The sequence below is a fragment of the Scardinius erythrophthalmus genome, assembly GCF_964197995.2.
Source record: "Scardinius erythrophthalmus genome assembly, chromosome: 5".
In the NCBI taxonomy this organism is placed as follows: domain Eukaryota; kingdom Metazoa; phylum Chordata; class Actinopteri; order Cypriniformes; family Leuciscidae; genus Scardinius; species Scardinius erythrophthalmus.
The window spans coordinates 8155565-8299743 of NC_138225.1; the positions used below are offsets into that span (position 1 = coordinate 8155565).

Consider the following 144179-nt stretch of genomic DNA (forward strand, 5'->3'; position numbering starts at 1 on the left):
GTCTTCAGTGTCACATGATCCTTCAGAAATCATTCTAATATGCTAATTTGCTGCTCAAGAAGAACGATAGAACAACAGACAGACAGAACAACAGAACAATGGATGGATAGAACAATATTGCAAACGATAGAATGACAGACAGACAAGGAGAATTTTTAATTTTCTTATCACATTATTATCTTATTATTATTGTGCTGCTAAACATTTTTTGTGGAAACTGGTTCATTTTTTAGGATTATTTGATTAATAGAAAGTTCAAAAGAACAGCATTTATTAGAAACAGATTTTATTGGTAACAATGTTAATGTCTTTAAGGTGATAATTGATAATATATTTAATTAATCCTTGCTGAATAGAAGTATTAATTTCATTCCAAAAAATAAATGTCACTGATCCAAACTGTATGTGTGTCTATAAAATACATAATCTATCATAGTCCCACAAGCAGGAACTTTACAAAAGCCTGACAGACAGTTTCAGCATCTGAAAATGTTTTTAAATCAGCTCTGCATATATTAATAACTAGCTGACCTTTACAGTGATCCATGACTCTGTGCTTTCGTTAATGTTGTTTCTGTAAAATATATATATATATATATTAGATGGTTATGCGGATCTCAAACCAATTAAAAAAGGTGTTTCAGAGCACACAGTCTAACAGAGAGAATGGTTCACGGTTAAATTTAATAACTGAAACTCATGTTATAATGAGATCAGTGTAATAATGATGCAGACCTCTCGGTTCATTTAGTGGCAGCTAATGGCACAAAGGATAATACATTTATCTTAGACCCACACATGTAACTGAATGGAGAGTTTTTCAGTAATACACTAATCGACTGCAGAACAGGGACAGGGCAGTAAAAACAACAATAGAATTCCAAAAATGAAATGTTAGAGAACCTTTAGTTTCTCCTCAAATACTGTGCATATAAAAATAAAGCTATATGGTGAGTTGGTATTAGCCACCACTGTAATGAAAAAAGACATACATACACACACACACACACACACACGACTGGACAGAGACATGGATCAGATGGCTATATTGTATTACTTCCAGTCATTAGTCTTTAGCGTCCTTGTTAGCGTGCCCGCCTCCCATGCCAGAAACACCAGTTCGAATCCCGCTAAGAGCCTACAACAGGGTTCCTCAAACTCGGTCCTGGAGGGCCACTGTCCTGCACAGTTTTGCTCCAACCCTGATCAAACACACCTGAGCAAACTAATCAATGTCTTCAGGATCACTAGAAACTCACAGCTAGGTGTGTTTGATCAAGGTTGGAGCTAAACTGTGCAGGACAGTGGCCCTCCAGGACCGAGTTTGAGAAACCCTGGCCTACAACAACGGAGTGGTTCACACCACAGGGTCAGGGTTGTTTACGGTAACTTTATCCTCTAAAATATCGATCTAATATATCTTTTATCTAGAGCCAAGCGTGCCTTATTTCAAGCCCTTTCTGCTACGTGTGCGTTGCTTCTCTCTCCCGCTAAAGACGTAAAATAACGGGTCCCATTGACTACCATTTTTTTTCCTACTAGCCAATGGGGCCCGAGATCTGTTTGGTTACAAACAGTCTTCAAAATATCTTCTTTTGTGCTCAACAGAAGAAAGAAACTCTGGTTGTTTGGAACAACACGAGTAAATGATGACAGAATATTCATTTTTGGGTGGACTATCCCTTTAAGAGCTGCAGATGATGCGGTTCTTTTAAACCCAAAAATGAAAATTAACCCATGATTTACTCACCCTCAAGCCATCCTAGGTGTATATGACATTCTTCTATCAGACGAATACAATTTGAGTTATATAAAAAATGTCCTGGCTCTTCCAAGCTTTATAATGGCAGTGAATGGCCGTTTCTGTTTTGAAGTCCATAAAAGTGCATCTATCCATGATAAAAGTGCTTCACACGTTCCGAGGGATTAATAAAGGCCTTCTGAAGCGAAGCGGTGTGTTCATGTAGGAAACATATCCATATACTTGAACTTGACGCACAACGTACTGACGAACGCGGAAGCGCAAAGGATAGAACAAAACAAATTACCAGTCACGAATTAGAAGCCTAAAACGAGAATCTTTAAAGAGAAATGTGGGAGGAGCTTGAGTTTGTTGCCCAGCCCTGTTTGTTTGATCCGCGAGAGGCGTCAAAGCTTACACTACTCCTACATCCTCCGTCATACATCTTCAAGAGTTGCTCTTGTGGCCTAAGTCGACTCGTGTAGGCCGTCTGTCGGAAGCTAGTTATTTAAATATGGATATTTTTCTTACACGAATACATCACTTTGCTTCAGAAGGCCTTTATTAACCCCCCAGAGCTGTGTGGAACACTTTTATCATGGATGGATTTTGATGAACTTCCGAAAAAATATACCCATTCACTCCCATTATAAAGCTTGGAAGAGCCAGGACATTTTTTTATATAACTCAGATTGTATTCGTCTGAAAGAAGAATGTCATATACACCTAGGATGACTAGAGGGTGAGTAAATCATTGGCTAATTTTCATTTTTGGGTGAACTTACCCTTTAACAACAGTAACAGAAACACGGTGAGTAGAAAAATAGATACTTTTGCTAAAACACTGCAGAAAACGAGAGTGCAGCAAATACAATTATTTTTATCTGTCATACAGATGACTCTGAAAGTTTAACTAAACCAGGTTTGTAACAATTGAACGAGGTGTGCCTTGAGTAAATTTCGAAATGCGCGAATGGACATCGTGATAACTGAAAAGTAAAAAAAAATACAAATTAAAATTCAGAAAGACTTCTCTGCGTGTTGGGAGTTTATATAAATATTTTCAAAACTCTGAAGGAGTCTTACTGTGCTAAATATCGGGCTCGGGCTGCATATTAAATCTCATGAAAATCTCATGAATTAATTCTCCCTGCTGATAAACTGACAGATCAATAGAAGTTTCAGTTGATTTTACTGGGCTTTTCTGACATGCGACACTTCAGAGCTTATAGCAAAAGCGCCTGCGTGGACCATGTCAGAGTTTGATTGATGGTCTAGAATGCAAAAAGGTGGTCTAAAAATAGGCGGACTGGCCCCCCTGCTGTGATTGGACAGCCTAATGAGTGCAGAGTGATTGTGCTCAGGTAACACTTCCCCTGGTCCACCACCCATACACTAGACTGGAGAGACGTGAGGATGGGGGATAGAATCAAATATGATATGGGAACAAAGAGACCATTATAAAATGCTCTGCTTGAGTCACTGCATGAATGATTTGAGTCTGTCATTGTTTCAAGTACTCACTAATTCACTCTCATGCGCGTTTAAACGCACAGCAGTTCTGGCTTGGATCCAATCAGCCAACCATGAAATTAATAAGAGTTCATTTTTATCCTATAAGATTCGAATGAGTGCAGTTTTAACATCTGAACGATTTATTTATTTCTATTTTAACGAAGAATTTCCTAAATTCATTTCATTTTATAAAATTGCAATTCATCTTACATTCAAGCACAATAAGCACATCATATTAATCTACAGCACACCCACAAATATCCGTTCTCAAGTACAGCACTCATCATGTGTGTGCATATATATAAATAGCAATATTGTGAAATATTATTACAATTTAAAATAACTCTTTTCCAGTTTAATATGTTTTAAAATGTAATTTATTCCTGTGATGGTAAAGTTGAATTTTCAGCATCATTACTCCAGTCTTCAGTGTCACATGATCCTTCAGAAATCATTCTAAATATGCCGATTTGCTGCTCAAGAAACATTTCTTATGATTATCAATGTTGAAAACAGTTGTGCTGCTTAACTTTTTTTGTGGAAACAAAAAAGTGTTTTTGAGTGTTTTCCAGGATTCCATTCCATTTCTTTCTTTGATGAATAGAAAATGAAAAAGTTCAGCATTTATTTGATATAGAAACCCTATATTATAATTATAATTATTATATATCATTAACCCATAATATTATAAATGCCCTTGCTGTAAAAAAGTATTAATTTATTTCTTTTTTTAATCAGAGCATAGTTACAGTAAACCAAATACCTAATCAGTTGTTATTTCTTCCATTAATGATGTATTTAACATTAAAACCTAGCATTTCATGATTCTATTAAATTATTATATAATAAACTATGTGCCATAAATGTACTGCATAAACATAACAATGATGCAAGAAAGAAATCCGCTATAGAATCCTCTGCAAATAAATGTGAGTCTCACTCCCAAAACTTGCTGGAGTGTACAGTCATGATCAGAATTATTGGCACCCTTGGTAAATATGATCAAAGATGGCTGTGAAAATAAATTTGTATTGTTTACCCTTTTGATCTTTCATTATTTATTTATTTTGCAAAAAATCGAACCATTCATTGACATGGGTCTCTTTATGAAATAAATGTTTTTCTCCAATACATGTTGGCCACAAATATTGGCACTCCTAGAAATTGAGTAAAATATTTACGTTTAGATAGGTTTGGTGCAAACAGGGATAAAAAGTACCTCTTGCCAAAGGTTTATTATACTGCTGGATTGTGAGTCTCTTTTTCTGCCGGAGGTCCTGGACATCTTGTTCAGATACATAGTATCATGGATTAAGACCAGCAGATAAATCAAAACCTGACAGCCTCTGATAGAAATCTTATTATGGGCCGTGGTTGGATCTTCCATCAGGACAACGATCCAAAACAAACATCAAAATCAACACAAAAATGGGTCACTAAATTCAAAACGAAGCTTCTGCCATGACCGTCCCAGTCCCCTTACCTGAACCCTATAGAAGATACTGAATAGGCTGAACTGAAGAGAAGAAGCGCCAACATTGAGCAGGGAATCTGAAGGATCTGGAGAGATTCTGTATAGAGGAATGGTCTCTGATCTCCAAACTCATCCGGCATTCTAGGAGAAGACTCAGAGCTATTATCTTGGAAAAAGGAGGTTGCAAAAAGTATTGAATAAAAAGAAAAAACATTTGAAGAAAAACATTTATTTCATAAAGAGGTTTTCAGTCCATTTTCGATTCTTTTACTTCAACGCAAGGGTTAGATTTTTGTGATTCTTTTGGATAAAATAACAAAAGGCTTCTTTTTTCATATTTACCAAGGGTGCCAATAATTCTGACCACGTGACCAATGATCACAAGTTCCAGGTGAACAACAGGTCACCAGAATCACATACAGGTGTCTCATTTGTCTTATGACTTCACACCGCAAAAATAAGAGGACCTACAACATAAGAAAGAAAGAAACTGACGAATTGAAATATTAAAAATGAATGCACACCCCGAGGTGGTAATATGAACACTATGTTATGCAGTCACACCTCAAGAGTGCATTCATTTTCAATAATCCAGGTCTGGAATCAGTAATTCTGCTTATATATTACGGTTACCGCATACCATGGGTGCAATTGTTCATTTCAAATCATTTTTCATGTCCCTAAAATTACTTACACCGCAGACAAAATGTCTGCTTTGAAACAGCCCAAGTTGCTATTACTAGGTGGAAACGTAGCTTGGATTTTAAAGGCACAATATATAAGATGTGTAGATTTAAATATCCAAAATCCACTAGAACAATGTTATATAATTTGGACAAAAAAAGATTTTTTTTGTTCCACAGAAGAAATTAGAAGTTATAAATTATAGGAAGTCTTGTTATTTATATAAATGGCAACAATTTTGAAATAATTCAGCGATGTGATCTAGAACCATAATGTGGTCAACAAAGTTATAGCAGTGCCGTTACAGAACATTAATCAAGACTCTGAAACATCTGTCAGCCAATCAGAATCAAGCATTCAACCATAGTTGGTATAAATGGTACAATAAACAGGATGTGAGCGAGGACAAAAGAGCTAAACTGATTATACACCCCTTGACATTTCAACACATGCCACATTGAAACCTATTCTGTCACATGGATATGATTTGCATAAATTTATGAAGTGTGTGAGTGTATGCGCCCAGGCTTGGTGCTCCCCATTGATCATCTAAAAGGCTTGTAGTGATTTTTGCAGCCAGATAACAGTTATGTCCTACTGTTATATCCAATGACGCAAATACAAAACAAAGCAGGCGTTGCATGGACGTGAGGGCAAAGCATAATTACACACACACACACACACACGGCTTTCTTCCATCCTGTCAAGGGGTATTTGTAAGTCACCTAAAGCCTATTCAAGCAATTTAAGCAGAGAAATGAATCACTGAACTCAATGTCATTTATTAGTGTATCAGGTAACGTGGGGAACCAGATCCGTGAAAACAAGCACTGACATCCAATCAGCCTACAGTATCTCAACAATGAAGGGTGAAGTGTATTTTCTATAACGTTTTATGAAGATTAAAAGTGAAGTGTGTAATTTCTGCACCCCAAGCAGCACCAAAAAGAATTATTAGAAGTAAAGTTGGAGTGTTCCTGAAGTTTAAAAGTTTCAAGGTTATAAAAGCCTTGAGTTTATTAGTTTCAAGTTGTAATATATGCCTTTCTATATGCTGAGGTGCCGTAAGTTTACTAGGTGGTCACTAAAGCTCAAAGTGCAAGTTCAAGTTAAGCTCAATCAACGTACTGCATAATAGTAATTAGGAAAAAAAAGGTAATATACACTTGTCCTTTAAAAAAAGAAAGAAAGAAGGAAAGAAGAAAAGAAAAAAAGAAGCAAAAATCTTTTACAGTAAGACCCTTTGTAAACATTAAAAAAATACTCACTGTTTTAACAGTGTAACCACAAGACACGGAAAATGTGTGCTAACATGAGTTGATGAGAATGAGAAATACATTACAGCTCAAATAATACACAGTTTTGTAACAAAATTAATAAAAATGATTTTTATAACATAAGCAGTGTTGTTAAAAGAACACTCCACCATTTTTTGAAATAGGGCTTATTCACCTTCTTTCCTACATTTAGATAGGTGGGCAAATGCATTTTTGTCTCAGTGCATGCATTGTTTTAGTTTGACAGGGTCGGCGCTAGCTTAGCTTAGCTTAATGAATGGAATCCTTTGTTGCCAGCTAGCATATCCTGAGTAAAAGTGATGGAAAAAAAAAAAAAAACCCACCTAATTACGTCTTGTGGCCTGCGTATTCACAACAAGTACAAATAGCGATGCAGATTAACACTAGGCGATTTCCTATGCAGATATTGACTTGGGACTATATTAGGGGGAAGCACAGGCGAAGCACTGCTACTTGGGCGCAGAGATATCACACCCAAGTAGCAGTGCTTCGCCTGTGCTTCCCCCTAATATAGTCCTTAATATATAAGTCAATATCTGCCTAGGAAATCGCCTAGTGTTAATCTGCATTACTATTTGTGCTCGTTGTGAATACGCAGGCCACAAAAAGTAATTAGGTGGTTTTTTTTTTTTTTTTATATATATCACTTTTACTCAGGACATGCTAGCTGGCAACAAAGGATTCCATTCATTATGCTAAGCTAAGCTAGCGCCGACCCTGTCAAACTAAAACAATGCATGCACTGAGACAAAAATGCATTTGCCCACCTATCTAAATGTAGGAAAGAAGGTGAATAAGCCCTATTTAAAAAAAAACAGAGGAGTGTTCCTTTAAACTACAACTAAAAATCGTTAATTGAAATAAAGCTAAAATAATATTCATATTAGGTGGAACATTTTAACTTAAATTTAAATGAAAATTACTTTAAATGAAACTTAGTATGAAATGTTAAATATAAATTTTATTATATATAAAAAAAATGTATGACAAAAGCACAAAGTTACTAAAACTTAAATTAAGACTATAAATAAAAGCTATTTCAAATTATTAAATACAACAATAAGGTTAGGGTTACAACACTTTTTTGAAAGACAACGTGGTATGGGACCAATTTATTTTGTGCTAATCAACATTACACCATAGAAGCTGTCAATTTAGCTTGATTTTTATTATTTGTATGAAACCCACATTATTCCTTTAAGAACTAGTCAAAGAAGATAGAAAATGCCAATAAAACAAAAGAAGATAAAGGTGGAAACTATAATACCAGATGTGTGGAGGTCTGAAGATCCCGGCTACATCCGAAATCACATACTTCCCTACTATCTAGTAGGCGAAAAAACTGTACGAGACAATAGTAGTATGTCCGAATTCACAGTACTGATAAAAGAGTAGGCAAAAATTACCTACTACTTCCGGCAAGATTCAGAAGTGTGCATTCGATGGACACTTTACTATCCCATGAGGCCATAGGAGAATGTGAATGACAGTGAAGCGACGCAACAGTAAGTCACATGATATTGACAACAACATGACCGAATTACATTCATATTATACATACTGATATTATACAGAACATCATTTTTAGCAGTCGCAAAGTAATTACTGACTCAAAATAAGTACCTACTCAATAGAGTATGCGGGTTCAGACTGGGTTCTGTCCTCTGCAGGTCAGGTGCAGTGTTGTCAACCTACGACTGGCTTATTAATGTCTCTGCATGTAAAACTGCATTAGGAGAAAGCATTTTAATATAAAAGAGACACATTTCAGCTTTAAACCCAAGGTTTCCAGAGATCAGAAACAAAGCTTACCCTCAGAGAACAGCCTGGGCAATCAAATTGCATGCGAACTGTGTAATCCAAGTAAGCTGCAATCAAACTATAATAAATTCCCAAGGCAAAAAAATGTCATTGATTATTACTGCCTCTGATTTTCTCACCTTCAGTAAAGTAGCTTTTCTTCTCTTCACCTTGGTACCAGTAAACCAGTATTATCTCCATCTGCCACCCCAAGGACTGATGGGACGCATAGTGACATGGTCACCTCCTAAGGCACATCCCTCTCTTCATTATGACAGCCTGTCAATATGCCTGGAATCAGCCATCAATCAAAGCTGTCATCTGTCCAGACATGCAGACAATGTGTTGAGGAAGGGCATAAACTGATGAGTGGTGGTGGGTATTTGTTCTCAGGCTGTGATAATGATAACCAGGATTATGGAAAGTGTGAAACATGAAGCAAAAACTTAGACAACTGCCCAGCAAAATTGTGTTTACCATCTTGATTGGTAACAAATATTGTAAAGCCACTGGGGAAAAGTACAATAGCACAGTATATTTATTAAAGTGCTTTGAGTTTAATGAGCTATTAAAATAACCGTGATACTGAATTCTAATTCACAGTCTACCTTCATGCTATAATTGAGACAGTTGCAGTTTTCATGTAACATACAAATTGATAATTTTAGGCTGATTATATTGATTTACCTTGTGTAAGATTCTTCAGGAAGACGAAATCCCAACAGACTGCTGTTGCTGTTCTCAATACATCGCTGTCCTTTCAAACATTCACACAAAACATTCCAAAACACAATGGAGCTTAACAGTCGGGTTCTAAAAATCTCAGGCACGTTCTCCTTGGAGAAATTGATTTTTAATAATAACTTATAAACCCTTCAAGAATGACCTACCATGCACTCTGGAGTTGTTAAGTGATGATATATGCATCCGTTGAAGCCACTTCAGATCTCAATTTCATTTTTAAAACAACTGAAATTCTGAAGTCTACATATCCGTTTATATTATAATTCATAAGTTACTTTTAAACAAACCACTGTTTTTACTCAGTTAGATCATTCACAATACTTCATGGGCTGTGCCATTCATTTCATCAAGACAATAATATATATATTTTTTTTGCTTAATTTTTAAAAACAATAATATTTAATACTTTTGAACTCCCTATGAAGAATATGAATGGGGGAAATATTTAATAAAGTGATAAAGTGAGCAGTTGATGTATGCTCTATACTGAGCCATGCTTATGGACAAAATATAGGGTGTGTTTTTTTTTTTTTTTGCCCGGTTTTTTTGCCCGTTTTACTGCCCACCAGGTGAAAATTGTACATCTGATCACTGAAAAATAGGCACATGATTTCAATCATGCCTGTGGCACAATCGGTGTGGGTCAAGTTGCACACTAAAGGGTAAAACTCAGTGTTTGGGGGATGTGCAAAGCAAAGTGTTTCATCAACATTTTTTTAAAAGAACAGCCAAAGAATATTTAAGATAATTTCTATTCATTTATTTATCTGCACGAAAACATTTTCAAAAATATATTTTAACATTGTAAAACATTTCAGGCCAAGTAAACGGTTTTAAAAAAAATCCCAAATATTTCATATGTAAAAATAGTGTATCACTTGGTGTTCTCACGAATGCATTTTCTCCTCTTAAAATATCCTGTACTAACCTATCCTCTGAGAGAAAGTAAACTCTTCTAAACTGTAACACGATAAGGTTTAATTCAGCCTTTATGAATGACTAGATGGCTCCATAGTGGACCACAAATATATACACCTAACTTAATACGGCACAAGGGTGCAATACCACTGCTTTAGCCAATTATTCGGACACATATTGATTGAAAGAGATATCAGCTGTGCAATGGGAGAGATGAATTTAAGATGCACTGCAGAGATATATGTAGTCAGTGTGTGTACACTGCTATTCGTAGTGTCTTTACAATGGGTTTTGACCTCCTGCAGACAGAGGGATGTTGGGAAACGATGTGTAGTGTGACTCTGTATGTGAATGAGTTTATGTTAGTGTGTGTGTGTGTCCCTTTAAAAACATGTTCTCCCTCTGTAGTTCTGTTTACTTGAGGTCCTGGTCCTCTTAGAGTAATACATGTAAACTTTACCCCACATATACATTCTTCATCACCGGAATGTGCTAGGATCATATAGGAATGGGTCACACAGCCAGTCAGGAATGTGACAACGACACAACGAGACATTATTCAGACACTAGAGTCCAGTCCGTCTGGATGGCTATAGCTCCTGGAAGAAGGCCACTCTGGATTTGGTGCTCTGGAGAGTGAGCTGTGGAGACAGATTGAAGGACATTGAGAGACGTACAAAAATGTGCTAAGTTCCAAATTGATGCTCTTCATTTCTTATGAAGTGACAAGTAAGATAAAAAATAAATAAAAAGATAAATATATAAATAAAATACATGCATTACTTAAAAATTGGGGTAAATAAGCATTTTTATTACTACTTTTATTCTGCATTAAATTGCTCAAAGATATTTGCAATGTTACAACATTTTTCAATTTCTAATAAATGTTGCCTTTTTGAACAATCTATTCATCAAAGAACCCTCACAAGAAATGCATCAGTTTCCACAAAAATATTAAGCAGCACAACTGTTTTAAACATTAATAATAATAAAGGATAATAAGCAGCAGCACTAAATCAGCATATTAGAATATTTTCTTATGGATCTATATACATGAAATGTGTTTTAATTAGGGTTGCCAATATATTAAAATTAGCTTGATAAATCTCACAACTACTGCAGAAGATTAAATGTCCCATTTTTTATTTGCTAAAATTAATCAGTAACACTTTACAATAATAATAATAATGCTCAATATCCTCAGTTAATGCAACAGGCAGAGGAGCATGAAAAACAATGAACAATACTTTTACAGCATTGTTTAATGTTACAGTAATTTACATATACTAATATACATGTATGATGTATTATAATGTATTATGAACAAACTATGGAAGCTTATTTTCATTAAGGATAAAAAAAATAAAGGTACATTTTGAGTTGTGAGACATAAACTTGGAATTGCAAGAAAAAATGCTATTGTGAATTGTGAGATATAAACACGCAATTAAAAATGGTAATTGTGACTCACACACAATTTGGACTTTTTTCCTTGCAATTGCGAGTTAAAAAGTCCGAATTGTAAGATGTAAACTTGCAATTGTGGGCAAAAAGATAAAGTATTTTATGTGTTGGTGAAAACAAACTTCTGTAACAAACATGGATTAAAAACAACAACAGTATATTTATTAATACATTTATTATTAAATTTAAAACATTAACAAATAATAGTTAACTGCAGTTAACTGATAACTAATGTGTGTAATATAAGGTTTGTGCATTATACCAGGTTAAATTTAATGTGGTAAGTTCTATAAATTATTGTTTTAACTTTGGCAGGCGTAATTTTTAATTATTTATGCTCATGCCATGAGAAACATTAGACATGTATGACACGTTCAAGACACCTCAGAGTCATGCAGAATTCATAGCGAGAGAGAGTGAAAGAGAGAGAGAGAGCAGTGTGTGTGTCTCTGATCAGCTGTCACTAGTGTGTGTGAGCCCGCTGATGGTGATGTTTAAAGACACTTCAAGACAGAATCCCTCATGAAACACCGGCGTAAACAAACAAGAAGAGACGGAAGAGTGATACACAGATGGGAAAATGATGAAATTAATGCTATATAAAGATGGTACATTTCTGCTTCATTACTGAACTATTTGCAGGGATATAAGGCACAAGTACTTTCACCCTGAAATACCCCAATCTGTGGTTTCCACACATGCTCCAGACATCTTGAGATATAAATGTCACTAGAAATACACTAAAAATAAAGACAAAAGTCTGAGGTTACTCTGCTAGGACAACCGTGTGAACTTGAGGAGAACTGACTTCAAACATCCACTAAAGATCAACTTGAGACCAGATGGTTGGAAGTAATTGCAAAAATGCCTCAGAAAAGTGCAAAAATTCATGTTATCCGCCACTGACAACGCCCGGATACTACAGTAGATTAGGAACGTCTACCGGAAAGCGAAAGTACAGAACCTTTGCGGCCTCCAGCAGGTTAATTACTGTCAGTATGAACACTGTGATGACTTTGAGGAATTACATGTCTTTTTTGATATTTAGGAGAAACTATTTTTAGTGTCTTTTTTAGTTTTTCACTGTTAGAGAAACTGGCCAACTCTCCAATTCATAGAGTTTCTCTACCAAAGTTTAAATCTTAAAGTGATGATACACAGGGCAACTTTTTGAGCAATGTTGCTGGGCAATGTTGCCGTCAACAGGCAATCAGATGAGACACAGGGCCCACGAACGATCTAAATTATCCAGATCGAAATTTATTGCCCATTTTCAATGGGAAAGTGCCCAAGCAACAATCGCTCAGCAAGATTGCCCTGCAACATTGCTCAAAAAGTTGCCCTGTGTATCATCACCTTAAGACTTTAGGATTAACATATCAGCCCAGATCAGAAAAGTGAAGCTAGTTTTCTGAGAAAGTTCTAATAAAACTTTAGCAGATGCCATTTTGGTTTGACATTTTGTATATTTTAAGTAATTTCATTTATTTCTAATGGCAAAGCTGAATTTTCAGCATCATTACTCCAGTCTTCAGTGTCACATGATCCTTAAGAAATCCTTTAAACACGCTGATTTGATGCTCAAAAAACACTTTCTTCTTATTATCAATGTTGACAACAGTTGTGATGTTTAATATTTTTGTGGAAACTGATTTTTTTTTTAATTCCTTAAATAGAAAGTTTAAAAGAACAGCATTTCTTTGAAATAGAAATCTTTTGTAACATTATCAATGCATTTATCATCACGTTTGATCAATTTAATTCATCTTTGATAAATAAAAGTAATAATTTCTTGTTGTTGTTTTTTAAAGTACTGCCGCCAAACATTTGAATGGTGGTGTATGATCATGAAATTTTGTAACCTTCACACAAGTAAACATGTAAAAATGAATGGCATCCCAAAGAAAACATCAATGGAGGTTAATCAACATCACGTGCCAGATCAACATCAATGGAGGTTAATCGACTTTTAACATTTAACTTCATATATTTCACTACAATTAACAAAGGAATGCTTGGACACTTGCGTGCCACTGCTTCAATGGGGATTTTGATGGATTACCGCATCAGCACATTCAGAGAACAGGTGAGACTGTCAGTACATTAAGACACTCTCACTACATCTCTGTCCCTCAGGCTATAGCTAGCAGCAGGACACACCAGGCTATGGAGAAAGCACCGCCACGGCCATTAATCATTCCACAGCGTGACCTGGAAAGCCAGCGACCCTTGGTACTTGCTCCAAGGTCCAGTGCTCAAGCTACCTGAGCAACAGTGATTTACAATGAGTTGGACAGTGTCCCGATACAGGCTTCCAATGCGGGCTCAACATCGGCTAAGAAACCAACAGCTGTCAGAGTGTGTAAGACCGAGTTGGATTTTTTTTGCTGCTGTTAGCATGAGCGCTGTAAAGCTGTTCCCCCAAAGTGTCCGGCTTGATTTGCTCAAGCTCCGCTTCAATTAGACAATCACATCAATGCAGAATGACTGAACACACGGAGGGCAATCCATCCGTCCAAACAACCGGTCACAACACAGGAATCAATTAGCGTAGTGCAAACGAGACAATTTCACACACAGCAGGAAAGGATTCTATGGCTAAAATGGGGCTTTTAATCTACCGTTTCATAAGACTTGATGAAAACGTAGCTGAACCTTTCAGAAAGATGATGAATAAATTAATTTTGGATTATCGGTGCTCGTGGCATGACTAACAGTGTGATTAGGATCATATTTTATAGGAACTAGCCCTTCTGGGAAATGGTATTACAACACAGGCTTTTCAGAAGAGTTTAGTGAACCTGCACTTCCATTTTCAAAATTATTCCTCTCTCAAACACAAGTTGTAATAATTCTAACATTATAGATTTACTTGCTGCAACAAGCACTACTGTAGGTCGTAAAAAGTTAAAGTTGAAGTTATTTGAGTGTTGGACTACAATTTTTTTAAGAATTAAAATCTGAAGAAGGGGTAATACTTCAAAGTGTCTGTGCTGCTACATGATTTTAAGAAATTATATTTCATTTTTAAGTGCCATCTTTTTCTCCAAATCAACTGACAAACTCTTTTAACTCTCCAGTTCAGTTTCTCTTCCAGAATTTGAAATTAATACATTTCAGTTACCAGTTACCAAATTTATGAAACATTCTGTATTAACTGGAAATTTCATCTCATTTTCCAACTTAAGAATAAAGCTAAGAGTATTTTATATTCCCAAAAACATTTAAAAATGTAGTTTTTTTTTTTTACTTAAATTTTCTATAAATTGAATTCCTGATAAGAATGTTCTTAAAATCATCGTAACTAACCTCTTAAAATAAATGTTTACCTTTTATTTCGTAGGTAAAAAAGTTATCCAACTTATCTTAAATCCCCCAAAGGAAAGATCTTTAATAAATGTATTGGGTTGTTTCAAATACAAAGCATTACAACAAAAATAATCAGTTGCGACAAAAATGGTGTGCGCTCCTAGTATTATTATTATGGTAATCTGAACTGCACTTTAGAATAACTTCTTAGAAATTATCTTTAGAAATTTCTTAACTTCTGACCACAGATGTATAACCACTAATCTACCATACATGCAGATAACATATGAAAGAATATGGAGTCTTAATACAGCTCAGGGACTTTGGACCCAGCAGCTGTTGTTCTCAAGTGGGCGAAGAAGGTTCGAATTCAGCTTGCAACAATTCTCTAAACTATTCCCCACTACTTTCCTGTCATCTCTCAACTATTATTGTCAACTATTATATTAGATCTACTATTTATTTACATGTATTTGTCTCAAACAGGGGTGTCCACACCTGCTCCTGGAGGGCCACTGTCCTGCAGTTTAGCTCCAGCCCTCATTAAACACCTGAAACCAGCTAATCAAGGTCTTCAGACTCACTAGAAACTTCCAAGCAAGAGTGTTGGAGCTAAAATCTGCAAGAAATTAGCCCTCCAGGAGCAGGATTAGACACCCCTGGTCTCAAATCTTGTATCACACTACGTCTGGCTTTCTGAAGGATGCATTTAACCAACCTTTTTAAAGTTGCTCTGCTTGCTGGTGCCTTTCTCAGCATTCTCATTATGTAGGATGTCTAGAGGGGTTTCTCGGTCCTTTAGCTTTAATGACTCGATCTCGGTCTTCAGTTCATTCAGCTGCTCCTGAAGGTGTTTGCTCTTCTCCAAATATTCGACCCTGCCAAAGAGGACAGACATATAATGAAACAAAGCTGATCTCCTGGTTTTCATCTGTTTTGAGGCCTATTAACACCCAATTTTAAGCATAAAAAACTCCTCCACACAAGTGAAATATCGTACTGAGATGATGTGCATTTGGAGGCTATTTTGAGGAAACCGGATACGTTTTTCAAGATTCTTTGATGAATAGAAAGCTCAAAATAACAGCATTTATTTAGGTAGAAATCTATTGTAAAATTTTAAATGTCTTTATTGTGCATCCTTGCTGGATAAAAGTATTAATTTACTGCTCCCAAACTTTTGAATGGTAGTGTATTTCATCCACGGAGAACAGGCATAGATGTTTAAGAAGACGATCTTTCAGATCATGACAAATTGGACAATCAATATTTTTTTAAGAATAACAGCACCATACTCTCATGAATATTGACTCTTATTGACTGCCAACCTGAAAGTCATTGGTCATTCTAGTTGAATTGTCTAAACAAACAAGGGAGTAGGGAATTTTATCACATAAAAACAAATCCACTACTCAGTTGAGCATCAGCAGAGAGGACAAACTCTGGTACAGTTGATGTAACTGGTTCAAAAGATGTGGACAGATGTGACACCAGCAGAAAGACTGTGATCAGGATGGACTGCTGCCTGAAATGGGCTGCACTCACTTCTCCTTTTCGATCTCCATGGACAGACGTTTCATGTCAGTGTCTTTGAAGTCAAAACTCAGGTTCTCCATGCTGAAGTTGAAGTTAGTGCCATCAGGAGGAAGAGCATTGGCAGACAACGGCACAGGCTGAGCAGTGAACGAGAGAAAGAGGAAGAAAGAAAAACACATTCAAATGAGCTGAGTGACTATATAAAAGAACAAATGTACACATAATAATTAAGCAATATCACACAAGCAGGAGTGCTGTACCAAACATATCAGTATTAAAATACTAATGCTTCTTAACAGCTTTCCAAAAGCGGAACAGGACATTCAACACAGAAAAAAAATATTGTGTTATATATATATATATATATATATATATATATATATATATATATATATATATATATATATATATATATATATATATATATATATATATATATATATATATATATATATATATAGGCCCTGCAGCATATGAAAGACAGTAGTTTCATATTGAAATAAGGGTCAATGTTTTGACTGGTCAATTAAATGATCAGTGTGGCGACTAGGAAATCAAGCACCTACTGTAGTACGAGCTTCAAAAAACTGCCTTCATTTGCCTTAGGCAGGATGGCGTACCTAAGCAAAGTCAAGCTCAGGTTTGCCTAAGCTACCTATAAGTTGGATTTTGTCAAAAGACCAAAGGACGCTTCAGGGTAAAAGAAAAATACACTACAAAATTCTCAGTTAAGACATCAAGACCCAGAGATAGCAGCAATGCTCTACTGGATTTTTAAGTGGTCAAACAGATACAGCTAACATTAGCCACCCGTAGAAAGAGCTAATGTTTCAAATGATACGCTGACCTCCAGTCACCCCTTAACTCACTGTGCATTTAAAATGTGCGGAAATGAGCCGCCCGTGGGATTTTCAAGAGTATCCACAAAGCTTTGAAAGAGCAGAAGAGCTCAGTTCCCAAGTGCTTAGACCAATAATTAGGAAACTCATTGTAATAGCCCTGAAATGCAGTTTCCAGGTAGAAAAACGTCCTTTCTGGGAACATTTATGTAGAAAAAAAAACAACTAATTTTCTGACCTCAATTATATCCATTACTTACATTCAAGGCTTAGGATAATCCCTCATTTGTCCTGCATTTGAATCAGATATGAAGTGCACTCAGTCATCATGTGTATTTGAACCAGGTGGATATTCACAATGCATTTAATGGAGCTATTCAAGTTAACTGCAGTCTCTCGCTTTTTCGTTTCCCTTAAAATAGCCAGACATTTAAACCCATTTGTAATCCAATTCTGAAAAGCATTACAACCGTGCCACACTATTCCCGGGACCCTATATGGCTACCTAACCATTTTTTAAGTTGGACAGCTTAATATGAATATAAATAATCCTTCTTGATTGCATTAGGGTGGTTATTGCGAGGCTAAAAGACTCTCGAATGTTTCCCTGGATGAGAAGGGAAAGTTTTCCTGCAGGTAATGGAATGGCTGTCTGGTGAAACTTTTATTTAAACAAATTATCCTGACATTGACAAATGGCCAAGAGGCTAAATCAGACTTGCGTAAAAACTGTGCAGAGTTTAAACCCTTTTTCTCTTAGAGATAAAATGGAACTGGCTTCGGACACCAGGCTGATTAAGAATGACAAGCGCTGATGTAACATCATCGGTGGAGATGTTGGAGAACGCAGTGGGGGAGTGTTTTGGTAAGGAATGGGTGATTACCAAGTACGGCGATTTGCTGGTGATCTCCAGTAGTTTGTTTTTTGCTTTGCGCTCCGATTCTCTAGCCTCCTGCAGGTCCTGTTTCAGCTGGTCGGCCTCCTTCGCCCTGCGGAGAATAAATACATTGGGTTAGTCACTCAAGGTTTGAACCCTTTGAAGTGGACACAGTACTGGGATCTCCAAAGCACAAATTCAGCTGGAAATTGAAAAATGGATGCTCAGATCAGCAGTAAATTGACACTTTCACAGGCACAGAATAAAACCGCTATCAAAACATGCACACCAACAGAGTGCCACATACTGAGTAAAGACCCAGTAGATGGCTTTGAGATGGGCCATCAGCATAGATCCAGCTGTGAGAGGAAGATCTGGGTGGTCTATAATAGTGCATGCTCGCATACTGAGTTCTGAGTGACTATATAACAGCAGATGATAGATTATATTATATATATATAGATATAGATTATATATATAGATATAGATTATATATATTATATATATATATAAATAATATGTGTGTGTAACTTGCTTCTATTTTTAATATACTAGTGTAATAAACAGACTATAGGCAAAATAAATAAAATAATAATATTAATATTTATATTATATATGCTCTTTCTGTGCAATATTTTTAAAGTAATATCTATATCTGTCTGCTTTTTATTTTTCAGTTGCCAGCCAACACCACCATTTTTGATCATATTCACAAAACTTTCATGTTTTGCCCCAACAATATTTTGTTTAATGAATGTGTAAACAGTCAATATATATAATAAAATAAAAAATAATATATATATATATATATATATATATATATATATATATATATATATATATATATATATATATATTATTTATATATATATATATATATATATATATATATATATATATATATAGCGCCTTTCCTCAGTGTTTTGTGCTTTTGTTATTTTTAATACTTTGTTTAATTTTTCATTTATTTCAGTTTAGTCATTTTTGTACTTTCACTCAACATTTATCATTTTAGTCTAAGTTTTTCCATCTAATATTAATGTTATTTATTTCAGCTTTATTTCAATTAACTAAAACAATTTTCAATAGTTAACAATTTTATATTTTCAGAAAAGAATAAGAAAAATGGTACTCGGCTATTCAAAAGAGTTTAAAAAACATGACATTTTAAAAATAATTGCTTTTAAAACCCAATTAAAAGCTCTAATCGTTTAACCATTGGTATACCACTAAATATGTGTTAAAATAACACCATGAAAAGCAGTCATCTGATGAAAGAATATCCAAATATTTATGCTGAACATGCGTGTGTGATACTACCTCCTTTCAGACTCTTCTGCCATCTTGAGTGCAAGCATTTCAGCTTCTAGCATCTTCTGTTCCATGAGTCTCTTCTCCTCCTCAGAGCGAATAGCTGTCACCTTTATAGAGAATAATTCAGAGCATGATCAGTCATCAATGGTCCAAAAGGATCTTCTATGTGCAGCTGATGTGTTGATGTACATGCTCACTAGCCTTAATCCGCTGCATCTCCTGTTCAGCCTCAGCAGCTTTCTGAGCCAACAGCTTGGCCTCCTCCTCAGCGATTTGTGCCTTCTCCGCCAACAGATCTGCTGTCTCCTCCGAACATAACTGAAAACAGAGAGACCGCACACATTGCACAGATGCACATAGGTAATTTTGCTTCATTTGATTCCCTTGTTGATAAACTGCATTAGACGGTCAAGTTCAGCATTTTACTCCAATGCAGCATTATTATTAAAAAAGCAATCTGAATTATTCTATATAAATTTAACTTTAGCTGTTTTACACAATTCCACACAATTTATGTAAAAAAACTGTTACATAAAGCTCAGTCTAACACATTTACGTCATTTGCTTCACAGAAATCATGTCACTAGGTTAGTCTTTTCTTCCCTAAATATATCTCTCAAAACAGATCTACTTTTGGCAAGGAAAGTGAAAAAAACTCATCAATATTTGAGAGAGCGAGAGAAAGAAAACTCAGGACTGGCAAGGATATGAAACTCTCTGATTAAAAATAAGACGACCTGTGCTATTCTGAGCTCTCTATAATTTGAATTAGCGTTATGCTGAGCATGGATAGTGAACTATTAAGAGAAATGCACATATCAGAGTTACTCACACTGATATCAGATTAAAAGCAACAAAGACAAAATACCCTGAGAGTGTGCACTGAACATTGAGTATTAAAATGCTATGTGAAAAGATAAAAGAAATATAGCCTTAGAAATATTATTATATGCAATAATAAATTAAATGTACAAATATTTAGGTCGGATGGGTCCCAAAAAACTAAAATGAATGCAAACTGAAAATTGGGCTTAGACTTTAAAGTGGCCAAAAAAAGGTAAACATCTGTAAATGTTCAGACTTCTGTTTAGATTATAACTGATTGTTATGAATTTTGATATACATTTTATAATAATCATAATTATTATTAAAATAATAAAAATATTTTTTTTTTTATTATTTAATAATAACAACTATCATTATTGTTGTTGTAGTACTGGTACTTAGTGTACAAAGTGTACTTAGGATAATTATAATTAGTTGATCATTGATAATCAAATATGTCACTACTAAGACAGAAAAAACACCTGCAACAGAATTTTGGGAAAAGTAAAGAAATGCATTACATCACTATTAAAAACATCACTATTAAGAAAAAAAAAAAACAGTATGAGGCTCACACACATGGGTTGAGTACAAGTATAGATACTGAAGTGCTCTAGCAAGCACTGAAATGATTAGGGAAAGTATATTTAGTGTGGGTGATGTTTTAGTTTCTCACCAGTGCTTCATTGGCCATGTGAGCTTCGTCCTGTAACTGAATCAGTCTCCTCTCCAGTTCGTCACGAGCTCTTTCTGCCTCCTCACGCAATTGTTTCTCTCTCTCCAGCCTCTGCCGTTCCATCTACAGAGAGGTGCAAAAAGCTCATCCATATTTCACCAGGATTGCAGCGTTGCTAAATGGGTCTAGTGGATCGCAAATCCAGCACCTGGTTAAAGGTGCCTGAAGGTGCAATGCACATGGGGACCATGAAGTCTTAAGATTAACTAGCGAGGGAGGGAGGGAGGGATTTGGCTGACACTTGCCAAGCTCTCTAAAGCAAGATGACTGTTTTCCAAAATTGTAATAACTTATAGGAATATTTATCCTCATACATTGCCGTTCAAAATTTTGGGATCAGTAACACCGTGCCCTAATCAGAAGATACGATAAGATTCTGGCGACAACCGATTTGTCTGTCCACACCCAATGACATATGACGCAACAAAATCCATCATAAATCACAGCCAATCAGAAGAGCATGTGGGTGGGCTCTCTCTGCAAGTTCATAAATGTTAATTATCCATTGTTGCTTTCAGTATGGATATAAAGAGCACAAAATATTCACACTTACATTAGACGCTTTTAACATTAAAATAAAGCAAGCAAGCATGCAACTTTATTTATATAGCACATTTTCTTTATTTATATAGCACCCCCAAAGTGCAACGTCTGAGATTATCATTGTCATATTTTCTACTGTATGTTGTTGTTCCAGCCATGATTTTGCAGAAATAGAGACCGTTTCTAAAATAGAATAACCATCGCGGCTGGTTAAGACACTATATAAGAGGTTAAGACACTATGGTTAAGACACTTTTTATAATAAATTACTTTTATTCAGCAAGTATGAAACAAATTGATCAAAAGTGACAGAATAGACCTTTACACCTCAGTTTAAATCAACTGCAACTGTGACTATTCTATTTTATAAGTGGTTTCTATTTCTGTGACATCAGACTGGAACAACAGCATACAACATATGCCCATGATAATCTCAGGTACTGTTTATGTGCCTTATTTAATCTTAAAAGCATCTAATGTGAGTTTGACTATAATTTTGTGGGACCTTCATTGCCATACCGAAAGAAAATGCATCAGTTTCCTCAACAATATTAGACAACTGTTTTCAAAATTGATAATACGAAATCAGCATATTAGAATGATTTCTGAAGGATCCTGTGACACTGAAGACTGGAGTAATGATGCTGAAAATTCAGCTTTGCATCACAGGAATAAATTACATTTTAAAATATATTCAAATAGAAAAGAGTCATTTTAAATTGTAATAATATTTCACAATATTACTTGTTTTACTGTACTTTTGATCAACTAAATGCAGCCTTGTTGAGCAAAAGAGACTGTACAAAAACAATCTAAATTCTTTCCAACCCCAAATTTTTAAATAAGAAAAGGCCGTCAAGGCTATGAAAAATGTACATGTATGCTGGTTTCTCTAATATACTGAAATTCTTTTTCATTTGCAACAAGCTACATTGCTGGAGAGAGAAATATTTAATCAGTGTACACATTAACTTTTTGTTCTCTCTTATCTTTATTACTCTTTTATACTTTATATATTTTTTATATATTCTATATTCCTTTCAACTTTCTTATTTTGCTTTTCTCTTTATATCCTTTAAGACTCGAACTCATTAAAAATCAGAGCCCAGAAAACAGCTTGCTTTCATTTATTTATTTAGCATAAAAACAAACAATATTCTCTACGTGTTGCATGAAATCATTAACTTTCCCCCGACCTGTTTGCGGGCTTTCTCTTCTCTAGCCTGCATCTTCATCTGCTGGACTTCCAACGAATCAACTCTGCGTCTCCTTATGAAGAGATCATGATTTCCGATGCACAGCTGAAGAATCTTTAAACACATAAAAATTGCCTTATTAAAAGCTTAGTATGCCCTTTAAAAAAAAGTAAATTCTGTTATATTTTACCCTCATGTCATTCCAAACCTGTATTTCTTTAACAAATAAAATTTCAGTTCATGTCTCACAAATGCCATCACATATATTCCAAGTCTTCAACCCATATCAGTTATAAGTTGTAAAGACCATTTAATGATGTTTTTATGGTTTTATATGGTAATTGTCTTAACTAACATAGGATTAATGACATATACATTTATTAAACATTAAATCTGTTGCCTTCCAGCTGAGATCTTTAACCACCATGCCACACCACAGTGGATTTGTGTTGATCAAACAACTTATCTCTGCATTCACATCATGAAATACTCACCAGTTTATTGACTTTGAGTTTTGAGGAGTTGAATTTGAAGACATCTGCCCTCTTATCCAAGGGCTTAATGGCAAACTGAAGAGACAGTTACAGAAATGAGTGCACCAACAGCAATAAACGACACATAGACACATTAGCATAGAGCAGGTTGGATAAAGCATGAATTGTTCATAAAATAAGTACCTCTTTGTCGCTGTAAGAGATGTTTCTGATCTCATTCCAGGGAAAAGAAATTTTGGGCGTCAGTCTGTTATCCGGGTCATAAATGTGGAGGCCCAAAGCGTCAACACCCAGCAGTAAGCTAGTACCCTTTTTATTCTTAAAGAGAAGATATTAAAAAGACATTAAAAAGACATACATTTATTTTACCATCATGATCTCACCACCACAGCTTTACAGAGTAAAATGGATAGCCAAAGTAATATTTCAAACAAAAAGGCAGAAATAATTATTCTACTGTAAGTTTCAAGCAGGGTAGACACATAATGAAGTGGGAGATGATGCAAGTTAAAGGGGATAAGGTCAACAATAATAAAAGGTTTCTTTATAACAAACAATAATAAAGGTATAAAATAATAAAAGTGTTTGGCTGTAAAGGCTTCAGCCGTCGGAAATCAGCTCAGATTGTTGATGTTGTACAGAAGCGAAGGCATTTCTTACCCTAATGGAAAAGTAATTGACCCCATACATCTCCAGATCCTGAGCTATTTTTAAATACTCCATCTCGGCTTCATCTCTGCAGCACACAATAACATACAAAAACGTGGGAGGGAGAGAGAAAGAACAGGAGAAAGGGAGAGAGAATAAATTAGACACAAAATAAAATATTCCACCGCAGGGCTTTAATGAGACTCAACTAACTTGGAGTGCAGAAACTAGAGGTCACGCAGTACGTCTTACTTACAGTAACTGATAATGGCAATAAACACAAACACACACACACACACACACACACTCACCATAAACACACCAATTAAATTTTATACTAAATATCACTCTAAAAATCCTATTTTTTAGGACTAAAAATAACTAGATGTTTAGTACCACCTTCATGTTCTTGCGAGTCTGCAGGGAACATGCCTCATCAAACCACACTTACCGAGAGCAAGAAGCACAGAATGAGTGAGGAGCCGCTCACATAGAATGGGTTTGTGAACTCAGAACAGCCAGACGTAGTTTAACCGAAAGCAAGGGTCTCAAAATGATCTACTTTTAAACTTGTTTTTAAGATGGTCATCTTAAACGGTTAGTTCACCCAAAAATGTAAAAATTCTCATCAATAACTCACCCCTGATGTCGAACTTTGAAACAAAGATCTTTCTGATGAAATCTGAGAGCTTTCTGTCCCTCCATTGACAGCTACACAACTGACACCGACGCTTCAAGAAGTTCATAAAACTAATCCATATGAATTGTGCGGTTTAGTCCAACATTTCTGAAGAGACTCCATCGCTTTACATGATTGACAGATTGAATTTAGGTTTTTAAATCACATTTAAACATCGATCAGCGAACAAACAGAAGCTCATTGGTTCTTGCTGAAGCTGCGTAACATGAGAATGAACCTCATTGGCTCTCTCATTGGTTCTGTTTACTATAACTGATGTGTGAGTTGATGAATGTTTAAATGTGAATAAAAGCCTTAATTAAATTTGTTCATCATATAAAGTGTTCTAGTCTCTTCAGAAAATTTGGACTAAACCGCTCAATTCATTTGGATTAGTTTTATGATCTCTTTATGAACTTTTTGAAGCATCAAAGTGGTAGTTGCGTAGCTGTCAATGGAGGGACAGAAATCACACAGATTTCATTTGTGTTCTGAAGATGAACAGAAGTCTTATGGGTTTGGAACGACCATGTGCATGTGTACATAGACCAACAACAAAATAATTAAACAGAGTATTTTTTCAGTTGTTTATTTAATTTATTAAGTAAATAAATTAATTTTATTTAAACAATTAAAAAAAAAGAAAAGAAAAATGAACAGATGAAAATATGGCAATATATGTGAATGGCAATATAACCTTGAACAATAAAGAAATAAAGAAATAAAAAAATAAAAACAATTGAATAAGCTACAAAGTAAATATATATATATATATATATATATATATATATATATATATATATATATATATATATATATATATATATATATATATATATATATATATATATATATATATATATATATATTTTTTATTTTTTTTTTTTATAAAAAAATAAAATAAACTAATAAACGAATGCTAAATGATAAAATAAAGAAAATTCTCTGCCAAAATGCTAGGGTTTCTATAAGAGGTTGTCAGGGTGTTGCTAAGGTAGTTGCTAGGATAGTTCTGGGTTTTTGTGTACTCTTTTTACTCTTATCATGTGAAAAAGCTAGCCAATCATAAGGGAGATCATTTACATATTATTTACATATTTATATTATAATTTACAAGTCCTAATGATACAATAACAAAATGGCTCAGAGGCCTGAAAATGACACATGAAACTATAACAACTGTTTTACTACAAGAAACCCTGACTAACATTGGACATCAGGGGAAAAAAGTAATAAGCTATAAAAGTCAAATTAAGCTGGGTGTATGTGTGAATGAGAGAGATAAAACAAGAAGTGCAGAATGTGTATTTGTTGTGAGTGTGTCAAGAATACACTGGAGTGCTGTCACATGCAATGATAAGGTCTGGAATAAGAAAGTGCCCTACATGCATCTAAATGGGCTCTGAAGCAACACAGGAAGCCGGTTTCATCATTAAGTAGACCAATTAGGGCTTCATTTTTATTTATTTTTGCAGAGCAAGGCTATGCCCAGTTCTGCAAGAAGCAGGCCAGTTTTTCATCTTTTGAGAGTCTTGACTTCCCAAGGTGCACATCACACAGAGTTAAAGTCCCCGTGAACCGGAAGTTGCAAACGACTTTTCTCCAGTGTTGTGACGTATTTCCAAGTGAAAGGGAATATTGAACAGTTTTTCCTCCTCTCCATCTCTGCTCTGCTCAAACGGCAAGACTGAGAATATGGTGTACAATACCTGGTTCTGCCCCTGTGCTCAGCGTAGCAGACCGTGATTCTCTCCTCCCACATCTCTGCAGTCATCTGGTACAGATTAATAACCTGCACAAGAGAAAGACACACAAAGATCAGTCATCAACTTGAACAAAGACTTTAACTCTCTCATAATGGGATTTTCACAACAGAGCTCTTGGTGCACTCTGTTTGACATCAGTATTCATTTTGTTTGTTGGAATGAAAGCAGATTTCCACTTGAAAAGAGGGAAGTGAACAATTATTGAAGACATACACTGCCATTAAAAAGTTTGGGCATAGTAAGATTTTAGTTTTTTGGAAGAAAATTTATCTAAAGTGACAGTAAATGTTTATAATGTTACAAAAGATTTCTATTTCAATAAATGCTGTTCTTATGAATTTTCTATTCATCAAAGAAACTTGAAAACATGTATCACGGTTTCCACAGAAATATTAGGCTAAGCTGCTATTTTCAATATTGATAATAATAAGTTTGTTGAGCAGCAAATCAGCATATTAGAATGATTTCTGAAAGATCATGTGACACTGAAGACTGGAATAATGACGCTGAAAATACAGCTTTGCTTCACAGGAATTAATTACATTTTAAAATTGATTTAAATAGAAAATGTATTTTAAGTTGTAATAATATTTCACAATATTATGATCAAATAAATGCCGCCTTGGTGAGGAAAAAGAGACTTCTTTAAAAAACATTTTAAAAAAATCTTACCAACCCCAAGTTTTGAACAGCAGTGGCACATAATTATAATGTATTATGTAAATTACCAAAGTAAAATAGCTCACATTCTTTGCATCGTTTGCAATGTTTCTGGGGAAGATAGTATGTATGGTGTTACAGTAAGTTCTGGAATGGAGAGACTAAAACATGAGTCATTCTAGCTTCAGTGGTAAAAGGCTGCCATTAATATTTATGGTGGAAAACTTGTTGATATCACAAATATAGCATATTCTTGTGCTAAACAAACAACACAGTGTGGAAAATAATAGTGTAAAAAGAGTTAATAGAGCCAAACACAATGGCTAATAGAGCTGAAGGACACTTTCTAATTAAGTGTGACTATTTAAATCCTTCAGACGATTTTGAATGCCAGTGGAGTAAACAAACGCTCTTTCTCAGTTCTTACTGACATGTGAGCGGATGTTTCCAGCCGAGAGCTTTCACTACATCTAACGCCCTACGGGAAGCCCGCTGAAGCCTTACGGGCTTGTTACGAGCTCTGTGAACATAATCAGCGTAATTAGCATGGAGTGGCGCCCATCTCAACATCACACTCACTCTCTTTGGTAGCAGCTCCTCTTGGGACAGGAAGCCCGGCTTGTGGACATTAGGGTCGTAATCACCGTACTGCAGAAGCAAGATGACAAATCAAAATAAGCTCAATTATGAGGAAAAACATGAACTCATGCAGTCACAAAAACAGCCATTATATCCACCTGCTCTGCCTTAAAGTGAATTGAGTAATACGTAGTTGCCTAAAACATAAAAGCCCTTTCAAATCAAAATGAGATGAAATTCAGCTTTTTTATGAGGAATTATGGGTAAGATCAGTAGGGACACTGCTGAGAGGAAAAGAAAATTGCACAATCACATTTTACACAGATGTTACAACTGCATTGATTAGTGGACTTAAAGAGGCTACATGCGATTTTCTGAAATTTAAACTCGCGACTGACACCTGTGGGCAAAAAACGGAACTGCTCGCTCTCGTACGTGCACACTTCACAAGTCATCCGCTGCAAAGAAGTCAACATTATGTTTACAGAGGTAAGAACAGTCAAATACATATATTGTTTGAGAAACTAAGTTTGTTTGCTGACTAGCGGTGGTGGCAGAGTGATCTGAAACGTTTAAAGGGGGGGGTGAAATGCTATTTCATGCATACTGAGTTTTTTACACTGGTAAAGAGTTGGATTCCCATGCTAAACATGGACAAAGTTTCAAAAACTAAGTTGTACGTTTGAAGGAGTATTTTTGTTCCAAAAATACTCCTTCCGGTTTGTCAAAAGTTTCGGAAAGTTTTTTTCGAGTATGGCTCTGTCTTATGTAAGATAGAGCGGAATTTCCTTATATGGGTCCTAAGGGCACTTCTCCGGTAAGATCGCGGGCGCGCGCGCACTCGTAGACTAGAGCAAGAGAGTGAAAGCAGTACGCCATCAAAGCGCCCTGCCCGGCTTTTGGGAAGTCAATGTCACCAAAGAAGTGTGTTTTTGGTTGCCAGGGCAAGACAACCCTGCACAGATTCCCAAAGAACCCAGCGTTAAGTGGACCAGTGGATGGAGTTTGTTTTTTCAGAGCATCAACGGAGCTGTGTAAGACTGTTTGTTCCCTGCATTTCGACGATGATTGTTTTATAAACAAAGCCCAGATCGTCGGATTTGCAGATCGTCTAATGCTTAAGGATCGAGCAGTCGCAATGATAAAGGTTTGCGATCGTGCGTTGGAACGGTGAGTAAAACTGTTGAACAAATGTCTCTGTGTGTTGTTAGCTCGGCGCGTTAGCACAGCTTTAGCTTCGCCCACACGGCCCGCCCCCAGCCGCTCGTTTTTTTCCGGAAAGACTCGGTACAGCCTATCTTTCAATTAAAAATATAATAAAACAAAAGACTTTTTGGAGATATGAAGGATGCAATATTACTCTATAGGTACTCAAGATTAACAGGAGATTGAGTGAAAATGAGCATTTCACCCCCCCTTTAACATGAACGCGCTTGACGTCACATCCGCAGAAAATAGGAAAAATAGGATACAGGCTTATACCAGAGAATGTCTAATAGGAAGAGAATTGGCACTCTCTGCTTACTTCCGGGTTCTGGATTGGTTGCAGTAACACGTCTCTGTCCATGCGGGGGCGCTCGCGAGCGAGTGCAGAATGAATGGAGGTCTATGGCGAAATACCCCTCAAAACCCACTTTTCTCAGGATATAATTTTTTGTCTAGTAATTTGAATGTTGTATTCGAAAGGAGATGCAAAGAAATTACACATTGCTGGGTGTTCGATTTTTTTAGAGTCACTTATTTGGTTTAAAAAGTCTTTTAAAATGTCAATGACGTCAGAATGCTGACGTCATTAGCAGAATGCTAGCGTGTTATGGGCAACAACAACTCAACCTGTAAGAAATAGAAAAGAAATAAGTACTCGTTCATTCAACTTTCGACCTATAACCCATGTTGAACTTGCAAAACCTACAATAAAATCTGAGATTTCTCAACGGCATTTGGGTGAAAGAGACACATTTAGCCGTATAGCCCCATTGACTCCCATTCAGTCTGCACTCGCTCGCGATCACCCCCAGTGGAATTCTAATGGAACTGCAACCAAAATCAATACAATGGGGCTGAATAGGGAGTGCCAAGGCTCTCCGTAGACGGGCTCTGCTTATACGTGCACCCACTGTGAGCTGACAAGGTGTCAGTATGCTCATCAGGAGATGTTTGAGTCATAAATGGTCAAATAAAAAGGCTATTGTTACGTTTATTTTGGGGAAAAAGTTGCATGTAGCCTCTTTAAATGATGACAAATATTTTCAGGTTATAAAAAAAAAAAAAAAAAAAATCTTTATCACACTACCATTTAAAAGTTTGGGGTCAGAAGGTTTCTCTTATGCTCACCAAGGCTGAATTTATTTGATCAAAAATTAATTTTGTGAAATATTATTACAATTTAAACTAACATATTATATTGTATTCATATTTGTTTATTATGATCAATATTTTGTGGAAAGAATTTTTTTCAGGTTTCTTTGATGAACAGAAAGTTGAAAAGAACAGCATTTATTTGAAATAGAAATATTTTGTAACAATGTAAACATCTTTACTGTAACTTTCTCAATTTAATGTTCCCTTGCTTAATAAAAGTATTACTTTTTTTTTATTTTTTTATTTTATTAAAAAATAAAAATAAAAAACGTGTACATCCACATTCCTTTCTGTTACCCTCACAAACTTACCAAAAAAAAAAAAACAACAAACAAAAAACAAGTTTCATTCTTTCTTTCTTTTTTTTTCTTTTCTTTTTTTTTCCTGGTCCTGCAGTCTTATCCAAACACATTAACTGTTTCGGTTCTACTTTCGGTACCGTGTGAAAGTGTTAAGTGTATTTATTGTCTAAATCAGGGTTCCTCAAACTCGGTCCTGGAGGGCCGCAGTCCTGCTCAGTTTAGCTCCAACCCTAATAAAACACACCTGAGCAAGCTAATCAATGTCTTCAGGATCACTAGAAACTCACAGCTAGGTGTGTTTGATCAGGGTTGGAGCTAAACTGTGCAGGACAGTGGCCCTCCAGGACCGAGTTTGAGAAACCCTGGTCTATATGTTTGGTTTGTTTATAAACACTGAGGAAACTGTATGTGGTAATCAACACCATGGCACAGATGCAGAACATAAAACCATCTCAGAAAACTCATGTATGACAAGGCTTATGAAATCGACCAAAATAAACAGCGAAGACACAACATTACAGATTGTGGACTGCTGTGCAGAGACTGAGGAACAAGCAGATATGCAGAAACAGAAACAAAAAAATTCCTCAGTATCACGCTGGCTTCCCATTTTGCTCCGGACAGATTCATGCTGCTCAGCCACGATGAGACTGGCATGTGAAAGCATCCCCATTTGAAAGAGTCGGTGTAAATGGTTGCCGTCTAAGCTTCACTCCTGCATTAAGAACAAGCTTTCTCTGTAAGGGAGAAACAGCTGCCATCTCAGTCTCTCCCCTCTGTTCCACATTCTCTTCCACTTTTTTATTTCTTACTTGATTTTTCTGCCTATGCCTCTTTTTTGATTCTTACTCCCTTCACACCTCCTCTTTCTCTCTGCTCTTGCCTTCTTTAACTTCCAGTCTCTTTGAATAACTCCAAATCTGCACCTGATGGTTTAATACAGAAACAGAAATCTGTCACGCAGCTTCTCACATTTCTAAAACAGATAAATTTGACTGACTGAGCCACATTCAAAGCCAATTAGTGACTGCACATTCATTAAAATTATAATAATGCCACAAGTAGCAGATTACTAGCAGATGTAGAATTAAAAAATTCTAAAATTACAGTACAAGTAATTTTATGTACTGTACTAGTAACAGTACATTTTTGCATTATACAATGAAAAAAATTGTTAATAAAAATGGTAGTAACTTTTTTAGAGAATTCATTGATTTAAAATACATAAATCAGATAAATTGAATGCATTAATCAAATACATTAAACGGACTACCTTTTGAAATAATTATCATAATGTTCATCAAGGTTTGATAAAAAATTCAGTAAAACTAATATTGTGAAATATTATTCCAATTTTAAATATGTGTTTTCTATTATAATACATCTTAAAATGTAATTTATTCCTGTGACACAAAGCTAAAAATTTTCAGCATCATTTCTCCAGTCTTCAGTGCCACATGATAATTAGGAAATTATAATTATTATTATTATCAATTATTATTGTCAGCGTCAAAAACGGTTTTGCTGCTTAAATCTTTTTGGGAAAGTGTGATTAAATCCATCAAAGCATCCTTTTTGTAACATTATAAATGTCTTTACTGTCACTTTTGATCAATTTGATGCATCCTTGCTGAATAAAATTATTCATTTCTTAAAAAAAAAAATCCTAGTATGTATGTATGTGTGTATGTATATAAATAACTAAATAAATGTATATATATATTATGACTATTATATATACTTAGAATTAATAATAATTAATTACTGTCCCCAAACTTTTAAATGAATGTATACTAATTTACCATCTAATTTGATTATTATTTTCTTTTATTCAAAACTTGGACTCAAACCAATGCTTTTGGGAAACACGGCTTGTTTGATCTGGAATAAATGCTAAAACAGATTACGTAACAAAAGTTGAGTTAAAAACTCAATAGTAATAGTAGTAAATAGTAAAACTAATATAATAAAACAGATTAAATAACATTACATTGTTCTGTTTTTTGATGAATTATAATATCAAATAAAAATAAAAAAACTGATCAGTTGTCCACAAATCACAAACATGACAAAAAAAATTCCAAATAAAAACGGGCAAATTTCTGAGTTTGCAGCACTGTAAAATGCTTTGAAAAACCATCAAAATACGTAAGCACACCAGCACAAGGCTAAAAAAACCAGCTAAACCATTTGAAGCTTACAAACTGCTTTAACAAAGCAAACAAAAGCTTTAGTAGATTCCCGTCCAGTTTTTAGAGCCATCTAGCGTTCCTTCTGTGTCTAACATGAGTCAGAGAGAAAAAGAGTGTGCTTTCTAAATTGGAGGCTTTTGGATAAATCAAATGCTCTTGTTGCCCCTGAGCTGTCAATCAAACTGACACCTGCTTAATAAAATGCACTTCTTTCTGTGGGAAGTGTAATGGGTTAGATGCCGACCTTGAAGGGACGTCCACAGGAGGTTATGGTTAAGCTCTGACACCTTTCTGCGTGTCTATCAAAGAAAAAACGTTTTAAAAAAAAAGAAAAAGAAAAACACAAGTGTGTTAGAAAGAGCACTGACCTTAGCGTGGACGGCGTAAGAGGCTAACAGCACCGAAGCCTCGGGAGGACAGTAGATCTCCTCCTCTAAAATGTTCTTCTTTACCTGCAGGATTTCAGAACAGAGGAGAGTAAGATGAATAGAATTGCATTATTATTTATCTCTACACTTTTTGGGGAATTTGTTACCAAGCATTTCATGCAATGCCATCATGATAAATTACGGTGAAAAAAAATCACCCTAGAGCAACTTAACGTTAAGGATCTTGCTAAAGGGCACAACAGGGTTTTTTCAAGGATCATTCCTTTGCAGTGTTTGCCCAGACCTTTCACTGCTAATGCTACTGCTAGCACATATTATAGAACAACATTAGAGACAAAGTATGTTTTGCAAAAAAATGACCCATATTAAGTTATTCAACCTCCATTGCAAAATAAAATCTTTCAACTGTTTGCAATGAACAAATCAAACAACAGTAATTTAAATAGCTCACAACAAATGTTTCAACAGTTTTCCACAAATTCAACTGAAAATGCAACTTTTAATGACTTCCACAGTCTCAAAATTATTCAACCCCCTTGAATAGAATCCCTCTCAAAAGATCAACACATCTGCAAAAAAATGTGTTGTCTCAAGCACACCTGATGCAACTAATCAAGGGCTTCATTAGTTGCACCAGGTGTGCTTGAGCTAGAACACATGAAATATCTGAACTGGCTAGGTTTGTTGAGTGTCACGTCTGACTGCATGTTAGAAATATGACTAAATCAAAAGAAAGGTCCAAAAAGTTAAGAGAAGATATCATTGCTCTTCACAAACAAGGAACAGGATACAAAAAGATAGCGAAGGAACTAAATGTTCCTAGAGACACCGTTGGAAGCATACAGGTCGGTAAGTTTACAACTGTGCAGGTCAGTTAGTTGTTTTATGTTTTTAAAGTCTATGCTCTCCAACATTGCATTTATTTGATAAAAAAATACAGTAAACAACAGTAATATTGTTAAATATTGTGAAAATTGTGAAACTGTTTTCTGTTTTAATATATTTAAAATGTATTTCCTGTCTTCAGTGTCACATGATCCTTCAGAAATCATTCTAATATGCTGATTTAGTACTCAAACATTTCTAATATAAAATGCTGAAAACCTTGTGCTGCTTTATATTTTTGTGGAAATTGAGATGCACATTTTTAGGACTCTTTGATGAATGGAAAGTTCAAAAGAACAGCATTTATTTGAACATTATAACATTATAAATATCTTTACGGTCACTTTGAACAATTTAATGAATCCTTGCTGAATAAACGTATTCATTTTTAATTTAAAAACTAAAGACACAAAATAAACAGTTTGTAAGTAGCATGTTGAATACAGCAAAGTATGATGGTGGATTTTTAAAGGATGCATCCAAGTATAAAATTTCATTTAAATTTAAAATAATACTAAGCAACTTTTAAGGTAAATAATTTAGCTAGATGCTAACTATTACATGGAAACAGAAACATGAGACAAAGTGCTCTGCGTATACGTCTTTCTACGTAAAGTAACTACAAACTGTGACCAAACCCCAATGTCAGAAACAGATCCCCAAATAGTTAAACTTCCATAGTCAAAGTCTAGGGAACTTTAATGCCTTATAGAAAACTAGATATTTTGGCAGGTACTTTCTGAATTCACTGAAAAAACAACACTGTTTTTCAGCTATCCTCTCAACTATCCATTAGTAAGCCGGCAGAGGTTGTCTCCTTCAGGCTCTATGGACTGCAAAGCCCAGATGTCATTTAAGGCTGCAAATACAAAGCAAAAGCAGAATATTTCAGGGTCAGTTTTAAGAACTCTAGAAGCAGTAGATGCCTCACAGGTTACACATTCACTGCCGCAGGGCTGCTGAGTTGAATTCTAAGTGGGGTTGTAGGGAGAAAACTACTCTCCGCCTCAGACGTCATGTCCATGGACTGCTGGCTGATCGTCTGATTCACATGGCACACAAAATGGTAAACACTTCAGATGTTTTCAAGTCGTCGTCTGATTGGTTGAATTCTACAGGATTTCTGAGAGACGTTTATGCCGCGTTCCTTATCCGTCCGCCTGGAAACAAAGATGCCGTGACACCAAAACCCCTCATGGAAGAAGAAAGCCCTCGTGTATACAACAGTAAGCACTTATTAGGATCAACTAAATGCTGGAAGTATGTGAAGTTTGCGGCACCATTGTTGCAGTATACTTGCCAACGTTCTTGAATGGATAATTTATTAGATGCATGCCGTTGTGTTACCGGGATGGGCCACAGACTTTACATTTTTAATCCCCTAAACATGATGCAGAAAAAAACTGTGATCCTTGGATCAAGATCCTTGGCCAATGAAAGCTGCGATGGAGTGAGTCCAGACCTTCTGCCGTCGGTCTGAAGGTCTAGCTACGCGAGACTAGGAGAAAATATGCGACCTGGGATAGGACTGCTCAGAGTCCTAGTGCAGACTCCTAATCCTGGTCATAATTTGAGTATCGATCATTTAGACTGAATGAATAAATAGGATCTATCAGAGTTGAAATTAAAAAAAAAAAAAAAGTTCAAGATTTCAGTAATAGGTTTAGATTTTCTACATCCAAGCTGCTCTGAATGTGTAGATTTTTTTTAAAAGAAAATAAAAATACTGAAACATGAAAATAAATAAATTTGAAAAAATTTGATTTTGCTAACTAGAAACAAAAAAATACAATATATCAAATAAAATAAGTATTTAATAAGTACATGCTGAATTAATTCAAGAAACCTGTGGAAAAGAAAAAGAAAGTTTCAATGCAGTGCTGCCTTGAATGAATGACTACTGAATGAATCAAAGAATCAAATTAATTCCTGATTTCATGCTTCATCAAAAGAGAAAATTAATAAGGAATGGAGGAATAGACCCCTGACCTTTCAGAACAAAGGAAGTGGGTAACAGAACAAAAGGTTGTTTATGTACACAGTTTATAAATGCATAAATGTGTGTTCACACCAAAAGGTTAGTATTTCATTTTCAAAAATGAATCAGTGCCAAATTCCGAGTAAAATACTGCAGCCTTGCCAAATGGGAGACGGCTGATCACTGTGCCGACCATTAGTTGCTTGGCAAAATGAAAACGGATCTCATTTAATCATAACAAGAAAACAGATGCCAAAAAAACTAAGTTTAACAACAGGGCCACAATTAGCACAAGGTCAAACTCATTAAAAACCAACAATAAAACAACCAAATGCCTGTCTATAAATGAACAGTCTGCTCAAAAACAAAAACTGTCATTATTTACATGTTTTGAACCTGTATGACGATCATTACAAAAATATCCTGGTTGCTGTTTTGTGGCTGTAAAAGTGCCATAAAAGTATCATAACAGGGATCCGAACGACTCACACACTTTATTACGTCGTATGTTGAGTGAGGAACGTAAAATTTTTTATCTTTATTAGAAACACTTTAAAATAAGGTTTCATTAGTTAACAAGAACTAATAATGAACTGCACAGTCTGAACTTCTACAGCATTTATTAAATGTTAATTTCAACATTTACTAATACATTATTAACATCAAAAGATATATTTGTTAACATTAGTTAATGCACTGAAAACGAACAAACAACGAACAGATGGATTTTTATAATGTGAACAAAGATTAACAAATACAGTAACAAATGTATTGTTCATGGTTAGTTAATACATTAAAGTTAACAAATGAAATCTTATTGTAGAGTGTTACCATATTATTCACTACTTATTACTTGCAACCAAATAAAGATTTTTTTGAAAGAAATGTATACTCTATCAACTGAATGCATCCTTGCAGAATACGTGACGCCGGTTAATAATGTTACAAAAGGTTTCCAATTCAAATAAATGCTGTTCTATGCCTCAAAATCCTGAAATAAAATGTACCACGAATTCAACAAATCAAATATTAAGTAGGTTTCAAGATTTGTAATATTACAATGACAACATGATTACATGATACATTACATGATTACAATGACAAAGACTGGAGTAATAATGCAGAAATTGTATTTTAAAATATATTAAAACTATTTTTAACTGTAATAATATTTCACAATATAACTGTTTTTACAGTATTTTTGATCAAATAAATCCAGCCTTGGTGAACATAAGAGACTTCTTTCAAAAACATTAAAAAAATCTTCAATTAATAAGATTGTAGTAATATTCCATCATTCATAACATTCTATATGATATACTATTCTTGTCATTTTGTAGTTTGAAAGCCCCAATCCTCATTCACCTTTGTTGTATTGAAAAGAGTAGCAAGGATTTTCTTCAAAAATTCTTCTTTTGCGTTCCACAGAAGCAAGAAAGTAATATGGGTGTGGAACGACATGAGTAAATAACGACAGAATATTCGTTTCCAGGTAAACCATCCCTTTAAGACTTTAAAAATCACGCATGCTGTTTTATCCGTCCCCTGACTATCAGTCTGAAAACAGTCACAAAAGTAGCATGCAGCGTGTCAGTGACTGGTCAAAAAGGTTCTGGCTATTATGGTCGTCTTTTCAATCTGCTTTACAAATGTGACAGCACTAAAGAGCGCAGTCTGGGAAGGGTGGCCGTTCCTGATAAGAGCCCATCCAGGCGAGCGCTTTTAAACAGGATCTGCACAACCAAACATGCGGCTCAATCCCAGCCTACATATGAGCAGAGGCTAAAAGAGAACAGACTCACCGTTCTCCAATCTCTTCCCAGAATTCATTAGCATCTTTTGAGAATTCATTACATTGGTTTTCAGAGTGCACTGCCATCCTGAAGCGGTGCAGCTCAACCTCCCATTACATGTGAAGATCAGCTACTTAAGTTTTCTCAGAATGTTCATATCTTCTCCTTGTGCCCTTTGCTATGCATTAAATCCACTGGACTGATACAAGCACTGCAAATTGAAGGGCAAATTGCCACGACTTAACATTCGATCACAAGTCGCAATACTGTTGGTAAAAATGAACAGAGTTTTAATGCATGCAAAACAGGTGCTTATTTACCTCCCATGCTGAGCAACCAACCAGCTCAATAAAAATGATTGATAATGTGCTCATAATCAAAGAGTTATTGCTTAATGTTTTCTGATCGCCAAGAAGGAATCTTGGCAGGAAGCCGAATTACGGTGGGAGGTGTTCCCCTGGGCTTACAGAATCAGAGACAGGGGCCCTGATGTGGAGCACACCGATTCCACATGGCTGAACACAATCACACCAAACAATGAAAGAGCGCACTGAACCCGCAGACAGCAGCCCACAAGCCTCTCTCACGGAGAACTGCACGAGAAACCAAATACAGGAGCTCAATTCTGCTGCCAAGCCTATTGAAATGAAATGGCTGAGTGTGGGTTAATGACACATCAATACATGCTGTTGTGTACAAACAATACTTGCAGTCCAACTAGATTTAGACTTATGCACAAAACTATGCAGAAATCAAATCAATTTTCTGCTCTTGCGTTTGGAGCATGAAGGTTCCCGGGGGTTAGGAGTTATGGCCCGTTCACACCAAGAACGATAACTATAACGATAATGATAAAGATATAGTTATAAAAGAATAGCAGAGTCCACACCAAAAACTATAAAGATAAAAAACAATTGGGTTTTTTTTTACAATAAAAACATTGACAGCCAATCAGAATCCATCCTGCTCTAAAGAGCTTGATCAAAACTTCAGAACAATATTGTCCACTAATTTGAATGCTAATATAGTTATAGTCATCTTTATAGTTATAGATTTTGGCTATAAAGAAACTGCTCTGTTGTATGTAATTAAGAATGAATGTTAAAGGGATATTCCACCCAAATGAAAATTCTGTCATTAATTACTCTCCCTCATGTCATTCCGAAGACTTTCGTTCATCTTCGTAACACAAATGAAGATAATTTTTGATGAAATCTGAGAGATTTCTGTCCCTCCATTGACAGCTACACAAGTCCCACTTTGACGGTGAGTAATTAACGACAGAACTTTCATTTTTGAGTAAACTAACCCTTTAATTCAAGGAAATTTGCTGAAGCCATGACCTAGCAGTTAACACACATGCGAGTTGAGTCACCTCTTTTTCCATCATATCCTGTCCTCTCTCTATCCTCCTATCAATAAAAGTGGCAACATGCCCAAAAAAAAATCCAATTAATTTGATCTGTATTCCAGCTAAACCCATCTGAGCCAATGACTCACCTGCAGGAAAAAGAGATGTTGCGTCATATCTTGCAGCAGCTCTTCCTCAACGTTCTCTGGGTAAAACTTGGCCAGGAAATGAAACACTATTGGCTCCTCTTTGGGCATATCATGATCCAAAACCTATAACAAAGATAAGTCATGACCAATAGTCTGCTGTGCATTGCATACTTTATATACACTGCCAATAGTAACATGATACTACCATCAGTTTGGACATCATGATTTAAATGATAATGTCATGTGCCAAAGTAGTACTATAGTATTCTTTGAAGTACCTTGAAAAGACCATGGTACATGAATATGTCAAGCCTTTCTATCACATACCATCTAAAATCCTCACTGTGCCATTGTAATGCAATCATACTTGTTTTGTGTTGGTTTGGTTTTCATGAGAGTTTGTTTTAATGTAGACTACAGTTCAAAAGTTTGGGGTCAGCAACATTTTTTTATTATTATTATTTGTCTATTATGCTCACCAAGGCTGAATTTATTTGATCAAAAATACTGTAAAAATAAAATAAAAAATCATTAAAAAAATAATACTGTGAAACTCTATTACAATTTCAAATAACGGTTTCCTATTTTATATAATTTAATATGTCATTTATTCCTGTGATGGCAAAGCATCATTACTCCAGTCACATGATTCTTCAGAAATCATTCTGATAAGCTGATTTGCGGCTCAAGGAACATTTCTTATTATTATCAATTTTGAAAACAGTTGTACTGCTCAATATTTGTAAGAAGACTGTGATAAGTTTTTTTTTTTTTTCAAGTTTCTTTGATGAACAGAAAGTTGAAAAGAACAGCATTTATTTGAAATAGAAATGTTTGTAACAATGTCAAAGTCTTCATGATCTTACTTACCACAAACTTTTGAACGGTAGTGTATATCATTGCACAGTACAATTCAGAGCTGTCAAAAATACTTTTAAAAGCCTAATTGAAGTAAAGAGTGTTTTACCTTCTTGTCCATTTTCAGCCACGCCACAGTGTCTTTGACATCATACCGCAGACCAAAAAACCATGTCTCCCTGAGTCCCAGTGTCCGGCACACAAGTTCAAACAGATCCTTTCCTTTCCACTTCAGCTGCCCAAACAAGATTACAAAAAAGGGTCAGTAAGAAGTGCTTGTCAAACTACAGGGTGAATTTTTTTCAACTATTTTTAAGACGCATTTCGTCATAATTCTTGTTCTGTTGAAACAAGAGGTTGAGCTGGGACATATACATAGAACATAATTTAATCCCAAATGTTACATTTTAAAAAGCCTAACAGGAAACACTTTAACTCTCTCAAGGATTGCAACAGACTAATCGAATTCAGACTGACCACAAATCTGAACAGCTCCAGTATAATGAACAATGGCATTCCCTGAATAACCTCATTTCCACAAACCATGTGGACACAAGGCAGAGAAATGAGTCTGGGCATCATTACAAAGTCTCTGCTGTCAGCAAGCGCATTCACTCGTTTTCGGACATATCAGTTCATCTTTTATCAGGACTACTGTCAGGAGGCCAAAAAAAGAGAAAAAAACCTGCACAAGGCAGCTGCATGTTTGTCATTCATTTTATTGGTTAGATGGATTGGACAGAGAAAAGAAACTGACATTGGAAATAGCTGTCCATTTAATAACTTCGGATATCAGAATGCAATCTGCAGGAGCATATTAGCAGAATAACAATTCAAAAACTCATCTTGTGAGAATAATTCTCTTGTGTAAGCATCTGTGCTCGATTAGCCTTGTCATTAGTGGGATTCAGCATCATCTGGACGCAGCTGAGCTAGATGTTAGTGTCTTGAGAACAATACACTTGCCACTTTTGCCACCTTGAATGATTAGAGTTATGACAGAGGACAGAAACTTGCTGTTATAAGTACTGACAACCTCCACAGTCTTGCAAACATCATCAACGCTGCAAACTGCATTAGCATAACAGGGACAGGTGCTTTTCAAAGTGCGGTTTCATCTTGCCTAATGTTTATGTATGAGAACATATGACAATATGCTGCCATCCAGAGTCCAAGCAATTAAATATGCTGAGGCTTCTCCTCTAGGAAGCTGACGGGCTGCCTTCAAGGACGACCGTCAGCTGGTGCAAGCATTCACGGAGAACTGAGGGGGTTCACTCACGGCCCTAAATATTCAGCAGAGAAGTTATGTGGCTTTTTAGGGTGAAAAAAGTACTGAAAACTTGACAGAGTAACAGCACAAGAAAGAACAAAAGCAGAAACCTCAAAGTCAAATTCTGTCTTTATCTAATATTGAGCCCCACGCTATTACCCTCAAATCAGATTTCACTGACTGAACTACACCCAAGACTGTCTTTCTTGTTATACGGCACAAGATTAGATGACATCAGCACACGTAATACCAGTCCTGTATCACACAGAGATGGATTCAAATAAACATTGGCCTACAGCACAAATAAAAATGCAGATGAAGTGTTTTGAATTTCGAATAGAAAATATGTAGGCAGTCTGTACTTCTAATAAGTTGCATGACAATGCTTAAACTGAAACCCATGATGAAAATATTTGAAATGCCTTTCAGGTGACAATCTGTGTGGAATCTGACACTTCGTTTTCACTTTAAATAGCATGCTAAGAAAAGCTAAAAAATAAAATAAACCTGACTTTATGGTTTTTCCTCTAGTTTCAGGATTTCATTCCTAACTGTTTGGGGACCTTTTTCTGTCACTGTGAAATAATATCCATTACTATATACACAAAGGTTAAAAAAAAACATTTTGTGGTTTAGCAAAACCTGTAATTGACTTCAGTGCTGGGCTATTATCAGCTATGAATGATAAGCAATAAAATCTCAATGTCTGTGAGGAGAGAGAAAAAGCAAAAGACTATAAGAGAAATGGATTTTGTTTTCTAAATCCATGCTGCCACCAAGTGGTGTTGTTTATGAAATACAAAGATGCACCAAAATAGAATCTTAATCAGATTTTGACCTTTAAAATGAATATTCTGGGTTAAATAGTACTACTTAAGCTCTGAATTTGCTCTAAATGCTTATTATTACCACAGAAAATAATTTAAATTCACCCCTAAGTTTATAAAAATACATGTTCAGTATTGCACTTATAATGGAAGTATATTAAGCTGAATGTTTTAACAGTTTTTGAAAGTATAGCAAGGCTTAAACATTCTAAATTTTAAAGTTAAATCCAATATTCAACTTCATGATTTAGCAAAAGCGGTCACAAAACCACCAAACAATCCTATAAAATTGTTTACACGGAGCAAATTCCACTCACATGAATGACATCTGTAACAAATATGTGTTAATCTGCATGAAACAGTATTTCTACTGCTAAAAGCGTTAGACAATTTCACCCAAATACAATTTTTGTTCAAAATAATTAAGATAAAATACTATTACTGTTTGTGGTAATCGATAGTATGAGCTTGAACCTGTAATATTTATCTATCAATATGACAAAAAAAAAAAAAGTGTCTAATGAATACGTCAACAAGAACAGCTACATCTTGCTCACTTAATTCCAACCATACATTTAGTTTTGTGTCTAAAGCCACTTTATAGTACATATATGCCCCCTTATCGGTATACGACAACAGCAGCATGATCCCTCAGAACCTCACTGCCACCAAGGGAAATACTGTTAATGAGTGTGAAAGATCAAAAAAGAGTGAGAGACGGGCAAACACAGGCACAGGGCCTTGTAGAGTGGGACCATCGTGCCTCATGGGACATTAACTCGTGGTACCCGTCTGTCACGCTGTTCTCTTACCACCATCTGTTTTCCCTTAATTCAAAAACACTCTCTTGTGATGTTGTGTGTAAAAATAGGGCATCTTCCTGCAAGAAACTCAGTGGATGCTATGTGCAAATGAAGTGCAGCTCCACAGAGAAACCCTCTATATGCCTGCAGAACTCCCACCGGATTCACAGTTTGTAGAAAACACCTTTATATGTGGAAATGAGGATTACCGCGATACATGATGCTGCTTGCTTTGTAGATTTGTATGTTTGTTTAGTTTTAGTTTTTTCATTCAAGCTGTCATGAATGTTTTTTGAAAAGTTTTTGAGACTATTTTTAAAGAAATATTATTTTCACAAACACAAAAGGAGATGCTTGGCAGAATGTTCAAGCTTCTGTTTTAAACACAAGCAAAGTGAATGGTGTTTTATACAGCCAAGCTCCAAAAAGGACACTAAAAATGGTCTATATTACGTGTGCAACTTTGTGTGAAGAAAAACAAACAAATTTAAGTTGTTGTACATGGATAATCTTCACCTCAAAGTACTCATATCTCATTTACAGCTAAATTGTTCAAGTTTTGTCAAGAACTAATTGCGTTTCACGTCAATGATATAAAACCTGACTTGTACACTGTATTAAAGGTATGGATTTTATAGGTTTATGCTAGACCTGCACTTCACCTATGGAAGTTCACGAGTGTATGTTTAAAAGTGGAATTAAACGCAGCCTAGGATGAATCAGCCTTTTTTGAACGAATCTCTTGAATGAATGATTCAATTACTTGAAGCCTCAAGTTATTTTCAAAAGGTGATTTACTTTTATGGTGCTTTTTCAATAGCTTGGTGATATAAATCATCATCCCACGTTTGCTGTACGCAAGCTCTAGCTTGTACGTTCTCGTGTAGCCACAGAAAAAAAGAAATTAATACAGGATTGGAATGACATGAGGGGAGTAAATGACAGAATTTCCGTTTTGGGAAGAGCTATTAAGGCCACTGAACCGTTTCTCCATTCAAGCAAAAAGCAGACAGGAATGTCCTGATGCAGCTCCGCTGGATAAACAGGTCAGGTTGAGTGACTTGCTCAAGGGCACAACAGTGAGCCGGGACGTTAAAATGTCGACAGCCTGGTGTCTTCCCTAAACTATGCTTACATGCCCTCTGGTTGCTGATGAGAAGCATTGATCTCTGACAGCACAGGTTTGGTTGTAGGCTACAATAGATTTACAACCATAATATAGCATGAATGTGATATGCACTCCTACATAGACAGCTTAAACTTCATTCCGTCATAATTCAAGGTGCTTCACCACCACATAAAAACAATGCATTTATACAAACATCACATTCATGCAAAATGCTCCGAGCCACTTACCTCGCAGCTAAACACCAAGTCAGCATCCATTGTAACAATTGTGACGCTGAAGTTTTTGGCTTGTTTCCTCCAGATGGAATTGAGTCCCATTTTTGATTTAAGGACACTTGCCATAATAGCTGCTTAACTTTCCACCTCTTCAGAAACAACATAAACCTGTTGACTAACTATATCTGAAGCATAGCTTATGATGAAACACATTAAGGGTTGACCTCTTGATAAAAGCTTCAACCTAACATTACTGGCAAATGTAACAATAAATGTGATTAAAGTGCATGTCTAAAGGCAGGATGTTGACAAACCACCTGCATTAACTGTTTACTAGCAGCTGGGCACATACTATCCCTTTTACTTCCTCTAAAGCGCCATTAAACCTGCAAGAAGATAAAAGGAAAAGAGAATAGCATAAGTTTACTGATGAATAACTTATTCACTAGTAATATACTGCATGTGCGATAACAATAGACAAAATAAGCTAATTTAAAACTACTATAACAAGCGTGATATGATATGACAGATAACTGAGAACAAACATTAACCTATTATATAACACTTAACTATACATTCGTGTAGCAAAATACTAACTTTTACAATACTTCACAACATTTGACGTACTCATAAACGCTTGTTTATGCTAATCTACGGTTTCATGCCTCATTGTTTTGTTTTGTTATGAGTGTTTTAGACGGAATTGGACTGACAGCTCGTAAACCGATTGCTAACTCACCTGTCGAGCCGTAAACACAGCTGAATTCCTGCGGTGTGTGTGTGTGATTCACGCCCGTTTAAACACCTGACACACAAACACCGCTGCTGGTTTGACTCTTTCGGGCCAAAACTGCAGCTGAAACTTCGCGTGCGCGTGCACGAGGAGGAAGGACATGCGCAAAAGTGCGCTTCATTGAGCTAGTTAAAAGCCTTTTTTTTTCTTCTTTTTTGTCAGGATATAATACATTGCACAATACCCCAATTATTAAATAATTAAAGCACTTCCAGTCATTTATTTCCAAAAAGTAAAACTAAGATATTATTTGGACATGCTGTAAATGCTAAGAATATTGTATTGTACATTTAAAGTAAATTCGTAACACAAAACGATTATTAATCAATCACCTTCAGATTGTTTACTAATATATAAATGTATTACTTTTTAATTGTTATTTATAAATATGTCATTAGTATTAATTATTTAAATCAAATTATGAATGTAAATATAATATATGCTACTAAGTATCTAGATGCATGTTCAGTTTTTATTTTAAATGTTAAATTCAAATGAATGGAAAATAAATAAAATAAAATAAAAATAAAATAGATCGGTTAACTACTTTAAATCTGATGTCCTTTACTAATGTATGCCTGAATTGTATTTTTATTTACATACACTATATTAAATTATAAATTAATATTTATAGTAAATGTAAAATTTACGTGTTTCATTCAAATATAAATGGGTATATTCGGCTTTTTTCACGATATTCTCAAAGTTCAGCCCTTTGCACCAGAAAGGGGCGTGCTTTCGTTGACAACTGGGCGGGGCTTCGATGAGGTCATCGGAGTAAACAGAAAAGATGGCGACGCCATACACGGGAGCTCGAGTTTTAGGGACAAATACGGATATTTCAGAGAGTTTCGCTAAGCAGTTAACCGATTTACCAGCCGAATTATTAGAGCATATATTGTGCTTTCCCGTTCTAAACCATATCGACATTAGCAACGTTTCCTGCACGTGCAAGAGGCTGCATGACGTGTGCCATGGCAGAGGAAAGGTCTGGGCGCATCAGTACAAACTCAGGTGGCATAAATTAAACACATTTCTAAAGCTTTATCAACCTCGAGTTTTCAAACCATAAGAAATGTGTTTGATCCCTGATAGGTGGTTTAAGGTGTGCATTCAATGCGTGACTTGAGAGCTGTCAGGTCGTGTTCTCATTCTGCTGATGCACCAAATTCGGTCCTGTGTGCACATGCAGAGAGATGCATAACATGTAATATGTAACTATTACGGACTCACCTCCTATACGTTGAAATAACGAAATGCACGTATGATTGTTTACAACGTTTAGCGACATTAAACACATAAATGCATGACATTCTGCTAATAATAAATTAACATATAGGCCTACATGAAAAAAAAAAAACGTCTTGAAGTAGACCTATAGTTTTAAGTTTATTAAATTTATAGGTGTTATATAACAGTAACTAGTAACTAGTGTGTTTTAGTGTATACTATAGTTAATGTTTTGGCAGATACATGCAAATTACATTTAGCATGAAATTGAATTGCACCCTCTGCCACAATTAACAATAATTTCTTTGTAGTCTATGTGATATATAAGCGCACAAAAAATATGCTTTAGAATATGACACACAACATTATCCTAGCCACATTTAAGGAATAGGTTTAATATATTTGTAAAACCTTGCATTCTTTATATATATATATATATATATATATATATATATATATATATATATATATATATATATATTATGGGGTCAAACATTACAGATGTATCATTAATGTTTTAGGTGGCCCAGGCTGCAGAGATTTTATCGGCATAATGAGTCGTACGATTGGCTAAAGGAATTCAAGAGCCGTGACATGGTTGGTCAACAGATAAGAAGAACAGTAGAGTCTATTTCCAAGAGGTTCTTCACAGAAGTTGTAAGTGACTCTACAAGAGACTGACTTACAAAGCTGTCACAATGTGCCGAAAATATCATAATATTTATGGCATGACAATTACGCAATGCTTTGGACAGGTATATTTGTAAGGTAAGTTGGATTTAATCTATTATTTCTGTAACTCAGCCTTGCGTTGGTCAGGTTCTTGGAGACAGCTTTGCAGAAATCGAGTCTCTTGGTGCCCCAGAACACTTCTGTGAGGATGAGCTGCTTGGTATTTTGAACTCAGAGAAAAGGTTAGAGATGAGCTCACGCTTATGATATTTATATATTTTTTTCTAAACACTAAATGGTTTAACTGAATTTATGAATGTCCTCTTTTCCTATGATGCCTTCAGGAAAAGTTTGACACTTAAGTACTATGCAAAGAAAATCCTGTACTTCCTCCGGCAGCAGAACATTTTGAGGAATTTGAAGGTTTTCTTTGAGCGACTACCAGAACAGCAATCCGCCCTGGAAGGTAAGCTCACAAAAAGACTAACAGAAAGTAATGTTTTATTTCTTATTAATGGAAAATGAAGTGCCAAAGTGTCAAAAAATACTTTAATTTTCACATAATATACATTGCAACATCACCTCATTTCTCACAGTGTCTGTAATGATTCGGTTAAGGAATCAGTCTCTCTAAGCCCCTCCTTTCCGTAAGCTACTCTGCTCTGATTGGTCAGATGGCCTTGTCTGTTGTTATTGGTCTACTGTTTACAGTATGTGTCAGAAACAAAATGGCCATTAGCATATCTGAAGTTCCACTCCGGGAGCTTCGTCAGCACTTGATACACACACTGATACCAACAGTAACGATGGCGTCAGTTTTACTGTATCAATTCAAACCTCATACTCATATTAGTGTATTTGCTTTGGCAGCGCAGAAAACAACGTCTTCTCGACATGTTGACAACACAAACCAAACCCTTCCAGGCCTCAGCTACAACTTCAGTGTTTGAGGGCGAGTCAAAATGACGTTGTTCTTGAATAGCCAATGAAGAACATAGGCTGATATTATGCAAATTTGCTACAAACCTACACAGGTTTGTGCAGGAAGGAAGTAAAACTGGAATTGCTGACAACTCGTTTCAGGCAATTCAGAATCGGTTCTTTCTTTTGCGAGACAATAACTCCTTTTACTGTACACTTTGATCTATGAAACTTTGCAGACCTTTACATTCACAAAATGGTATATTACACACTGCATGAAAGGTAATATCTGAAAATGCTACTATGCTTTATAAGACCAGGGATGAGGCCACATAAAGGCCAGGTTAATCAAAAAATATCTGTCATACTATAATGGTTATCATAGATAATATTCATAGCTCAAATAAAATTAAATGTGCAGCCACATAGTAGGCTTTGTAAAATTATTGTTTCGTATACAGGCTTACCAAAGTCATACACAGCATAGTATTCACAATGTAATTTTGGATGACCCTATCTCACCAAAGTTTACTCACTTCATTATTATGGATGATTGAGGTTGAACATGGAATTATAGTTTAAATCAAAGATTTGTGTCAAAACAACACATGTCCGTTTGTTTAATTCCAGGTGCTGTTTTGGTCGACCAGTATTGCAACCCTCTGACTGATTTTACCCTTGAGAGCGTTTCTGCACAGATAGAAGAAATCACTGACAAGGTGAAGAAGCATCTGCGAGTAAAAAACGCCACACACCCAATTCTACGAGCCAGTCAAGGTCAGTCCGCAAAGAGAGATCCGGAAAATTCAATTTACTGTTCTCAGGAGGTCTATTAGTCAGACCTGTGTAGCCGGGCTTATGTTCTCCCTGTCGTCTGATAAAAGCTTTCGGCTCGATGTCGATGACATAAATGTCTTGTGTGTCTCTTAGCTTAATTTTCAACATTTTTTAATTTACTTTGGACTGCACTGGGAAACCACAATAGCATTGTTGATCTTAAAGCTGTAGCGTCCTATATCTGTCTTCAGGTGACTGCTTCGTTCTGGAAGACTTGGAGTGTCAAAGGCAAGTCATATGCGCTCTGAACGCTGTTCTATATGACCAGCTACAGTACAAGGGCAATGAGCGGGACTACTACAATCCGCTGAACTCATACATACATCAGGTACTGGAGTCACATGGATATCATACTCGTTTTCAAAATACTTTACAAGCATACACGTATGCACGTATACAATGTGCATTACATAAACAAATAACTTTGAATAACATGTAAATTTACGTAGTAATATCCTATATATATTTCTTTTTTAACATTAAATTTTTTAACATTTTGTAACATTACTTGACTATTTCATTCATAATTGTATATATGTACAGTGTGTGCAGAATTATTAGGCACGTTGATTTTCTGATCATATTTTATTTCCAGGAACATTTTGCCAATTCCAAACCATATTAAACTTAATAACTACTATTAATTTTCTATTTAATCATGTATAAGTGATATATAATTGTTCATGAAGGCTGGAAATGAAAAATGTCTTATTTTCAGGTGTGCAGAATTATTAGGCAAGTTTTCTATTATAGATAAAATAAGCCAAAAAAGAGATTTAACAAAGACTGAAAAGTCAAAAAATATTAAATCCCCATGAGAAGAATGCAATACTAATGCAATACTAGAGATTGCAGTTAAAGCATGACCATTGGACAGTGAAATGCTCATTGGGTCAGCAGGGTCAGACAAAAACAGGTGGAGAAGAAAAAACACATGTTAACTGCAAAAGAATGAAGAATTAAGGTGAAGAATTAAGTGTGAAACCATCGGGAACCCTTTAGTCTCCAGCACCACCGTTTTCCAGAACTGCAACCTACCTGGAGTCTCCAGAAGAGCAAAGTGTCAGGGTCTCAGAGACTTGGGTTAGGCAAAGAATCCTAAAAAATGACCCCCTCTTAATAAGAATCACAAGCTGAAGAGTAGTAAAATACATGAAGACTGTTTTTCTATAGGCTTTATAGACAGACAGATTGAGAGTGACTCTTGAAGGACCAGCACCACATCCTCTTCTACCACTGTTTGAAGAATTCATCTTCCAGAATACATTTTAATACGTTTTGTGAGTTTATTTTTAGTCCATCTCCTACCCTGAAGTCCGTTTTGCAGAGATGGACTAAAAATTAACTCCCAAAACGTATTAAAATGTATTCTGGAAGATGAATTCTTCAAACAGTGGTAGAAGAGGATGTGGTGCTGGTCCTTCAAGAGTCACTCTCAATCTGTCTGTCTATAAAGCCTATAGAAAAACAGTCTTCATGTATTTTACTACTCTTCAGCTTGTGATTCTTATTAAGAGGGGGTCATTTTTTAGGATTCTTTGCCTAACCCAAGTCTCTGAGACCCTGACACTTTGCTCTTCTGGAGACTCCAGGTAGGTTGCAGTTCTGGAAAATGGTGGTGCTGGAGACTAAAGGGTTCCCGATGGTTTCACACTTAATTCTTCACCTTAATTCTTCATTCTTTTGCAGTTAACATGTGTTTTTTCTTCTCCACCTGTTTTTGTCTGACCCTGCTGACCCAATGAGCATTTCACTGTCCAATGGTCATGCTTTAACTGCAATCTCTAGTATTGCATTAGTATTGCATTCTTCTCATGGGGATTTAATATTTTTTGACTTTTCAGTCTTTGTTAAATCTCTTTTTTGGCTTATTTTATCTATAATAGAAAACTTGCCTAATAATTCTGCACACCTGAAAATAAGACATTTTTCATTTCCAGCCTTCATGAACAATTATATATCACTTATACATGATTAAATAGAAAATTAATAGTAGTTATTAAGTTTAATATGGTTTGGAATTGGCAAAATGTTCCTGGAAATAAAATATGATCAGAAAATCAACGTGCCTAATAATTCTGCACACACTGTATATATATATATATATATATATATATATATATATATATATATATATATATATATATATACTAAATATATATACTAAATATATATATATATACACTATATACTATATATATATATATATATATATATATATATATACACTATATACTATATATATATATATATATATATATATATATATATATATATATATATACTGTGTGTATATATATATATATATATATATATAATGTAGTTATATAAATGATATAAACTTATAATTTATTCAAAGAATACAAAAGGCTGCAAGCATATTTTATGAGTTGTTATAGTATGTGTGAGTTCTAGGAGGTGTTTATGTTTATCAGCAAAAAATTTGTCCACTCTGAGGTTTATTCTGTAAAAATTATCATAATTCTGCTAGCAAATTAAAAAACCTGTACTTATTATCTCCAGACAATATAGCAGAACAGAATTTGAGTGATGCAACAGAGCAGGTACTGTTGCCAATTTATTATGTCATTATCCTGACAACATCTTTGTGCCGACATGTTATTGTATTTAAACTAAGAAACTGTTTAAAAGTTTGCAGTGGGTACGATTTTTTTATGTTCGTTTAAAAGAAGTCTCTTCTGCTCACCAACAGTACAGTAACAATACAGTATTATTACAATATATTTGAATATGTTATTTAATTTTACATTTATTTAAACTAATAAAAATATCTGGATTGTTTGATAAATATAAATATCAAAAGAACAGTGTTTATTTGAAATATTATTAAAACTACTTTATAAAAGTCTTAACTGTCACCTGTGATTAATCTAATGCAATCTTGCTAAATAAAAGTATTAATTTCTTTTTTTCTTTTTAAATCTACTGACCCCAAACTTTTGAAGAGTACAGTATGTTGGGGTGATAAACACTCATTCGCAGCAAAAAAACAAACAAAAAACACTTCCAAGGTAAAACAAATACCTGTAATCGACAAAACACTAAAGGAACATAATGTTACCTTCCATCTAATTGTGCTGAAAGTAAAAACATCATGTTTACATTAAAGCATTGTATTGTAAGTGTAAGTGTAGACAGAAATGTAGTTTATTTCTCACAGTGTTGGCCCCTTTGTGGTCAGGTGCTGGTCCGTCGTACAGGCATTCCCATCAGCCTCTCTGTGCTCTACATGACTCTGGCTAGGAAGTTAGGAGTTCCTCTGGAGCCTGTCAACTTCCCCAACCATTTCCTGCTCCGCTGGTGCCAAAATCAAAGCAGGTGGGTGTTTTCCACTTTCCACCTATTGCAATCTGTCAAAATGAAATCGCATAGCAAACACCATTCAGTTCATTGCTTAAATCCAGATATGCTTAAAAGTTAAACGACAACATAAGTTGACTAATGATGTGTTTTGCAGGAGTGGTGACATCTACGACTATGTATACATTGACGCGTTTGGAAATGGAAAGCAGCTGGCTGCTAAAGAGTGTGAGTATCTGATCCGACACCAGGTGACAGCAGATTACTACAGCGCTATAAGCACCAGCGAGCTGCTGCTGAGGATGGTGGGAAACCTGCTTAACATTGGCAAGAGAGGGTGAGACTCAGGGGCCGTTTTTACACCACACCGTTTTCAACTAAAAACGGAAACCTTTGCATGCGTTTTGGTTGGTCATTTAGCTGATAACATCGTTTTGGGGGCCTGAAGATGCAAACTTTTAAAAAAGATACTGTTATTTAGTGGTCGACCAATATTGTTTTTTTGATGGCCAATATCATATCTTAGAGAGCAGGGTGGCAGATGGCCAATATAAAGCTGATATTTTTATTTTTTTTTTAATAAATTTGCATTTGCTTAATGTTGATGGTAATTATTTTAGCCTTATTGTTTGCCTTTTCTGTAACAAATAATATAAAAGCAAACGCTTTACTTTTTCACATACCATTTACTTTCTTTGTTTACCAGTTCTGTCTAACAAAGTACTAGACTGACAGAGATCGTAAACTAATGAAGACGGAGAATGTGAGTGAACGCTGTGTGATCAGGCGCTGCCGTTCTCTTCTCAGGTGCTGGTGTTCTCAGCGCGACCCATCAAAATAAAAGTCCCGCTTCCAATATAAAAATAAAAAATCCAAAATAAAAGTCCCGATATTTTAAAAAGGGCAAATATCGGCTAAGGCCGATATATCGGTCGACCACTACTGTTATTGTCTCGGTGTAAACTACAAAAACGTGAATTTGTGCTAACGGTAATGTCATGCGCATGCGTATTAAGTGTTCAGTCTATAGGCACGTGGCGTTTCTTTACAAAATTATATTGCCAACTACTGGCCTGGCAGCAGAATACAGCGTTTTTAGTCGTTTTTTTCCAATTAGTGTAAATGGAGATTGTTTTGACAATGTTGTTGTCTGTGCACGAAAAACACGACAGAAAAAGTGTTTTTAGTACTTCGTTGTTGTGTAAACGTGCCCTCATGCTTTCATTACTGTACTTGTGCTTTTATGCGTCATGAACAGTTCTTTTATATTCTTATTGTCAGAAACTTATTTCATGCTGCATGTGTACTCATTAGTAAACCAGTCAGGGGATTCTGCAGTTTAGACTGTTTTATGTAAATGAAATTAGTTTTCTTGGCTGTCAGCTAAACTTGTGAATTAGTCAGACCCATGTTTGTTACAAAATGTGCTTGCTTTTGCTTTTCGTCTAGGGAAGGGAATGAGAAATCATATCAGCTCCTGCGGGACTCTCTGGATCTCTATCTCACTATTAACCCTGATAACGTGCAGTATCTTCTGCTGCAGGCCCGCCTCTACTTCCATCTGGGCATCTGGCCTGAGAAAGTGAGTTCAGTCTCACAGATGAGACTTGAATGTCAGTAACACTCCACAATTCACAGTAGAAAACCAATGCTTAAAGGGATGGTTCGGAGTAAAATCAACCCTAGGGTCCTTTGCACCATGACCTCGAGTCAAACACCCCCCCAGAAGCCTTTTTTCCCTTGGTCGAACATTATTAAAGTTCGAGCTTATTTAGAGATATCAGCCGAATGGCTTAGTGCAGGCGCTAATGGATCCTATGATGTATCTCTTAAATTACCCCACTAATAATGCCCGGAATGGTCCAAATGTCTACAGTAGTACAAATAGGTTCTGTACTCATAAAACGAGGCATTGGAAAGTTTGTAAGTACATCAGGAGTTTATTTAATTTAGTTAATTTTATTTAAATTTACGAGATACATCATATGATCCATTAGCGCCTCCACTAAGCCATTCGGCTGATATCTCTAAATAAGCTCTAACTTTAATAATGTTCGACCAAGGGAAAAAAGCTTCTGGGGGGTGTTTGGCTCGAGGTCATGGTGCAAAGGACCCTAGGTTGATTTTACTCCAAACCATCCCTTTAATATAGAATTGTAAAAGATAAAATCTCTCCGGCACATATGCATAAGGATACTGGTTTGAATTCTTCCTTCATCATTTTCTAATCCCATTCCTTCTTTCTGTTCCAATACTTTCCTATAACTCTCCATTGTTATTCCATGAAAAAGGCCTTTAAATATAAAGGTGGCGGCTCTTTACACTAAGTGATAAAGGGTTAGTTAACACAAAAATAAATCAATTACTCACCCTCATGTCATTCCAGACCCATAAGCCTTTCGTTCGTCTTCAGAACACAAATGAAGATATTGGTGCTCACAAAAATGTTTTTTTTTGTTTTTTGTTTTTTTTTACTTCATCGTAATGTTATGAAACTTAGTAAAGGTTTTAACACTTGCAATGTGAACACGCAAAAATTATTGCACATGATTTGAAAAGAGTAAATGGTGCAAACGGGGTAAACGCCGCTGGCAAAACCAGCAATCCAAGTTTGAGAGGTGGCGCCCCGACAAATCTCGCGAGAATCATGTCTTGCTTACGGCACGACGTCACATACATCAACAACATATGAAGCAGCCTCAATGTAAGACACTAGCACGCATTTCAGACGTGAATCATGGCAGAGTCAGAGACTGCTCTGCGTGAGTGGTATTTACGACAGTAACGTTAAATACAAGTACTCCACAGCGACTCTAGGGGTCGCTGTTTGAGAAAAAAACGAAACTGCATAGTGTGCCTTTAATTAGTGGGAACTTTTGGTATTGTGGCCAAACAAAATCTTGCCGAAAGCTAATTTTTTTGAGATATTAACCTCAAGTTTGGAACACAACTTGTCTAGATTTATGAAGTATCTTTGTGCATTTTTCATAACAATAAACGGAAAATCCTTTTATAACTTTTTTTAAGCTCACTTTTAAAAACTTTTTTTCACTTCAGCAATAATCTGCCAAATGTCATCTTTAAAAAGAGACCAAACTTAAATCTGTGCTCCAAAGCATTTAAGAAAGTTTAAGTTGGAAATGTTATTTTCAGGTCTATGCTTAATAAGTGAATAAATGGATTATAACTACTGTATAAATATAATATAGTACCATAAAATACCCTAAAAATACAAAATATTAAATAGAAAACAATTTAGAACTAAAATATAGTACATTCATGTTATTGAAATTAAACAAAATCTGTCATTTTTGACCGCCACCAGACGGTTTATGAAATCCGAGAGATTTCTGTCCCTCCATTGAAAGTGTATCCATCCAAAACTCTGACGGTTCAAAAGATTTATAAAGAGATTGTAAAATAAATCCATATGAATCCAGCAGTTTAATCCAAGTCTTTTTAAAAGACAATCACTTTACACCAATGAGCCAAAACATTATGATCTCCTGCCTAATAATATGCTGTTGGTCAAAACAGCGCCGACCCTCCGAGGTCTGGGCTCTACAAGACCCCTGAAGCTGTCCTGTGGTTTCTGGCACCAAAACGTTAGCAGCAGATCCTTCAAGTCCTGTAGGTTTCGAGGTGAAGTCACCGTGGATCGAACTTGTTGGTCCAGCACATTCCACAGATGCTCAATTGGATTGAGATCTGGGGAATCTGGGGAACATCTTGAACTCCTCATCATGTTCCTCAAACCATTCCTGATCACTTCCATCAGGGAACACCATTGTCATGAGGTGCACCTGGTCTGCAACAATGTTTAGGTCACTTCAGAAGACTTGGATTAAGCCCCTTGTTTCATATGATTTATTTAATGATCTCTTTATGAACAGAGTGAATAGACTTTCAATAGAGCGAACAAAATCTCTGAGATTTCATTAAAAATATCTTCATTTGTTTCAAAGATGAATGAAAGTATATGGTTTTGGAATTACATGAGGGTGAGTAATTGATGACAGAAGTTTCATGTTTGGGTGAACTAACCCTTTAAAGAGGGTAATTGCTGTTTTGAAGGTGGATACTGTTTGTACCAAGTATAAATAGCACTAATTAGCACCCCTGGTTACACTAAGTGCAAATAGTGACATGCTATTCTCAAAGTGTGTAAACAAAAGTAATATGCTATTTTACTAAGGGTATATTATCTGTGCAATCTGCCAAAAAGATTGCCTATTTGCACAAAAATAAAAAAGGACAGTGAATATTGAGCATGGGAATATTAAGCATCACTTTTACATTTCTAATAGATGTTTTTCACACGGTACCTAACACACAACTTAAAAGTGAATGTATATTTTGCACTTGCATTGGGAATTTGTGATGGTGAATATTGCGATTAAACCACAAAGTACTCATCATCAGGTTTGTTTGATGTGATTGTCTCTGTCTCAGGTGTTGGATATTCTGCAGCACATTCAGGCTCTGGACCCGTCCCAGCACGGAGCGGTCGGGTATCTGGTGCAGCACACGCTCGAGCACATCCAGCATAAGAGACATCCGGAAGAGCCGGAGGTGAAGAGACGCAGCGCGCCGGAGCACAGGGACGTACAGTACTCTGTAGGCCTCGTCATGAAACATAAGAGGTGGGTTCCTGTCTGTGTGAGCTGCACGCTTATGAACTACACGGAGCCTGAAACTCCATTTAATCTGAAATTTTAGAACAGCAACATTAACTTCTATCTTGAAAACTACAGTGTTCTCTTTTTAACTAACCAACATGGCTATACTATATAATACTGCAAAGTTTTATATTTTGCCTCTTTTTTTAGTTTCGGGTGAAATATTCCCTATGCACTACAAGTCAAAAGTTTGAAATAAGATTTTCTTTGAAAAAATGTTCTTATGTTCACTGATGCTGCATTTTATTTGATTTAAAATATACAGTAAAACCAGTAACATTGTGAAATATTAATAAAATTTAACTGTTTTCTATTTGAATATATTTTAAAATTTAATTTATTCCTGTGATGCAAAGCTGAATTACTCCAGTCTTCAGTTGTCACATGATCCTTCAGAAATCATTCTAATATGCTGATTTGCTGCTTGGTTATCATCAGTTGTTATTGGTACTCAATTATTAATAATGGTTTTTAATATTATCAATGTTGAAAACAGTTTTTGCTGCTTAATATTTTTGTGGAAACCATGATTAATTTTTTCATAGAAAGTTCATTGAACAGAATTTATTTCAAATATCAATAATTTGTTCCATTAATATCTATTTGTTACATCTAATATCTATTAATATCATAAATATCTTTACTGTCACTTTTGTGTAATGTGTCCTTTATGAATAAAAGTATTAATTTATTTTCTTTTTTTTAAATCTTACTTAACCCACACTTTTGGATGATAGTGTATCACGGTTTCCACAAAAATATTAAGGAGCAAAAAATGTTGTGTTTTCAACATTGATAATAAAAATAAATATTTCTTGCACACCAAATCAGCAAATTAGAATGATTTCTGAAGGATCATGTGACACTAAAAGCGTAAACAGTTCTTTTAATTTGCTATCATATTCCGCAATATTACTGTTTTAATGTATATTTGATCAAATAAATGCAGCCTTGGTGAGCAGAAGACTTAGAATTTTAATTATTTTTTATAATTATTTTATAATTTTTTTTTTTAATTTTACATTTATATTTTACATTCAAAAGCTTGGGGTCAGTAAAAAAAATATATAGCTTTTTTTGTATGAGAGAAGACATAATTTGTGGAAGTGATTGCTTCCACAAATAATTCGATTCTTTCAATATAAATGGAAAACTTACTTTTCCAGTGAAAAGTGAATCCCTTCCAATGCATCTGAAACAGAAACACACAAGTTTAGCTAGTAAAAACAAAGGACAGGAGTAAAAAGAGCAGCAAACAGTGTTCATTTGTAACGTGTTTCTTAGCTAGTGTGATAAGCAGCTGCCGTCAGTGCTCAAGGTGATACTTGTGTGTTTGTATGATGCCAAATAATACAATGTGAAAAGAGGCTAATTTATATTAGGAATATTTGGTTAAGAATGTTCTCAAACTGTCCAATGTCCTCACAGGTCAGGCTACAACTGCGTTATCTATGGATGGGACCCTAAATGCACCATGAGTCAGGAGTGGATTAACACCATGAGGGTCCATCAACTGTCTAAGGGGGCTGATCAGCCATTTTACAACGTCCTAGTGCAGGATGGGACCTGTAGATACGCTGCGCAAGGTGAGACTTTCCGTGAGTCAAGATCAGTGGGATCATTTTAGCAATGGAAATTATTTGATTCTTTATTTTTTTATAGGTTGTGCATATACTTTTGGAGACTGGTATCTGAAAACTGGGTCTTTATCCTAATTGCTCTCAATTTCATTAGCAGCAGTGAATCATTTCTTTGGGGGCAAATGGGTCAGGTTCCTTTTGGAGGAACTAATTTAGCTTCTACTTCAGAGTAGGGTCTAAACCAGCACTATAGGAACTACCAGTGACGTAAGTGTACACTGATTGGCCGAACGCACTCGAGAGACCAGCACCCGTCATTTTTAAAAAGCCGTGTACACACAGATTATAGCCTTTATGTTTACTCCAGTAACTAACTCTACAAACATGGAAAACAGTGATAGATGGACCTCTCAACCTTTACGCTAAGGAGAAAATCCAACGCAACTTCAAGTGGACCAAGAGAAACTTGATTATGTATTTCTGCTCAGCTAGCAACACTGGACATCAACCACATGGCATACGCTAATATTTTTTCATATACTGTCTACTTTCTTTGTGTAACAGTTCTATCTAATAACGTATTAGACTTGACTGTTAGACAAATCGTAAACTAATGAACATGGAGAATGTGTGCTCTGGCATACTCAGCGCCGTGAAAATAAAAGTCACAATGACTTGTGTCACTTCAGAGTTCCTTCTGGCGGTGCGAATGCAACCAGATGGCCTTAGGGGAACATTCAGTTCTCAGGGAACCACCCTGGTTGTTAGTTCCCGTAACGAAGTTCCAAGAACTACCCGGTACAAAAGATTTTGAATAATTCCCGCCCAAGGCAAATGCGAAAAAGGGGCCGACGCCTGGTTGAGTAGCGGTAGTAGTGTGTTGAAACCAAGCTGCACCCTTCCGGTCTCTCTCTCTTGAATCCAACACGGAAGTGATTTAAACTGTAATTCATCAACTGGCCACTAGAGACAGTGTCCAAAAGAGAGTCAACCCCATAGAGCCCCAATGTTAATATGCCCAACTTTACAGCAGAATTTTTTTTTTGCAACCTGGTATAAAAAGTAGTGTTGATCTATATAGCTAATTTTACCCAGTATAACCACTTTTTCTGTGATTTTTTTTTTTTTAAATTATAACTCATCCATTTAAATAATATTAAGCCTTAAAGTTCTGCATAATTAAGGGCGTGGCCACTTGAGTGACAGGTGGATTGATGCTGCTGTCACTACTAGCTGTTTGTCTGCTGTCTGTTAGCCGTCACGTCACCTCAGCTAATCCTGCCTCTTTGGCCATTTTGGGTTATCCGGGAGTGACGCGCTGCCAAGATGGCAACGGCCGGCCCCGCCCACTCTGGGCTTCAAAAATGCTCTTCAGAAACCTACGGGTGACGTCATCGGACAAGCGGTTGACCAATAACTACACACTGGTCCAGCCGGCCAATCAGAGCCCTTTTCAGAAGAAGGGGCTTTATAGAAACAGGAGCTAAACAGAGCGTTACTGACACACTTGGAAGAGAGGAGCTGCCATTGTCTTTGAACATTCAAGCATGAAAACCTATCCTGGTACAGCCCAAAAAACAAAATCAAATCTAAGAAACCCTCACTTTCTCTTTTCATTTGCAGAGAATCTGGAGCCTCACTCTGCCCCGCTGGAGATCGCACACCCCGAGGTCGGCCGCTACTTCTCTGAGTTTTCTGACACACACTACATCGCTAATGAAGAGCTCCAGGCGCGTTACCCAGAGGACATGTGCAAGACCCACAGGACTGTAGAGGAGCTTTACCACGGCCTCAACCCAAACTCAGGCCAACCATCCGAGCCAACCGCCAACTTCCAGGACCATGATTTATTAGATCCGTAGACCAGAATGCCACCTCTTTCCCTCCCTCCTCATTTTAAATGCGAAAATTCACTCAATTTGTCCTGTACTATTACAGGAAGTTGCTCAATACAACTGACAATGGATCGAATATGATGTTTGGAGTTCTTGTTAAGGCCAAAACCAGTAGTTTTTATTTCATTCATTTCCTTTGTACAACATCCTTGTCCTAGATCAGTTTTATGGGCAACTTTGACCCCAGAGCTGCAAATGTAGTCTGAAAGAAATAATTGTAGAATTTGAGTGGTTGAGTACAAATGATGTGGTTGAGTTACAGTATTTATGGAAACAAAACATACTCTGGATAATATATAGAGATTATATGAACCTACACTACAGGAGGGTCTGAACTTCTGTACAGTATATGTGTTGATGATCAGCATCAGGCCCGTCCATTATGTCGTTACTAATGCACTAATTTCATATATGTTAATATGTTAACAAACATGCACTTGACATGAAGTAAAATGTCTAACACTGTCACCTTGAACTATTTTGTAATGTTTACTTCAAAGTTATTTAAAAAAAAGACCTAGAGAACAAGGGCTTAAGGAATTCTTGGCTCATGGTTGTAAAGCATTGAGAATATAAGAATGAATCTCAATAAAAAAAAGAATCCCCATTTCTAGTGGTTCAGTTATTTATTTTTTTTTTTTTGTTTATTTTAGTTTTATGGCTTATCTATAGCTTTGTAAGTTTAGGGAGATTTTAAGATTCCCTTTCAATATTTTATAATTCAAATAATAAAATATTAATTTGGTATATTAAGAAAAAAATAAAAATGTAAAATATCTTTTTCAAGTTTCTCTCAAGCAAAGCATTTTGAGGTCACCGAACAAATGTATGCTCTTTAGAATATTCTTCAATGATTCTGGAGAACTTTTTTTTTTTTCGAGTTGAGATACAAATCAGTTATTTATTTATTTTTGTTTATTTTAGTTTTATGGCATATCTATAGCTTTGTAAGTTTAGGGAGATTCCCTTTCAATATTTTATTATTCAAATAATAAAATATTAATAAAATATAAAATAATAAAATTTGGTATATTAAGAAAAAAATAAAAATGTAAAATATCTTGGTAGATAATTGAATAAAATTCACGTGATCTCTTGTACATATGGTAAGATTTTCTAAAGATGCTCTTTAGAATATTCTTCAATGATTCTGGAGAACATGTTTTTTTTTCTAGTTAAGATACAAATCAAATATTAAAACATTCTGAAATTCATGTTAATTTGTCAATTCATATTTTTACTTAAATTGTTATAATTTTATATTTTCACTAGTAGTCTCAGTCTATTGTTTCCACTGTATTTGACAATTAATATATCGACAGCAATTCACTGTTTTATCAAGCGACAAACAAGTCAGGGCGATGTCCCCAGCTTGTATTCAAAGTGTGTTTGCATTAACTTTAATACTCATCCAAAGTCACACAACCTCAAATATTTATAATGCAAATATATAAGCATCTGCCACACCATACCTTTCTCCGGCTACAGAAGATTGATAGGGTAAATATCACAAACACATTATTTGCAGTGTTGTTTTAAAAACAATATCTTTTAGAAACTTTATTTTAATTATATAAGCTGAACTCAATTAATTTACTTGGATTCGTATTATTTAATAATTTATATATTCACTAAATCTTATTGACCTCGACCCCAAATATTGCTATGACAGAAACGCCAGGATGTCTTCTTTTATGTAGTTTGGAGATCAAATGTAAATGTCTGGGTCTCAAAATAATGTTCGGATCGCAAACCCAGTAAAAACCGGTCGAGCCATGTCTGTGTGTGTGTGTGTGTGTGTGTGTCATTGCTGCTTATTTGCATATTTCATGAGAGGGGCGGAGCTTTGCTGTCAAAGTGTGAGCGAACATTGCGAAAGTTGTGATTGTTTCTTCCGGACGTTAACATGGGTGCCTCTCAGTCAGGACGAGTTCCTGAGTTTCAAGATCTGAGTGATAAAACTGGCTGTGAGTATCTAACTTTCTAAATATATAGACGGCTATATTTTTCCAGGTGTGCTTAAACGATAGACCTAACGTTAGACACTTACAAAAAAAGTACTATGGTACAGTGATGGTACCTGAAGGTACTATGGCTAAGTTACACAATACTCCAATGTAGGCTAAGTTACTTCAAAGAATAGTACAATGCAAGGTTAAAAAACACACACACACACACACACACACACACACACACACACACACACACACACACACATGTAAATTCAAATGATCATTATTAGTGATATGTTTAGCATTATATTATGTTTGTTAATGACCCCCCAGATAGCAAGGTGACATTGATTAAATGTTGAAATTCCATCAGAATCATCATTTTGGTTGAGGTTGAAAATTCAATGCTAAATAATATTGGATCAATGTTGAAAAATCAATGCTAAAATAATATTGGAACAATGTTGAAAATTCAATGTTAAAATAATATTGAATCAATGTTGATAATTCAATGTTTTTCAGTGTTGAAAAGACAAACGTTGAATCAATGTTGATTTTTGGTCAGCTTAAATTTCTCCACTGGTTGCATAGAGACAATCCTAACATTGGTTGCCAACCAATCAGATCAAAGCGCTGCATAACGGTCAACAGATTTCAAGCGCGGCATAACGTTAATGGATTTCAAGCGCGAAATAGACAGACAGACGAAGCATTCGGGCAAATTATGGTTGAAATAATATTGATTTTATGACCATATTGATTGATTTTTCATAGTTGAAATAACATTATTTGAGGGTGCAAACCTGATGAAAAATCAATGTTAAATTTCAACATTGATTCAATGATCTTTTGGTTAATACATTAACATTGATTCAATGTAGATTCAATGTTGGTCTGCTATCTGGGCCTTGATCTTTCGATGACTGTATAACAAATATATGCATATTAACATGCTTACTGCATATAGCCTGTCTAAATTCTCTAACTGTGCGAATAGATCATTATTGAGGAAGGTGTTTTCACAACAGTTATTTGCTGTAATACTGTACGAATAGATTATAATCAACTCAATTGTGATAGAATAAATGTAGAATAGATATCGCTTCCTTTACACTATTCTTCTTAACATATGAGTTTTTCTGGTATTACTGGTTTTAGTTTCTTGTGAGTACGTATTTGTGAACTATAGCCTATAATTTACTTCTTTTTGTCATTTCCACCATTAAAGAGAAGTGTCTCAGTTAACAGCAGAAAAAAAATAGTCTACATCATGGTTTTGTAAAAGGAACTGCAGGGTGTTTGTAATAATCAATTCATTAAATCATAAAAATGTACAAATTAAATTTTACATTTTTTAAAAAATCTAAATAAAAACCTTACTAAAAAGATTCAATATTTTATTTTCTATGTCACTCTAAAATAATTTTCACACAGAAATTGCTAGTAAATTTCACAAAGAAATTACAAAGAAATGGTGAAATTATTTTCTTGTAAAACATACTCCAATAATCTTTGTTTTAGGTAACACTTTACAGTAAGTAAACATTAGTTAATGCATTAACATGAACTAACAATGAACAATCTATTTTTACAGCATTTATTAACCTTTGGTAATATTAGTTTATATATATATATATATATATATATATATATATAGTGTACAGTTAGCTCATACTAGACATCTCAAATGCATATTATATGAGTAATAATAGTGAGTGTTTTGATTTGGTGTCAGCTGTCATAAGATCAGGGATTGATTGCACATTCCATTTTGGTTGACTAAATATCTATAAATACAATTTGTACTGTGGCATGTTGACAGTGTTGTACACTGAGTCCATCACCTCCCTCCTGTTGTAATCTGAGAGTTTATTATGGTCACCTTATAAAACATGCATTGTTTAACAACTCAGTTTGATGATATGATTCATTATCAATTCATCTTGCACCCCACCCACACACACATATCGGCTGCATCCGAAATCGCATACTTCACTAGGAGAAAAACAGGACGTGACAAAAGAAGCATGTCCTTATTCAAAGTATCATAAAAGGCAAAAAGGTACCCAGATGACCGACTACTTCCGATGAGATTCTGAAGCGTGCGTACGATGGACACTTTACTATCCCATGAGGCCACAGGAGAGGATTTTTAAATGGAAGTGAAGCAACGCAACTGACGCTGGTAGGTCACATGACACTGACAACATGGGGTATTGTAGTACGTCTGGATTATATTCATACTACACACACTCATACTATATAGAACATACTATTTTAGTGATTCAAAATAAGCACCTACTCAAGAGAGTATGCGATTTCGGACGCAGCCTATTCTCTGTCTCCATCACTCCTTAACAACAGCTTTGACTGTCACTGCATTGACCTGCAAAGTTATTTGAAATCTTCCTAAATTGGCTGTCTTTTTTCTCACTTTAGTTTCCATAGAGCAGCTAAAAAACCTCCATAACAGATTTGTGTACCTGACTCAAGATGAAGACACTTTAAGGTACTGTACATATGATGCCACTCATTTAGTACTCATACTGTCATAACGGTCATCTATCACACACTTTATATTAATGCCTGTGTTAGGGCAGAGCCATTGGTCTGCAAATTATGGACGCAGATTTTTTGAGTTACAGTTTAACAATAAGCAAAATCTGTTGTTGCAATATGTTGTTTTTACCAGTTAGCTTTTCTAATTTTGATGCAAGTTCTGCTTTATATCATATGACACAGCGTGTATTATTGAAGTGTGTGTTTTGAAACACTCATTTTCATTTAGAATGAAATGTAGTGTAAAAAGATCCATTTCTTCTAAATTTCAGACGTGAACACCTTGAGAATATGAGCGATTTGGCCCTCAACCCAATCCGAAGACAGATCATTGACGCCTTCTTTGATACAAGGTGTGTACAGAAAAAGAAAGACTCTAACATATGGGTCCATATCAGAATTAGAATCAGTTAATAATCAATGCCTAATAGTTAGAGACTCAGATTGGTATCCCGAAGGTTGTGGGTTCGATTCTCAATACCGGCAGGAACTGACTGAGGTGCCCTTGAGCAATGCATCTAACCCCCAATCGCTCCCCAGGTGCCACAGTGAATGGCTGGCCACTGCTCCGGGTGTGTGTGTGTGTGTGTGTGTGTGTTTACTACTCACTGCTCTAAATGTGTGATCACTAACTTGGATGGGTTAAATGCAGAGGACAAATTTTGAGTATGGGTTGGGGTGTCACAATATATTGCAATACGAAAATGCAACAATAAGTATCGTGGATAGTGACTGACAATATGTACTGTGGATAGTTCACCCAAAATGAAAATTACTGTGTGAGAAAAAATTCAAGTTTACAGAGTTTTAGTGTCAGTACTACATTAAACTACTATATAATGTATAATCATGCAATGGGGGAATATTTGTGGGTCCTGATAATGCCAAATGTCTTATGTTACCAGTGGCCTACATTATTTTAAATATCTAGTCAGTGAAAGAGTGCAAGTATATTCGTCTAAAATAATTCTGTATTTTAAGCTTCAGAATCATTCTGGTGTCACCATTGTTGTCCTGTGCATTGGGTTACCAACACCAAGTCCGAGCCTATTCATTTCCACACCCAATGTAATAGAGACAGAGCGACATGCGTCATAATCTGAAAACCACGCCCTCCGGGGGCGGGAACAATCCAACCGTCTCCATTGACTTTGTATTGCCTGAAGCTGTCTCCTTGTCATTTTTGACTTTGAACAAAAAACTAAACAATGTCTAAAAGCTGCTATGTGACAAGGTGTACAGCAAACAAGCTAAAAAACCCAGAACTAAGTTTTTATAAGCTGTCGACCCCAAAAAACGAGCGTTTAAGAACACAAGAGTCCAAAATGGCCTAAATGTGCTCTGTCTCTATACAGAATTTTGCATTTTAATCAACAGTACATTTTTGTTAACCTTTTACCATATGTCTTGGAGTATCGCAATATCGTATCGAGATCGTTATCGACTGAGGGTATTGTTACACCCCTATGGGTTACCATACTTGGCCTTCGCATGTCACCTAAAATCTAAAAGTATAAAGACACAGTTAGGTTTAGTCATAATAAACATATTTACAGATAATGAAAAAATATAAACTGAATTTACAAAGTTATTGCCTGGATTGCTTACAGGCAAATGCTTAGGGAGGCATTCAACTCTTTAAGAGTGAAATGTCTTGTAGAAAAAAAGCTGTTCCTGTGCCTATATGTGCTAGTGCCCAGTGATCTGAGGCAACAGGGTGAGTGGAGTGTGATGATTTTACCTGCCCTTTTCCTCACTCTGGAGGAGTACAGGTCAGGGGAACACCAATAATCCTCTCAGCAGTCCGCACTGTCCGTTGTAACCTTCTGAACCAAACCAGACGGTTAAAGAAGCACATAGAGCAGACTCAGACGGTTTTGAGCGTGTTCAGCTCCTGGTTGTTATGACTGCACCAGGCAGCCAGTTGTATGACCTCTTGTCTGTATGCAGTGGTGACAGTGACAGTGGTGTCGTCTGCAAACTTGAGGAGCTTAACAGAGGTTTTTTTTAAAGTGTAGTCATTTGTGTACATTGAGAAGAGTTGTGGGGAGAGGACGTAACCCTGAGGAGCGCCAGTGCTGATGGTCTTGGATGCAAGTTTCCCCAGTCTCACTAGCTGCTGCCTATCTGTAAGAAAGCTGGTGATCCACTGACAGATTGGGGTGGGCATGGAGAGCTTGATCAGTTTGGCTGTGAGAGGATCAGGCATGATAGTATTGAAGGCCAGGTCTGTCGAGATGTTGCAGGATGTAATGCAGTCCCATGTTGACACACCTGTTCGCTCTGTATGCAAACTGAAGAGGATCCAGCAAGGGTCCAGAGATGTCCTTCAGGTAGGCCAACACCAGTCTCTCAAATGACTTCATGACCACAGATGTGAGAGCGACAGGTCTGTTGTCATTAAATCCAGTGATTTGGGGGGGGGGGGGGGGGGTTTGGGAATTGGAATGATAGTGGAGCGTTTGGGGCAGCAGGGAACTTCACACTCCTCCAGTGATCTGTTGAAGATCTGTGTGAAGATGGGGGCCAGTTGGCCAGCGCAGACTTTTAAACAGGCAGGTGAAACACCATCTGGGCCTGGTGGATGGCAGGAGGGGGAGTGCAGGTATCTCAGTTTTAAAAGGAAAGTCCACAGCTTTTTTCTAGATGTGGTTTGATGTTTTTCTATTTTTGCAGTTTCATGAATTGTTTAGCATTTTTCTTTTGCGTTTTTCGAGTAAAGTCGTGAACGTTGTCAAAATGATCCACGTTCACACGGATCCGTGAAAACAACTAAAAACGCCGCATTCCGCTGCCAGGCCAGTAGTTGGCGATGACACTTTGTAAAGAAACACTATACTTGCCTATAGACTGGACACTTAACGTGCATGCAACATGATGTCACTGTTTTCACAAATTTGCCTTTGTGTAGTTCACATGGAGACAATAACAGTATCGTTTTCAAAAACGTGCACTTTGAAACCGGTTTCAAAAGTTTGCGTTTTCAGGCCCCCAAAACGCTGTGTAATTAAACGGCCAAAACACATAAAACAATAGTTGAAAACAGTGTAGTGTGAACGGCACTTAAAAATGTGTACAGTCAATATATATACTGTATGTATACTGGTAAAGCTGGACATGTATATAGGCCTATATCCAACTTTATTTTTAAGAGTTTGGCTATAAAAGCTAAAATTTTGCAATGAAATAAAATGATTATACAGTAATACTTCTATATATACTCAGTGGATAATGTCTGTGTGTTGTCATCAAGGAACATGGGTCAAAAGGAGAAGGGCTGTTTGCAGGAGATCGGTTTTGAGGAATTCGTTACCGTCCTGGCCTTTTTCAAACCACCCAAACCACACATTGCTGAGGAGGAGAGAAAAACCATCAAGAAGGAGAAACTACGCTGTGAGAATAAATAAATAAAGACCGCATATAGATGTTCTTTCAATTGCAGTTTTGATCGAAACAAGCTGATATACAAGTTTTGCAGGTCTCACACTGCAATGTAACTTTAAAGGGATAGTTCACCCAAAAATGAAAATTCTGTTATCTTTTACTCACCCTTATGTTATTCCAAACCTGTATGAGTTTCTGTCTTCTGTTGAACACAAAAGAAGATATTTTGAAGAATGTTGGTAACCAGACAGTTGACGGAAGCCATTGACTCCCAATAAGAAAGAAACTCGTACAGGTTTGGAACAACATAAGGGTGAGTAAATGATTTTAATTTTTGGGTGAACTACCCCTTTAACATACTTTGACATGTTACATAGAATTATCCTGTGTGTGAAAACATCTAAACAACGGTTAAGCGTCACTATAAATGCCCCTTTTAACATCATTTGAGATGCTATTTAAATTTCTCTCAGTATTTATACATAATATTTTGCTGATTTACATTTTTATTTTATGCGCACCAACTACTTGGTAAAAGCATATTTCCTTCTCTGTAGTTCTGTTCAGCATGCACGACACTGACAATGATGGCGTCATCACTCTGGGTGAATATAGACTTGTAAGAATCATTTGACTTCTACTTTTATGGCTACAAACACAGTAGCACGATTTGATACTGATTGTAATTGTGATTGCAGGTGGTAGAGGAGCTGCTGTCTAGCACTGAAACCATAGGAGCAGAAACAGCCAAAGCCATTTCAGATGCTGCCATGCTGGAAGTCGCCAGTGAGACAGTGGGTCAGATGGTACGGTGACTTTCCACGATCAGTGTTGCCAACTATTTTCAATGGAGAGTAGCTAAATCCTGCTCAAAAATATGTCACTAGATGACGTAATGTTAGGACACTCTCCTAAGCCATGCACACATACTGTATTTTAATAACCAATATCTAATAAGCTGTTCTCATTTACATATTTTCTGCCAGACAACAGAAAGAGTATGTAAATTCATCTGATTTCCACTGCAATGTCAAATTCTGATGTGATTTTGTAACTGAAACCTTTTTGTTTTTAGGGTCCTAATGAATTTTATGAGGGAATCACCTTTGAACAGTTCATGCAGGTTTGCAGTCTATAACATTTTAAGGCCTGGATATACTTCATTTTCTGTGTTTTGCTCCATCTTTTAAAACCTTTTAAAGTATGGCCCTTTGGCCGTGAGGACGGAAAGCCGAAAATTGTCCTTTTTGATTTCATTGTGACTTTAAATACAATAATAAAATTACATGCATGCTATTCATACCTCAACTTTCAACGTCTCGCCAACAGATATTGAAAGACATCGAGATCGATACCAAGATGAGTGTTCACTTCTGGAACTTGGAAACCGTGCATTGTGGGAAGTGAGAGTAATTTCCGCTTCTGAACAGCACTTTTTCAGCACAGTCTTTATTTTAGATCGAAGCATCTAAAGTTTGTCCCACGGATTCAACCCTTAGTATTGAGTTTACTTGGGTTTCTTTCACTGAAATATCTCCAATGATGGAGATATGGTGGACGTGACCACAACATGCTCTGGGGGATACACTTCAGAGTCCAGACCTCTGAGGCAAAGCGAACATAACAGTGTGTTTATACATATTTGGAAGATATTTAACAACCCCTTGAGGCCCGGCTGTTTTTGTGGACTCTAGTCTGACATGCTCGCAAACATTTTGATTCATACATACTTTCAGATACACTATGTATACTGTATTTTTAACAGGGTTGTTGAGACTGCAAAACTAAACCTTGTGATTGCGAATTTCCCTTTTGAGCAAAATGCTCGTTTTGTAAAGGAGGAAGTCTTCCTTAACAAACAAGTGCTAAAACACTCCACACCCTAAAAGTTAATGAATCCACAAATCTTATCATTTTCCTCAAAAACATCCTCCTCCCTTCATCTGGCTTCCTTCCACCAAGGTTATGTAATATTAATAAATAATACAGGGTGTGTAAAGTTTTTACAGCAACGGCATTTACTGTAAGATATTACAGGGCAATATTTTTGTACATTATTGTCATTTGAAATCCTCACAACTGTCACTAAACCTTTTCTTTATATTGAAAAGAATAAAATAACCATTGTTTTAAAAGTTGCATTTATTCCTATTGTGCATTTTGTAGATGCATTCTGTCTGAAATCATTCATCTATGCAAGGTTTTAAAATGTATACTATAATACTATAAATGTATACTATATACTACTGTAATACTATATTTAGAGGTTGTGCGTTCAGTCAAACTCAGTGGTATTTTGGAGCAAATTCATCTTTTACTTGGTTGAAGCAATAGCCAAATTAGGCAAATGACATGACATGCTCGAAAACCAAAACTACAGTGAAATAAACCAGATTAAATATGGGTTCGTTTGCAATTGGTAAACATGGTTTGTTTGTCGACTATGTACTCTACTGTTCAAAAGTTTCGTTTTTTATTTTTTAAAGAATTTACTTTTATTCAACAAGGACACATTAAACTGATCCAAAGTGGCAGTAAAGATAATGTGACAAAAAAATTGTATTTCCAATAATTGCTGTTGTTTTGAACTTTCTATTCATCAAAGAATCCTGGAAATATAATGTATCCCAGTTTCCACAAAAATATCAAGCAGCACAACTGTTTTCAACACTGATAATGATAAGAAATCAGCATATTACAATGATTTCTGAGGATCATGTGACACTGAAGACTGGAGTAATGATGCTGAAAATTCAGCTTTGCATCACATGAATAAATTACATTTTTAAATATATTACAATATAAAAAAATATTAGAATACTGTATTTGACTGTACTTTTACTTTCGATCAAATAAATGTTGTCTAGGTGAGCATAAGAGTCTCAAACATTTGAAGGATTGTGTATTTTGTGTGTTGAATTAGAGAGCATTAAAACCACTGGAACGTAATTTTGTATGATTTGTATTTCATCTCAGATGATGATTTAATAGTATTGTATACTAAACTGCAAGGACAGAACATGATACAATAGATATATAAAAAGACCTAGAATTAATTAATACTAGTCCTCAAACACATCTTAATGTGTCATCCAAACAAAGTTTTGAAATTACACAAATTATGATTAAATAAAGAAATAGTTTTAAGGAATATGAGCCCAGATTATCTTAAAATAGCAAATCCAATGGCAATCTTCCCAGTCCAACTTGCCTTAAAAGCACAGCGTATCAGATGCCAATCTAAGGGCCACTCAGTATGTCATAAGGCACCGCCAAGCCAATGTTATAGCTGTAGCCCGAGGACTCGATGTAGTTGGACCTACAGATGGGCAGAATGTGGTCCTGTGTAGATGAGTCCATTGAGAAGTCGTAGTGACAGATCAGCCCTCTGTATCTAAAGAAGTAATAAAAGTGCAAAATAAACAGATGGAAAACCAATAGCAAAGATAACACAACAGAATGTGATATCTGTGTTTACCTGCGGTGAGCGGTGAGGTCATCGTCTGTGATACAAGCCCCGCGAGGGCTCTTCTCATCAGGGATGTTGGCCGTCACCAGAGTGCTGCTGTTGAACCGTATGTGGCGAACCGGGTGCCTGTTTACAGACAGAACAATTATGTGGCCGCAATGCAGTTCTGCTTTTGAAAACAATGATGATCTTAACCATGTAAAGCCTGACATAGGAAATAATAGTCAGAAAAATCTTTGATCACACTTTAGGTTAGGGTCCAATTCTCACTATTATCTAAATATTAACTACGACTTTTGCCTCAATAAATTAATTACTGCTTATTAATAGTTAGTAAGGTAGTTGTTAAGTTTAGGTATTGGGTAGGATTAAAGCTACACTGTGTAATATTTTAAGTTGATTTTTAGCAAAAAACACATTATTTCAAAATTATACGTTCTCATTAATGTGTAATCACTTTAACCAACTAATTAAGTATTCTCGTAAGTGTATAATCTGCCATTTAGAATACATAAGAGCGAGTCGCTCGAATGGCGGAAGCCATGTTGCGCATCCATCTTGAAAATACATTAGACAAAGAGGGACATACAAGCTTCGCCTTTCACGTTTTTACACGCAGTGGCACCGTGACGAATGCGAGGGTGAGATTTGAAATAATACGGCCACCGTAGGAGTTAAAACGCCTTCGGAATGGGAGGAGCTAGAAAGTAACATTCAGTTGATAGTTATATACAATTTCACCGCTAGATGGGAGTAAATCCTACACAGTGTAGCTTAAAGGACAAGTTCGGTATTTTACACTTAAAGCCCTGTTTACAGATCGTTTCTGATGAAATAGAACGGTTGAGATAAAAATGTGGACACATGCTGCTGTCCCGAGAATTTTAGGTTTATTTTGCTTCTCCCCCCCACCTACACAATGGCAGCCTATGGGCACTGGAACAATCCTTCCTAAAACGCATTAAACTTTCGATTACAAAGACTTGAAACTCACCGAGTGGTCAGGGGTGTCCACTGATATGCTCACACAAAAATCGCTGCAAAAGATGCTTTCCAACAGGTTTTATCGTAGTTTTTGTCCAACTCCATTGACTTGTATTGAATGTGCTGTGTGCGGTACGGTATTACTCCGCCGCTTCTTCTTCTGCTTCTTCTGTGTATTCAATGAAATGCCAGTGGTTTGCTTGTAATTGGCAAAGGTGCATTATCGCCACCAACTGGGCTGGAGTGTCTATTATTCAAGCTTTCAACGGAAGAATCTACGGGTGTGAGACGTTTGGAAAAATAGGTCCACAGTTTTGTCGATTTTTTTGTGAGCATATCATTGAACACCCCTGACCACTCGGTGAGTTTCACGTCTTTGTAAACGAAAGTTTAATGCGTTTTATGAAGGATTGTTCCAGTGCCCATAGGCTGCCATTGTGTAGGTGGGGGGGGAAAGCGAAATAAACCTAAAATTCTCGGGACAGCAGCATGTGTCCACATTTTAATCTTAACCGTTCTATTTCATCAGAAACGATCTGTAAACAGGGCTTTAAGTGTAAAATACCGAACTTGTCCTTTAAGGGGCGTAGAAAATGGTCATGCAAAATAAGGCATTAAAGGTGCTCTAAGCGATGTCACGCGTTTTTTAGGCCAAAACTTTTTTTGTCACATACAGCAAACATCTCCTCACTATCCGCTAGCTGCCTGTCCCCTGAACACACTTAAAAACGCGGTCTCTGTAGACAGCCCAGGCTCCACAAACGGCAAGAAAAACTTGCCCAGCCTTGGCCACGAAACATAACAGTGTTCCAGCCAATAACCGACCAGAATGATTTGGGGGTGGGGGTTGGGGGGTTAGTGCGCGTGCATCTCATATTCTTGAGAATTTTGATATGGCCGAAACACGACCAAAGAGACGACGTTCCGATGAACAAATAACAAAGAATAGGGAAAAGGAGAAGGAACGCAAAGTCCCGAATTTACATCGGAAAAGCGTTCAAAAGGTGGCGAGAAGTCCGCCGGCAGAAGGGCTTCCAATCCGACATTCAGGAGGCTCTGTTTCTGCTGGACAGGTGGGTAAATCCACTTTGGTTTTTCTAAATGGTTCAAGACTGTTTCAGGAAGCATGGAAGGGAGGAGGAGGGGACGGGATGAGGAGGAGGCAGGATCGAGCTAGCCTCCGTTTTGTTTGACAATACTTCGAACGTCAACAAGAAGTGACGTCACCCAGCATCGCTTAGAGCACCTTTAAAATGAACTTTATAAGTACTAACAAACAGCCAATATCCTAGAAATATGCATGCTAATAAGCAACTAGTTAATAGTGAGAATTGGAAAAACCTTAACTAAAGTGTTACCAAATCTTTTTTTTTTTTTATGGAACAGTTTATCGAACAATTTATTTAAAAAGAAGTTTGCATATGTATCATATTTGATACATCATGCTATTATGGCTCATATAGTATGATATAGGAGAAAATGGAGCTCATACTTAAAGGGACACTTCACCCATTTGCATTAAGCTTTGCATTGTTAGAAACCCAGTCATACTATTGAATGGTCGTGCAACACTCTCTAATTTTCCCCTGAGACGGGAGAAATCTGTTATTTACCTCTTACACTTCCTCCTACAATGACGCAAAAATCGTCATTTTGCGTCATTGTAGGAGGAAGTGTTAGAGGGGGGGATTTCTGTTAAGACTACAGACACTAGTTTCTCATCTTTCCCAGGGTGGGGCGCGCTCACGCTACAGACCTATTACAGATCAGTGGGTGGGACTTTACTCTCTGAAACTGAAAGCAATATCCTCCATCTTGTTTGAAGCTAAGCTAACAGGCGCTGTGGAGACAGATGTAAAGTTATGACAATAGCGGAGGAGAGTGCTCAATATGATATAGAAGAAGAGGATTTCGGAAGTCTGATGCTTGAATCAGGTGTTTGTGGCTACCTTTACAAGCCGCATTATAGCGAAGAGCAGCCGAGGCAGAAGACCTGCCTGCCGCGGACGAGGAGCCCGGACTGGCTCGAGTTAGGGCGGACTGGTGGCGCCGATGATCTCACTATGCAGCTACGAACCGCTACGAACACAGAGATAGAGTCCGTCTGCGGCAAAGAATTTCAACGATGACAATTTCTCCAGGACGAAATCTCTGAATCAGACGAGGACACGGACGTTTGTGTTGTGAACTATCCTAGTTTCGCACCGCATATGTTCTGACTGAACATCCAGGTACCATGCAATAATTCACCTTTTCGAAAGAAATACAAACGAGGAGTAATGCACTATATGAGTTCGCCAACTAACTAGACATTTTGTGTGAATGTGAAATGAATTTCAAGCTCTGGTAGTAGCTAGCCTTGTAGACGGAAGAGTGATTTCTCTTATAGGCAGATATGCGCTTTCTGGATTAGTGGGAGTGGCTTGCGGAGCTGTGCAATGTGGTGCATTGTGGGAGTTGTTGTCTTTCATACAAATGCGTTCTGAAGTTATTTTTTGTCTTTTCTCGGTCACGAAGGCACCAAATTCAAAAATTATTTTACATTTCGACTACATATATGACCCACTTTAAATAAAAAACAATGTTCAAATGGGTGAAATGACCCTTTAACGAGGAAAAAACTATTTTATTCAGAGGCCCGAACTAAGCAAAAATATGCAATATTGCTGATATTTTTGTGGCCAGAATGTAAGATGAAATTCTCATAGTTTGTAATGTAAATCAGTGAGTTCTTTATAACAGAACAGCAGAGTGTCTACTTAAATAAAATGCATATAAATATCAGTTGTCACTATATCTCCAAATAATATTTCTTAGCAAGATGATTTTTAAATGCTTAGTTTTATGATCAAAGCTCTGTAGTTTTTATTGTGGCGGGTAAAACGTAATGATGATTGAGAGATGTACAAACAAACATTCCTTTAAGAGCCCGATGTGTCATATTTGATTTTTACATTTTAATGACTTTTCTAAAAAATGAGGTATGGATAATCAGGCAAAAAAAAGTGTTCATCTTGAAATATTACAGGCAATAGAAAAGTTATTCTTACGTTTACTTTATACAAATCTGTAAAGATTTCACAGCAAAAAGACACGTGAACCACGACCTGATGGTGGACTTTTCTTTACAATAATACTAAAAGTACTTGCTAAAATCAATCAGATGACCGAAGGCATAGATTGTATACCACAGGTTTTTCTGCAAAGGTTTTATCATGTTGATCATTTATTTTGCGTATCTGTATGGATGATCAGGCTTTTTTTGGATTAAATTATTCTTATCCACATAAATTATTATTTCCATTTATGCATTTGGCAGAGGCTTTTATCTGAAGCGTTCAAACATTCTCACCTGTTGTGCATTTCCCATAGTTTGACTCCTATCCTCATCTCCCACACACTGACCAATCCCTCGCCGCCTCCGCTCACAACCTTCCAATCATCTGCCTGGACGGTGGTCACGCCCATGTGATGGGCATACAAAGAGACGACAGACGAGCCAGTACGCAAGTCAAACACTCTCACTCTGGAAAAGAGAAACAACTGGATGTCATTACAGCTTCAAAAACATTACACTTAAAGTGCAAATGAAGCAGTCAGTCAAGTTTACATTATTAAGTAATCTGATTTCCACTTTAATAAGTGAGAGTAGTCCATGCACAGACTGTTTGATAGGGGTGCATGATTAATCGAAATTAAAAAAAAATTGCGATAGGGTTCAGTACGATTATAAAAAAGTGCAAATGTTGAGATTTTATGTGCCAATACATGTGATGTATTACATGGCTCTCTGAAATATTTGATTCTGATCAGTCAGTCAAGGCATTCCGAGGTAATGGTCGTCATCAATGGCAACGCTGACCACTCATCCTGGTATTTGAGGATGGTGCTTCTTTCATGTCTTTAGCATTACACCAATTAAATTTCATATTTGATATCAGAAATACTATTTTGGATTATTATTTTTTGGTTTCACTTTATTTGATGGTCCCTTTTACACATTCCGTTGACTATAAGTAACATTGCACCTACATGTCTACTAACTCTCATTAGAGTTTTAGTAGAGTATTAGTAGACTGGTAGGGTTAGGGTTAGAATAAGTTGACATGTAGTTGCAAAGTTACTTATAGTTAGTAGAATGTCTGTTGGAGGACAATCACAATAAAAAGTTAACAGATATTAAGCAGAGTCTACTAATACTCTAATGAGAGTTAGTTGACATGTAGTTGCAAAGTTAAAGTCAACAGAATGTTAAAAAGGGACCATCAAAATAAAGTGTTACCTTTTTATTAAATGCGAAAAATCGAAATTCAGTTTTTTTTTTGGTCTGTCTGGTGCACACTGTACACAAAGGGCCGGTTCACACAGATCGCATTTTTGCTGTTAAAACGTGTGACACAGGTCAGTGGAACGAAAAGCTCATACATGAGACGCTGCAAAAGACGAGATTCCCGAGCGCAACGGTCAAAGACGTCCGTCTAGCTCGTTTTCATTGAAAAACCATGGAAAAGTATAGAGCAGTGGAATGGAAAAACACGTTTTGTGTGAACGGCCACTGTGCAAGTTCTGAATGGATCTGATTCTGATTGGCTGACTTCTAGGATACTCTGAGCATTTAGTAGCAAGCAAAATATATTCAAAACAGTACATTATATTAAAGGAATAGTTCACTTAAAAATTGTTGTCTAAAAAATCATTGTGGCGAGCAGGACGAGGCTGAGGGCTCTCACGGAGGAGCGGCGACAGTGAAGGATGAGAGAGGCCAGGCCTGGATTTTTGTTTCCGTTTTATTATGTGTGGCAGCAGTTGTCCGAGAGGGGCTGCCGTCTTTACTTTTGTTTTTGTATGTGTTTATTTATTTTATTAAAAGTTGTTGAATGTTCGCTGGTTCCCGCCTCCTTCTTCCCACAACCTCTAACTATGTTACAATCATTTACTTACCTTCAAGTTGTTCCAAACTTGAATGAATTTCTTTCTTCTGTAGAACACAAAAGAAGATATTTTGAAGAATGTCAGTAGCCAAACAGTTGATGGGACCCTTTTTTTCCGTACTATGAAAGTCAATGGGGCCCATTTAACTGCTGTTTGGTTACCCATATTCATCAAAATATCTTCATTTGTGTTCAGCAGAAGAAAGAAATTCATACAGGTTTGGAAAAACTTGAGGGTCAAGTCAAGTCATATTTATTTATATAGCGCTTTTTACAATACAGATTGTTTCAAAGCAGTTTTACAGAGATAACAGGAAAATAATGCAAAAAAGTTTGTTTCCAGAAGAAAATAGCATCACAGTCCAGCTTAAGTAAGTTCAGTGATGTTTCATTTTTGTTGTAAAAAAGTTATCAATTTAGTTCATTCATATATAGCCGCTCTGGAGTAAACCGTGATGTCATCGTCCATATCAGTTCAGTTCTTGTATAATAGTGTCAATGCAGGCAGATCAATATTATTGTTGAATATTAAATTAAATGTTAAATTTAATGTCTCCAACTAAGCAAGCCAAGCTGTGAATAAATTAGGGGTGCACGATATATCGGCCGCCGAATATCGGCCGATATGGTCATTTTTTTTACACATCGGTATCGTTCCGATGTCAAAATAGGGCCGATGTGAACAGGCCGATATTTGACGTGTGAAGTTGAAGATGAAGTTGACGATGCTGACTCGCGATCTTAGCAGTAGTGAACGAGGCTGAGAGAAATACACATTTCATACAGATGACATAAGCAGAGAACAGTCTGTTTTCTTTCGTTTTGAATTGTTCTGTTTAAAAATAGATGTTTCAAGCTTTCTATGTCTCAGGTCTGTGAGGCAGGTAGGTTTCGGTTCATTTGAGACGCGCTTCAGTTCAGGCGCCGTCGCCTCCATGTCCTGATTAAATATTTTCTAATATTTACTTCTTATTTATTTTTGATGAAACATTGATCAAAATGAAGAAACAATTAATACAAAACGAAATTAAATTTAAAGACAGGCTTTGTGCTTTCAGTTTGAGGTCTCTGTGAAAGTTTTAAAGCGGTCTTTAGTGCCGCGTTCAGACGTGCGTAACAGAGAACTGTCCCGTCAGTAACATTGTTAACGCAGTTATGTTTTTTCCCTCTTCATGACACATTTTTGATTGATCGTTTTTTGACTCGTAGATATTTGAATATATTGCTTGATATTTGATACCTGTTCGAATTAGATTTTTCTCAAAAGTGACAGCATGTGTGATTTGTGGATTACTGATAAGCGCGAGTGGAGAAACAGGCGTTTATTTATTAATTCTCAGTGTTGAGAAACGTAGCCTTCATGTGTTACGGTATTGTGTTAATAATAACTAAAGTAGCCTACCTAATTATGTTACATATTTATTTTGTATGAAAACTAGCGCGTTCGTTACTTATGGATTAAAAAGTAGGCTATTGCATCAGTGCTGCGCGAGCTCTCCCTCACAAACACGGATGCGCGCACACAGAGAGAGAAGACTGACGGGCTAAGTTTAAATTTTGTTCTTGTTTTTTTTTCTATCAAAATGTCAGAAAGCATTTTGTATCATCCATCCGTGTTTTTAAAATTCGTTAAATGACGGACATTTTACTGTTAACACAGCCCATATGTCGGATTCGTCTTATAGCCTACTTGTTATTATTTTTAGAATAAGTGATTCGTTATGCTATTATTGGACTCCTGTCTATTCATTATCAACTGTTTTCTATAAATAGGTTTGTATTGGCTAACATTTATTCAGCTAATGCGTGTCCTGTTTAAAATGCGCAGTGTTCAAACGCAAAGACAGCACGTCACAAATATAAGCCCTTTTCCCTGTGGTATTTAGTATCATATTTGGATATTGGAATAATAAATTAAGTAGCCTATCTTAATTGTACACAATGTTCCTGTTTTTTTTTTTTTTTTCTAAGGTTTTCTTAATTTTAGACAAGTTGACTAGCACACATTATATGCAATGCAATATAATGCATGTGTGTCGTATGTGTGACATATTTTGCATACAGGTAAAGGTGCCCAATATCAGTAATTTCTAAAGTAAAAAAAAAAAAAAAGTGTTTTGGAAAATAGCTCTTTATTTGATAATCATTAAAATTTGTTTTCTATACAGAGATATCGACATCGGTAAATATCGGTATCGGCCATAACAGCAATATTAATATCGGTTATCGGTATCGGCCACAATTTTCACATCGGTGCATCCCTAGAATAAATAATGACAGAATTTTCATGTTGGGGTGAACTAACCCTTTAAGCATGCTGTGCAATTATTTGAATGATTTTTTCCACACATTGTCCTATTATTGTAATATTTATATACTGGTAATATATTATCTATAATATATTAACTATTGTAATAACCTTTTTTAGAAAAACCCATCTCTAAACTGAAAAGAAAATGAACTATGGTAAGCATTATGTGTCCCACAGTCTCAAAATGGTCGGATCTTGGCCAGAATAAACTGCAAAGTGGACCATACTTTAGTCAAAGTCTGACTAGGCAAGACTAATGTGTTCGAGAAATTGCAATATGACAGCTCTCTCCCTCTAACAGAGCACCACTGTGAGATGACATTAGTAGCTGGTATAAAGAAATTACTTTTACAGGCCCAAAGGAGCTCAATTCCATCTGTCCTCTTTAATGGTACCGAAGGCAGCCAAAGAATGACTCCATGCTGGTGCTTTCCAAAAGATAATCGACAAAATTAAATTTTGCCTGGACCAAAAAAAAACACTTGGAGGACAAAAGATATTAGTCACAATGAATCGTTAATGCATAGCCAAGCAGGATTTAATGCTGTGAGTAATTATGTGGATGTGCCTATCTACTGAACTGTTTTAATTTCATCGAAGCATTTATTGTTGTATGAGGCTGTAATATATTTACTGGCAGGTTGCAGCGGCCATAAATCTAAAGCTAAAACAAGATCTAGTTTCACTGAGCTGTCAGCAGACAGGCTTCGTTCAATTAATCAAGAATATTATTCTCAGCCACATCCAATGCCACCAACCGTGAGCAAAAAGACAACAGGACACTCACGGCCATGACAAGCATATGTACACACATAACACACAAGGGCTGCATCATCATCATCATCATCATATTTAGTGAAACAAAATCTCAGGTGTACAATCTTCAATTGTAGCTTCAACATAACAATAGAATCCAAAAAAAATTACTTTTTTTTTTCTTAACACTTTCTTTTTTAAAACAAACACAGTAAATCTAAGTAGAATGTATTGAAAGAGAAAAAATATATGTAGAAAATAAAAGAAAAAAAGTGAAAAAGAGAGAGAAAGGGTCACTGATAATAGATTTAGCTAGTGAAACTTTTGGATCTTTGATTAAAGTTATAGAGCTTAAAAGCTTGTTTCCACCACAGAATAAAAACTAAAAAAATCAATGTCGCAATTCTGACTTATAATAATTGCATGATATAAAGTAGCTATTGTGAGTTATAAAGCCAGAATTGCGTAATATAAAGTCGCAATTGTGTGTCATAGTTAGAATTGCAAGATATAAACCTGCTTATATCTAACAATTCTGAGAAAAAAAATAAAAAGTAACAATTATCTTTTAAATTGTTTTATTCCGTGGCGAAAACAAGCTTCCATACTTTCCAGAGGGGAAGTACATTTTCAGATTTTGATTAAAAAGACTTTTTTTTTTTTTTGTGGAATAACTTGCATGGATTAATTGTTTAAGACTAGTAATGTTCGCTAACAAAATAAAAAGGTTCAATTTTGATTTCATACCAACTTTAAACCTTAAATAATTAAAGTGAATTATAATAATTAAAATATAATTAATATTATTATAAATATAATCTTATTGTAAAGTGAGACCACTTTTGTTGATGCTATCCAACTTAACAACTTTAAGTTTAATATTTCAACACTGTGATAATGTCATTCGCAATGCTTCATGGGATTGTAGTTCTTTACCTCCTTATAGCCATTAAGTTTTTTCCGATTTTCAGATATGTTTTTGCTTCAAATAAAAGTTTGTAATGTTGCGATTCACTTTGTAGCTGGTTAGGTTGGTTCATGGCTTATAATGCTTTAACTAAAAACTTTTAATAAATCCCTATGGGGAAAAAATAGATCTGGAACCAATACAACTGAAAAAGTGGGTCGACACCATAGACTGTAAAAAAAATATGGACATAGCGTCCGTGACGTCACCTGTAGGTTTCTGAAGAGCATTTTTGAAGCCCAAAGTGGGCGGAGCCGACAGTCGCCATCTTGGCAGCGCGTCACTCTCGGATAACCGAAAATGGGCAAAGAGGCGGGATTAGCTGAGGTGACGTGACGGCTAACAGACAGCAGACAAACGGCTAATAGTGACAGCAGCGCAATCCACCTGTCACTCAAGTGGCCACGCCCTTAATTATGCAGAACTTTAAGGCTTAATATTATTTAAACGGATGAGTTATAAAAAAAAATCACGCCCCTCACAGTTGTCATGAAGGGCAAAATTAGCTATACAGACCAAAACCACTTTTTGTACCAGGCTGTAAACATTTTTTTTTTTTCTGCTGTAAAGTTGGGTATTTCAACATGGGGTTTATGGGATTGACTCTCTTTTGGAGCCTGTCTCTAGCGGCCAGTTGATGAATTACTGTAGTAAAGTCCCTTCCGTGCTGGATTCAATGGAGGGATTTGAAGGTTGCCACTTGGTTGACACTAATGCACTATATTAATTAGCATGTGAATTTTTCATTGTTTCGGTTTCTAAAAAAAAGCAACAGCCATCATCAATCTGTTCGAAATTTCCATGCGTGGAGCTGAACATACCAATCACTTATGGCTCCTATCTGTACATACCAATCACTTATGGCTCCTATCTGTGTACACTTCCTGTTCAGATGTCTGTCCAGGCAGATCCAATCAGGCACAACAACACAAACAGAGATTCCTCTCTCTCCGCAGCACTGAGGCTGAACAAATTGGAAAGCAGAACTGATGCATTAGGTCCTGGCCTTTGGCCACGCTAATAAAGGGCAGGACCCGAGCCCTCATTTCCTCAGAGCTGTTTGGTGTTTTGCCCGCAGATGAATCAGATGGGGTCAAATCATTACAGCCAAAATGACACTCCAAGGACTGTTTCGCTTCGTTCATTCATCAAAGACGAACAAAAGGTGAGAGCTTTTGCTTTGTCGGAACCGTGGAAAGACAGACAGAGAAAGACACAAAAAAGGGATGTTTTAAAAGACACCGCAGCTGGCCAGAGAGACATCATGCCCTCCCTCTTGGCACTCTATATAGTGTCTGAGCGAAGATGCAGTTGGAATTTATTTACAAAGACCTGCCAAGCATCTCCACCTGCCAAAGTAGCGCTCCCGCTGTCACAAGTGTCAATGAAATGGCTCTTTATTCGGCAAAGACTAATTGAGACACAAGCATCAGATGTGGACCGCGTTCGAGGTTCTGTATTGAGTCCGCTGGCCAGATGTACCGCATCTCTCCTCGTCTCCAACATCTCTTTGTCCACTAAATCAATAGCCCTCGGTGATGCACCGCTGACAATAACACCATCCTTTCAAACCGAGAGCTTTCATTATTCCCATTCCCACTTCTATAAGTGCCTGAGCTTTTCAGATGCTTTTCCGTAAAATGATTTTCAAGGTAAGCCAAAAATAGTTGAGAGCAAGACAGAGTGCTTGTCGTGCTTTGAAAGGACCACAGCTGTGGAGGGAAAAAGTTTTTCCACTTTGGAAATAATTAGGAGTGTTTTATTCTAAGTGCTTTAATCTTGTATATATAATGCAAATCTATTAAACTGTCCAAATCTGCTGTATGTGGCCAGTAGACAATGAACCAACACATAAAAAAAAAAAAAGTATGTTCCCAGAGCTGTGGCCTAGTGGTTAGCGCACAAGTTCCAGATACATTGAGCTTTGGTGCACATGTGGGAGATTCGAAGGCTGATTTATTTTGCCCCCTTAATCACATCATTTCGTTTATACTCTCTAGATGAGTCTAAATTTGCCTTTTAATTGGAATTTCCAATTACCTTCTCGGAAAAGTGAATAGAATGTGAATAAATTGCTATAGAACGTAAAAAAAAAATTGCATGCATGCAAACGCGGCAGCGCCCAGGTAGATTCATTTTTAGCAAAAATTTCTAAAGTGTCAATAAAAATTCAGCATATTCCTATAATGACAATATTAAATTATAGTTTTTTGGGGTGAAACGTTAGATTCGTTTGAATTAAAAGAAAATTATTTATTTGTGTTAATAAATTATGCAACGGTACGAAACTTGGCGACTTTTGTCATTTGTCAAGTATTACATGATTTTGGTCTGTAACATTTCTACTTTATAGTAAACATGTTGTACTGTATGTAAGTTATTGATAAAAAAAAAAAAGATAAAAAACACAAAAGAAGATATTTTGAAGAATGTTGGTTGTCAGAAAGTTGACGGAACTTCCATAGTATTTTTTTTTCCTACAATGGAAGTCAATGGCTTCCGTCAACTGTTTGATTACCAACATTCTTCAAAATATCTTCTTTTGTGTTCAAGAGAAGAAACGCAAACAGGTTTGGAACAACTTGAGGGTGAGTAAATGATGACAAAATTAAAATTTGGGGGTGAACTATCCCTTTAATGGTCATAAAAATAGGCATCATTGTAATTATGCAAAGCATGCTCCTACAGGGGGGTGAGAGTTGGGAATGAGATGAACACACATCAAACCTGTCTCACATGAACAACTAGTTGCATTAGAAAAATGCAATACAACCTAAAAAAAAATAAAAAACTGAATTCACACCAGCTGCAGGTGTAAATGAGAAATGCTACTATTCCGTCGGAACTCATCAAACTCTCAGCGTTTAAGAAACTCAAGCCACAGGAGGCTTTAATTTGCCAGACAGTAGACAGAAACGCATGTGTGTGTGTGTGTGAACGTAACAGTGATAGATGAGGTACACATGTTTGCGAGTGTGTCGTACCGCCTGTCTTTGTTCCCACACACCAGCAGGTGAGGAGGGCTGTCTCTCAGGTTGACGCAGGTGAAGTCTCCCGCCGAGTTCCCCACGGTCAGCTCACACTGGCTGGTCTCCAGGCTGTACACCTGAATCTGAGGAGAGAGGATGATTGCTCCTGGTGAGATGGAAGATAGATTGTAAAACTGGCAGGATTGTGCAGTAACACCTGCTAAGGTTCAAATGTCAGGCCCACAGCTTGCATCCACAGATGCCAGATAACACATTTCTGAAGTCTTGCATGCCTTTCTGAACTTCTAACACACTTTTAACACTTCAGGTAAACAATCAGTATAAACCAACAGAACCAACCTGTTTAACTGGCATTTTAGCTTTTTTAAGATTCTCACTTATGCAGATGCTTTATCTAAAGAGAATTGATGTTCCACTGAATTACACTATACCGTTCAGAATTTTGGTGTCACTAAGCAATTTTTTAATAAGAAAATAATACATTTATTTAACAAATGAAATAAATGCTGTTCATTTTAACTTTCTACTCTTTAACAAAAAAATCATGAAAATAGAAAATATATCCGTTTCAATATAGTAATATTAATAATGAACTTAATAATATTAAGTGGCACAACGGTTTTCAACATTTATAATAATAATAATAATAATAATAAATGTTTCTTGAGCAGAAAATCATGATATTATGATCAGAATGATTTCTGAAGTATGTGACACTGAAGACTGGAGTAATGATGCTGACAATTCAGCTTTGATCACAGGAATAAATTACATTTAAAAAATATATTCAAATAGATTTTTTTTATTATTATTATTGTTATAAACTGCAATATTACTGTGTTTTTGATCAAATAAATGAAGTCTTATTCAGTGAGCATAAGAGGTTTCTTTCAAAAGCATTAAAAGGTCTTACCAACCCCAAACTTGTAAGCATTAGTGTACTCCTACTTTAGCCAAAGGTGTCATTTAAAGTGAGTCATTTATTTCTTGCCATGACCAAAACAGAAAATCATTGTGCAATTGAAAGTGAATGTAATTGGTTTCCATTTAGTTTCGCCTTGAAAATGCACAAATACATTTTTACAGATATTCATGAGCTAAGCGTCTGTCGTTTTGTGATGTTATAATAAGCTGTCTTTAAACATGCAATGTGACCAACCACATGTTTATGGGTGCATAAATAGAAATAAGATATAAACTTTAAAAGCAAAGTGTAAATAGGGTAGTGCAAATGCAATCAGGTATCAATATGCAATTCTCACAATAGCGCATTGATACTTTAAAGCATTTATGTGTGCATTTATATATTTCCTACGGGAAGCAGGTCTTTTAAACTTTAAACTCTGACACTCACTTCTTGTGAAGACCACAGAGAAACAAAAAAAGTGTTCAATGGTCGATTATGAACCATTGTACCGTGAGTCTCCTGCAGGTGCTTTAAAACATCTGAAGCTTTCGACTAATCCGCTCACATTAAACTGTCTCTGAGGTAATTCAATCCTAAAAAAGAGACTGGTTAACTGATTGCATCAGCTGCCATTTAAACAGTGAGCAAAGGACAGACAACGGCACGGGCCAAATTGGACGCAAACTTTGAGGCAACAGATAGAGATGTTAAACAAAAGAGGGAGAAGAGAAGAACTGCATGATGTCAGATTTGAGCTCATGCCAGCTGTTTAGTGCCTTCAGTTTGGGCCAGACACACTTAATTGCGAGCCACCGTGCTGCCAGCCAAAATCCTTGAGAGGACCCAAAAATGACAGCCAATAGGAGTTTGTCATCAAGACACGAGTAAAGCTTCCAATGTGTAAAGCTACAATATGTAAAGACTTGAGGAGGAAAGCTGATTAGAATGAATCCGCGATGAGTGCATATGTCGCAGGCGGGAAGACAGACTACTGGGATTATGTCGGGGATTTATTCATCATTACAGGATTCAGGAGGTTATGGAGACGTTTACACAAGTAAACAATGATTTAGCTGCTGCGTTGGGGTTGAGTACATTTCAAAAATAGCATTTTCATATACACATCACTTTACATGCATCAAAATTAAAGTTTGCCATGTGAAAATACACAATTTTCAATTTATTAAAATGTGCACTACTGTTCAAAAGTTTGGGGTCAGGTTGTAATAAATAAATTCATAATTTTATTCAGCAAGGACGGAGTGAAGGTATTTTTAAAGTTACAAAAACTTTGTTTTTCATGTAAATGCCGGTTCTTTCTATTCATCACAGAATCCTGAAAAAAAAGTATCACGGTTTCCACAAAAACATTACGCAGCACAACTGTTTTCAACATTGATAATATTAAGAAATGTTAGAATAATTTTTTAAGAATCATGTGACTGAAGAGTTGAGTGGTGATGCTGAAAATACAGCTTTGCCACTACAGTAATACATTTTTAAATATATTAAAAGACAAAATTATTATTTTGAATTGTAATAATATTTCACAATATTACTGTTTTACTGTATTATTGATCAAATAAATAAATCCTTGGTGAGCAGAAGATACTTCTATCTAAAACAATACAAATCTTACAGACTTATAAAATCTCATAGGAATGTATTAAAGTAAAGAATACATTTGGTATTTAAAATTTTCTATAACAGAATATGTTTTTGTATTGTGACTGTTGAAGCTTTGGTCACACTTTAAATTAGGGTCCAATTCTCACTATTAACTAACAATTAACTACAACTTTTGCATACAACTCATAATTACTGCGTATTAATAGTTAGTAAGGTAGTTGTTAAGTTTAGGTATTATAGGATTATAAAGGGTTAGTTCACCCAAAAATGAAAATTAGCCCATGATTTACTCACCCTCAAGTCATCCCAGGTGTATAAGACATTCTTCTTTCAGACGAATACAATCTGAGTTATATAAAAAAATGTCCTGGCTCTTCCAAGCTTTATAATGGCAGTGATCAGCTGTATATTTTTTGAAGTCCATCAAAGCGCATCCATTCATGATAAAAGTGTTCCACACGGCTCTGGGGGGTTAATAAAGGCCTTCTGAAGTGAAGCAATGCCTTTGTGTAAGAAAAAATATCCGTATTTAAACTTTATCGACTAAAATAACTAGCGTCCGACAGACGGCCTACACAAGTCGACTTACGCCACAAGAGCAACTCTTGAAGATGTATGATGGAGGATGTAGGAGTAGTGTAAGCTTTGACGCCTCTCGCGGATCAAACAAACAGGGCTGGGCAACAAACTCAAGCTCCTCCCACATTTCTCTTTAAAAATTGTCATTTTAGACTTCTAATTCGTAATTTGTTTTGCTCTATCCTCTGTGTTTCTGCGTTCGTCATTACTTTGTGCGTCAAGTTCGAGTGTTACTCTTTTGCCGTAAATCGATGCATACGGCTGTATGCCGGAAACTAGTTATTTTAGTCGATAAAGTTTTAAATATGGATATTTTTCTTACACGAACGCATCGCTTCACTTCAGAAGTCCTTTAACCCCCCGGAGTCGTGTGGAGCACTTTTATCATGGATAGATGCACTTTTATGGACTTCAAAACTTAAACGGCCATGCACTGCCATTATAAAGCTTGGAAGAGCCAGGACAGTTTTTAAAACTCCAATTGTATTCGTCTGAAAGAAGAATGTCATATACTGTACACCTATGATGGCTTGAGGGTGAGTAAATCATGGGCTAATTTTCATTTTTGGGTGAACTATCCCTTTAAGGGATGTAGAATATGGTTATGCAGAATAAGGCATTGATATGTGCTTTATAAATACTAAAAAACAGCCAATATCCTAGTAATATGCATGATAAGAAGCAACAAGTTAATAGTGAGAATTGGACCCTTAACTAAATTGTTACCGAAAAAAAATTTGCGCAATCTTATGAAATGTTATAAGATTTTATTATAACAACAATTTACACACATATACATATATATATATATATATATATATATACAGTGCAGTGCATAAGTGAATACACCCATGCTGAAGTTGACTAAAAAGAGGAATAAAAAATCATATTTTGGAAATTGAACTTAATGCCTTAATTTAAAAAATTAGGAAAAATCCAACCTTTAACGACACCAATTTTCTTTGAGAATGAATAATGTATCGTAAATAAATAAATGTTCTTCCTTAAAATACATGGTGCATAAGTGAGTACACCCCTATGTTAAATTCCCATAGAGGCAGGCAGATTTTTATTTTAAAGTATTTTTTTTAGGATACTATGCATCCTGATAAAGTTCCCTTGGCCTTTGGAATTAAAATAGCCCCACATCATCACATAGCCTTCACCATACCTAGAGATTGGCATGGTTTTATTTCAGTTAGCCTAAAAGCTAGTTTGATTTGCATTGAGAGATGATCTTATGGAAAGTACCCCATGCCAATCTCTAGGTATGGTGAAGGCTATGTGATGATGTGGGGCTATTTTAATTCCAAAGGCCAAGGGAACTTTATCAGGATGCATAGTATCCTAAAAAAAATACTTTAAAATAAAAATCTGCCTGCCTCTATGGGAATTTAACATAGGGGTGTACTCACTTATGCACCATGTATCTTAAGGAAGAACATTTATTTATTTACGATACATTATTCATTCACAAAGAAAATTGGTGTCCTTAAAGGTTGGATTTTTCCTAATTTTTTTAATTAAGGCATTACGTTCAATTTCCAAAATATGATTTTTTATTCCTCTTTTTAGTCAACTTTAGCATGGGTGTATTCACTTATGCATTGCACTGTATATATATATATGTTGTTATATCCACAGAAACTTTCTCTTTCTTGTCTTTTTGTGATCAATAACTTAGCGGTTGGTAATTGTTTGTTTATCTATTTAAAAATAAATAAATAAATAAATAAATAAATAAATAATATATATATATATATATATATATTTATTTATTTATTATGTACTATTTTATATATATATATATATATATATATATATATATATATATATATATATATATATATATATATATATATATATATATATATATATATATAAAATAGTAAATAATAAAATGAAAAATAATTTTAAAATGCTTCAAGCATGTAAATAAACAATTCTTTTCCTTAACAAATTTTTTATTTCTACAATAGTTTAAATAAAATTCAAAATAAGCCTTGGTACCTTCAATGAAGCATATATAGCACTTTGCTTACTGGATGAAAGAGATATAAAATCAAATAAAAATAATTTTAAATCAAATAAAAATAAAAAGACAATAAAACTGTTAAATACATAAAAAAAATCATCAAATCATTTACATTTGTAGTGCGTCCCCTGATATTTGGTATAATTATACATTTTCTATCTCTTTTATCTTCCAGAAATTCGATCAGAGTGGAGATGTTAATCAGATTCATACTGATCTCACGAGACACTGCATGTCTCTGATTTTCAGCACCTGGAGGTGCAACAGTGTGCCACATTTTCACCAGCCTATCTGGCTGTTAAACATGAAAGTGGCGCCTCAGGGTTTGCCAGCATGATCTGCGTGTGTGTGTGTGTGTGTGTGTGTGTGTGTGTGTGTGTGTGTGTGTGTGTGTGTGTGTGTGTGTGTGTGTGTGTGTGTGTGTGTGTCTGTCTGGGTCAGTGCTTCAAACACACACATACACAACAGATGCCCAGAGCTTCCAGTCTTCCAGCTTAAAAACAAAGATGATTACAACAGAAAGCTAAAATAACACACTTGACTAGCACATAGGCCTACACTAAATATAGCAGCTAGAGATAAGCAAACCAATACAGATTGAAACATGTAAAAGTGTCTACTCTAGACATCTTGGTAAAAACTGCTAAGATCCCAATCTCATCCTAATCATTACATGTAATCATAGACGTGCAGTGGTAATAATAGTAATTCAAAAGACCAAATAGTGCTCAAGTTCAGAAATAAACACCAAAACATGATGTATGACTCACTCTGTTACTCCATTTGCCTCCTTTGTTTTTGACAAGTTTTAATGAGGCATATGTCTTCTCATTTAATAACACACAAACACCTTGGATTCACCAGCGTCAGTTCTGGCACGTCTGACTTCCCTCTCACAGTCTGAAAATCCTGTCAACATGCAACACGGCTGACAGACATGACATTACACACGGATGCGAAAGGTGCTAATCATGAATCGAATGGAAACTTGTAGAGTATTCACAGAGGAGTGACACAACATGAAACAAATGAGTATGATTCCTGCTAAATGTGCTAGTGCCAGATAAAGTGGGAAAAATGTCCACATCTTAGTTAGTAGAATGATAGTAAATGTCTGTGGAAAACAACACATTAGCCTTGATAGACAAGTGGTTTGAGAACACATAATTAACGTACACAAAAATGTTTTTAAAAAAGTATCTTGTGCTCACAAAGACTGCATTACAGTAATTTTGTAAAATATTATTACAATTTAAAATAACTGCTTTCTATTGGAAAATCATTTACTCCAGTCTTCAGTGTCACATGATTCATAACTTTTTTCTATATTCTTATAACAAATTTTCTTTACGTTTATACATCACAATCAAGCATCGCACTGCCTGTGTACTGTGCGTTTAAGTATGCAACAAATAAAGACTTTGATTCCACCACACTGTAAAAACTAAAGGTGGAAAACATGTTTCACATTGCTTTAACTCATCAAAATAAGTTTTTTTTATAAGTTATACAAGATTCAACTAATTTAAGTCAGTTTAACATAATTTAAGTTGAAATTACTTAAACATAAAAGGTGATTATACTTCTTTTTTTTTAAAGTGCACACTTCTTTGTTAGGGGATACAAAAATTAGTTTGTCAAAAATTAGTGCAAGATGTGCAACAAGAAATATTCTTGTAACACCTTCCATTAAAGAGTGAAACAAACAGTCCACTAGAGGCTGACTTTGACAAACTGTCCTGTCGTTCAAACTCTCGGCTCACTCTAAATGGCCGCCCCGGTGCCCGCTTGGTTAATGAGAGTGTTTAAATGGGGGTGATGTCAGTGGAGAAAGAGAGCCAAAGCATTGTGTGATACAACAGGACACCATCTGCATCCATCTATCAAGCACTCATCTGATTACTGTCAACATGTACGCCTTTCGCTTCACTGAAAAACTACCAGTTTCCCCTGAGAAAACCCATCCCTCCCCCTCGAGCACTGATCTCCCCCCTAGACATGAATGCTGTCTATTTAAACGGTTGCATTAATACGCTGGGGACTTGCAGGGGGGGCTATTGTGATTTGGAGAGGTTTATTTTAAGGTCTATTTTCACATGATGTTCGGGCTTTTAATCAGGAGAGTACGAGTACAAGACTGCACGGGCTCAAACTCAAAGCTCTGGAGGAACTTTGCACCAGGGTTATTATTATCGTTTACTGAAACAATAAAAACTATGTTCATTACTGTAAATAAAACATTAACTGAAATAAAATAAACTGTATAAAGATAGGCTTATTTCTAGCCATTTATCTGTATTACTATTCTAGCTAGATGCCAAGCCAACATTTCTCATTTTTGTTTAGTTTAAGTTGAAGAAATAAAATAAAATGAACAAACTAAAACTTAATAAAAACTATATACTTTTTTTTAAACAACACCAAAACAAAAAAAATATTAAAACTAACTTATATTCAAATTAAAAGAGAAAATCTAATTTAAAAATATTAAAGGTGCACTATATAACTTTTTTGTTAAAAATTAACCAAATTCAAAAGTCAATACACCATCATTCACTATGATTCACTATGGTAACAGTAAGCCTATTATTTATAAGATTTACATGCGAAATTGCGTACTTGCGTCACTCGTCCATGTGCATCTCGTCTCATCTATATCCATAACTGGAGAAAAGTTGCTCCGGCTACTTTAATGCATGTTGGGTGGCACAGGTTAGTTGTCACCACGAGCAAGAAAGGTTGACATGAAGCGCTAAATCTCCAACCTCCGGGGGACGCAGAGGATCTAACGTCTGCTAGCACAAAAAACGAACAGAGCTCGTAATAAAACAAGAATCAACAATGGCTTGGCTTTTCAGAGATTGCGAGAATTGAGGGATTTTAAATGTAAAAGTGTCGCAGAGATGACTTTTTATTACTCAACATATTACTTTAACATCCAAGGAACCTTTCAATTCCACAAAAGGTTCTTTCGATTTTTTAGATAATGGTTCTTTTAAGGTTCTTTGGGGAACAAAAATGGTTCTTCAATGGCATCGCTGTGAAAATCCCCTTTTGGAACCTTTATAAGAGTGATTAGTGATACTAAAATAACACTGCTTTGGACCATATACGGCACGCTAGAGTTAGAAACAAACTAGGGACTCTTGGGAGAAGCATTGGGACCCAATTTTGTGTTAATTAAAGTAACTGGTCTATTCCTAAGATAATAACATGAGCACAGAGCAACTTTTTATTCATTGCGACTTTGGGAATACGGTCACAATGCACTTCACAAGTGGGCTCAAATTATGTAAACAACAGGGATCGGCCACATGAGATCACCAGACCGCACTTGTTGACATCATGTGGTGGTGTGACTTAGTGGTCAAAGCATGTAAGCCCAAAAAAAAACTGTATATATTTTATATAAAACTAAAAACACAAAAAATAATCTAATCAAATTTTGTTTTAGTAAGAGATTACTCTGGTAAGAGACTGCTTAAAAAAATCAAATCTCGAAAACCTAATGTCTCCTCTGATGCATAAATTAACCAATCAGAATGGATATGCAAATAAAATGCAGCTTAAAATGGGAAATTCAGAAGGAAATGAAATTTGCCTCCATCTGTAAAAATAGCCAATCATTTATCAGACGTGGCCTCTCAAACCTGTATATGGCACAGCAAGATTTGCCCCATTAGTTTCCTACATTGACAATAAGATATTCAACGGAAAAAATGTATGGTGGGACTTGATTAAATTTTTTATAAATTGATTTGATTATGAAAAGTGGCATTGCATAACAGAATGGTATTGAAAAATAAGAGTGCTTGGTGAGGTCAGGCAACAAAAGAAGGTCGTTTTGTCGGAGCCGATATCCTCACGGGCAGTGCTCTGACATTTAGCGCAAATAAGCATCGGCGACACAAGTTTGAGTCCTGATCCCCTCCCCCTCTCTATCTCCCACTTTGCTTTCTGTCGACTCTATACTATCGCATTGCAATAAAGGCAAAAACAATGTTTTAAAGCAAATTAATGTGTCAAACAAGATAAATGGAGTATGCTTAATTTCACGATAAGTGTGCAATTAATCGCGATTAATCACACAACAAAAGTGATTAATCCGATTAAAAAATATATATCGATTGACAGCACTATATATATATATATATGAAGAAACAGAAAAAAACTGAGACAGACTAAATCCAGAAGAACTGCGGGAACGTCTCCCAGATGCTTGAAGAAACCTTCCTGCAAAGGTTTCTTCAAGCATCTTGGAGACGTTCCCGCAGTTCTTCTGGATTTAGTCTGTCTCAGTTTTTTCTGTTTCTTCATGTAATCACAGACGGACTCAATGATGGTGAGATCAGATCATACCGGCTGTTTTCAGACTCCTTGTGCATACACAAATTTCACTGGATTATTACAATTAATGGCAAAAAGAATGTTTGGAAATGTAAACTGATATTTCATACTGACACACTACAGCAAAAGATATAAACAACTGACTTAAAACCATTTTGGTGGGGGGTATTAACATGCCTGAGACTTTTGATTAGTCGATTAGACTAATTAATTTTTAATTAGATTTTTTTTATGTTCCGGAAAGATGTTCCGGTAACAGTTTACAATAAGGTTTCATTTGTTAACATTAGTCTAATTATTTGTTCATGTTATTTCACAGGGCATTAACTAATGTTAACAAATACAACATGTGATTTCAATAATGTATTAGTAAATGTTGAAATTAACATTAGCAAAGGTTAAATTACAGATTAAATTAAACATTAAATTAAATTAACTGAAGAATAAATGCTGTAGAAGTGCAGTTCATTATTAGTTAACGTTAATTAATGTAGTAAACTAATGTTAACTAATGAAACCTTATTGAAAAGTGTTACCGAAGCTTTTTATGCACACTATAGCTGTATTTATCTGAAAAAAGTAATATTGTGAAATATTATTAGAATTTGAACATTTAAGATTTTACAGTGTAATTTTACAGTGTAATTTATTCCTGTGATCAAAGCTGAATTTTCAGAATCATTACTCCAGTCTTCAGTGTCACATGATTCTTCAGAAATCATTCTAATATGCCAATTTACTGCTCAAGAAGCATTTCTTATAATTATCAATGTTGAAAGCAGTTCTATTTTTTTTATTTTTTGACATTTTTTTCAGGATTCTGGACACAGATACCTTGTTGCCTCCGTCATTCATGCCCCATCCGCAGCTCTTGATCCCCAGGACGGCTCTGCAGGATGACACATCCACACAGGTCACTGGATGGTCGTACACAAAGTGAAGAACTTTTGGCTCTTGTTCTTCCTTCCATCTGGAATCCAGCAGGTAAACGCTCTCTCCTGCCCATGCTGTGACCAAAGGGAAGTCCCGTCTCCCTGGCACCACCAATACCCCATCTACCTGAAAAACACAGTTTCTCTGATGAATACATGACTGGTTAGTGCTTATGCACTATTCTGTGTGAGTTGTGGAAGCATCAAACAACTTAATTCTATGGAATGCCTTGCTGGTGCCAAAATCACCCACATGCATGACTCATTTTATCAACTGTTACTATGGTTGGCATCTGCTCTGCACGTCTCAGATTAGACTTACAGGCTTTGATAACTGAACGAGACATCGTGATTTCCAGTACCCCTTCTCATCTGGTGCGTCCACCCGCACTTCTGGTCCTGATGCAGAGGCCAAAGCAGGACTGTCAGGACTTAGATCCAGTGCATGAACCCTACGGAGGTGCTGGTACCGGTGAATGGGCTCAAGACCGGTTTCAGTGCTCCACACATCTACACACCCTAAACATACACAACAAAATGTATTATCAGAATTACAATTTCAGTTAAAAGTCTAGTTAAAGTCAGTTCATGCATTAACCATTATTAACTAATAGTGAGTAATACACTTGTTTCAGTATTAATCTTTATTTACATATAAAATAAATTCAGACTAGTGAAAAGAAAACATACAAAATACACTTTTAAGTGTTTATTTATTGCACTTTATCTATTTGTGTCTGTGGATTTCTCAGAAATTTCCACTTCAACAGTACTTACATACACCAAATCTTCCTATTCACATTCTAAAGGTTTTTACAGAAGGGTCTGCTTCGCCTAGGTGTATACAAAATGTTCTTCCTAAAAACATGGTGATTTATGGAGTCGTTGCATTATTTATATAGTGCTTTATACCATACATATTGTCTCAAAGCAGCTTTACAGTGATAAACAGGAAAATAATAATTTAATGATTTAATTCTGCTGTAAAGCAGCTCTAAAAAAGACAATAGTGTCATTATTCAGCTGAAGTCAATTCAGTGTTGATTCAGTTCAGTTAAATGACTGCGTAAATTATGAACTTAGTTCAATTAGCAGTGATAATCAATCAAGGGAGCAATAAAATGGAGATATCCACAATCCCCTCTGTATACATCTAATATGTCAAAAAAAATTAAACAAGAATTAGAATCTGTTCAATGTGTTCAAATTTCTGTTGTGGAAATGTATGCAAATTAGTGGATTTTAATTATATCATTTCATATTAGCATATACAATTACAAACATAACATTTTAGAAAACAAAAAAACTTTAGCAATACTTAACGTAATGATGTGGAACTGAGGATGTATGGTGATATATATTTTAATTGCATTTGTTGCATTTTTCACTTGGTGTGTGTTAAAAATACTAACATTAACTAAGATTATTAAATGCTTTAGAAGTATTTTTTCATTGCTAGTTCTTGCTAACTAATGTAGTTTACTAATAGCAACAAAGAAGTGTAAGATGTGTAATAGATTTTTTTTTTATATATATATATATATTTTTTTTTAAAGGAAATGTGTTATCCTTTCAGCAAAAAGAAGGTGGTAAAAAAAGTAAAGATCTCTTACCATTCTCATAAGCAGCTGTGGCTACAGTCTTATTGACGCGTACGTGACTAACATAAGGGGCAGGGGTTTCATCTCTGATGGAATGTGTGGGGTGCAGGTATGATTTGTCCCAGTGAAGCGTGTCCCACAGACGGACATCACCAGAGGTGTAACTGTATAGAACGGATGCACACAATGATTATAGGACCAGTACTGTTTGGATAACTGAAAACATACAGCTTATTAATTATATGCGCCTTAGTAATACACACCCAGCGATAACAAGGCCAGCACAGGAACTGACATCACACAACACCTTTCCTAACTCGTACTGCAGGTGACGAATGGATCCAACACGATTCTGTTCATTTAAACAGTTTAAACATTTAAACAAACGTATTTTAACGACAAATTAAATTACTTTTATAATTATAGTTATAAATTCATTATGTAGCATGAATTCTGGGACCGTAATGGCATGGTGCTGACCTTCCAGTTTGACTTCACCCCGTTCTCTGTGTTGCGGCAGTCTCTGAGCGTGCTCTTCCAGCAGGGGGAGTCAGAGATACTTGCCCCATTGTGAAAACCTTCATCCAGACACAATCTACGCCACAGGACCTCATCCTCAGCCAGCACCTTCCAGGATTTACTCACCTGACACAAAAGCAGAGAAGAGAATATTAACCACTTAAATAAATGTCACAAGACATCCATAAAGTATTTGGATGGCAATTACAGCAAATGTGTTGCTTTGTGGCAGTGAGAAACCGAAATATTCTCTGAATATAATATAATTTTCCAGTACTTTCCAAATGTGATTACATAATGTGTGAAGTCGTGGACGTGCAAGATGAGCATTCGTGGTTAAAAAGTATATACATTTTGATTTCTTTTTACAAAATGACAGATTGTTTCGCTAGATAAGACCCTTGTTCCTCGACTGGGATCGTGTAGTCTTTAGAAGTGCATTGAAACTGCAATTTGGACCTTATCTATCTATCATCTATCTATATATATATATATATATATATAATCCTTTAAAGGGATAGTTCACCCAAAAATGAAAATGGTAACCAGACAGTTGACGGCACCCACATCTTGCACTTCCATAGTATTTATTCCCTACTATGAAAGTCAACTGTCTGGTTACCAACATACTTTAAAATATCTTCTTTTGTGTTCAGCAGAAGAAAGAAATTCTTAATTGGGACAACCTGAGGGTGAACTATTTTGGGGTGAACTATCCCTCTAAGGTTGTGTCGCTGCAATTCCTATGTCAGTGAAAATCATGTATAACAGAATAGAATGGACATTTATGCACTGATTTATATTTACCTGAGCACATCGTCCTAGATCAGTTCTGCCCAGGAAGTGGAAAATCTTTAGCGCTAGCTCATAGGGCAACTCCACGTCAAAGAATGGGATGTCATTCACTTCATTCTAAAGTAAACACATAATATCCGGGTTTATTATTAAGACAATCACAGTAAATATCATAAACAGCTACATAACAGGAGCCTTACCAGGTCCTGAAGGAACTGCTCAAGCAGTTTCTGGCGCTTGTTTTCTTTTTTGGGGGGCGCGTGTGTGTTGAGCGCGTCGCTGTCGGGAGCGCGTTTCCTGCGCGTTCTCTCTTGCTCGATTCTGTCTAGCAGTGGACTACTTCTCCCGTCTAACAAACCCTCGGCGATCGACACATACTCCGGCTGCTCTTTTGACGCGGGCTGAGTTTGCTGGGACGCATTGCTCTGCTTCTCCCAAAAGCTAGTGCTTTGGTGAACAGATGAACTGTCACTGAGATGACCAAAATATCTCTCTTTGTCTGTGCTTTTCTCTAACTCCTGCTTCCAGCGCTCTCGAAAGGCCAAAAGCTCATCCTCTTCCATCCCCATTTAATTAAGTTGTTTTTGCATTCATATTTAGAAATGTCATTCACACAAGTATTGCTGAATACCAGAGAATGACGGGCTCTGTGAATACCTTGTTGCCATCAACACAAACAGTGATCCGACCGCGAAATGGCCTCGGCTGGAACATCATGTTCAGGTAAACTGTTCCGCATGGCGCATATTCCTCACGTGACCCAACCAAAAGAACAATTATTTACAACACAAGACAATGACTGTGTCTCATTTCGAGCATCATCAACGGAGCTGCAAAAAATACTCGCTTATAATGAATAAAACTTCCCATGTGACAAACATTTACTAAATGTATAGAAATGTTTGAGACTCATATTCTATTCTGTATGTTTGTCTGATGCCCAAATATATTACATCACTGATTACTGTGGTCTGAGACAAAGGCTTCAAAACGGAAACAATAAAGGCATCAGATTCTGTCTGATGTGTGTTTATCACTCAATATGGGTCAGCACCATCCGATAGGCTATACAAAAAATGTGTAATTTAGAACTATTGACAAATATAATTCATGTCAATGAAAAAATGAATTAGGGCTACAGGTTACTAGATCCTTATATTGAATTCATATTTTGTTACATGTATTAAATGCAGTATCTATTTTGGGCTACACTTTATTTTAAGGTGTCCTTGTTACAGTGTAATTACATTTTGTTTTGGATATTGATATTGCCATTTACCCATTTCAATGTTATGTTATTTGCTTGCTTATGCTTGAATGATTGTGAAATTGGAAAGTGCCTGCAGTACTTCCTTTGATTATTATAAGACAGGAAGAATAAGCAACAGTTGTGAAAGTTAGGTTCCTGAGTTTGATACTTTTGTAACCAACCACAAAGGTTAACAAGAGGGTACACAGGGGTGAAGAGGGTTTGCTGCAACAGCAATCTCTAATATTGCTGTTTGGAGATTAAGAGAACTTTTATTTTGCATTATCTGCTTTGTATTTGATTTGACTATCCTTTACCCTACCTGAATAATCATAGGGTTAAAGGTGTAAGATAAAATGTCACATCCACTAACAATATTTAAGCACTGAGTAATATTAATTAACAACATATTACTATAGGGTTAGGGTTTGGTTGAGGGTAGTTGCATGTAATCATGAATAAATTACTGTTATTACTATGGTAAGTACATGTAAATATTACCCTATTTTGTTTTGTTGCATCTGCACCTAATAGGATTTATGAAATTGGGTATTAATTCCCAATTTTACAATTTGTGTGAGCAAAGTTGACATGGTTGTGAGTGTGACAGAAAATATGAGCACTATTACTTGAATGAAAAAATGCAATGTTGCTGAATTTGTAGCAGGCGAAATGTAAATAAAGGACCTTCAGGATGAAAAATGACTTTAATTCTGCCTGAGTTCACAAAGGTTTTCATAAATACCTCATGAGATAAGGACAGTTGAAGTTGTAGGGACATGTTTTATTAGCATCAGTAAAATCAATCAGACAAATAAACTACAAAAGATATGGCTATGGAATATAATGGAATTGTCTTATTGGTTTTATTTGGAATATCGGGGAATTTTAAAACCGTGATTTCAATGATTTTATAAGCTTTTTAATTGTGTTTATTCTATTCATTTTTATGAGCTTTTTTATTCTGTGCTTTAAAAAAAGCTTTTTAACACAACCTTTTTCTTTAAAAAAAATATATAAATATGTGAATATCAGTTTTAAAATGTCCTGTTATTCCAATGCCAGTGAGAGCAATATACCAAAGGATAGAGTAAAATAGAGTAATAGACCAGGCAGTTATGCTCTCATTCAACTTTTCTGCAAAAATGCACATGTATGATACAAAAATTCCCACGAATTACATATAAAAGATGTTCTATTGTACTAAACATTTAACATGTTTCTACTTTATTGGAGTCTATAATGCGCACTAGGTAGGCAGCTTAATAGGGTTTGAAACGCAGCCGATGTTTTTAATGTTTACCTGCATTCAAAATCGAATCAATCGAGTAACAGCTCACCTTTGAATGAGCACAACCGATACAACACAATTCATAATCAGTAATGTCTGTAGCCTGGATAATTTGCGCGACTACCCACCCACCCCCTTGTTGCAGGAAAGACAAAGCGCGTGACGCAGAGAACAGGACAGGGAAGAGTTAACCATTACCGCTGTCTTTGGGGAGATGGTGATGTAAACCCCTAAACCATGTGACACTTTAATAAATCATAGCGCCGACAGAAACAAACACACACTGTTCCATCGACAGGCGAACAAAACACCATTCTCCACGTCTAATTCAAAGAGTGCAGCGGGAAAAGAAGCCTAGACCGAGCGCGCGCGGAAGGATGTGCTGTCTGCCGGTGGAGGAGCAGACTTTAGGCGCGCGCGGAGACTCCGTGTGTCACGGGCGCGCTCCGCTGCCGTTTGCGCACCGACTGCGCTGGATCGGAGACCAGCTGGAGAAGAGATGGGCTGCAAACGACAAAAGCTCCGGCGGTGGACAACGAAGCGGCGGGGAAAACATCATGAAAAGCTTTCAAATAGTGTGCACGGTCATTCAAGTAACGCTTCTGGTGTTTTTAGTCAAAAAGCGACACCTGTAGGTGAGACGAGGCTCTGCTGGTCAACAGCAACAGGTAAGAATGACCGAGAGGACAGAGGAGTGTTGGAGTTAACTGACATGCGTAGTGGCTTTCTTGGAAATACTTTGTTTACATGTTACACTTTATATTGCATTCTTGTGTTAATAGCAATAATAACGTACACTTTGCAAGCTAGCAAATTGCTTATAAAGAGGAGGTACTACAGATTATAGGCTAAAATCTTTTTGAAATGAAACTTTTAAGATTGACAATTTAGACTTTATATTCAGTACGCAGACTAACGTGACTAAAAACGGCTTTAAACATAAACAAGTATTTATGAAGGTGTTATTTTTGATGTTTTTAACAGTTTGATAATTGAAGGTACATGCAAAACACTATGGAAAGTAGAAATGTCAAAGTCATTATTGATTTGCTCAAGTAAATGGAAGATGCTAGAAGTAAAAAGTAAGTCTAAAACTTAAAATGCAACTTTGCTATATTAAAAATATATTGTTTTGTATTGGAACCCCAGGACTTATAAATTAAACGCAAAATATGATCCATCAAAAGTCAGATCCAACAAGTAGTTATTAATCTTTAACAAAATATAAAATATTATTAGAGATTTATATTGAATTCATGTCATTTCATTTGCTTTTTGCATTGATTGCAACTTCTGTGCATTGATACATAGTGCTAAATCAGCTTAATTCCCAATTTTCCCCCCATTAGATGAATCTTCAGATTCTCCTGGGACGATCCGCTCCAGATTTATCGGAGAGGAGAAGGTGCCGGTCACGTCTGCACTCTGTAGAAACTTGCCATGCAAACAGTGGGTCAATGTTTTCTCATCCATGTATATCTCACAACTTTTGCAGTAGTGTTGCAGTAATGGAAACATGCAAACAGCAGACGCATCTGTGCTGTACATTACAAGCGTGCTGATCACTTTCATAACAACCAATACTTCATCCCGAAGTCTTCTTGATTACCGAAGCATGGCAAGCCGATGTCACTTGGTACGCGTTTGTTTGGTTAGAAGTCTTAAGGTCAGTGCAGTCAAACCCAGAGCGGTGTCTCCTGGGAAATCTTTCTAAATAAAAGGCTGATGTCATTGTCCCTCAGCGTTTGCGAGGAAATCTTTTCTACCACTTATGGCAATATGAGCCTTGCCTCAACTTTGATGACCTTGCAGTTGAGTTTTTCTTGTTGCTGGTAAAAGTTGAGAGGGTGCTTTGGATATGCAAAAAAATGCTGTAAATGATTCAAATATGATCAATCACGGTCAATCTTCAGAGGAGAGCTACGAAAAGAAAAAAACACTACTACCAAAACCTCTCCTCTGCATAATGCACTGTAACATTTAGTTATAAGCTACTGTAAGTGACTATGCCATTCAATATCTGAGCTGTGATTTTGTTTCTTTGTGGTTTTATGAGATATTTATTACTTTGATTGTCCTTAACACTGTACTCTTCTCAATGGAAAGCATATTTATACTGTAGAATGATTTTAAGTGTATTTGAACTTGATGTTGTTTACAGATGAAGACAAATCTTTTTTTAGGACTTTTTATAAAGGGCTTCTGGCTTGATTGTTTGTGTCAGTGTTAATATAGAAATGTGACATGAATGAGATTTCATGCGAAATGTGAATCAAAGGGCATGCTACTGATGTTTACATAAGCTACAATCTTTTATAGTTTACGTTACTACCATGTGTTTTAAACATGTTTACCTCTGCTATTTTGATATTGTGAGTTTTGTCATTTATGAAAATAAAAAGGCTTTAAATATACAGCAGCAGTGTTATTTAAGTTTTATGAATATTCTGAATTAGTTTTTACTTTTATATATTTACTGTAGTTTTCATGTTCATTTTAGGTTTCATTTATTTTGATTTCAGTTTTTATTTATTTCCAGTTAATAACTTTAGTGCTTCAATTTAAATTTATTTCAGTTTATTGACAAGACAACATTTCTAATTTTAAGTTTTAGTTTTTCACCAAATATTTCAGTTTTATTTCAATGAACAGCAATGTTTTTAACAGTTTTAGACTTATTTAAGGATAATAACCCTGACACAGACCACTCTTTTAAATGTCATAATGAAACAGATAGCTCTAGACATTTAGGCAAATGAACTGGGCTGAAAAATAACTTATTCAGTATTATTAATAAATGTAATTATTAATTCACCATCACTGTTTTTTATCATATTACTGTTGTCATCATTTTAAATAAATAAACCAATGAGACGATAATGATTTTACCACAGTGAACTCGCTTACATTTCCCATGGTTAACTTGCTCTAAAGCTTTATGTCTTGTGAATTTTCATTTTAATAAACAATTTAGACCATTGCAAAAAACAGTTGACTCTGGATTAAGTTTAATAGCTTGGATAAAACAAAAAAAGTGTTAAAAAACAGCTGATTATCATGCTTAATAATGATAATATTAAAATTTTTACTTGTTGAAAAGCATGTGTAAGAAGACGAAACACACTTTCAACTCTGCTATCAGACATAATGTAATGCTATTGTACATTCAACAATGGAACATCTTGTCCCACTTCCCTACAGTACACGGCCATGTTTCATCATATGACATTACGAACAGCAACGTTTTATGCATGGTGAACATGTTTCATCTGATTCAACTGGACCAGAAAACCTTTGTCATTCAGCTGGGTGTCCGTTCAGTAGATCTGAAAGTGTGCGGACGTTGTCCCATCCTTCCAGTTACGCAGACTTTCGACCACTGCAGACCGGCACAGCGGACACGTTCTCTCGCGGTCAAACCACAGGCATAAACACTCCTCACAGAACACGTGCTGCAGAAAGACAACACATTTACCACACAGGAACTCCTTCAATGCGGTTTAAAGAGCATCTCATGAAGTTGAGAGTGTGCAGATCTGTTCCCATAAATGTTTTTTAAAGTGGTACTTCACTGCTGGCAAAATGGGCTTTCAATAAAACTTGGCTGCCTATACAGTAGAAAGGCAAAAAAATAAAAAATAATCGGAGAAAAAAGGATGTTGTCTTCCCGTTTGTCAAATAGGTAGAAAAAAAATCAACATCCATAATGCATTGGTCATGTTACTGTCCAAGGTTACTCCCAGTCTGCTATGAATTTAGTTAAATAGCGCCTTGCTTTAGTAGGAAATACTTCTTGGCAAACTTTTAGTCATAATGATGTGAACTTGTATTGTTCCTGGGTGCAAGAATTCAAAGAGTAAACGTTTAGCAGGAGTGAGTTACTATTGATTTCCAGTGAAGGATCCAGCGTGTTGTAGGCAGTGACTAAAGGCTGCAAAGAATTGAAAATACGGACAGAACGCCGAGAAGGAAAATCTAAAAAACCCCTGTGTTTGTAGTCATCATTTCAAACTAGATGACAATGAACAGAGTTTTAGGCCAAACAGAGAGGAGGGAAAAATTAATGAAACTTATGTTTTCATGAAAGCCCCGGAGCTGTCAAAAGTGGACTTCAGCTGACAAATAAACGTGAATTTCTCAGTCCAGGTAACACGGAGAATGAGTGAACATTGTTCATTTGCAACTGTAACAATACAAAGCGGGTTGAAAATCGGCGAAGTTACACTTTAATAGTTTCCTTGGTCACTGTACTGGTCCTGTAATATGTGTAATATTAATGGAATTAGTGAGTCATTGTCTGTTACCTGACAGAGCAGTGCGATTGGCTCTCTGAATTCAGCCTGGCAGATTGCACACACATCCCCAGCCTCACTGCACTGCTGAGAACTGGCTCTCGTACCGTAACTCTGTGAAACACATGCACAGGCATTTATATAAATAAATAAAAAAATACAGTAAAAATAGTAATATTGTGAAAAATTATTACTATTTAAAATGATTATTCCTGAATTTTCAGCATCCTGACTCCAGTCTTTAGTGTCACATGATCCTTCAGAAATCATTCTAATATGATGATTTGATGCTCAAGAAATATATCCTATTGTTATCAGTGTTTGGGCTTTGGGCACTTGTGATCCATATGCAGTATTTCAATCACTAAAAACAGCGGGACATTGGTGAAAAACACTTTAAGTGCCTTAATGTACTAAAACAGTGATAAGATCAAGTTCAGTATTCACCTAATTGATGATGCATATACAGACAGGCAGATGAGCCCCGAATATGAACGCAATGTGCTAAATGGTTAAGCGTCTTCTTTATAATGGTTTTCTTTGGAGAAATGCTTAACGAGAAACTGTGCATTGTGTTTATATTCTGGGTTCATCTGCTTGCCTGTACATAGTTTGCATCATCAATAAGGTGCATGTCGAATTTGGTACCAGATACTCCTTCAATATTGTTTAAAAGAGCATCTCATGAAGTTGAGAGTGTGCAGATCTGTTCCTATAAATGTTATTTAAAGTGGTACTTCACCGCTGGCAAAATGGGCTTTCAATAAAACTTGGCTGTTAATATCACTGTAGTACATTAGTACTTAGTACAAACCTGGTCAAATTATTTTGTCTATGTTTTTTTTAATATTTTTGAATGTTTCATAAAGAGTACATGCCATTTATTATAACGATGATGCACATACAAAGTAACACCCCAAAGAACCAGAAGCCGAAACATTTCTGGAGCATCTTCAGTGACATTTCCAAGTCAAACTACTGTTATTTATTGTTATACATATACAATTGTTATACATATTTGTTTATTGTTCACTTTAATAAATGCCTAGACAGAGGACAAAGCACTCACCTGTGAGCTACAGAGAATGGCGAATGCTTTTCGAATGCCAGATATTCTTCCACACAAATCAAATGACTGAAACGATACAAAATTGCAAATTTAACGCCACACATACACACGTACAGAAAAGATCGCCTGAATAATACATTTTGAAAGGCTCTGAAGTGCAATACCACATGAAATTTAGAAAAATGAAGTTTGAAAAATATAACACTGCAACAAAAGAATCAAGTAAATAAAATAAAAAAAAACACCAAAGGAGAATGACATCAGCATTAATGTTACATGGAAAAGGCAAGATCAGATAGACTACCTTGCAAAGACTGTAAATGATAATCAGCGTTGCCCCCAGGAAGTAGCTGCTGGACGGATCTTCACCCATGATGTACTTGTACCAAAGCTGTATGGGAACCAAAGCTCTGAAAAGTTGACTCAGCTCCTCTATGACCAGATAAAACTTCCCCTGAAAGGTCAAACACAGATACAGATCTAGATTCAAACCTCTCAAACTAAACCCTTGATAAAGACTCAGAGTCTCTGTCCAGATATGAATGAATTCTTCTGAAGTGGTGGAGCAGGTCAGATGTCAGACGTGCCCACAAAGGTTTCAAATGATTTAAATCAAAGAAAAGATTCATATTAGTGCGTCTGCTTTTCAGATCTCTAATCAGTGTGGTAGCTGGTGTGAAATTGCTAGACTGTGCAATTTAGCAAACCGATAACAGGATTGTATTGATCCATGACCAGGACTTTTAGTTCAATAATTAAAAAACAATCATCTGAAACAATATACTTTCAGTATCATTTATCCCACAAGCTTCATAAATGTAATGGGGTTTTATACATAATGTGTAACATATTTCTCTCTCTCATATGTATATGTATATGTATATGTATATATATGTATATGTATATACAAATATATATATATACATACATACTGTGTGTATATATATATATATATATATATATATATATATATATATATATATATATATATATATATATATATATATATATATATATATATATATATATATATATATATACACCATAATATATATTACAGGCTAATCATAATTAAAAAGTAGTCATATGAAACAATTTACGTACTTACAAAATTATTTATTTACATCATATTCATGAAGCTATTGTGATAAATATGTTTTTTCATTGGATAAAACACCTAGCATAAAATTAATAATAATAACAATAATGATACACTGTTAATTATGAGGAGCCTGTATGATTAAATAAACCTTTAGTGGACAAATTTATAATAATAATAATAATAATAATAATAATTATTATTATTATTATTATTATTTCTTACTTTCCACTAAATGTTTATCAGATAAAGCAGCTAGCATAATAATAATAATAAATTCCGCTGAACGTTTATTTAATCATACAGGCTCATCGTAGTTACAAATTAGTCATATGAAACAATATACTTATGGATAAAACAGTAATTTAATCATTTAAAATTATTATTATTATTATTATTATGCAGTACATTTTCAATAAATAATAAAGTCTTAACATAATTCAAAATGAATCATCTGAAACAATTTACTTACACATACATATTCATATTCATGAGGCTTGCAGGATAAATAAATGTTTTGTTCATTAGATAAGACAGCTAGCATATTAATAATAATAATGTGTATAATATTATTATTATTATTATTATCCACTAAATGTTTATAAACCCAAACAGGCTAATTTCACTATGATGCTTGTAAGACTTCCAGCTATGCCGGCCAACTGTTAAACAACACCTTTACAAACTGAGCGCCACTCAAGCACCGGCATGAGATGACAACACTAAAAAACCACACATCCTTCCTCTAGCTGAATTTGAACATGATCCCAGTCTTATCTCATCTGTTCGTTCATTAACTGTGAACATCTTACCCTCAAGCTTTAAAGATGCTGTGACATGACATGGGGGGGGGGGTCCTTCTACCGAAAAATGGCCACAGTCCAGCGCTCTGCGCTCTCTTGGCAATTTACTGCGCAGCAAACAAAACTGGCAGAAACGCAGTACACCTGCTACCCACATAAAATATAACAAGCCCACCCAACTCAATCTCTAATCATAACATTTTCAAAGTAGCGGGATAACAGTAAATCTCATCTAACTTCAGTGTCAAAGGGCAACACTTTCAGGCTGAACTACGTCATGCAACGAAGCCTCTGCGTCTAAACTGATAGAGAACAACAGGATAGAATGCTTCAAATATACCTAACAAAGCCTCTTGCTTAAAGCATAGACAGCTTTATTGCTTATCAAGACAAAAACAGCCCAAGAAAAAAATGACAAAAATACACCGGATATTTAAAATGCTTTGCAAACATGCCCCCATTGTGAATTCTCTTTTTTATCCATTGTATAAAATTCATTATAATTCATAATTTTCTATTATAGGCTTTTTTAGTTGGGTTTAGTGCCTCTGCAGACACCGTAGTGACCTATAACTGTCAGATTATACGTTCGCTGTCTCAGAGTCGAGTGTGGCTGAATGTGTAGCTGATATGTGGTTTTTGATCAAAAAGCCTAAAATCAAGTCTGAAAACACTGAACATGAAGGAAACCAACAAAAATAAAACTTGAAATGGTGATTACACCAACATCTACGGTGATGGTAGACGGTAAAAAGCTGTATAATCCAACACAGGGACAAGACACAAGTATTAAAAAACTGTTCAGGCAGAATATTTATTGTGTTATGATATTCATAGCTACTTTTGTAACTGAAATAAGTTGGCAATAATAGATGTCAATTATACAATTAAATTAACATCTATAATTGTATATAGTGATAACTTGGTACAGAACCCATATTATGCTTTTTCAAATATTAACTTTCATGCCGTTTATAATATAGCTGTTTGTGAATGTAAAAGGTCTGCAAAGTTTTAAAGATCAAAGTGCACAATAAATAAAGTTATTGTCTCCTACTTGACGCCCTCAACAAACGGTAGTTGTAAGCTGAGACTGGAAGAGTTCCTATCCTTCATCCTTCATATCACTGTGTATCAAGTGCTGAGGAAGCCTCAAGAGCTGAAATTCAGATTTGGTAATGGCCGTTTAGTTTCCGACAAGCGCTGCGCTGTAAGCAGTTACCAATCACAACAGACTGGGCTGTTTGACCAATCAGAGCAGAGTAGCTCACGGAAAGGAGGGGCTTAGAGACTGAATCTTTGAACAAACCGTTTTCAGACTCATTGAGTCTGCCAACTCTCACTCATTCAATTGACACTTTTCACACGCTCTTGCGCCACACATCCATTTTTCTAACACAGAGAAAAATCGCGAAGCAAAGAGGACAATGACACCGACAGACTAGACAGACTAGGTAACTTTTGATATTGAAATAATTCTCAGCTCTCAGATCCTATAAATTTTATTACGAAATTCAAACAATAGCGTTTTGGCGCTTGCAAATGTGACGTTACAGATCGTGGTCGTGAACCGAACATCTCTTAGCCTACACATAGTAAATAAAAATGAATGAACAATAGGTGTGTTTAAAGATACAGTACAACTTACCGAAATGTTTATGCCTCATACTTAATATCGATCGATTAGTGTTTTTTTGTTGTTGTTTTTTCAACTTGGGAAAGAGGTCAATAAAACAGCTGGAGAACAATGTGTCACATAACGTTATATTTATCCCAGGAAAGCCATTCGATAGCATGTTAGTTGGCTAGAGAGGGGAGAATTTTGCTAAATATGTGCACTATATTAAATATTTATTATATTTTTATTTATCATTAAAATGATAAATGATCACGTTGTTATTATAGCCTAGTAAAAATCACATTATATTTAATTTGAGTTGTTATTTTTAAACTTTAATAATAATACCAGATGACAGGGCTCTCTGTATGTTTACAGCATTATTTAATTTAGTACAAAAAATTTTTTTTAATTTGAAAACACTGTGCATTTAGTTGTTGTTGCTAGTTTGAGTTGAGAAATACACATTTCAGTAATCTGTGCGTGCATTTTCCTTGAGAACCAAGCAAGTTGACTCATGAAACCATTTGTTTATTATATCGCATATTGCAATGCCAGATTAATGTCTGAAGTCATAATCACCCACATCAAGTGCTGACTGCCTGACACTAGTCACAGCACAAGATGCATAATGACTTGTTGGACTCCACCTGACAGCGATTAATCACCCTGTTGGGGAGCTTGCTAGCTGACTGACGGAGATCTGTAACCTCCGCACGCAAGCAATTCATCTTAGCCAGAGTCCCTGCAGCCCTGTATTCGCTCACACGATTAGACAAACTGGAGCTGGAATTCATCCAACTACTGAAAAGTTGGTCCAACTGCATCATGGGGGAGCAGCTCATTTCCTCTTAGTCTTAACAGCCGTGTCAGTGACTTCAAAACAACAATAAAGAAACAATTATCAAACACAGGTGGAGGTTCTCAGGGTGGGAAATGGCTTAATTTATTTAAGGGCAACATCAGATTTTTTCTTAAAAAAAACTTTTTTCTCATATGGGAGGCAAGGGTTTGAATCTGACCCCCATTTCAATATACAAAATGCTGTATTCAAGTCATGTTATGATGTTTAAGATTTTCTTTTAGCTGCAAATTTAGAGAAATACAATTAAAGAAATAATAGCAGGAGCAAATTGATATTGGTCATAATCAAGTGTTAATTGTAAATGTTGACAGTTCAATTAGGTTGTATGCATTTAGAGTACTGTAGATGAGGAAACGAGATCAAGCTTGGAAGAAAATAATACTCAATTAGTTGGTTAGTGAAGCACTATTGGCCGACGCTGGTCATGTGTGTGATGACCCAGGAGCTAACCAATAGTGAGATGGCGTTCTGACGTAGAACCCAGAAGCGCTGCATTGTTTACACTACGTCAACGTTGGAGAATGATGTGGAGAGATTGTTGAATAAAGTCGTTTTTTTTTTTTGTGTGTGCACAAAAAGTATTCTCATCGCTTCGTAAGGTTAAAGGGTTAGTTCACCCAAAAATGAAAATTCTGTCAGTAATTACTCACCCTTATGTTGTTCGAACCCCGTAAGACTTTCGTTCATCTTCGGAACACAAATTAAGATATTTTTGATGAAATTCGAGAGCTGGATCACTCCTCCACAGGCTTATGGACACTATAACTTGCTGGCCCAGAAAATGTATTAAAGACATTGTTAATATAGTCCAAGTGACTCCAGTGGCTCAATCTTAAGTTTATAAAGCGACGAGAATACTTTTTGTGCGCAAAAACAAAAAAATAACGACTTTATTCCACTTTTCATTTCCTTCTCTCTGGGCCTCGAGTTTTTTTTTACGTAGTGTAATAGCGTAGCGCGTCTGTGTTGCACGTCACCACGCTTCACACATGACCAGCGTCGCCCAATAGTGAGCCTACGTGGTGACGTGCAACAGACGCGCTGCGCTTAAACACTACGTGAAAAGACTCGAGGTCCAGAGAGAAGGAAATGAAAAGTGGAATAAAGTCGTTATTTTTGTTTGTTTTTGCGCACAAAAAGTATTCTCGTCACTTTATAAACTTAAGATTGAGCCACTGGAGTCACTTGGACTATATTAACAATGTCTTTAATACATTTTCTGGGCCAGCAAGTTATAGTGTCCATAAGCCTGTGGAGGAGTGATCAGCTCTCAGATTTCATCAAAAATATCTTAATTTGTGTTCCGAAGATGAACGAAAGTCTTACGGGGTTGGAACAACATGAGGGTGAGTAATTACTGACAGAATTTACATTTTTGGGTGAACTAACCCTTTAAGTGTTCAGTCTATAGACGCGCAGTGTTTCTTTACAAAGTGACATCGCCAGCTACTGCCCGGTAAAAAACTGTAAAATCAGTAATACTGTCAAATGTTATTATAATTCAAAATACTTTTCTATTTGAATACAGTCTTCAGTGTCACACGATTCTTCAGAAATCATTCTAATACGCTGATTTGCTGCTCAAGAAACATTTCCTATTATCATCAATGTTGAAAACAGTTGTGCTGCTTAATATTTTTGCTGAAACTGTGATGCATTTTTTTTTTTTCAGGAATCTTTCTGAATAGAAAGTTCAAAAGAAGCATTTATTTGAAATATAAATATTTATAACATTATGAATGTCTTTACTGTCACTTTTGGTAATGCTCACATATCAATTAGGAGTATCAAATTATTAAAATAGTATTACAATTGCACTATTCTGCCCATAGAAATTTATAATAAAACAAACAATCATTTTCTATGCATCTATGTTGGTAGTAGACAACAAGGCCACACGCTAGGTTTTGTAACAGGATTATTGATTCCTCAGTCCTCATATACGTGTGCACTGAAGTGTTATGGATGGTGTGAGTTCATACCGACATGCACAGGCTTGCTGAAGCAATTATGTGAGAGGTTATACTGACATGTATGGATGCATGTGTATGTGTTGTGTCTTTGTAGTTGTGGTGATGCTGGGCATGGAAAGTCAGCGGAAAGCCTGACACATTGACCATGACATCATTGCCTGAAAGAGTGCCACCTGGGCTTGATACAAGAGGTGGAAAGTGTGTGTTTGGTTTCAGGGGGTGGGTAAGGAGATGACTGGGAGTTGAAGATAGATGGAAGTGTAATATGGGCAGGAACAACAGTAAGTTCCTGGAACAGAGCTTCAGAGGAACAGAAACTGTGCAAATCAGATTATCTTAGCAGATGTAGATGCAAGGTGTGTGTTTGAGTCAAACAAACGGTTCAAAGCGGATTGCACATGTTTGATTATTCTATGTTATAGAGAGTGTGATGTGTTTACAGAGCGGTTCTTGCTGTAATAGACTCATACTGTCACTCCAATGAATGGGTGATTGTGTAAGAGCGTATGTGCGTGTCTGTGTACATGCGTGTTCCTCAGAGAGATGACCTCATCCCAGCCCCAGTGGGCCAATGAGCTCACACACTGCCTTCATAGCAGCCAACCACACAGGCAGGGTGGCACGGCACACTATTTTGTTTTTTTCACCTTAACTTGCCAGTTGCACCCAGTTTGAACTGGTACTTTGGAACTGAATGGAGCTACCGGGGATATCCTCATCTCATCATGCAAGAGCTGCACGGTTAACCGTTAAAAGACCACAATCTCGACTCAAACACTCATTCCTAAATGACAACGATTCGTCTATGTCTATTAAACCTTTGACAAAATCACACGAGAAGATACAAATCTGCATGGGCGCTGCTGCTGACCTAGAGAAAGCAGTATGAAACAGCTTCACAAACAGTCTTTATAACCACACAGCATCGTTATTTCGGTGTAACACATATTTACATTTTCACAGAAGTACTGGGATAAAAGTTTATATCTTGGATATAAACACTGATGTCTATGGGAGTGAACAAAATAGAGCAAATCCTTTTGAAAGTAACTTGGTGCTTCTAAATAACGATTGTATCATTTTTTCAAATTAATTAAACATTTCACATAGACTGCATCAATTAACATTGTGTCAGGACTTCTAGTAAATTACATGTTATTTTGTTTAGTTGTCTCTTGTCTATTCAGAATCGTGGGAGAATCGTGATCTCCATTTAAAAGAAAAAAAAACGGATTATCCATTTATCCAGAATTTATCCAGTAGCTCTACATCATGCTAAAACTCTAAAACATGAAGACTTCAGAGATCCAATTTAAACTGCGTTTTCTAGGATGTTTTATTTGCCAGAGGCTTGATTTAAAGTCCATAAGCCAAAAAAAACAAGAATGCATTACAAACATGTAGAAGAATCAAACATTCATTAAACAAGGTTTGCTTTTTGCTGTAGTTTGTACATGTATATACTCAACAAATCATTTGCCTCAATTTTTTAATTGAACAAACTCTGAAATTAAGTAGATTTTAAAAAAATTATCTTGTACTACACAAACATGTTAACTGCAAATTAATTTAAATGTTGACTAAGCTAAAGTCATACAATTTGTTTGCATAAACATCGTGTTAACTCAAATAATTTATAATTAGCCGCTAGCTAGCAATAGCACACTTGCATGTGATAATATAACAAAGAGACCATCACCTGCATGTGCTTAACATCCCATATACATTCACTGCGTCTGAAATCAAATACTTCCTCCACTATATAGTATGCAAAAAATAGTATGCCAAAAAAGTAGTATTCAAAAAAAAAACAGTAGGCAAAAAGTCCCCTGATGATCTACTACTTCTGCCGATATTCTGAAGTACGCACTTTACTATCCCATGAGGCCAGCTATATTTTTGCAGTCCACCCTTGACCTAACTACAGGGTCTACTCTTCACCATAATGGTAACCCCTGCAACACTGCAACATATCAGAAATCCCTTCACAACACTAACACATCTCTCCCTATATTCATCTTGTGCAAAAACACACAAAATAGCACTTCATTTCAATATTTACTCACCTTAAGCAGTCTGATGCAAAGCATGCTTGGAACTAGAACTCTGTTGTACTCATTCAGTTTAAGTTCAGCTTATTAAAATAAGTTATTGAGTTCACTTAACCTTTTTCTATTAAGTGCAATGAACTTTCAGTAATATTTGAGTGAAATAAACTCATTTCATTTGGTTAATTTCATTGTTCGGGTTTAGTGTGCACTGTGGTTTAACCATACAGTGTGGTTTACAGTGTGCAGTGTGCATTACGCCAGACTATTGTGAAAAGATTCATATATATATATGCCATTCTGCTTTATAAATACCAGTATGGGCATCAGTTAGTAAAAATGACATATCGGTTGACCAATATTCTGATGACATTTATACTGTAGAACTGTAGTATTCGACTTGGTACAGTACATTGAAGAAGAGTAATGTGAAACATGGTAAATTGTCATCTTACCCTGGATTTGAATGCGAGGATCATTTTAGGGAGGAACAGTATGAGGCATTTGAGCTGGATGGTGAAATATTTCAGCACAAAATCTGTTATTCCAACAGCCCAGATCAGGTCAAAGAAATCAAAACTGTTGATGTTTGGCTTAGCAAAAATAAGGCTGGGGAGAAAAAAAAACGTTTTTTTTTTTTTGTTTGTTTTTTATATTGTAATTTATAAAAATATAATTTAACTACAAATAATGTGATTTTATAATATACATTTTGAATATTTATTTAGGATATACTACCATTCAAAAATGTGGGGTCAGTAGGAAATTAATACATTTATTCAGCAAGAAAGCGTTAAATTAATCAAAATAAATACATTCATAATGTTACAACAGATTTATATTTCAAATAAATGCTGCTCTTTTAAACTTTCTACTCATCACAGCATCCTGAAAAAAATGCATAAAGGTTTCCACAAAAATATTAAGCAGAAAAACGTTTTCAACAATGATAATAATAAGAATTTCTTGAGCAGCAAATCATCATATTAGAATATTAAAGTAATGATGCTGAAAGTTTCTTTTAAAATATATTAAAATACAAAACAGTTATTTTAAATTGTAATAATATTTCACAATATTACTGTTTTTACTGTATTTTTGATCAAACAAATGAAGTCTTAGTGACCCCAAACTTTTAAATGGTAGTAAATAAGAAATAATAACGAACAAACTACTAAAAATGAAAACAGTGAATGCTTTAATTTAAAAGCTGGTTCAAATGTGAATAATGAAAAATGATGGAAAGCTAAATACTCACAAATGCTGATATACACAAACATAAAATGAGAGATCACGCTGCAAAATGACAACATGGAGTAAATGAAATTTTTCAAACGTATAAAGCAAAAAACATAACATTCTTGGAACATGCAGGATAACATTAAAAATAGATGAATGTTTGATACACATAATCAGTTACAATAGTGACTTTACCTGTTGTGAAGTTCCTCAACACTGAAGGTGTAGTACACATATACAATGTTGCCAGCGAGAAAGATCATAATCCAGAGAGTGGTAAACACAGATCTCTCCTCCTGAAAATACATCCCATCACAATGACACGTACAGCACGTACAAAGCAGAACAACTGGTCATATATGAATTAATACAGCAGTGTCATTCTGGCTATAGGAACAAGGCCTAATTAAAAAAAGAGTAACGTTGAGAGCACAAGATCATTGTGTTTACACTCATCAGAGAGCTAGTTGCACATTACACTGGATATAATAAGAAAATTTTACACAAAAAAAAATATCACACACAGGACCTTTATGAAAGCAGTTATTTAGTAGAAACTTTCATTACAGTACACACATTACAAGGAAAACCCCACTGTAGTGACTCAATACTGTGACTTATCACTGCAGTGACTGTATACACTACTGTTCACAAGTTTGTGGTTAGTTTGATTTTTTTTAATAGAATTGAATACTTTTATTCTGCAAGGATAAAAAAAATCAGTTTTGACATCACACGAAAACATTAAAAGGGCAAATGCAAATGTCTTAGTGTATATGAGCAAATGCAGAAACCAGAACAGCCAGTAATTTAAAGGTATAGCGGAGGATTTTTTACTTCCGGGTGGATCACCTATACTATTGGTCCTCCTAATTGTCAATCATTCTGGTGAATCAATCAAACTTTTCAAAAAGTGGAGAGGGCGGGTCTTATCTAAAATTCGGAAAGATCCTCCGCTATACCTTAAACTAGAGTATAAAACGATGAATCAAACATATCTCACCCGTAATGCCACCTGATGCTTCAGCGTTGAGTTAGCAAAGGCAAATGTGCTGATCATTCCAATGCAAATAGCGATTCCTGAGAAATACAAAGAGAATCATGTTTCAACTTGCATTTTACATATCTTCTGAAAAACAATGCACAGTAGTTATTACATTTTATATATATTAATTATCTTTGGTCCGACAAAACATTAGTGATCAGTTGCTCTGAATTGCATATCACAATCTCAGTGATAACAGCTGTGATTTTGACTCGTGCATTCAACAGCGAAGGCAGCTCACAGTGTACTGAACCTACCGAGCTTGTGCTGAAAGCAGACTTTAGCAAGGAGAATGAGAATAAAAGGGAATCCTCTCTGAAGCCATGTGACCACAGCCTTGAGCTCAGAGAGAGCAGGAGAAGGTGTAGAGGCATCGTCACCTGCGAACAGGCAGGTATGTGAGAAGTTTTGAGGTCAGTAATTTTTTATAAGAAATTAATACTTTTATTCAGTGAGGATGCCTTAAACGGATAGTTCACCTAAAAATAAAAATACTGTCATCATGTTCCACAAACCTGTATGAATGTCTTGGGATGATAATGATATTTGGGAGAATGTTTGAAACCCATTGACTACCATAGTATTTTTTTTTCCTACTATGGTAGTCAATGGGGCCCAAGATCTGTTTGGTTACCAACATTCTTTAAAATACCTTCCTTTGTGTTCAGCTGAACAAAGACATTTATACCGGTTTGGAACAAGTGGAGGGGGAGTAAATGATGACAGAATTTTCATTTTTGGGTGAACTATCCATTTAAATTGACATTCATAATGTCAAATAAATGCTGTTATTTTAAACTTTCTATTAAAGGAATCCTGAAAAAAGTATCATGGTTTTCACAAAAATATTAAAGGGTTTTGACATCGGACCTCATTTTTAAGTCAGCCTGGTTGTTATTCATCAGTGGAGAAATTTTTAAAAAAAAATTATCCAGTCCTTATATTTGGATAGTTAGCCGATGCTAGGCTAGCGCGAGTCAAGGGTAGATGTTAGCCAGCCATTAAAAACCGTTTTACCCACTCCACAGTGCACCAAACGCAAATCAATTATAACACTAGACTATCGATGCAAATGTCCGTTGAGAGAATAATGTTAGAAATCAAACTTACCTTTCATCTCAATGATCCCAAAGGAACTAGTTTCTCAGCAGCTGCGGAATTTTACTTTGCCCCAGTTAGTAATGCGGCAAAAAGTAAACACAGAAAAGAAGCGCACTACAGTGTGTGCAGTACATGTGTGTACCGGCTCACTCTGTTGCCTAGGTAATCAATATCACTCCGCTGCTGCTGTAGACAAGGCTTATGATTACAGGGAACAAATTGTAACTAATGCAATGTGATGAAAGGTAAGTTTGATTTCTAACATTATTCTCTCAACGGACATTTGCATCGATAGTCTAGTGTTATAATTGATTTGCGTTTGGTGCACTGTGGAGTGGGTAAAACGGTTTTTAATGGCTGGCTAACATCTACCCTTGACTCGCGCTAGCCTAGCATCGGCTAACTATCCAAATATAAGGACTGGATAATTTATTTTTTTTAATTTCTCCACTGAAGAATAACAACCAGGCTGACTTAAAAATGAGGTCCGATGTCAAAAATCCCGAACCACCCCTTTAAGCAGCACAACTGTTTTCAACTTTGATAATAAGAAGAAATGCTTCTTGAGCAGCAAATCAGGATATTCTAAAATATCATGTGATGCTGACAACTGGAGTAATGATGCTGAAAGTTTCTTTTAAAATATAAAACAGTTATTTTAAATTCTAATAATAAAACGGAAGTGTATGTATCATTACACTATAAATTGTTAATGACAAGTCACCTTTATTTATATAGCGCTTTATACAATACAGATTGTTTCAAAGCAGCTTTACAGTGATAAATAGGAAAAAAATGATTCAGTGTTGCAAAAAGATTTCAATTCTGCTGTAAAGCAGCTCTAAAAACACAATAGTAAACAGACATTATTCAGTTGAAATCAGTTCAGTGTTGATTCAGTTTGGTTCAATGGATCATGTGGTCCTTGGTGTTGTGAACACATCTCTCACCTCCATCATCTCTGCTCCCGTGCCTCTCAGCAGAGGTGGCAGCATGCAGGAGAGAAGAGCGGTGCTGGCCGGAGTGATGATGAAGATGGTGGTGATGATGATGGTGCGGAGGAGGGCGGGGAAGATAAGGTGGGCTCTCCGTCCGGTGAGAGCTTTCGTCCCTTGAAGAGGACGCCATCTGAATGAAGACGTCCGGTGGAGAACCCAGAACCATTCCCGCAGACTGGAAGGGAGCTGAGGACACGTTCCCTGCAGAGACGCCCACCAGACCAGAGAAAAGCTGCTGGGGCGATGTAGGAGAGTCTGGCTTCAGACAGTCAAACACTCCTCCTTCATCAAGACTACTCTCTGAACCGAGAGTTTGACTCCTGTTCCTGCAACAAGACAAGAAAGCAGTCTCACTCTGCATTTGCACATATTCGACTGAATCAGTAGCAGAGTTTTTTTGTTTTTTCGAACATTGGGCTTCAATACAACTACATAAAAAATTCAGTGTGCTTACATGGAAGTGTTATTTTAACAGATAATTATATTGCGTGTAAATGTAAATATTAATATATATTTGTTAAATAAAGCATTAGCTAACATAAACTAACAATGAGCAATGTATTTTACAGCATTTATTAATCTTCAATAATAGAATTTAAATTATTTATTTGTTTGTGTTTACAGTGAATTAATCAACTGATGTTAACAGATACAGCTTTTTATACAATTTTAAATGTGTATTATTGATGAAATTTACATTAACTGAGAATAATAAATGCTGTAAAAGTGTTGTTTATTGTTAATTTATGTTAACTCTGTAAAGCTTGACATGAAATAATAAAAAAGTCAAATAAAAAATGAAGTGGAACAGTTCATTGAACCTTTAGACAAAATATTTGATACATATTTGATACATCTGGCTTTTATGGCTTATGTAGTATGATATAGGAGAATATACATGAATTAAAAAAAACCAAAAGTTAATTCAGAGGCCCAATCGGGGCAGAATTTTATAATTTGGTACGGTTGCTGATATTTATATGGCCAAACAGTAAGATGAAAATCTGACAGCTTCTCATGAAAATAAATAAGATTTTTATAACAGTATAGCAGACTTCTTACATAAAATACACATAAATATAAGTTGTCACTCTATATCCGCCAATAATATTTCTTAGTAATATCATATTTAAATTCTTAGAAAAAAATATTTTCTAGAAAAAAACAAGGTATGGATAATCAAGTAACCCTAAGTTGCTTCAGTCCATCATGTGTTCATCTTCAAATATTACTAACAACATTAAAGCTATTCCTAAATTCACGGCAAAAAGACACATGAACCAAGACCTCAAGGTGGACATATTTACAATTATACTACTAAGCAGACACTTCCTTGCTAAAACAGTATAGACTATCACTATCAGTCAGATGACAGAAGGGATGTAGGAGATTGTGTACAACAGGTTTTTCAGCAAAGTTTTGATTATGTTATTTAGAGGCCTTAGAAATGTGCTTTATAGCGTTAATTAATGCAGTTAACAATTGTTGTCATGAAAGCTCAGTGATTTAATTCAGTAACAATACCTGAACTTACTTGTCAAGTTACAGAGACTTAACAGGTAAAGCTTGCTGACTAAGGATGGTTCAGGCTAGAAACCCTGGAGGGACAACCAACATCAAACACAAATGCTGGTATCCTGATAAAATGATGTTTTAAAATCAGACTTAAAACTGTAAAGATATTTAGAGTATATGAGTAAAACCCAACCTTTCTGGTGGCATGCCCTCGGTGTTGCTGCTGTGGCGTCTCTGCATGGCACCCGCTTTATCACCAGGAGCTCCAAAACTAGGGTGAAACAGGAAGTACGTTTGCAAAAGAAACACAAAGTTACGATTTAAGAAAAATGTACATAAAACAATTCAAATAAAATTGCGCAAAATGACATTCTATAGAATAATTATTTCGATAATAGAGCTATTTCAATTACTTTTGTTTGATTTGTTTATTGCAAACAGCGGAAAGTCTGTAAATTTTGCTAATAAACATGATTTGAAATGGAGTTTGAATAATTTCGATTACAACTGTATATAAGAGACGACGGTTCAGAGAGGACTTCATTTCTTCTGTGGAAACTCCACACTGGAAACTTCTCTAAAATGGAAAAGTTTAACAGCTAATAATGAGCCACTTTCTTCCATTAAAAAAACAAACAAAAAAAACTTCACACTCCATGAATGACATTTTAAGAAAAAAATAGCAGGTTTTGCACTATATTCCTACATTGCACTATAAGCGATGTATCTTTATGCGAGGAACAGGCTGAAGTTTCATTATTCGCTGAAAATGACAGCAAAAGTCACCTTTCACTTTTATTATGGAATGCAGCTTAAACATACAACTATGAATAACTCCTATTATGTTCCTCAGAACAAAGAAAGTCATATGCATTTCGCAAAATACAAGGGTGAGTAAACAATGACAGAAATTTCATTATTGGGTGAAGGAAAGATAGATCATTTCTGACCATGAATTACATTACATGAATGTGTGTGTATAGATGCATGTAGATAGATAGAGCTCATTTATTGCAAAAGATAGATAAGCATTTGTTACAGACAGACTATGATAAACATTTGAGACAGACAGACAGACAGACAGACAGACAGACAGACAGACAGATAGATAGATAGATAGATAGATAGATAGATAGATAGATAGATAGATAGATAGATAGATAGATAGATAGATAGATAGATAGATACTATGGTAAGCATTTGTTACAGACAGACACTATGATAAACATTTGACAGACAGACACTATGATAAACATTTGAGACAGACAGATAGATAGATAGATAGATAGATAGATAGATAGATAGATAGATAGATAGATAGATAGATAGATAGATAGATAGATAGATACTATGGTAAGCATTTGTTACAGACAGACACTATGATAAACATTTGACAGACAGACACTATGATAAACATTTGAGACAGACAGATAGATAGATAGATAGATAGATAGATAGATAGATAGATAGATAGATAGATAGATAGATAGATAGATAGATACATACTATGGTAAGCATTTGTTACAGACAGACTATGATAAACATTTGAGACAGACAGACAGACAGACAGACAGACAGATAGACAGATAGATAGATAGATAGATAGATAGATAGATAGATAGATAGATAGATAGATAGATAGATAGATAGATAGATAGATAGATAGATAGATTACATTTCTATGTTGTTACTTTTTTTATTACAGTTGTGTAGTAATATCTATAGTAACTATAGTATTTTAGGGCGAACTAATATTTCTACACTTTGGAACAAGCCATGAATGAACATGAGCCTGTCAGTGATGAACAATGTTTTTTTTTTTTTTTTTTTTTTCGGTTTAAACGGCCATCTAATGTCTTAGAACGAGCAGAATTATCTTACCTTCATCGTAGCTTGCAACAGAAACGCACAAATGAATCTTTAACAACTGTTTTGCGTGATATTTTTAAACATAAACCCTAAAATTGTGAGAACATCAGTCAGTGATGTAGACTGCAGAGCGGATGTGAAACGATTTGTTTCCGGAAGTACACACGGTGGGCAGCCAATCACGACGTCGCGTTGCCCCGCATTTCCGCACGGAGAGAGCTGTTGTTGTACAGCCTGATCTCTGCAACTATAAGTATTTAAACAATTTACGATCTAAACAAATAATCTCATCACAATCCTGTGATCGTGCACATTAGATTAGATTATTAGATTAAAGACGCGCGCGTTTCAATCGGGTTGACAACAATCTGGTTTTGTTTGTGATTTTGCAGCTACATCTCTCAGAATGAGATATATATTAATGTATAACTCTCCATCCAGAACATTTCATGCATAAAATGGGTTAAATGTCTATACAAACTTACTGTTTGTCCAACTAACGACGGCAATCGATCTCTACTGGCGGCCTGTGTCATATAATATTCTTCACGCGATCACAGAGAGTGACAGTGAGTGTATTTGATGGCAGAGATGTGTTAGATGAATCAGCTGGATCTCTCTGTCTGAGATCACTAGTGCTGTTTATTTAGCTCCATCAAATCTACCTGGACCTGGTGCACATCCAGAAGAACGCCTCCATGGTGTTCCGCCGGCTCTTGCGCAAGCGTTGGGTCCTGGGTGTCGTGTTCGGATTGTCGCTCATCTACTTTCTCACCAGCACCCTCAAACAGGTATGTAGTGTAGTGTAGTGTAGTGGGGTCGTTGATGCTGTTGTGTTGCTGTGTCCCCACTAGGGAGGAACCAAGATTGATAGTATGTTCGACTGTTTTTCGAGTGTTTCTTTGTGATAAAAAACCTATATAGTGCTGCCAAATAAATAGTTTTTAGTCCTTCTCTGCAAAACTAAAAATATACCTAATATACACCTTGCACTTCTGGAGACTCCAGGACAGTAGGTTGCAGGTCTGCAAACTGGTGGCGCTGGAAGGGTTCCTGATGGTTTCCCACTTAATTCTTAATTCTTTTGCAGTTAACATGTGTCTTTTTTTCTCCACCTGGATTTGTCTGACCCAATGAGCATTTCACTGTCCAGTGGTCATGCCTTAAAGGGATAGTTCACTTTGAAATAAAATTTTGGTATGTTTTAGCTTACCTCAAGGGCATCCAAGATGTAGGTGTCTTTTTTTCCGCAGTAGTTTCAATTTTGACATTTTTAGGTCAAACCGTTCTTGTCTGTCAGTCGTATAATGCAGGTCACTGTCTCAAAGAGCATGCACAGAGTCCAAATTAAAACAATTCCCCATCGTCCAAATTAAACAATTCCCCGTCGTAAGTACACATTGATGGCCTAAGACATGAAACGAGTGGTTTGTGTGAGAAAACGAACAGTATTTATATCGTTTTTACCTCTTATACACAGCCACGTCCAAGTGATCTGAGGGCGCGCGCGCATCCTGGTGTGTGACGTGTGCGCAGACTGGTGCATAGAAATATACACTAGATGGCTACGGCAGTTCATTGGAACGAATGTCTTTAAGGCGACATCTAGTGTATATTTCTATGCACCAGTCTGCGCACACGTCACACACCAGGATGCGCGCGCGCCCTCAGATCACTTGGACGTGGCTGTGTATAAGAGGTAAAAACGATATAAATACTGTTCGTTTTCTCACACAAACCACTCGTTTCGTGTCTTAGGCCATCAATGTGTACTTACGATGGGGAATTGTTTAATTTGGACGATGGGGAATTGTTTTAATTTGGACTCTGTGCATGCTCTTTGAGACAGTGACCTGCATTATACGACTGACAGACAAGAACGGTTTGACCTAAAAATATCAAAATTGAAACTACTGCGGAAAAAAAGACACCTACATCTTGGATGCCCTTGAGGTAAGCTAAAACATACCAAAATTTAATTTCAAAGTGAACTATCCCTTTAATGGCAATTTCTAGAATTGCATTAGTATTGCATCCTTCTCATGGGCATGTAATCATTTTTGACCTTTCAGTCTGAGTTAAATCTCTTTTTCGGAGTCTTTTAACTAGCTTGACCAGCAATAGGCCCTTGCTCATCTCAACACCTGAGAGGAGACGAACCATGTATTGGAAAAGGAATGATGTTCTGTGTGTGACATGTGATGTGTACAGGAGGAGCGAACCATCCGGGACCGGACCCTCCTGGAGGCGAGGGACTCAGATCACCCCATCCTGTGGAAGGTCAAGTTCATCCTGGGCAACAGCAGCAGGCAGATCTCACAGTGCAGAAACTCAATTCAGGGAAAGAGCCTTCTCACTGATGAACTGGGTAAGTGATCATCCCCTCACCACCTTGGCCAAATATTCACAACAAAGCCGTTATGCATTAAAGGTAGGGTAGGCAATTTCGCAGAGGCGAGCAATAGCAAGCTAGCTTTGAAAGGATGAGATCCCACCCTCCCTTCAGTCCAAAGCCATGCCGCCTTCAAAACACATGAACGCACACAGCAGAGTCTGCACAGCGTCACGAGAGACGTCATGAAATTACCTCATGTCTAAAAGAATATAACTTTACAATAATATTGAACGTAAACAACTTGCAGAGCTCTAGTTGTACCACCTGACAACTGCAGTTAATTTCAGCACTGATAGAGTTGACCTAGAAACGCATAATCCGAGGCTGAGGACGTGAACAGCTCCGGGTAGAACGCCACGGGTTGCCATCTAGTAATTACGATTACAACATGGTGTGAACGCAGCATAAGCTCGTTGTTTTGGTCCAGGAGGAAGTGTAAACGGCGGCTGCTGTTTGTTTATTGCGCTCGGTGACTGTCTACAACCCTCACTGTGCAAGCAGGGTGCATGGAGGTATTGAAATACATATGTGGACAGCTAGGATTATTCGGACTGAATGCAATGATTGGACGAACGTTTTTTGGTCCTGGGACACAGAAGATATAGGTTAAGTACATGTTTTAATATTTAGACCACTTCTATTAATTGCTATCAGGATGTGAAAAGAGTTTCAACCAGTATCACAAAATTGCCTACCCTACCTTTTAAAGAGTGTGCTCTGTTGCAATAACTGGTGTCGTTTCCATCCTTGAAACTTGTGCTGTGCAAATTGTTAAATATTGGGGTGAATCTCAAGAAGCAACGTCCGAGTCATATTTCACCCCCACAATCAAAAACAAGAACATGTAAAGAAAATAATGTTTTTTTTGTTTTTTTATGCACATTTTGCCCCAGTTCTCACTAACCCAATGCAACTTTGAGGGTTTTTAATAGGGATTCTAAATAGATTGTCATTACTTTAATACTTATCCCATTATTAATATTTAAAATCTGCAATCTGTAAAATGCAGTTTTTCTCATTATTTTTTTAAATCAGTGTTAAGATAGTACAGTATTAAATACATAAATTAATATATAATTTGTCCATTCTGCGGTTAATGAAAATCTAGCAGAAAATGTGGTTAATTATCATGAAAATTGTGTCAAAATTCAAAAATCTTAAAGGTTGTATCAGTGATTTCAGGGCCCAAAAAATGATCACATTCATCTAATCTTTCCTAACGATCCGCTAGCTGCCCGCCCCATAAGCATGCCGTCAAAAAACGTGTCTCTGTAGGCAGCCTAGGCTCTGAGATCTGCACACAAAAACAATTGGTTTCACCAACCACTCAAAACCAAAACAAATAGTGTTCCAACCAATCACCGACAGGGGGAGGGTGTTGTGAGGTTTTGCGCCAGCTTCTTCTTCAGCTCCGACTTCGCATGCAGCCGTGCACGAGCACAAAACCTCACAACACCCTCCCCCTGTCGGTGATTGGTTGGAACACTATTTGTTTTGGTTTTGAGTGGTTGGTGAAACCAATCGTTTTTGTGTGCAGATCTCAGAGCCTAGGCTGCCTACAGAGACGCGTTTTTATGACGGCATGCTTATGGGGCGGGCAGCTAGCGGATCGTTAGGAAAGATTAGATGAATGTGATCATTTTTTGGGCCCTGAAATCACTGATACAACCTTTAATGGTACAAAAAAAATCATACTAATTATTTTAGTTTTTCGTTTGGTTTTGTGTTGAGGTATGACTTGGACACGTTCTTTAATTGTGAGATTCACCTGATTTTGGACTACAGTTTCATAAGGTGATCGCATCATTGCATTTGTTCATAGGTAGAAATTTCCGAGTGGCACTTTTAATATATTAGTTGAGGGAAATACAGGGCCGTAGCAATTTTAACTGGATTATTATTGCTTTTGTAGAGCATTTTGCTTTTTTATGGGATTGCATTTAAAAATAGATGAGGAGCGTGACTGTAAAGTATTGGGACAGAGAGGGGAGAATGTGAAGTGATGCAGGCTTTATAATGACACTCACATCCACTAACCACGCCATGTTTGATGTGCGGCTCCTTTTTTCAAACTGTTAACACGTCTCTGGGCTTATGTGTATTCACATGTATGACCAATGTTCCGTTTAACACAGACTTTCCTTTTTTTTTCTCTTCAGGTTATGTGTGTGAGAGGAAGGATTTACTGGTGAATGGATGTTGCAACGTTAATGCTCCCAGCTCAAGCCAGTATGTCTGTAAAAGCTGTCTGGCCAATGGATGCTGTAGCATCTATGAGTTCTGCGTTTCCTGCTGCCTCCAGCCTGACAAGGTATCTTCATTTTTATTACTATTCATAGTGTCTGATTTACTTTTAAACAGTTCAGTAATGGATGAAAATCTTTTTACTAGAATGGTTGTAATCAGGGCCCAAAATTAACTTTATGTTCATTGTCGAGTGAGAAAGTGTACATTCATTCTGTAATAATAAGGAATTTTTTTTTTGTATGTCTATTAAATGCTTTCATCTGCCACAATAATATAATGTACTTGGGTTATCGTAGGGGGCTTTTCTCATCACATATCGAATATGTGATTAGTGTATATGATATATTAGTATTATTTATATATTATTTTATTGATTTATTATATATTTAAATTGACTGATGTTATTTGTATTTATTTAGAATTATTATTATTTATAACTTATTTCATTGTGTGTGTGTGTGTGTGTGTGTGTGTGTGTGTGTGTGTGTGTGTGTGTGTGTGTGTGTGTGTGTGTGTGTGTGTGTGTGTGTGTGTGTGTGTGTGTGTGTGTGTGTGTGTGTGTGTGTGTGTGTGTTGTGTTTGTTTGTTTGTGTTTCTATCCCGGTGGGGACTTCAACCTGAATGCACACGGACTCATGGGGACTCGTGTCACAGTGGGGACCTAAATTGAGGTCCCCATGGGTAAACAAGCTTATAAATCATACAGAATGAGTTTTTTTGGAAATGTAAAAATGCAGAAAGTTTTCTGTGATGGGTAGGTTTAGGGGAAGGGTTAGTGTAAGGAGATAGAATATACAGTTTGTACAGTATAAAAACCATTAAGTCTATGGACAGTCCCCACAAAGATAGTAAACCAGACGTGTGTGTGTGTGTATACACAGTGAAAGTGGTTCTATTTTTTTTCCCTATCTCACACTTGTGGCAAACAGCACATGCCACTAGGTCATTTGCAGTGTCATACAGTATCCAGTCTTACTGTAAAATGCCACTTCAAAAATTATTGAGACACACTGTGGTTTGTATTTTCCATTTAGTGAGCACAACAGCAGAAATGCGTTGCAACATGTTCTGAAGTTGCTCATTTTTGCTCATTATGATTGCATTATCACGCAGTTACTAGAAAAAAATATATATATTGCATAATGCTAAATATATATGTTGATGTTGATGACACTATCCTGGAAAAACATGTAAAATCTAAAAACAATTCTACATTTATGATGACTAGATGTGCGTCACTTAACCGGAATACGAAAATCAGGCCACCCTCGTTGGAAACTCCCCTCTGACAAAAACTCTCTCTGTCTCCTGCTCTCTTCCCATCAGCAACCTCTTTTGGAGCGTTTTCTAAACCGAGCCGCAGAAGGGTTCCAGAACCTCTTCACTGCAGTGGAAGATCATTTTGAGCTGTGTCTTGCCAAGTGTCGTACTTCCTCATTGGTGAGCGTCACACACTCTCTATGTTTGTTTATTGCGGATTCAAGCTTGTTTGTGGCGTTCCAGACCAGAATACATGAAAATACCCTGCTATTGTCTTGTTTCAGAGCGTCCAACATGAAAACACCTACAGGAACCCACAGGCGAAATACTGCTACGGCGAGAGTCCACCAGAACTTCTGCCAATATGACTCTGTTTTCGAATTGTTTGCCAGCGAACCAACTTGGAATAATGAAGGAGATTTCTTGGAGGTCTTCTCAGGGGTCCCGATGGGCCAAAATGAACAATAATCTGACTGCACAATCATTAAGACTTAATACAGACTTTACACTGCATATGTGCATAGTATCTATTTTTACCTCATCAGTGATGAACCTCATCAACGAGTCCGCCCATTTCTTTTTTCTGCTAAGATTAGGCCACATATGGGTAGCCTGGCTAATTTTATCTTTGAGTGGGATTCCAGAAAGAGTCATCGTGGTGTTGCTTCACGTTAAAACACTCATGGAAACAGTGAAAGCACCTCAGATGATTCGACAGCACCCCTCACACCCAGGGTCTGTGTGAGCTCAGATTTATGTGTACGACCAGCATGTGAACTACTATGTTACTTTAATAAAGTAAATGTGATTGGGACACTGATGACTCCATTTCCACCGACATGACAACATCCTCATTGTACAACATCACTACTGGTATTTAAGAACAACATGCTATCTTTCTGACAGTATTGTTTTTATGTTATTCAAAGCGCATTATGATAAGTGCTTTGCTTGTTACATATACATGCAACATTTCAGCCGTAAATAAATTATAAATGTTTGCTAGATTGTTAATTTCCTGTCTAGCAATGTTTATGGTGAAATATAATTAAATAATGGTTTGTATTTAAAAAAAAAAGTGTCATTATGAGTTGGTTTACCAAACATTACTTTAACAACTTTTTTGCACCATTTTTACAGTGATAGATGACATTATGCCACAAATGCTGCAATTCAACATGCAATTCATGGATTTCCATTTTAAACCACCTGAAATTTCTTTCTTCTTCCTCAAATTTACTTAAGGCCATTTGCGCTCTGTTTGTAACTGATGATTGTCAAGGTCTAATCTGAGCGATTTTAACTCATTGTGAAAGTGAAAGTATAAATTCACTGCTAGTACGGTCCATTGCTCACGTATCTTTTTCAAGTTTCAGTCGTAATTTAAAAGATGACTTGTGGAGGGGGATCTTTGTTGTGACATCTCATGAGCATAAAATTTCAATTATTTTGGCTTGCATTACATCAAAATCAGTTTCTGGTCCCTGAATGCTGCCCAATTTGGCTTTATGCTTAACTTCATTTAGATTAAAGGATTAGATGTCTGCTGAATTTCTTTCAGAGCAAGAATTAGCACTGTTTAAGTTTCTTTTACTTTTTTCAAAAAGCCAATGTGTGAGAAAATGTCAATAAATCATTTGAGGGAAACCAGGGATGGTTGTAACACGGGTTAATTTTAACACTTTCAATTTCTCCAATCAGGAACAAGTTACAAATCACCTGATTCACCTCACACATGCTCGGTTTAGTCCTTATTCCACATGTGAGAAAGTAAAGTCATGTGGCAGACACAGGAGATTTTAGAGCAGAAAAACTAATTTTGATGTAAGAAGGTAACTTTTTTTTACTTTTTGCTATGGCAATTCCTGCTTTGTAGTTAAACTCATCTAGTTAAATTGCTTATTGCGTTTCTGTGAAGATATTTTTCATGCAAGTTGTTTTGGCTTTTAGCTGTAAGGTGAGCTAGTTCATGGCTACAAGAATTTGGGTTAGTTGTAACGTGTTGAATTAAAAAGCTTTCAAAATCAATTTTTGTCATAGTCCTTATTTCATAATGTTACATATCACCACTTTTTAACGGACACCCTGCAGCCAATCAGAATCGAGTATTCACCCAGACCATGGTATAACATAATGTTACATCTCACCTCAGGGCATGTTACAACTAAACCGGACTATGGAGTGAATTGTATTTCACTCCTCGTGTTTGTGCTGCAAATATTACAGCTGTCATTTCATAGCTGACACTTGTAACTAATTTTAATCACATTTTTTAATTCACTGGCTTAAAAGAACTCCAAGATACAGACAGAAATGTCACAAGTGGTACAACCATCCCCGATCTCCCCTATATCTGTCTTATTTTGCGACTCAGAAGTAAGCTATTTTGAATGTGCGACCAGAAGGATATTAAAATGCTGTTAATGGTAAAATAATTTGCGCTACAAACCAGTGTGTTTATGATTACGGTAATAAATTGAAATAATGTGAAATTTGCCATATAAAGCCGCGTAACAAACAGTTTTTGTACATGTAAACAAACTGAACTGAAACGAATGAGACCAGAAGCCGCTCTTAACGTGGATAGCCTATTTCAAATACTGGTGTACTGTTCAGTAAATATAGTTTTCAAAAATTGCCAACGGCCAAAATAAAGAAATCATTTGGGGATACATGCCTACTATTAAACAATTAATCATCCTGATTATTCCAAAAGGAAAAAAAAAACATCTGCACTGAAATTAGAAAATTAACAAGCTCAAGTTTTTCATGGCCGCATATGACAGTTTGATTAATGACGGTCACTTGAGACTATAGTATTATCGCACTGCAGACTTAGCAATAAGATTGAGTCGACCACCTGCTTCCCGCTTGTGCAATTAACATTCTGAGGATTTAACACATGGCTATGGGAATTTGTAACAAAAAGTTTATTGTCGTATTGTATTGACAACATATGAAGTAACATAGTTAAATAGAGTGACAATATTTTTTACTCAAAATACAAAATAACAATTTATTGTATTGAATTATGATGCAAAACAATATAGATGAAGTAACAATAACAAATATTTTATGTTAAATAGTGACAATATTTGTTACAACAACAAAAATAATGAAAATTGCAAAAAAATATTATAAATAACAATTCTGAATTATAATGCAAAACAATAAATATAGAGTAACAATAATTTAAATACTTTTATGTAGAATTTTTTTAACTTAAAATACTGAAAAGTGCAAAGAAATATTATAAATAAAAAAAGTTATCATGAGAACATTACTGGGAAATTCTGTTAATAACAGGATCTTAAAAAGATGCTACAATACTGAGACATACTGTAAAAGTGATACAATCTTTCATAAATGAATAAGTGCAGTTTACAAATAATATGGACTAGCCTTAAGTTTTTGTTTTTTTGGCTTCAATATTGATGAAGCTATTCAACTCATCCAGAAAGACTACAGAGTTATTAAGAACAGTGTGGCTCCACTGTTTTCTTTCATATGTATCATTTGTATGCGAGAAGTCAAGCTTCTCTGTCCCGTTTTTGCACTGACCTATTGTACCTGCAACACAGTCTTTGGTTCGGTTTAAGATATAGTTGATTTCTTCAGTTATGGGATTCGCGGAACTACTTAGGTTACTTTGGTGTTTACGTATCAGCTCAACTGCCATTTGCATGTAGTGAAGTCCACATTGAGCTCTGTGCCTTTTCTCTTCAGTGGTCAAGTTCTTCAAGTCAAGTTCTGAAATTGGTTTTGGCAATAGTCTAATGTCATTTCCGTTTGCTGAGAGCTGAAGAGAAAGAGAAAGAGAAAGAGATGGTTTTAAATAGTTAGAAAAGCCTTTGAACCATTAACAAACTCTGCTATGTCCTGTTAAACCATCTTACGGCAACACTTTACTATAAGGTTTCATTGGTTAACATGAACTAATAATAAACTGCACTTCTACAGCATTTATTAATCTTTATAATGTAAATTTGAACATTAATTAATACATTATTAAAATCAGAAGTTGTATTTGTTAACATTAGTTTATGCACTGTGAAGTAACATGAACAAACAATGAACAGGTGGATTTTAATCAACGAACATTGACAAAGATAAATCGATTAACAAATACATTAAATAATGTTAACAAATGAAACCTTATTGTAAAATGTTACCCATCTTATGAAATGAAATGTCATGTAATGATAGAGAAATAATTCCGAACTCCAGAAAGAAATCTCTCAGAATCTTTCGGACAGCTACATGTATCATCATTATCATCATCATAGTGTAGTGGAATGTAAATACATAAAGTGTCATAAAAATAAATGTCTTATCACTTTAAAAAGTATTACAGAATATCTAAATCAATAAGGTTGTAATTCAACAGTCATGATATACTGTGAAAAATGAGTTTTCGAAGTTGTAAATAAAACAAAGATTATTGGAGTATGTCAAGCTTTCCACTTCAAAATTTCAATTTCAATTTCTACTAGCAATTTCGGAGGGAAAATGCTTTCAAAGTAAATCCTACACCAATTTGTTTTCAGTGTAAAGATGAATAAGACCAAAATAGACAAATGCATGTGTAAAACACTGAACACTGAAGTTGACTTTAACTTGACTTAAAATGAATGTCACTGCATTAGATTCCCAAATATGAAACCCAAGTTGCAATCTCTGCTAGGACACTGTGAGAACTTCATACATATCCAGTAAAAATTGGTAAAAGGTCACTGAGCAAAAATGTAGCATCATTTCTTGGTTTGATATTACATTCGCAATGCAATGACATTCAGACATTGTAAAGTGTGGCCTAAATGCAGTGTTCTAATGTAAAGTATCTCTAAAGCAAGCTCATCAGCATTTCTATCTCATTTTTTCATTAAATACAGGAAAAGATTGATACTTACAAATTTGTCCAATATTTTTTCCATCCTTATTTTGGTGAAGTTTAAGCGTTTTTCAAGATGACACCCTCGATCTGACATCGCCAGGATTCCTCCATCTTTCATCGCCAGGATCGTTGTTAAAATCCACCAAATCAGAAGTCCTAAAAAGAAAAGTACATCGGTTAATGTCAGGCTGTCATCTAAGTAAACTAGTTCTTACAAAAGAATTACAGATTTAACTGACCTGTTTTTGGCTCCATGATGAAAATTCACAGTATTCACAGTAACTCTCAGTGCTAGAGTAAACTCTTCAGAGTATGATACGTTTTCAATGTCAAATCTGTCAACTTTCCATCTTTTATACGCCTTTGACTGCTTAGTCATGAGAAAGGAAATGTTTCTAAGAATATCACAAACACTTTCAATTAAACCAAATGCGTATGTTCTTTGTGGGTGATTATTGCTAAGATAATCTGTCTGACATCATGTCATGCTTGGGGAGGCTATCCTGAGTTCGAATGAACATGTGATACATGCTTAGACTCTTAATTGGCTGTAGGTAAATCTGAAGTGTTGGGATGCTCACTGTTGATGACAACATATCTCATGCAATGTTCTGATCATGTGATGTATGATTTTACTTTTAGACGAGAGTCTGTGAAAATTTAAGTGTTATGTTGCACATACGCTGCCTCAAATGTCAATGTAATGTGATGCTTTGTGACTTTGTCGCAGCAAAGTTTGGTCTTATTGGGTCATTTGTTACAAACATAGTATGTTGTGTCCGTTTTATCATCCCATGCGTATGTACACATATTAAAATATATTATAGGTAAATGCCTGTATATGTATGTAATATACAGACATAATGTCACATGCTTTCTGTTGAATTGTTGTGACTGTGTTTGTCATAACCTAGATGTGATGTCACACAAGAATTTGTTCTTGTGAATATCTAGTGGGAGTTACACAGTTTGTATCTACTCCTTATAAGTCACTTCCTATTCAAAGTTAGATGGCTAATTGGAGATTTCTGTCCATGCTCTTGATAAGAGACATACTGTACAATACTGCAGGAAGCTGCAAGTTTGCAGGTTTAAACGTCAAGTTGACCCAGAATGATTGACCCAGTGATAAACTTAGTAGTACCGTATACATTGAACTGTCTGTTTCAATGTCTTGTCTTGTTTTGTAATGTCTGCTCAACTATACTAACACTATAACTGTACTAACACTTATTATTAGTAATAGTAGCCTATGTGCAATCTATCTGCATTTGCTATTGTCTTGCCATCAAGTTCATGTCACAAATGTGTTGTTTCTGTGTGTCAGTCTTTTTTTTTTTATCAGTGATCTTCAAAACTCTTGGAATAGATAACCAAAACATACTTGGATGACAAACTTTTCAGTTCCTTCTTTTGTGTGTATATATTACAAGTCAAAAGTTTGAAATAATTAGGATTTTGTTTTTGAAATAAGTCTATGCTCACTAAGGCTGCATTTATTTGATCGAAAATACAGTAAAACATGCAGTAATAGTGTGAAATATCATTACATTTTATTTCTATTTGAATATATTTTAAAATGTAATTTATTCCTGTGATGCAAAGCTGAATTTTCAACATCAGTAGGCTACTCCAGTCTTGGCACAGACTACCCAACATTGGGTTACATTTACCCAGCAGTGGGTAGGTATGTGAGGGGGTTCATCATTGCGCCAAGTTTTGGGAACGTTCCCTATTAGCTGGGAGCCCAACCCTCAGTTGAGCTTGAGCGTGAATAGATTGAATTAAAAGGTATGCAGGTCGTACGAATTCACCACAGTATAAAAAAATGATTGGTTAAAAACAACCATTTCTGGGTTATTTGGCAATCCAGCGCTGGGTAAATATTGAACAGAACAGATGCTGGGTTATTTTTACCCAGCTTGTTGGGTTTTGTACATTAACCCATTTGCTGTGTTGTTTTTTGACAGTGCTGGGTCAGTCAATTTGATATTGAAGGTCTTTCATTTTAAATAATAATAATAAAATTGAACGTTGACAAAATGTTTCCAGTTTTCCAGGGCTATGTGTAGTTTTTCTACTAAAATTAATCTACTTTTCTACTTTTTTTATTGCCTGTGTGTGAAGGGGTTGTAATCTCACATTAAAATGATCCACTTGGCAGGTTTTGCGATTACCTCTGAAAGCAAGTATTCCTATTTCTATGTGGCTCCGGGTCGGATTTACCGCGAAATCCAGTGACGTGACTGAGACCTGCATGCGCGCTCCCGAGCCTCTGACTGACTTTGCACTCAACAGCGACGACACTGCAACTTATGACATGGAGTCTGCTAACACTAAGAAACGACCTGCTCCCAGCACAACACAGACTCCAACACAAAATCCACATAATGATAAAAAAAAAAAAAAAAAAAAAGCTGCTGAAGCTCGTCAGGCCAAATGTGAATCGGATCAACTTTGGACGAAAACACAGATCAACATCGGCACTCGCTTGTAAACGTATTGGTTGCAATCTGAAACATCACCGCTAGAAGCCTCTGAAAACTACATATAGCCCCTTTAAACGGTTTGGCACAGTCACAGACTACCCAACATTAGGTTTCAATTGACCCAGGCTGAGTAGGTATGACCCAGCAGCTGAGTTACAGAAAAACTACCCTGCACTAGGTAAAAATATAAATAAATAATCCAATAAAATGACCTAGTACTCCAGTAGGCAATGAACCCAGCATTTGGGTTTAAAAAATAACCCAGCCTTTTTTAGAGTGCACCGATTCTTTAAAACGTAAATGAATTGTCATGAGCATAATGCAATTTACAGTAGGCTACTGTAAATCACTTTGGATAAAAGTGATACACAACTTAGCCTTCTGAATTAAAAAATTGCAAATTACTGCTCTATTGCAAAATTTCAACAGGAACAGGAAAGATAAAGCATTTAATTACACAAATGTTGCTTATCTTAGGCCTACTCATGTCAGATTCCTCATTCTCTTCTAGACTAGAGCCCGTACGCCTCACGATTTTGCGAGGGAAAATCAAAAACTCGATTTGAGAAAATGCACACGCAGGCTTTAGAAATTCTTTTTGACCACTTCCCTTTTCTGTTTCATTATAAGAACATGGAAAGTAATCGAGATAACATTACACACAGATCTTCAGTGCGATATCGATTTTTCTTTTTTTTTTAAGCTAATTGCCATGTCATCAAAGGACTGAAAGTTCGAACGAAACGGTTTTCCTGTTATTATCTGTCAAATCAAATTAAATTCCGGCAAACATCAGTTTCTCTAAATTACTCTAAGATACTTATAGGCCACGCGTTAAATGTCTTGGATGGCATTGCGCCAGTTAACATCAAAGCAAGTGATGCCAAAACCTTTCCACTAACTTCACTTTTATGAGACATTTTTGCCATGGCAAATAGCTTACTCAAGGAAATTATATGCAAGTATAGTATGTATGTGTGTGTGTGGGGGGGGGGGTGTCCTTCTTCCATACAGCTGCATAGTGCACAAAGGAAACATTTTGAGTAAAAGAGATAACCTGTTCCTTTCTGCATTAGTAACACTTTTGGGTAAGGTATACTCCTTTGTATGGTAGGAACAGGGTTTTTTAAATCAGATATCTGAATCCTTGATCTGTGGACGTATAGATAGGTTTCATCATCATGGCAGAGCAACAAACAGCACAACTTGTCATTTCCTGCCCACAATCGCATCATGTTCAGACTCTTTTCCAAGCTACTTCAGATTCATAAGGAGATTCATAACAATTTACAGATAAAGTGGTTAGTTAGCGATGGGTATTTTCAATGACCAGTATAAAATTCTGCCTTGTGCATCATAAACTTTTCCATGTAGGCCTAGCCTACGTGCACCCAGGGCCGGCCCTGACCAATTTGCTGCCCTAGGCAAGATTTTACCTGGTGCCATGCATCGCAGCCCATTTTACCCCGTCATTGTGTTCATGATTATTTAGCATATATTATATATATATATATATATATATATATATATATATATATATATATATATATATATATATATATATATATATATATATATATATACACACACACACACACACACACACACACACACACATTACAGCCTAAACAGAAATACCAAGAGCATTACATCTAACATTCAAGTCAAGTCCCCATTATCTTTTATTATATAGCACGTTTTACAATACAGATTTAATGTGAACTTTGCTATTTTGAATAAACCTGTAAATAAATATCATTACTAATTTTGGGAAATCAATTTTAAAAATGCCATATACAGTACAGGTCAAAAGTTTGGAAACATTACTATTATTAAAGTTGTTGAAAGAAGTTTCTTCTGCTCATCAAGCCTGCATTTATTTGATCAAAAATACAGAAAAAATAATAATATTGTGATATGTTATTACAATTTAAAATAATTGGTTTTCAATTTATTATACTTTAAATTCTCATTTATTTCTGTGATGCAAAGCTGAATTTTCAGGATCATTACTCCATCCTTTAGAAATCATTCTAATATGATGATTCATAATCAAAGTGGAAACAGTTCTGCTGCTTAATATTTTTCCATAACCTGTGATACTTTTTACGATACTTTGATGAATAAAAAAAAAAAAAGAAAAAGAAGAAACTGTTTTAAAAATAGAAATCTTTTGTAACAACAATATACACTACTGGTCAGTAATTTGGGGTCAGTAATTTTTTTCTTTCTTTTTTTGAAATAAATCAATACTTTTATTCAGCAAGGATGTGTTAAATTAATAAAAAGTGATCGTAAAGAAGATTTATATAATTAGATTTTTTTATTTTTTTATAAATGCAGTTCTTTTTAACATTTTATTCATCAAATATATTAGGCAGCAGAACTGTTTCCAACACTCATAATGAATCATCATATTAGAATGATTTCTAAAGGATAGACTGGAGTAATGATGCTGAAAATTCAGCTTTGCATCACAGAAATAAATGATAATTTAAAGTATAATAAATTGAAAACCAATTATTTAAATTGTAATATCACAATATTATTATTTTTTTCCTGTATTTTTGATCAAATAAATGCAGGCTTGATGAGCAGAAGAAACTTCTTTCAAAAACATTAAAACTAGTAATGTTTCCAAACTTTTGGCCTGTATTTATCCCCCACAAAACTGCACAACTGTAGAGTAAAACATTAATAAAAAAAAAGTGATAATAAAAAATGCGTCTTAAAACTGACATGATTGTTACAAAATCACACAGTCTGGGGCCTCTCTGGAGAACTCAGAACAACTGCTAACATTAAGTTTAAGGTAAAAAATAACTGCCATGAAATTATAGTATCTTACTCCAATGCAATAAATTGTTCATACACTACATCACTTTACCTCTGTCTTTATCCTCTTTTATCCTCTTCTCTTCTTTTTGGCACTGTATCTATCGCAGACTATATGCTCATTTATAATGTGTCATGTAAATTCGGCCATCCGTCACAATCAGGAAACTTTCACCGTGTCTAGGACTAGCGCGAGCTGCCAGGCCCGTTTCTACGAGCTGTGTGTTAACAAAAGCAATGCTGTCTACATTGGATGAGGCGGGCACGCTACACAACAAATTACCAACAACTGATCGCGCGCGCTCTGTTTCTGACGCACTTCAAGCACTCGCTGGGCGGGGGAAGATTGAAGAGCCGGACTTTTTTTGCTTTATTTGGTAGTATTTCGAATTAATGGTTTTAAAATAGTATTATATATATAAAAAAAAAAAAACTAAAAAAAAAAAAAAATCCACTCGTTCACTCATTCTGGCGCCCCTATGGATGAGTGGCGCCCCTAGCATTTGCCTATTCCGCCTATGCCGCGGGCCGGCCCTGCGTGCACCTTTATTAGTCCAGTGATTTTATGAAAAAAGGTTGAACAAATTGCAACAGAAGCAAACTCAACTGATTTTGTATCCTCAATATGTCCTGAGTAAGGAAAAAAACAAATAGGTTAGGACCCAAATATAGCCTATTCATACGCCTGCGGCCTATTCATTCTTTTTCTTACGTGAATAGGGAACAAATTTTAACCTTTAGATATCACCATGAAAATTACTGAGTTGATTATTTACATCAAGACAAACAAAATATGTATTACAAGTTTTTTGAAATTGTTTGTTAACATGTTAACAAACGGTGCATATAATTATGTAGCCTACTGTATGTGCTAATTTGCATAAATACCACAACAGATCTAAACATTGGGTATAGCCAGGAGAAAATGTCTTGTTGAATCTTGTTGAAACATAACAGTAAAACACTTCATGTTAAGGTCTGAATGGAACCCATTTAGGCTACCCATGAGCATTAATACATAGAGGCAGGATTCAGGAAGAACTTTAGAAACCAGCCTTTATTAATTATTATTGCAGAGATGGGGTTTGGGGCTGGGTCAGTGGGACTGTTTCTGGGGGATGACAATGTTAAGGAGAATGCAGAAGACAAAAAGTAGGCAAAATAAAACGTGAATCGCCAGAAACTGTCCCACGGACCCAGCCCCAAACCCCATCTCTGCAATAATAATTGATAAAGGCGGGTTTAAATCGTTTAATGCACAGCTAGCCGTGGATTATCTCGCTTATACCATGGTAATTTGTTATTGATGTTTGCAGCACAATATTTGACAGGAAGGGTAAAACCGACGGTTATTTTCATCCGTCACGGCTCGTTAAATCTAGCATCCTGAATCTCTTTGAATCAGACAAAGAGATAAAGCGGTGCTTTTTTGAAGTAATTAAAATCTCATAGCTGATCGTTGTCATTGGAGAAAAAGGTGCTTTAAGCTTATATCGTATGTTTTATCAGTAGATGGCTGGTGAAAAGTTAAGGTGACTTAACTGCTCTACACAGTTTTATCATAGTTGTGGTCAGGGGAGATTAGTTAAGAAATTGAAATTGTCTGAGTAACTGAATGATTTGGTTTTTTTAGTATGCCGTTGAAAACTGTCGACTTTTCAGATGACTATATGATTTTAGTAAAATTATTTAACTGATATAATAATTTACTGTACAGGTCCCTCTTATGAGTTTTGCTCTAAACACAGTATTCCTGACAGCAATATATATATATATTTTTTTTTTTTTTTTTTTTTTTTTTTTAAACGAAATACAGGTGATAAGTAATTATTCTTCAGTAGTATGATAGTTTTTCTGAAAGTGCATGTATAATGGTACAGTTACTTTTACCATTGATACTTTCTCAAAAGTTAGCCGGCAGATTTATAGAAGTTAAAAGCAAAGGAACAATAAAATAATTACATTCAACTGAAAAATAAGAGGAAACATTTATATAAAGTAAAAATCATGTTTATTCGGCCTTGTCTGTTCTGCTGATAAGATTGTGTTGATTGTGTAATGCTATGCTTTCTATCCTCACGACACAAATATGTTTAATTTTAAAAATAAAAATGGTTTATTAGATGTGATTGAAAACAAACATGGGTCTTTTTTTTCTTTAGATAACCGCATGACAGTTTGGCATAACGTGATGTTAAAAAAAGAGGTTTTTAAATGCACAATCAATTGAAATAAAATAGTGAGTTTTGTGAGTAATAGTGAGTAATTAGTTTTGTTTCTGCTGAAAATGACATTGTACATGGGATGGTTCACCCTGTTGATGAGCTCTCATATACTGAAGTCTATACACATGCATTATTAGGACAAAAAACTTGATTTGATAGTTTTTCCTCATCATTTTCAAGGACTGTTTTTAATGTATTACAGTACATGGCTAACCATAAGATGTATAATCGTCGAATGTCACACTGCATTTGGGAATGTCTGTTGTTTTCAATCACAATCTGACTCAATATAATATTATTTGCTATGGAATCTGAAATGATGGGAGTTGGAAAACAATGATTTTAGTAGGGCCATGTCATATTTATTTATTTTTGTTATCAGGGTGTAAACTCACAGACTGCCGTTGTCTTTCTTCAAGCTTCACTCCCACGCCGCTTTTACAGATTTTCTCTTACAGGAAAACGGACCAAAAATATGTATGACTTATGCACAACGCAGTTGCTTTTCCATGAATGCTGTCTGGAACGAGAATGTCCCTTCCACTAATACAACCATTTAAAATGCAATGTAATTCCTTCATAATGACATATAAGACACATTAAATAAGCAGTGGGTCAAACACACTTTTCATGTGTTACGTGGTAACACTTTAGTTTAGGATCCAATTCTCACTATAACTAGTTGCTCATTAGCATGCTTACTATGATATTGGCTGTTTATAAGTATTTCTAAAGCACATAATAATGCCTGTAGCGTCTGGACGAAATCACGATGACATTTATTCTAAGCTTCAGATAGCTTTTAGCCTATTGGACTCATTCATGTAAATCACAGGCCTAGCGCCAGAGTCTGCATCAAACTGCCCCATTGTCACTTTAGTGGCATGGCAGAGGTTTAACAGAAACACCTCCAAACTTTGCGTGAAAGATCTTAATCAACTCAACTCCCCTCACACGGCAGGCACTGAGGCCAGGTGGCATGGATGGACCTCTGAGAGACGCCCCAATACACAAACATTCTTTCCATTTAACTCATAATTTAAGTCATTCCAAAATATATTCCTGTGTGTATGTATGTTTCCCACCTCATATTAGCCTAGTTATGACTTTAGTTGTGTTAGTTGAACTCTAAACGCTTATATTCAAGTGTAAGAATGTATCTCTACTTTTGTATCTTCCAGACATTTTTCTTGGTACCGAATTAAACCTCTCGATTTGCCTTAGCTATATATATATATATATATATATATATAGTAGGTTACGATAAAATGTATTATATTATGTTTACCATCCTTTGGAGTAGAAATGACCAATTCTTGACACTATCATAAAATATGCAAATTAGGCTGTCAGAAGGAAACAAAGAAACTCTCTCCCGCTAAAAGTTTCTGAGTGTTATTGGTCACTTCCCCCAAAAAAGGTGTGGACTAAGTCTTCCTTAAAGGACAAGGATGATGGCTCATCGCTATTCTTACATCTTACTTCTTGGTCTTGTCTTAGTCTTTCTTCCGTGCTCATTTCATTTCTGTCTCCGGGTGAAATGGACTTAGGCTGAATTTCAAAGGCAATGGGAAGACCATAAGTAAGTCCTCTCATTTTAATTTCTGTATATTTGATGAAGTTGTAGCTATGACTGAGAAGATCAATCTCAACCTAAATTACTTCTTAGATGTTGTTTATTTTAAAAATATTAACTTTTGGCAAGTCACTAGAATTTGCTCAGTGTCATCATGCTATTAGCATGTATGCTATGTGGCCATATGCCATGTATTTTTTTCTTAAAAACTCAATCCTGTTACTTTCAGTCCTGTTACTTTAAATGAAAAATAACAGGAGTGATTAGAGTCCTCTGTTTTGTTGATTTAATACTATTCACCTGAATTATGAATTTTAAGGTTGCAATTACTTATATTGTAGACATTAGCATTAGATTTACAAAGTGAACGCCTTATTTCCAGGAAGCCAGTCCACCACTAAATGACTTAAACGCTTTGTCTTTCTTATATTTTGTAGTAGATGAAGAAAACCCATACTATGCAGGTGCCAGAAACACACACCCATGGCATCCTGCACGGGAAGGAGCGACACACACCCGCAATCCTCTATTCCCCCCCCCCCCTTTTTTTTACTTAACTTCCCTCTCTTTTCTTTCTCTTTCCACCTCCTTTGCTGTGAAGTACTACTAGCCCATCACTTAAACACAGAGATCTTATGCACACACAGTCATGTACACTCTCTCTCATGCACACACACGGACACTCATTCCTGTTACCAAGTGTTCATTCCTGTTACTATTTTTATTTTGAGGCTTCGGACGAAAAATGACTTTCTACTTTTTATTAAAATACACCTTGCCTTAATATATAGTGATTTTTTTTTGTCACAAATATCAATTATTTGAACATAACCAACCATTTCTTTCAAATAAACAGTTTTTTTGTGGGGAAAACAAAGAAATGAATTGACTTGCTTTTAAACATGCTTTTTAAATGCACATGAGTTTCGGTATAGGAGAAAACTGAGAAAACATGCATCCATCTTCTGCTTAGAAACCTTGTAAAAAATTAAATAAAGTTGCCTGAGATTGACCAATACACATTTTGAATAGATAAATGTGTGTAGTATTAGATTCAGTGTTGAAAAAATTAAATAAAGTCTAATTTTGAACAAGAAAATGTCACCCATTCGGTGGAATGACATATGTTTGTTTGTGTGTGTGTGTGTGTGTGTGTGTGTGTGTGTGTGTGTGTGTGTGTGTGTGTGTGTGTGTGTGTGTGTGTGTGTGTGTGTGTGTGTGTGTGTGTGTGTGTGTGTGTGTGTCATCTATCATGAATTATGCATACCAGAAGTAATTGGCAATTTAACTTTGTAAAAAAAGATTACACGCCCACACACACAAACGTATTCAAACGCGCATGCCTATTGACTAAACACGTAATACGCATGTGCATGCCTCACTATTTTCACAAATTTACGTTTTTGAAGTTTACACTGAAATGATAACGTACGTTATCATTTCAGTGTAAACTTCAAACGCTTCAAACTTAAAATGTAACGCTTTCAAAAATCGTTTTCAAAAATGTACACTTGATAAAGTTTACCAGTTTATTAAGCACCCACTGAAAAGGTGTGTGTGTTTATTTGTTTACTGTTGGTTGTAACAAGTGTTTTGTGTAATTCGCTGTGTATGTTGATGATAATGAAAGGGAGAGAGAGACTGAGTTTATGGATAAGAGTAAGACTTTAATGCGCACTTCTTATACTGTGTTTATTCAGCTCTTACTGTGATTCTCTGGAGTAAAACTAACGCTTCATCTTTTGTGTGATGTACAATAAACTTCACTGAACTCATCAGTATATTTTGGTCATCATTCGGACGGGGTTTGCTACAGCAGGCTTGTATTAATAATGGAATAAAGCAGATGACAAATAGTCGGGGAGCCAAAGTCTCAAAAGCTCAATAAAATGGGTTGAACCTGACATGGTCTGCCATACTTTTTATTTGTGTTTTTTTCTGTTAACTTTGACCCTAAGAACCAATAATTGGAGTGTCTGCTCTGCCGGAAATATCGCGAAAAAAATTTGTGGCCATTTTAATGTATGCACCCTTTATTTTTTATCAGAAAAATGTGAAAAATTATTTTTTTCCTCAAATCCTCAGTGGGTTTGGTAGGCTGTCAATAAATGCATTCCAGATACACAGAACACATGTGCTGACAACATCCACTGAAAAAATAACTCTTAAAACACATTTCTACATGATTTTGTATCAATTTAATGCAAAAAAATTGCAGTTTTCTCACTTTTTTCCAATATTTTCATCTTTACTTCATTGGCAATCAACTATTCCCCCAAGTTATGACATCAGTCAATATGTCATTCTTTTCACCAAACAGTATACTCATTCCACAGAAAAAAAATCATAAAAATCCAACCAAAATCAATGGATCTGTGATGATTTCACTAATAGTTGATCAGCAGGCTCAGAACCTCAATAGAATTGTAGGCTACTCTCAAAATTCCGAAAGACATATAGTCCA

General features: G+C 35.9%; 6 protein-coding genes across 18 annotated transcripts; 3 read left to right on the forward strand and 3 right to left on the reverse strand.

Annotated features, from left to right (window-relative positions):
* Positions 1-9997: 9997 nt before the first annotated feature.
* On the reverse strand, positions 9998-45065 carry nf2a (NF2, moesin-ezrin-radixin like (MERLIN) tumor suppressor a). Of its 3 annotated transcripts, XM_081364627.1 has the most exons (19): positions 44885-45012; positions 44158-44531; positions 40008-40133; positions 39041-39163; positions 38916-38952; positions 32864-32947; positions 27641-27709; positions 26345-26427; positions 23969-24044; positions 23492-23626; positions 23309-23383; positions 22815-22928; positions 21016-21138; positions 19716-19832; positions 19521-19621; positions 18207-18312; positions 16493-16620; positions 15666-15825; positions 9998-10815 (listed from the first exon to the last, which is right to left on the reverse strand). In XM_081364627.1, exons 5-19 carry the CDS (start codon positions 38928-38930, stop codon positions 10765-10767), a joined length of 1437 nt encoding a protein of 478 aa, XP_081220753.1. In that variant the 5' UTR covers positions 38931-38952; positions 39041-39163; positions 40008-40133; positions 44158-44531; positions 44885-45012; the 3' UTR covers positions 9998-10764. The 3 variants fall into 3 exon arrangements, with proteins under 3 accessions (XP_081220753.1, XP_081220751.1, XP_081220752.1); XM_081364625.1 differs by lacking the exon at positions 38916-38952 and having other exon boundaries at positions 44885-45065; XM_081364626.1 differs by lacking the exons at positions 27641-27709; positions 38916-38952 and having other exon boundaries at positions 44885-45065.
* Positions 45066-45665: 600 nt separating this feature from the next.
* On the forward strand, positions 45666-60682 carry fbxo21 (F-box protein 21). 5 transcript variants are annotated; one of them, XM_081367248.1, is made up of 12 exons: positions 45666-45952; positions 46690-46825; positions 46973-47082; positions 47185-47306; positions 48392-48538; positions 48790-48926; positions 51801-51937; positions 52077-52256; positions 53369-53501; positions 56372-56562; positions 58027-58184; positions 59802-60682. In XM_081367248.1, the coding sequence occupies exons 1-12, from the start codon at positions 45729-45731 to the stop codon at positions 60038-60040; spliced, it is 1914 nt and encodes a 637-aa protein (XP_081223374.1). In that variant the 5' UTR covers positions 45666-45728; the 3' UTR covers positions 60041-60682. The 5 variants fall into 5 exon arrangements, with proteins under 5 accessions (XP_081223374.1, XP_081223372.1, XP_081223375.1 ...); XM_081367246.1 differs by having other exon boundaries at positions 45667-45952; positions 51780-51937; XM_081367249.1 differs by having other exon boundaries at positions 45690-45952; positions 46988-47082.
* A 1239-nt stretch (positions 60683-61921) lies between these two features.
* tesca (tescalcin a) lies at positions 61922-70518 on the forward strand. The gene is made up of 8 exons (XM_081367253.1): positions 61922-62040; positions 64465-64534; positions 64857-64937; positions 67838-67977; positions 68526-68587; positions 68667-68774; positions 69044-69091; positions 69298-70518. Exons 1-8 carry the CDS (start codon positions 61980-61982, stop codon positions 69373-69375), a joined length of 648 nt encoding a protein of 215 aa, XP_081223379.1. The 5' UTR covers positions 61922-61979; the 3' UTR covers positions 69376-70518.
* A 403-nt stretch (positions 70519-70921) lies between these two features.
* On the reverse strand, positions 70922-98487 carry fbxw8 (F-box and WD repeat domain containing 8). Its single transcript, XM_081367252.1, has 11 exons — positions 97921-98487; positions 97733-97837; positions 96887-97051; positions 96670-96758; positions 96419-96570; positions 95128-95324; positions 94708-94932; positions 84371-84498; positions 75774-75947; positions 71447-71563; positions 70922-71362 (listed from the first exon to the last, which is right to left on the reverse strand). Exons 1-11 carry the CDS (start codon positions 98287-98289, stop codon positions 71209-71211), a joined length of 1875 nt encoding a protein of 624 aa, XP_081223378.1. The 5' UTR covers positions 98290-98487; the 3' UTR covers positions 70922-71208.
* Positions 98488-102865: 4378 nt separating this feature from the next.
* On the reverse strand, positions 102866-122526 carry rnft2 (ring finger protein, transmembrane 2). Of its 5 annotated transcripts, XM_081364652.1 has the most exons (12): positions 121807-121993; positions 120119-120196; positions 119945-120008; positions 118363-118736; positions 116569-116691; positions 116270-116346; positions 115462-115562; positions 114483-114636; positions 105926-106075; positions 105622-105687; positions 104565-104666; positions 102866-103712 (listed from the first exon to the last, which is right to left on the reverse strand). In XM_081364652.1, the coding sequence occupies exons 4-12, from the start codon at positions 118574-118576 to the stop codon at positions 103578-103580; spliced, it is 1122 nt and encodes a 373-aa protein (XP_081220778.1). In that variant the 5' UTR covers positions 118577-118736; positions 119945-120008; positions 120119-120196; positions 121807-121993; the 3' UTR covers positions 102866-103577. The 5 variants fall into 5 exon arrangements, with proteins under 5 accessions (XP_081220778.1, XP_081220774.1, XP_081220776.1 ...); XM_081364648.1 differs by lacking the exons at positions 119945-120008; positions 121807-121993 and adding an exon at positions 122460-122526 and having other exon boundaries at positions 118363-118730; XM_081364650.1 differs by lacking the exons at positions 119945-120008; positions 121807-121993 and adding an exon at positions 122280-122403.
* spring1 (SREBF pathway regulator in golgi 1) lies at positions 121903-128510 on the forward strand. 3 transcript variants are annotated; one of them, XM_081364653.1, is made up of 6 exons: positions 121927-122585; positions 124006-124162; positions 126349-126500; positions 127091-127117; positions 127763-127876; positions 127981-128510. In XM_081364653.1, exons 1-6 carry the CDS (start codon positions 122493-122495, stop codon positions 128062-128064), a joined length of 627 nt encoding a protein of 208 aa, XP_081220779.1. In that variant the 5' UTR covers positions 121927-122492; the 3' UTR covers positions 128065-128510. The 3 variants fall into 3 exon arrangements, with proteins under 3 accessions (XP_081220780.1, XP_081220779.1, XP_081220781.1); XM_081364655.1 differs by lacking the exon at positions 127091-127117 and having other exon boundaries at positions 121927-122363; positions 122445-122585; XM_081364654.1 differs by lacking the exon at positions 127091-127117 and having other exon boundaries at positions 121903-122585.
* The last annotated feature ends 15669 nt before the right edge of the window (positions 128511-144179 follow it).

Coding starts and splice junctions, on each gene's coding strand:
- fbxw8 (XM_081367252.1), bottom strand. CDS start 98,289: ATGGGGATGGAAGAGGATGAGCTTTTGGCCTTTCGAGAGCGCTGGAAG. Junction 94,933..95,127: donor TCGTTCAGTTATCAAAGCCT/GTAAGTCTAATC, acceptor TGTGTTTTTCAG/GTAGATGGGGTATTGGTGGT. Junction 71,564..75,773: donor CTATGGGAAATGCACAACAG/GTGAGAATGTTT, acceptor GTCTGTAAACAG/GCACCCGGTTCGCCACATAC.
- spring1 (XM_081364653.1), top strand. CDS start 122,493: ATGGTGTTCCGCCGGCTCTTGCGCAAGCGTTGGGTCCTGGGTGTCGTG. Junction 126,501..127,090: donor GCTGCCTCCAGCCTGACAAG/GTATCTTCATTT, acceptor CTCGTGTCACAG/TGGGGACCTAAATTGAGGTC. Junction 127,877..127,980: donor AGTGTCGTACTTCCTCATTG/GTGAGCGTCACA, acceptor GTCTTGTTTCAG/AGCGTCCAACATGAAAACAC.
- fbxo21 (XM_081367246.1), top strand. CDS start 45,729: ATGGCGACGCCATACACGGGAGCTCGAGTTTTAGGGACAAATACGGAT. Junction 48,539..48,789: donor AATTCTACGAGCCAGTCAAG/GTCAGTCCGCAA, acceptor ATCTGTCTTCAG/GTGACTGCTTCGTTCTGGAA. Junction 51,938..52,076: donor TGGTGCCAAAATCAAAGCAG/GTGGGTGTTTTC, acceptor TGTGTTTTGCAG/GAGTGGTGACATCTACGACT.
- tesca (XM_081367253.1), top strand. CDS start 61,980: ATGGGTGCCTCTCAGTCAGGACGAGTTCCTGAGTTTCAAGATCTGAGT. Junction 62,041..64,464: donor TCTGAGTGATAAAACTGGCT/GTGAGTATCTAA, acceptor TTCTCACTTTAG/TTTCCATAGAGCAGCTAAAA. Junction 64,535..64,856: donor CAAGATGAAGACACTTTAAG/GTACTGTACATA, acceptor TCTAAATTTCAG/ACGTGAACACCTTGAGAATA.
- rnft2 (XM_081364648.1), bottom strand. CDS start 122,494: ATGGAGGCGTTCTTCTGGATGTGCACCAGGTCCAG. Junction 115,563..116,269: donor AGCATCAGGTGGCATTACGG/GTGAGATATGTT, acceptor ATGTATTTTCAG/GAGGAGAGATCTGTGTTTAC. Junction 104,667..105,621: donor CCATTCTCTGTAGCTCACAG/GTGAGTGCTTTG, acceptor TGTGTTTCACAG/AGTTACGGTACGAGAGCCAG.
- nf2a (XM_081364625.1), bottom strand. CDS start 44,271: ATGGCAAGTGTCCTTAAATCAAAAATGGGACTCAATTCCATCTGGAGG. Junction 22,929..23,308: donor AACTCAAAGTCAATAAACTG/GTGAGTATTTCA, acceptor ATGTGTTTAAAG/ATTCTTCAGCTGTGCATCGG. Junction 15,826..16,492: donor ATGGAGATCGAAAAGGAGAA/GTGAGTGCAGCC, acceptor CCTCTTTGGCAG/GGTCGAATATTTGGAGAAGA.